The 132,703-nt window shown below is 40.2% G+C and overlaps 2 protein-coding genes across 3 annotated transcripts; one reads left to right on the forward strand and one right to left on the reverse strand.

The window, feature by feature from the left end:
• Positions 1-20,734: 20,734 nt before the first annotated feature.
• On the reverse strand, positions 20,735-43,873 carry HSPH1 (heat shock protein family H (Hsp110) member 1). 2 transcript variants are annotated; one of them, XM_084295276.1, is made up of 18 exons: positions 43,640-43,873; positions 43,334-43,391; positions 40,110-40,250; positions 38,255-38,377; positions 37,178-37,277; positions 33,845-33,978; positions 33,168-33,412; positions 32,032-32,260; positions 31,003-31,109; positions 28,973-29,106; positions 26,600-26,805; positions 25,688-25,819; positions 24,796-24,933; positions 24,248-24,373; positions 23,635-23,742; positions 23,405-23,524; positions 22,126-22,287; positions 20,735-21,592 (listed from the first exon to the last, which is right to left on the reverse strand). In XM_084295276.1, exons 1-18 carry the CDS (start codon positions 43,744-43,746, stop codon positions 21,392-21,394), a joined length of 2,571 nt encoding a protein of 856 aa, XP_084151402.1. In that variant the 5' UTR covers positions 43,747-43,873; the 3' UTR covers positions 20,735-21,391. The 2 variants fall into 2 exon arrangements, with proteins under 2 accessions (XP_084151402.1, XP_084151403.1); XM_084295277.1 differs by lacking the exon at positions 25,688-25,819.
• A 16,777-nt stretch (positions 43,874-60,650) lies between these two features.
• B3GLCT (beta 3-glucosyltransferase) lies at positions 60,651-121,529 on the forward strand. Its single transcript, XM_084306380.1, has 15 exons — positions 60,651-60,841; positions 69,309-69,370; positions 70,719-70,758; positions 78,624-78,733; positions 90,508-90,584; positions 93,775-93,886; positions 98,588-98,724; positions 100,048-100,111; positions 105,199-105,330; positions 106,142-106,211; positions 110,576-110,689; positions 112,599-112,698; positions 114,272-114,391; positions 116,675-116,819; positions 119,955-121,529. Exons 1-15 carry the CDS (start codon positions 60,751-60,753, stop codon positions 120,120-120,122), a joined length of 1,542 nt encoding a protein of 513 aa, XP_084162506.1. The 5' UTR covers positions 60,651-60,750; the 3' UTR covers positions 120,123-121,529.
• The last annotated feature ends 11,174 nt before the right edge of the window (positions 121,530-132,703 follow it).

The following is a 132,703-nucleotide window of genomic DNA, read 5'->3' on the forward strand; positions in this document are numbered from 1 at the left end:
CTGTTCTATCAGAGGGGCCTCTCTGTCAGAGAGGTGTGATGGAGGCCTCCATTATGGTAGCTAGTGATAAGACTAGAGGGAATGGCTTCAGGTTGGGCCAGGGCAGGTTCAGGTCGGCAATGAGGAGACATTTCTGCTCAGAAAGAGCAGTCAGGCACTGGGACGGGTTGCCCAGGGAGGTGGTGGAGTCACCGTCCCTGGGGGTGTTCACGGAGAGCTTGGACGTGGTGCTTGGGGACATGGCTTAGCAGTGACATTGGTGGTAGGGGATGGTTGGACCAGGTGATCTTGGAGGTCTTGTCCAACCCTACTGAGTCTGTGATTCTATGATTTTATGATCCTGGAGGTGGCAAGAGGGCCTCTTTTGGGTAGCCATTAAAAATTGCCCCACAGTTATACTTGGTACACACAAGATCCATAACTTAACCGGGTCCATGGGATTTTTAAAGCAGTTTGACTTACTTGCATAGACTTCTCACCAGCTGCAAAATATGTTTTTCTCAACAATAGCTGTATTTCTAAGGAGCCTGAAATTACCGTAATTTGTTTCCCAGCACAGAGAAAGCCCTGGGTATATTTCCTGGCTTTTGTTTTCCTTCATTATTTAACAGCAATGATACCACTGTATCCAGATGACTGAACAGTAGCCAAGCAGATTTGCATTTTATTAAATAGTATAGTCAGGCTGCAAGCAGCATGAGAGATTAAACCCAGTTGTCACAATTTCTCCAAGTCAGGTGACAGGATCCATCCCAAGGTGCTAATACAAAGCTGTATTTTCTTGTCTACTAGAATAATGAACTCAGCATGGATTTAAGAAAATTATTGTATTTCCAGACAATTTTTTTTTCAGAAGTGTAGGCTCACATTAACACACTTACTAATGAATGATTTTTAAGCAAACCAAATGCAATCTTTTTCAGCAGTGTGTCCTTTTACTGCCAGGAGCTGGAAAATAAGAACAATAAATCATTGGGTGCAGAGAAGCTTAAGCAGATAATGAAGAAGTGTATGAGTCCACATAGCACAGTAAGTGAAATACAGTTTTAAAATGCTTGAAAGGCAAGACAGCAGTTTGTTAAAACCTGGCTCTGCTCTGTGGACCTAATTCTGCAGGCAGGAGAAATCACTCAACAGTTCTGTGCTGCTGCAGCCACTGAATTTCTCCAGAAATCCTGATTATTAGGCATTCAAAAAAATACAGAATGTAGAAACAAAATTATGATATATTTAATAAGTATTATTTGTGCTTGTGAGTGGTTACTTGTTTGTTGCGGAAAGATGGAAGGAAGGCTGTTTGCCTTGAGTGAAAACAACAGGATTGTAGAATAACTGCAGATAACTCTGAAAACTGAACAGAACAGTGTTGGGGCCACATTTTGCTCAGTCATGAAGGGTTTGGCACTTTTATGCAAAATGAACCCTTAGCTGGATTAATCTGATGCATGTTGGGAAGAAAAAAAAAAAAAAAAAAGCACTTATTTCTGAAATTCTGGTACTCATCCAGAAACCAATATTGAAGCTGAGACTGCAAAACCCCATTATTTCCAGCTGACTAGAAATCTGTTGTGAAAACAATGCATGCTAATACAGTTCCTCTTCACTTACTTGTCTCAAAGTCCTATCAGCCACACTTTTAAGAGTTACGAGCGAGTTGAAAGGCATTTCATGAAAATAGACCATGCTATGACAGGGGGAATTCAGTGGGTGAGAATGTATGTGGAACAGCTTTGGGTCTTTTTTAATTTCTTTTTCTCTAACTTGGAGAGCAAATCTTTTAGTCAACCAAAAACAGGAGTGAGAACCTCAGCCTCAGAGATTCATTAGTAGGATTTAAGTCATGGTTTATGGTATATTAGACAGAGGAAGTGTTAAATGGGATTCAAATTTTCTTATGAAAAAATTTCTGTAAAATACACTTTTTATTCTGTTTTACAGTTTGCTTGGTAGAGGATCCTAGCTTCTTTCTGGGTTTTGTACAAATGGAACAAGAATTTAAGAAAACGATCCTGAAACCCCAGTTGGGCTCAAACTACCCTAAAGCACACTGCACACCAGTGTCTCTGCTCCTATCCCTACACTGCAACCAGTGCATGCTGGATGGCCACCCTTCCAAAAACCACCTGAGCCTCAGCATACCACTCCCAAGTTTGATTAGATTCAGCCCTGCCTATGAGGTGCTTCATCAGGTGGGTTTATTCAGGATGAACCTCTCCATCCCAATGCCTTTGCCCTCACAGCCTTGGGTTGAGCAGCATCCCCAGCCCCACAGCCTGGTGTTCCCCTACATGGCTGGGAGCATGCCTGCTTCTGCAGCAGACAGACTTCAAAAATCCAGGTTTTATGCCATTTTTTTGTTTGTTTGTTTGTTTTGCAGATGAAGGACCAGCACAGCAAAAACTACATTTTTTCTTCCAAACGCAGCAGTATGCTGATCCAGGCAATCTCATACTGTGAACCTTTAGGTAGCTGAACATCAGCTTATACAAGCTACAAAAATTACTGTTCACTTTAATAATGAGGAAAGAGCGTTTCTTCCCACTACCTGTGATATGGTACACTGCAGAGGAAATGTAAATTACAATAAAATCACAACAGAGAAATATCTGCAGAACTGTATCATCCTTCCTATGCAGCAAGTACAAGGCAGTGTACAGGCAATGTATGTGCACAGGCAGCGTGGTGCTGCTGGAAATGAGCATCATTTGAGTTCCCCAGTTCCCAGTAGCTGCTCTTGCTTGCAAGAGGACCTGAAATCCCTGAGGCACTTTGTTTTGCTGAAAATGCCTACCCTTTTCATTCCCTCCAGCATCTCCCATCTGGAAAGTGGTCCTTGCAGAAAAACATTCATTACAGCCACGGTTCATGAGCACATCATGTTTGGATGGTAGGTGCTGATGCTCTGTAAGGGGGAGCTGCTGGTGGATTTGAAAAAGGCCTTTAATGGTTGGGAGAGGAGTTGTACTCACTCAGCATCCAGGAAGTCTTACCTCTAGGAGGACGTGAGGAACACCAAGACTTTAGCAAAAGCAAAAGTTTTCCCTGAGGAAAGTAAAAACTAAGATAAATAATGAGGTGCATAAACTCTAATTCAGACAAGTACCCAAGGGAAAATTGTACAGGTCCATGTTCTTATATTTGATTGCAATGGTAAGACTTTGTGAAGGCAGGAGACAAAGGTCAGCCCCACCAATAAGAGAAGATGTTGTGGAATAATGAATTTGTCAGTGCTACAGGTAACAAGCAAGGGCCATGTCCTCAGTGGGGCACAATGGCTTTTCATTCTCTACATATTCAATAGGATGCAGTATACACTGTGCTCAGCCTGGGGAAGGTCCCATAACGCTTGCCTATGATCTCAGCAAGGTGTTTGAGGTCTATGGAGGTGTCAGAGGGCAGCTGTTCACAGAGCCCAGGTTTGGCAGCATCACCTTGTCGTTCCTTGGAGTGTAGGAACAGCAACGTCCTCTCTCGCCATTTAGGAGAAGATGGGTGAGCATGGCTGCTCCTGCTGCCAGTCCCACTTCTGCCTCAGCACAGCATCCTCCCCCTTTTCTGTGTCACCATTCACACTGTTGCAAATCTCTGGCTTTGACAGCAGTTGTAGTCCCATGTCATACTTCTACTACAGTCACAGAATCACAGAATCACAGAATTGTCTAGGTTGGAAGAGATCTCAAGATCATCAAGTCCAACCTCTGACCTAACGCTAACAGTCCCAACTAAACCACATCCCTAAGCTCTACATCTAAACGTCTTTTAAAGACTTCCAGGGATGGTGACTCCACCACTTCCCTGGGCAGCCTGTTCCAATGCCTCACAACCCTTTCAGTAAAGAACTTCTTCCTAACATCCAACCTAAAACTCCCCTGGCGCAATTTAAGCCCATTCCCCCTCGTCCTGTCACCAGGCACGTGGGAGAACAGGCCAACCCCCACCTTGCTGTATCATTAAAAAGATTGTTTGCTATGATATTAATTTTATGGCTCTAGCCACTTTAGTCTGAAGAAGATGAGGCTGAGGGGAGACCTCATCGCTCTCTACAACTACCAAAAGGAGGTTGTAACAAGGAGGGTGTGGGTCACTTTTCTCAGGCAACGAGTGATAGGGCACAAGGAAATGGTCTCAAGTTGTGCCAGGGGAGGTTTAGATTGCACATTAGGAAGAATTTCTTCATGGAGAGGGTGGTCAAGCATTGGAAGGGCTGCCCAGGGTGGTGCTGGAGTCCCTATCCCTGAAAGCATTCAGGAGATGTGTGGATGTGGCACTAAGGGATGGGACTTGGTAGGTCGTGTTGATGGTTGGACTTGGTGATCTTGAAGGTCTTTTCCAACCTAAATGATTCTGTGGTTCCGTGATCCTGTGATATGCTTGGGTGTTTATTCAGCTTGAAGTCAGACATAAATCATAGTGTGGGGATGCATCCTGGCCTTGATGGAGAGTGAGCACGAAAGGCAGCTAATGCTTGTTGAGAGACTGCCTCCAAAGTACTTGGTACCCAGAAACGCTCCATGCAAATGAGAAATGACACTGATTAACTACACAGCTTGGCCAACTGGCCCCCAAACGTCCTCAGACTGGTCACTTGCTCTTTTCTCCTGTGGCTGGTTATGGGGGGGAAAGTGTTGCATCTCCCACAGAGAGGCATTTCGTTTTGATTCCAAAATATTACAGAAACATTAAATGGTACTCTTTCAAATCAGGTATAAGTATATGCATATGCATTTACATGCTGTGTGGACTTGTGCAAGCCCCTTGGGGTTAATTTCTGGCCATGCAAACTGGTGAAGTGGCTTGACCCCGGTCCCTGGGACCAGCCAGGCTGTCCTGGGGAAGCCGATCAGGGACAGTTTTAATCCTGTTCCCTTTCAGGTGACAAAAAGCAAGGCTGGACCCACTGCGGTAAAATGTCCCTGTTTACCACTGTGCAGTGTACAGAACAGCCTGCTGTTGCAATTAAATATTCATAACTAATCATTTTGTTAAATGAAACACACACTTTAGTGCACCTTTTATAATTAACAAGCCATGTTGCAGTTAATTTTGCACATGATGTTTATTACCAGGATCTACAAGGATATATAGTAAGCACCTACAAAGAACTGCCCATATTAAGCTGTAGTATTGCAACCCAAAGCAATTAAGCTCTTGGGAAGCTTAGCATCACTCATTTGCAAACAGGACTAAAAGCGAGACCTTTGCCAAAGAAAAGGTTGGGTTAGTGGGATGATAAAGCAATCAGCCTCGCAATGAGCAAACACGTTATTGTGAAGCTACACGGATGGAGAGACGGGGATGTTTTAGCAGAGACTGCAATGAAGCTGGGGTTTGTTGACAGATAATGTTTAAAGATACGTGTTGGGTCACGTTGTACTTAAAGATACATTAGCTGACCTGAATGCTGGCGTTAAGACTGAAATACTGATTCGTGATCTGAGTAAGGCATCCTCAGTGCATTACGACTACATGAACACAGTTGGCATTTGCCATTAAGTTGGCTAATTGGCTGATTAGAGACTGAAAGAAGAGGTTTGAGAGCTTTGGGATGAGGTGTTCTCCCCAAGTGAAACCTCCAGCACTTGAACAAGTGGGGTGTCCAAACTTTTATTTCCCACCTGGTGCTGATGGAGCCCTTCTTGACAGACAGCACCCGGAGGCTCCCCTGCTGCCCTCCTCTCCCCCAGCTCATCCCCAGGCACTTGGGCAGCTCAGCTCCTGCCCCTTCCCGTGCTGTAGGGCCACACTTGAATGGCCAGAGGTTTGTAATTCCCAGCATCCAGCAGGATCTGGCCTTCCCGTGCATTATCTGTCCTCAGGGCATTTTGTGTCTTGCTCCGAAGGCTGGGGCTGGCTCTGCTGGTTGTTTGGAAACTGGCAATTCTCACGTATCCGGTGCTTTTATTGGTGCTCTGGGTCTGCTCTTTGCAAATTGCTGAGCAGCTTTCTGAGGCTGATGTGTGCCTTCAGCTCTCGCTGCCTTAATCGCTGGTCCTTTGGTAATGAGTATCTACAACATGAATTAGCCATCTGCTAAATACTGCCCTGCTCCACGAGTGCCAAATCCCCACATCCTTATTTGGACAAACCTGCCTTTGAGGGGGAAAAATGAGTTTCCCTGCAAAATGTTTCTAGGCTGTTTCTTTCTTTCTTTCTCTTTTTTTTTTTTTTTTTTTTTTTTTTTTTTTTTTAGGGCTGTGTTGATATTTGGCTCATGTCCTCAGTGGGAAAACTCCCAAGGTAAGCATTTATGTTTTGAACACATTGCAAAAACCAGTGAGAAGGTCTTTAGTGTTGCTCAGTTTGAACACTAATTAAAATTCTTTTGATTTTTCACTGAGTTTAGCTTTCTTATATTTATCCTACATTGCCTCTACCTGTCAGCAGGGTCAGTGATGCTCCCCAGACAGCCCAGCTCTGGTGAGCATCATCGTTGCTCCTGTTTCTTTATGTTTGCCCTGAAACTGGGGGCAGAACAGCTGCGGAGATGTGCAACCAGAGGAAAAACAATTTCTCATCTCCTTTTTCATGATGAAGCCAGCAGATGGTGCTTACTGTCTGTGCACGATTCTCGGAGAAAGCCTATGAGAGCTCCTGTCCGGCTCAGCTTGTTCCTCCGCTACCCACTCGCTTATTTATGGAAGTCACCCGGGGAGAGCGATGAGGCTCACAGCCACTTGTCACTTTTCAGAGGGCTGAAGGATTGGACACCGAAGCAAAACACATCCCACAGCGTTGAGAGCTTTAGGATTTGAAACCCCTCTGATTTGGGCTGTTTTCACGGGCTGTTTTCTCAAAATGCTGCTTTGCTGCCACCATAATCATTTGTTTTTTCTTCTTTAGAATTGGAAGGTGGGAGGAGGAGAGGGAGTTTTATCATCTCCTTGGACAGGTTTCAAAATGCAGCTTGCAGGAGACAGCTTTTGCCTCTTGTATGAGGCTGCTGAGGCCCAGGGGAGCCTGTGCAAGCCGGGATAATTCACAGGGAATATTGATCAGCGTGCGCTTACAGGAGGAGTGCTCTGAGACCTCTTCAGCCTGAAAGAAAAGAGTGAAAAATGTCTCAGAAGAGTACCTTCCTGAGACATTCCCTGCACCGGTGAGGAAGTGCTACCCACCATAGAGTCATATAATTGTCTGGGTTGGAAAAGACTTTCAAGATCACCAAGTCAAGATGCACGTTATCTTCATTGAAGATAATGTGCACCAACCTGACCTACCAGTTCCCACCACTAAACCATGTCCCTTGGTGCCACATCCACACAGCTCTTAAATACCTCCAGCGATGGGGACCCCACCAGTTCCCTGGGCAGCCCATTCCAATGGTTGGCCACCCTTTCCATCAAGAAATTCTTCCCGATGTCCAACCTAAGCCTCTCCTGGACAAATTTGAAGCCATTTCTTCACATCTCACCACTTGTTAGAAAAGACACCCACACACACCTTGCTGCAACCTCCTGTCAGGTTGTTGTAGAGAGCAATAAATTCTCCCCTCAGCCTCCCCTTCTCCAGACTAAACAACCCCAATTCCCTCATTTGCTCCTCTTATGTCTTGTTTTCTAGTCCCCCCACCAGCTTCATTGCTCTTCTCTGCACACACTCAATCACCTCGATGTCCTTCTTGAAGTGAGGGGCCCAAAACTGACCACAACATTCGAGGTGCCAGCTCACCAGTGCCGAGTACAGGGGGACGATCACTTCCCTGCTCCTGCTGGTCACACCAGTTCTGACACAGGCCAGGATGCCATTGGCCTCCTTGGCCACCTGGGCGCATTGGTGGTCCTTCTTGCCAAGGGGAGAAAACATTTGGATGCCCACCTGTGCTTTGGGAGGCTGGTGGAGGAGCACATCATGGCTCGCAGCAGGCTGTTGAGTGTTTATATACATGAGCTATGCTGTCATTTGATGAGCAAGAGTGTGAGCACAAGAGTGCTGAGGATGAAAAGCTCTATTGGATGTTTACATCATTCATACCCATTCAAAGACCTTAACCTGTCCTTATTTATTCATCTGTGTGTTTCCTTTCAACAGACACACAAACAGAACAGAAAATAGCCCGGCAGACTGCACCTTGCTGTGAGCACATCTTTTATTAAATATTATTCTCTTTCTCTCATTCTTTGCAGCAGGATTATTAGGACTCCATTAAAGCAGTGATTTCTACCTCCAGCCATGAGTCGACAGCTTTAGTAATAGGTAACAATTTTGCTTATCTCTAAAACCAGCAGGAACTTCATTGAAGATAATGTGCATCTGATCCACTCTCCCTGCTTCCAGGCCTGCAGCCACCCCAGGTTACTGCGGCCCCACCACAGCGGTGGTGTTACTTCCATTTCCAGTAGTAGCCTGAAGTTTGAATGTCTCCTTTGATGATGGAAGCAGAAGCAGTATTCTCTTTTTTTTTTTTTTTTCCATTTTTTTTCCTGTTTGAAGGATTACCTATTGTACAAGCCCAGCTAGGTTTCCTACATGGGAGGGCAATTTTAGAAACACATCAAGGCTGGTTAGAAAAGGCACTGGTCTTGTGGTTGGGCTGGACTGGTTTCCTGACTGCTCTTACCAACTTTGGCAGCTCACCAAGGGTTGCAAGTAACCTTCTGCTGCTTGGTGCCTGCTCTTGACAATCAGACCTCCATTCTTGGGTTTTCTCGAGCTACATCATTTCTTCCTGGCTGCAGGTTAGCGCTGGAAACTTGGTGAAATCTCAGAAATGTTGGTGGTTTTCTGAGACTGTCAGCTGGTTCTTTTTGCCTCGCTGGAAATTATGCAAACTAAAAATCTCTGACTGATTAAAAACTGTGTGATCTGTTCCTATGTGGGTAGTGTGAATCAAACATTTTTCTAAATTATTTAGATGTGTCTAGATTATGTCTAGGCTTGAGCAGAGGAACTGAGGGGTTCCTCTAATACTTGGTCTGCAAGAAAAAGGACTTTCATATTCAGCTCACTTCCTTTGCTGTGTCTGGGACCATGGTGCACGCACAGCTCCCATCACAGAAGGTGAAAAGTGCTCAGCAGCTCCATGGCCCCGTTTCAACAAAGCACAAGCAGTTGCTAAACATTGAGCTCAGCGGGAGACATGCAAATGTGCTTCCTTGCTTTGATGGATTGGAGACACAGAAAGGTCTCTAAAACCCGCTTTGCTACCAAGGAAGTCAATTGCAGAGCTCCTATCGATTTCAATGAGAGAAAAACCCTTCCAAGGGTAAGTAAATAAATATAGCTCACCACTACAGCGATTAGCACTCTCACAGCTTTGAAATGTGAAGTGCTGAGCATCTCTAGCCTGACGGCGAGCGTGCTTCATCGCCCAGCCCAGACCTTCCCCCATCCTTCTGCCTCCATCTGCCCCCAGGAGCAGAGCGAGAGGAGTCACGTCTCCTGCGGGTCACCTTGGGTTTCCATAGTGACTCTGGGAAGGCGATTGTCTTATCAATCAGAACCTCCGTTACTTTCATAAGCAACTATAAAATCTCTTCTGGTTTCTATAGCAACCATCTTTAAACCCATATATTTGTTTTCTCTGGTCTTAGCTGAATTGTTGGAAATAGTGCAAATTAACTGCTGGTGCGATATTTCTTAATTTTTTTTCCCCTTTAGCTATCCTATACTGTCATCCAGAACAGCACTTGTGATGAGGCTATTGTCCTTTTGCTTCAGTTACTCAGAGGTCCTCTTTGCTGCATAACCACAAAAGCAACACATCTTAAAAATCATCATTTTCATGAGAAATATGAAAACCCAAAACCGGAGGAGTTGTCTTTCCCTTCCCAGTCCAGGCCCTTGTATCACTCTGTCCCCAGGCACTGAGAAGAACAAGCAAGCGGTGATATTTTGTTCCTCTATATCCTTCTCGTGATAGCTTGCAAGAACAGAGCCTTCCCTCCAGTAAGCTCAATGCAGAGCACAGTCATCACTTAACAGCAACACTGCGAGTTAGTCAAATATGATTGTCTGCATGGTGTGAAGAGTGAGCACAAAGTTAATGGCCCATCTACACTGCAGACCCAGGAGATGTCAAGAAGGTTATTTTTTTTTTCCAGCCTAAATGTGGCAACAGCAGACAAAGCTGATATCACGTTGTCTATGGTTTCATTCAGCAGACAGCAGGCAGACATAAAGTTATCTGAAATAGCTGACACTGGCACAATGACAATAACCCTCTTACTTCATCATCCGACTATAAACACCCATTGCTTTTCACTCTCGCAAAGCTCATTTTTCCTGGGTAGATCATAAATGGAGAACGTGCTTAATTCAAGGTTATAAAATTAGTAATAGATAATTGCTCGGCTCTGAAACTCCGGGGCAGGATTCCTGGAATCCTCGGCAGCAGCAGATGCAGCCACACTTGTAACTTTGTGCAACCTCCAGGCTGCTTAAAAAGATAGATGGACCCTCCAAGGGGAGGAAAGGACCTGGACTCCACTTATGGTGCTGGTTTCTAGCTGCCCTGGGCTTTGCTCGTTCTTCTTCCCCTGCATTAGGAAAACAAAGTTTAGTTTGCAAGATGACAGAATGGTTTGCTTCTCTCTTCATTTCTAACCTGTGCTACAAACCAGCACTTGGTCCCTCTGATGTTTCCCCCTTGCCCAGGGCTGGCCCTGGTGCCTTGTGCTGGCACCATGGCAGTGGCAGCTCCCAGGAGAGCTGGAGAGGATCAGGTGTGTTCAGAGTCCAAAGGAGTAAAAACATCAGTGCTCAGTAAGAAAAATAACCTGCCGTTGGGTGTGGGAAGCGAGCTGCTGGTGGCTTTGCCGAGCTGCAAGCTCAGGACCACGGCTCTGCTGCATTGCTTTGGACATGGCAGACACCCTAGAGCACAGCACCACAGCTCGCACTGCTATAAATGCTTTGCAGAAGGGCAAACTATTCTCAGTGGGAGCTTCGCTGGAGCTGGTCCTCATCCCTCAGCTCCCAGTATGTAATGGGTTTACATGGCAAGGTTTTAGCAGTGGGAGAGTGGCCTCTGTGAGAAGAGTGCGATGTTAGATAAGGGCCAGTGTCTGCCAGCTCCAAAGCTCCCCTGTGGCCCGTGGAGAGGCCCCTGGTGGAGCAGGCTGTCCCCTTGCAGCCCATGGGTCCCACATGGAGCAGATCTCCACGCTGCAGCCCCCCCATGGGTGGAGGAGCCCCCGGTTGGAGCAGGTGGATGTGGCCTGGAGGAGGCTGTGGCCCATGGAGAGCCCCCGCAGGAGCAGGCCCCGGGCCAGAGCTGCAGCCCGTGGAGAGGAGCCCACGCAGGAGCAGGGGGTCTGGGGGGAGCTGCTGCCCACCCGTGGGGGACCCGTGCTGGAGCAGTTTGCTCCTGGGGGATGGACCCCGTGGGACAGAGCCGTGTGGGAGCAGTGCTTGAAGAGCTGCTGCCTGTGGGCAGCCCCCGCAGGCTCAGTTCAGAAGGACGGCATCCATGGGAGGGACCCCACGGGGAGCAGGAGAAGACTGACCATGAGGGAGCAGCGGAGATGAAGCATTAGGGACTGACCGCAGCCCCCATTCCCCATTCCCATGTGCTGCTCGGGGAGAGGAGGTGGAAAAGGGTAGATGAGGGGAAGGTGTCTATACTTTTTTTTTTTTTTTTTTAATTTCTCACTGCTTGCTAGTAATAGGCAATAAATTACATAAATCTCCCTATGCTGACTCTGTTTTCCTCGTGATGATAACTGTTTGTTGAGTGATCTCCTTATCCTTATCTCAACCCCTCAGCACTTTTTATCATATTTTCTACCACTTTCCCTTTGCGGAGGGGGAGTGAAGAGATGGGTTGTGGTGGAGCTCAGCTGCCCAGCTTGGTAAAACCACCACAGAGTGTTTTTGCCCAAGCAGATACCCCACGGTTTTCAGCTAAAAAGAGCCCAGTGAAGGACCATGAAGACGAAGAAGGGCCTGGAGCACCTCTCCTGTGAGCAGAGGCTGGGAGAGCTGGGGCTGCTCAGCCTGGAGAAGAGGAGGCTGAGGGGGATCTCATCCATGTCCCTAAATCCCTGAAGGGGAGGTGCAGAGATGAGGAGCAGAGCTCACTTACAGCCTGAAGGGGAGATGGCAGCAGAAAAGGATGGGGAACACAGGGAAGCAATGAAGCAATGCCAACTAGCAGGAAAAGCTGCTTTCCTCAGGCAAATGCTTGCAGCACCTCGGCTGTCATTTCAGTGAAGAGCTGCTGTTGGTGGCCAGACCTTCTCAAGAAAATTTGTACAGCTTTGCTCTCCAAAACACAACTAGTAATAGATTTGGGCCCATTATATGTGACATGGCTTAATGAGAAACTCGCAGACTGCTTAACACCGAGCTGTTCTCATCTAAATTTCAGGTGATACACAGGCAAGCTCAGAAGCCAGAGCCATAAAGCACCAATCTTTTACCTCTGCCAATCTGAAGATGTTACAATATTTTCTGTGTCCACAGAGAACACTTTAATGTCTGTAGAGGCCACTGATGCCATGTTCTGGTTCTTTCTAAATAGAAACTAGAGAACAAGTCTTACGAGGAGTGGCTGAGGGAGCTGGGTGTTTCCCTTGGGAGCCAGGAGGATGTGGGGTGGCCATCATGGGGCATGCTGTGTGTCAACCAAGTGGTCTCCATGACAGGGCAGAGAGGTTCCTCACACGGCACCCATCCTGTGCTGCAGGTGTCGAGCAGCTTGCAAGCATCTGTAAGCAGGAACGGAGCTGTGCAGGGCTTTATTTTTCACTTCTAATATACCCACAGGAACATCATTTATTCCCTCCTGTGGTGTTTCAATGCCCTGCTCTCTGCCAGGTATTGAGCTGCATGTCCCAGTCGTCTTCCAGGCAGCTGCTCCTAAACACAGTTTTATTATTTATGCTGCTCATTTTCCTGCTCCCATGCCAATCAGATGATGCCCATCCAGCACTAAGTACTAAGACCCACTCAAATTTGTCCTCTGGCCCCCATTGCCGCACTGCTGAGACATCTGAGACCTTAGCAGTGGTGACCAAAGGACAAGCCTTTTCCCTGCTCTTCAGCAGAAAAGAAAGCTGGGGTGTGAAGGTGGGCATGAAGGGTGGGAATTCAAATGGTTTAAGCTACTTTTCAGACTCCAAATTTCCTTTGCCTTTTATCTCCCTTTTAAAAGGCAATTAAATTGTGGGGTTTTGAAATGGGAAAGCAGTTATCTGAGTTCAGCAACACTCATGGAGGGGCAGCAATCACCTCTTTGACTTCTGATAGCAGTGGAAGGAGGTGCATTTCTGTGTATATCTCTTACATCTCTGCAGGCATTATTGCTGGTGCATGCAGCAAAGAGCTCCGATACCGAGTCCTGTGCTACATGAGGCTGGGATGGATGGCCGAAGATACGGGGTCACAATGGGCATTGTCTGTGTGCTCTAAAGGCAGGTAAGCAGTCTGCTGATTTCTGGAGAAAAGATTGGAGAAGGTTAAAAGAATATAAATGGGGAGTGAATTGCTTTTTTTCTTTCCCCTGCAGGAGGAAATTGTGCTAAGGTTGGTGACTGCACCTCTGCGGAGGTGAGGAGGAGTGAGTTAGGTCTTCCCCAGCATTGCGTGAGCCTTGCCCCAGAGCCAGATGCACCCAGTGGGAGTTGCTGCAAGTCACCGTGCTTTTCTGTGGGAAGTTCCTCCCCTGAGACATTCCTGAGGGATTAGTCAGCTTCGCATGCCTCAGAAAGAAACCTGTGCTGCAGCTTCTGGAAAAAAGAAGAAGAAAAATAAAGCCAAGCGGAGCTGTAGCACAAGCCAAGGAGGCTGCCTGTGAGGACCAGGGGCCTGCACACCCGCAGGAGCTGCCTGGTGGAAGAGGTTGGATGAGGAAGGATCTGGCCACAGGGTTTCTCATGTTCATGCACATCCCCTGGTCACCTGCAAAGGCCAGGATGGCCGGGGAGGTCCCCAGCCCTCGTAGCGACCCCAGGTTGAGCCTGTAGGGCAGAGCCTACTGCACTAAGCATAGGAGCAGGTACCTCAGTGAAAAATACTGTAGGTTCCAGGAGGAAAAGTCATCCCAGAGCAGAAAGTTGTCTCTATTTCATCCTTCTAGAGAAAAGTGGCCATGCTGGAATATTTGAATTAGCCGTGTGTGAATAACACATCTCTGTCTAATTTTGGAGAAGTGTGTGATAAATCAAATACATCCTGAGCAGCCCTGAATGCTCTGGTTTGTTCCAGCTATCGGGTGGGACAGAAGAATAAACATGTAATTTGTGACTAGATGGGCTGCATCGAAAAGCGGTGGTTTATTCACATAAAATAATTTTAAATTGCTTCAAATGAAAACCTGAATTCAGTGCTTTGATATTGGTAAATAGTAGAACAAAAGTGATTTTACCACCACAAGAACATGCTGTGTGGGCTTGAAACTAAAAATGTCTCCCAGGTTTCCCTTCTAGGCCGAGGAGGTACAGGCATCTTCCCACAGAGGGGGTTTTCATTGAAAAAAAAAATTGCCAGGGAGGACAAACCTGTGGCCATGGCCACGTCAACCTCACCTTGTCCATTTCTTTGGTCCAGGACTGGGTGGATGATCTCCATCATGTTCTGAAGCCTCAGCCCTCTTGGCAGGAGGATCCACCTGCAGCCTGGCTTGGTACGCATGCTCCAGCTTTGTCTGCTTCCCACCAGCTGTGCTGGCGGAGGAGGAAGGTGCCTATGGGGAAAATAACCCAAATTTCCAAAGTCTTCACGAAATGAACATCAGAAATGTATTTAAGATGGATTGAAGTGGTTGGCTTTGACTTTTATGAGGTTACTCCTGTTGTATATTTATTGAACAGATTGAAAACCTCATTTGAAGTGTTTTCTAAAGGAAAATAAAATCATTTTTACGCTAAACATGCTAAACCAGCCTCTTTCAGAGACAGCCAGGCTTTTCCTTCTATTAACCCCAAAGTGAAATGGTGCTGAAAGCCATGGTCAGGCAGATTGCTTTCCATTTCAATAGACTCCGGTTTCCTGGTGTTTTCATTATTTCCTGATGAAAGCTGCCAGGGCTGATGTCTGACGTCAGGAGAGGTCTTGTGAGGTTTTGAAAGGACAGCTCCAATGAACCAATGCATTGCTTAGAAAAAATCCAGGGCAGGGAACTTCTTCACAGTAATTTCAGTACAGCAAAAGGGGGAGCATCTTGCTGTGTCAACACGATGCATTTTATTCACTGAACATCATTCTTTACAGGAAAGCAATTCTCAACTCTTCCATATTTAAGCAGGCTTACAGCAGAGGTACAGATTTATTTCTTCCTTTTGCTTTCCAGGCTGCAGACACAGGCGTTACCCAAGTGGTATCTCTACGGACTTGCATGGCTGGGCTCAGATCTGAAGCAGCAGCTCTTATTTCCAGGGGGCCTCAAGGCAAGAGTTAACCCCCAGACGTGGTGCACATCCCAGAATATCGCAGCTCTGTATTACATAGGGTATTTCTTTAAAATGGTCTGTGATAGGGTTTTAAAATAAATAAATAAATAAATAAAATAAAAAAGGATTATGCTTATTTTTTATTTTTTATTTTTTTAGAATACTGTGAATTAGTTCCTTTTCAGGTTGCAGTCATAACTGATCTTCCCTCTCCCCCTGCTTTTAATCCGTAAGGATGCATAATGCAGATTTTATTGATTTTCAGCATTTCAGAACATTTACCTTAAATTGGTGACCATGCAACACGCCTCTCTTGTGTGCTTACATCCACTGGACCTCTGGCCCTGGTGCAAGTTGGTAAAGTCTGATTTTCTCTGATTAACCCTGATTTCACCACCCATGGGTTCCTCCTACTGTTACCAAGAAATATTTTGGTGTCACAATTTGGTTTTTGGCAGGTTCTGAAATGCTTCTGGAGTCTGCACAGCAGAGCCCCACCAGTCGTTTTGCCTGCTGGCACTGGCACATGCTGGCGGCACACATCGGTGGCAAGCATACGAGGAGGGAGGAAAAGCATATTTTCCCTAATGAGCAGCTGTAGATGTGCATCCCCACTTCAGATCTGTTATAGACAGCCATGCGATGCAATTTCTGTCCATTAAAACAGCCCGTGCTGCATTATCTCAGACCTTCAATTACCAGGTAATCGTACAAATGATGTGTCTGTCTGGCTCAGGCCAGGACAAAGTGGCAGCTGAGCAGCACACTGCCTCTCTCAGCAGTCTGGATCTTGGTGCTGGTGGCAGAGGTTGTGTGCGTGCCCACGGCACTGAGGGCTGCACCCTTGGGAGCCCACCACCACGAGGTTGTGGCAGTGGGCTCATAAATCCGCCCTTGGTTATGTGGTGGCTTGTTGTTAGCACAGCTACATTCGTCCCCGTATAGCGTTTCAAGTCAAACAATTTAATGGCCCATTGGCTAAACGCTGACAAACCTACCTGGAATTCAGCAGGAGGTAAGGACTGAGTAAGATCTCGGTGAGGACACTGGCAGATCACCCTGTGTCACACAAATCCTTGTGGTTCAGGGGAATCTATTTACTGATGTGGGTCTGCCTCACGCTCTGCGTGGAAACTGTGTTAATGTTTTGTTGTATGAAAATGTTTCTGAGGCAGGGATATTGCTTAGTTTTTATTTGCTGGGCTTTGTGTCTGGCCTGGCACAAAACGTCATTCACTGAAATGTTGATATTGGCATGCTTTTATGCACCACTGCAAATCAGATGAATGATTAGAGATTTATCCTTTATTTTAGTGCAGATATGAATCACCGGCTAGCACACACAAACCCAGCTGTATGCAGGCTGTGTGAACATCCACCAAGTGCACAGGCCTGTTACAGACAGCTGCTTTTCGATGGCAACACAACTGGGTTACTTCATTATCACCCCGGCAGCACCGCGGGACACCTCAGCTCTGCTCTCAGAGGTCGCTGGTGGCGATCGCTTCCCAAACCACACCAAGTGACATTCGTGGTGCTGGTTTTACTTCGGGGTCATTCCGATACACCTGAGCTGGAGATGCAGCTGCTGGAAACACGCTGCAGGTGACAGCAGCAGCACAGACACCACGTGCCATCAGAGCCCCAAGAGGGATGAGCATCTGTGTGTTGGGGTCTGCCTTTAAAGCCACCCATCACTGTAGGCAGCATGGGGCAGCCTCTGGAGCCTGTGCACCTGCCCCTGTTTCGGTAGATGAGAGGTGACACATGAGGACAGTCCTCTTGTCCTCCAGGATGGGTTTTTGTCAATTCCATAGGGAATTTTTTTCCTACTTCCCCATGTACATCCTACTACTTTCTGAGAAGCAAGAATATGGTCTATCCACATTTGAAATCGACTTCCTTCAGGCAAAAAGGCTAGAGACCCAAATTTAAGGTATCTCAAACACTAAAAATGCAGATGTTGAAAGGTTTTATTAAGCTTTTTTTTTTTTTTTTTTAAGCAAGCAAACAAATCCCTCCCAGCACCTCGTGCAACCCCAGCCTTCCCCCTGGCAGAGCACCAGAAGCTGAGAAGTCCTTGGCTCTGTGCAAGCACTGCTCTGCAATAACTAAAACATTGGTGTGTTATCAACACTGTTTTCATCAAAAACCCAAACCACAGCATCAAACAAGCCTGTGTGAAGAAAACAAGCTTTCTACCAGCCAAAACCAGTGCAATCACCATCCTCTGGAACCAACATCAGTTTGGGGGATTGATCAAGGTTCATGGATTAAGTAGCGCCTGACTTGGACTATTTCATAAACATGATTTTTTTTGTTCATCTATTTATTTTTGGAACATTTTTCAAAGAGGTGTACTGTGGCTTAATTATAGGGAGACAAATCACAAAATAGATATAATCAAAGGCCCCAAACACATCTCTAACAGAGCAGTGGAGGCCCCGGTAATCAGGGGCTCAGCTGTAATGGAGAAATTAATACCTCGCCTCCGCTGCATCCAGAAACTCACCTGGCAGCCCAATATCTTTATTTTTAGAGTTAAAACAACCAGCGACCCTGGTTCACATGAGTGAAGAGCCAGGACGCAAAGATCAATCATAGCAATGCTTCAAGTCCCTCCTTCTTTTATACCTTGTTTTTAAGGGTGACAATTTCCTCTCTTCACGCTTTTTGTTACATGAATACTGTGATCCTGCTTTCGCTCCTCCTCTCCCCAAAAGAAAGTTTCTTGGAAGACTTTTTCCAGGAGTCCTTCGGGGGCACAGTCAGCATGCCCACCTCTCCCCCAGGTTATCTTGTCTTCTTTTTTTCTCCCCCCACACCAGGAAGATTTAGCCAGCCAGGCAGAATCACCATTCCAGGCTACAGAGTGCTGACAGAGCCCCAAAATCTACCCATTCACCTGGTGCTTGGAGCATTCTGGTTCTACAAGTCAATCATCCACTCAGATTGGAGTCCCCAAATTTGGGGGAAACCTGTGCCTAAGGTTTGTGCACAGGCAGCAGTGCATGCCATTGAGTTCTGTACAGCTGGTTAAGAAACAAAGAATGAAATTCAACCTGAGATGCACCACGTGGACTGCCATATGGTAAATCAAAACTTCTTTGTGTTTGTAGGAGGTATACTTCATAGTCCAGAGAGTTTATCCCATTATCCCAATAGTTAATCTGTGCATCATTTCAAAATTTTTATTCCATCAAACCTTTGAAAAAAACATAATGGAAAAGGAAAATAAATCTGGTAAATCTCATGTATGTCGCATAACTTTGAATCACGTGAAATCCAGAATCACAGGAAGATCAAATTTCAGGCAATTCACGTGGTATGAGCTTTTAAACTTCACTTTAAAGACAGAGTTAATTCACAAGTCTTATGATGACAAGATAACGGCAGTTGAGGCATCTTTATACTCTGAACTAGGGTTAATAATGACCCCGTAAAGCAGTAAGAGTAAGTGCTCTGAGTATTTTCCATTTATGACATTAAATATTTTTAGAGGGGATTTGACCTCCTTGTATACATCACACACATTTCTAGAAAAGAAATTCATGACTGTATTCCTTAGACTTCTCTATGATCTGAGAAAGTCCAGAGAACCCAAACACAGCTTGAGAAAACCATTATCTCAGTAAGAATACACTGAATACTGATGGATATTCTCCCTATTAGTAATGCTGTAAGAGCAAAAACGGTTGTAAAGATCTTGTAGGGAATTTAGGAGACGAGTGTTGTAAGTAAATGACTTCACTCACGCTATCCAAGACACTCTGTCAAAAGGCTTTCAAAACCTTTTTGTAGAGCAATTAAGTTTTCTTCCTTTAGAAGAAAAAAAGACAGACAGACCTTTGTGCAATAATCAGGAACAGGGTAAGAGGCCAGTAAATCACTATGCCAGTAAGATTAACCTGGCCAGCCATCAATTCCTCGCACTGCTGAGCATTGCTTCAGCATGCTGCAGCATGAAGGAATGAAACTGCCATCCCAAACATCCTCCCCTCCCTGTTACTGATGTTAAGGTGAAAAAGGAAACAAACAAATGGCGTTCATGTGTGTCTGGTAAAAGATAAATTAAAAAGCAAGAAATTCATTGAATTAGGGGGAGGGGAGAAGAGGGAAAATTGAATCACTGATTTCTGCCTTCGTTTTTTCACCTCAGACTAAAGCCTAAGCACTCTAAGTATTTAAATAAGCCACTTAATCATTAGGGATCAAGCATTTACCACACTATTAGCTGCTATGTAAGTGTTCCAGAAACCTGTGAAAACAGACTCATCTGTTCTCAGTACAGACTTCTTTTATGAAAGTTCATTAGAGGAAAAATAGAGCAGTACCTTCTCTCAAGGTAACTGAAGACATAATTCATCACTCCAGGGCCAGCAAAGCTTCTTTCTGTAGATCCAGGACTAGATGTTCTGGCAGAATCCTACTTAAAATAAAATGTCCCCACAAAGCCTTTCTCTGATCAGGCTGTTTCCTGCTACAGCATCCTACTGATTTTGCAATGTAAGTTCTGGTGTCTCTGATAGTGCCAGAGCAACACTTTCCAGTTCAGCAAGTAATAAACTAGCACAGTCTTCTGTTAACCCTTGATGCTGCCATTATACTAGTGTCTAAGTACTCCACCTTCTACACTTCAAACAGGATTTTGAAATCTGATGGGACTTCCATAGCTTCTTCCAGCATCCAGTGTCACATAGTTACACATGGACTCTATGCTCTAAGGCATCAGTAGAGGTAACACCTTTTGGAATATGCTTCCAAGAAGAAAAATCCTTCCCTCCTGACTTCACATGTCTAACTCCATACCATGGTTTGATGGCTCTCTCAGAACCCAAGTGATCTTTTTCAGCAAATACACATACCTCTCATACCTCTGCTACACATACCTAAAAACTAAGCTCCTTCAGATTTTAGAGGAATTCTTAATTTTTAAATTACTACCACGGTCTAACCAGAGCCATTTATTCAGAATGGGATGAAAAAATTTAAAATTTTTCAGTTTAGTCTGCAACAAAAATGCAGAGCAAAATACTTAAACTAGAGCCTAGTTTAAGTATTTAGCCATTTTTAGCATCTTATTCTGAACTGCAGATCCTTGTCTCTAGGGTACAGGATTTTGTACATTCATAACTTAATGCTTTGAACTCACTGCACAACTTTCTTCTAAGACAAAATCATTTAGGTTGAAAATGACCTTCAAAGATCAAGTCCAAGTGTCAAGATGACCTGCTGAGTCCCATGACTAAACTATGTCCCTTCTATCTCTATGCTAAATGTTGAGGGTTTTTTTTTTTTTTTAATCTTGTGGAAGAACAAACCAGCCTTGTTTATCTGTTGCCAACAGCGGGAAGGTCAATGCTTACACCAGAAGTACCAAAACAAAAAAAGTCAGGAGATACCAGTAAAATGAACTTTATTTTAAAGCTCATTAAAAGGCTTCACAATAACACTAACAGAATTAGCATTTCCTTCATTTTATATACCCCACATGAAAAATGTATTGTTTAGCAAGAGACGAAACGTAAGCGTTTCTGCATGCTACTAACACATTTCACCATCTTATTGTCTGATAAATGCTTTGGACTGCAATAACCAAAAGCCTTAGAACAGAAGAATTTATTCTGGAAAGTCCTTATGAACGGGACAGACACTGGCTTTTTATTGACATACCCAATCAGATGTCCAGATGAAAGAAAACTACCTTGGCATCTACAAATGCCTACGAAGGTTTCGATTACAACCTTTTGAAGGAGCAGTATATTTCAGAGCAAGGGCTTCTTTTCATCTTTAGTGATGCAAATGGTTAAATACTGCACAGAAGCTTAGTATGAACTCACAATTCCACAGGAATCTGAAAGTTACCAAGGCAATTTTCCTTTTAGGATAGTCATGACCAACACTATTACTATTCTTTCCTCCCATAACACAACATATTCCAGACAAGTTAAGAAAAAATATAAATAGTTCCCAAAACAATGCATTCCCACCCCCCCAATCACATACGACAGCAAAAATATCTTCTGTCATGGGATGAAATAACTTGCTGCAAGTGCTGTGGTTTAGTCCAAGTCCATGTTAACAGTGCTTTGATCACTTGGATGACATTCGCCATTTTGTTGAGGCATTTCTGAATTTTTGTCATCTTCCCCCATGTCTTCAGTTTTATAATCGCTCCGTTCATTCAAGGGGTTTTCCTCCTTAGGAGAGTCAACTTTTGGTTTTGGTTGGGTCACAATAGGCTCACAGACATTGTTCAACTCCTGGAAGAGCGAGAGGAAAAAATATGCTCAAAATATGCATTAAGGACACATCAGCTTCACTAGTGTGAAGAATCCTGTGCCTCAAAGGCTGTTTTAAAACTTGCTTATTTGTTTCTCGAGTAGATACTGTACCCTGAAATAACAGATTTACTTCTCAAAGTTCAGTGCACAAAGTTCTTCACTTAAAATTTTCAGTATCACGTGTGATTGTTTTTCAGAATGGCTGAAAGGTACAAAATCTTTTCTTTCTTGGTTTTAACCTTTTTTTTCTTTTATAAAGAAAACAATCTGAGTTTTTAAGGTGACTGAAAGACACAATGCCAATAGCTCCACAAAATTATTAACAGTATGGCACAGTTCCTCTACTTTCTACTCAATCTGTTTGTCCACGCTTCCAAGCACCCTTTAAGAATACTGGAGCAGTCAGGTGAAATAAGAAAGGAAGGGGTGAAGGGAAGAGGCACGCGATCAGTCTAGCTTTTTATGCTAGCCTATCTTTAGAAACAGCCTCTATAGTTTTTTATGGTACTTACTTGTAGCTTTGCCTTAATTTCACTTGAACGCACAGCTGGATCCTGATCTAAGCTCTTCTTAGCCTGTGCGCTCACAGCATTGTTCATCCACTCTACCACCTCGCTAACACACTTCTCTACTTTCATCATTTCCATTTCATCAATATGGATGTATTTTTCATCCTGCAAAGGTACACATTTTTTTATTAGGTAATAATGTCAAGTTCAGTGGCATCAAGTTACAAGAAAATCCCAGTTATTTACAGATTATCTTCATTGATTTTCAAAAAAAGTCATCAGCAAGTTAGATATGTTACAAGAGACAAGAAGAAGTACAGACAAAAATAAAGTTTCCTTTGTTCAATATTCAAATAGGAAAGTTAGTTCACAGAGCAAATACAGACTTCAAAGAAGTTGCCAATAAAATAACACAACATTCTTAGCACTTCTTGCTAAGTACACCCTCCTTCCCTTCTTGAGAATCTTACACAGACCCCCAGCAGCTAAGAACATGCCATCCTGCTGTACATAGAAAGGGTTACAGAGTTGTTCAACTCTGAGCCTCAGAAACAGTCACACAATTAACTGATACCAGGGCACTAGACCTATTCTGCAGCATCACCCATGACTTTTGCTGGGAATTCAAAAGATGGATTTGATGTACTTAAACATACTGTATTCATTAATATTAATTTCAAGACTATAAAACTACTGAATAATTTAACTTAATGCTAATTTTGCAATTATAGCTGTGAATACAGAATTATTTGTTGCAAATCTCAAAGTTATTTTGGGTGTTGTGGACTGCCCCATTAAAACCCGAGGACTAAATTTTTCAGAGGCAGGCATGCTTATCAAGAAAGTATCTTCAAATAGCACTGGCAAAAGAAACATGTACACAAACATGCACAATGTTTTAGTTTCTCCCAGGTAGCTTTTATAGTAATGCTTCTCAGCTCAGTGCTATACCCATATTCTTGTTCCCAATGGAATGGAAAGAAGAGCACAACTCTAAAGAAGTCAAATTAGCCTTTAAAACATTGAGAATCAGACCAGTCTAATCACTCTTCCTCTTTTAAGAATGTACTTTTTGGCCTGAAAACATCGAGAAGCATCAAGCAACTGAAAGTGATGCACTGTGTGAGGTTTTGTTGCGTACTAGGAAACATTTGTGGTGTTAAATTGGTGACCTACAAAACCAAAGACTGCAGCTAATCTGAGAGAATTTGAAACCTCTGCCAGCTGGTGGGCCTCAGTGAAACCCTATGTGGTAAAAGGAAGGTACTTCGAGGCCACATACCTTATTCCTGAATTCCCCAGCTATTGTGGCATAATACTGGAGCCTGTGTCCCAGTTCTTCTAACACCTTTGGTCGTTCCTCTGCTTCTTGATAGCGCATTTCAATTGGAGTACCTAATTTCTAGAAAAAGCAATTCCCGTGCATTACATATTTCATTAACATTGTTTACATTGTTTCCTGTGGTATTTTGGAAACTTTGCTTTTCACTTCGGGCATAACAACAGACCTACCTTTAAATCCTCCAGTTTGTCTACATACACCTGCTTAGCTTCATCCTCGCCCTCTTCATACAGCCAGCCTTCTGTCTCTGTTAGGAGTGCAGAGAAGCTTTGAAGATCCTGTGTGTCAATATAAATCAACATGTCAAACACCAAAATACGCACCAATTGGCTATGCTAGTACACTGGTAAATATAAACAATTATTGGCCTCCTACATAAACATTTTTGTCTAATTAAGTCCAATAAACCACACCAGCTTCTGAACTGAGAACACACACCTGCAACATAGGCAGCATTTACAGCCACTTGCCTTGGGCTAGGCCAATGATTGGGCTGCGATTTTAATTCATGGTTTTACCTGTGAATTCAACACAGCTTCCCTTTCTAGTCAACAACTTTACTTGGAAGCAAAATAAGTTCTGTTGCAAAGAGAGTGAAGTTGTTAGGGATACACACTATTTGCTAAGCCTGACCCTAATTCTGGATCAGCCCCAGCCATTATTCAATGGAATTAAGATTTCCAGTTATTTCCATGATAGGTGGGTGATAAAGCTTGACCAAGGAATACAGAATAGATATTTTGTGTCAGTATTTAAAGAGAAGGTGCTGAAACTATAACCTACCTTTTCACAAACGAACTTCTCATATGGTCCAGACAATTTGTCCCTGAACTCATACACATATTCCTCCACTGCATTCTTGGCATCATTTCTCTCTTTTTCCAGCTTGTCTTGCATAATCATCTTACCCTGTGTAATCACAAAAAAAAAATAAAAAATACCTATATTCAAACAGCTTTCTAACAAGCATGGGTGGTGTAAAACACCCAAATCTCCCCCAGACCTTAGCTCACATTAACTTCTGGAATTCTCTTAACTACCAAGTAGACTCACCTGAAGAAACGGAATGTCCTTTTCTAGATTACAATAGCTTGAACCAATCTGTGATTTCATTCCATGCACCAGTGCTCTGAAACTATCATTATAAACAACACTCCAATCTTTTGTTAAGATTTCTCAGTTGTGCTAAAGTTGAACAGTTATTAGCTCACTTTAAGTTAGCTGAGTTTACCCTCTAGGGTTACAGTAAAGTATCAGACATTGCGCCTTGAAGAGCAGACAAGTGGTTAATAGCTGCAAACAAGGAAACAGTCTAAGCTCCACTAACTCACCTCTGTTTCAATATACATATTGAGAAGATCTTTTCCTAACTGCCAAACCAAGTTAGCTTCAATAGGCAGTTCCACATTCTTCACCTTTATCTTGGGTTTTTTAGCTTCTGGAGGCTGATCACCTTTCTTCTCATTTGTCTGAGTTGGAGAGAAGAAAAATAAGATAATATTCCTGACTTCCTTCTGATGAACTAACACGATGATGATAGAAACATTAATGGGGAAGAACATGCAGAGATCTTGTTTTCTTTGAGAATCTTGAAAATATACTTGCAAGGCACTTTCCCTTCAGGCAGCCCAGCTCTCATCCTAGCCTGTTTCCAGTCTATTTCACAGCAAGTACTGAACAACAGCAAGGACATTTCCCAAATATATCATCTATTTGCAGGTTTTTCCAGAAGTACCCCTCTATAGCTTAACACTTCACTAGTGGTGCTGACAGCAGCAAGATTTTAATCCAAAAACACTTTTCATCTTACATGGATGAAAGGAAACTACTAGCAATATCATGCAGGCACATGTTTTTCACATTGATTATCTCCCCTTCCGTTTATGAGTTCTTAATTCCAGCTTCTCTCAGCACACCTAGTAAGTTGGCCTCTTAACAGCTGTTAAATTGAAGTGTCTGCACCTCAACCAAATTAGCTACAGAAGACTGCATAAAGACAGGGAAGTGGTAGAGAGGGACTTACTTCTTGCAGGATTTCTTTTGCAAACTCTTTATGAAAAATCATTACAAGATATACAGATTATTTTTCATAATTACTAAAAGGTTTAAAAGTGAAAAGAGGTTTTGAGTACCAAGTTCCTTACTTTTTTCCTGGAATATTACAATTTTAAATGCCACCATTATACAGTATAACATTTTCAACAGAGTTAAAGGGTCACTCACTTTCTTGACATCTGGGGTTTTGTTTTCTTCAGAGGGAGGTTCTGATGAAGGGGGAGACTGTGACGTTTGCTGACCATCAGTTTGTACCTGGGACTGTGTTCCAGCCTCACTGTTCTCTTGCTGGATATTTTTCTGAAATGAAAGCCCAGGCACAAAGGATGTAGAAGGCATGTGCACTTGAATTTAATCAAAGTTACAGGGCACCACTTCTGATGCACATACTATACCAAGTGCCCTAGAAAACATTCTGTGCACACGCAGACACACACGCTTTAACTGATACAGACTAGGAATAAGATAAGGACCTGGTGAAAATGCTACCTACCAGTGCCACCCTGGCAGTACAATACTTGCGTGTGTGAATTCTACCACTTTCTTTTTAAAAAGTGGCTTTTAATTTATTGAGTCATAGCTTAAGGTTTCTTCCCCCCTCAGAAAAATATTAAAGCATCAAGTCCACCACATTATTCCCCACTGTTCCCCTTCCCATCAATGCTGTAAAAACTGGTCCAATTTTCCCTTCCACGAGAAGTTCTAAAACTTCACTAATGCAGAGGATTACGCACAAATCCTTTTGACACAGAGAACACGGATGACTAACAACCCAAACCAAGTTTTCCTATCTGGAACACTCCGATAACTGTATCAGCTGTAAGCAACCCCACCCTCAAGCAACCTGCTTCCTGCCATTTGGCATTTTCCCTGAAAAGTGAATTTAAAATCCACATAATTTTCAAGATGGCAGTGATTTTCTCCTTTTCTGATAAATGTTTTTTCTAACAGCTATGCACATCTCAAAATTAGCCTCATTTTGCATCCTTAGATTTTTTTTTTTTCCTCTTCCCAAGTATGTAGCAGCAGGGGACGCTGCCATCAGCAAGGATATTCACACACAAGAAAGGGGTAACTCACATCATTTGAATTTTCAGCAGGCCTCTGGTCCTGGGTTTCCACTTCAGTCTCAACACCAACATCCTCACTATCTTCACTTTTAACTGGTTCTACCATGGATGCAGTGGACACACTGAAAATGCCATGAGTATTGACACGGACTTTCACTTTGACTTTAGACTTCTCTCCATCTTTCTGGGCTGCCACATTCTGGATAACATACCTACCTAGAAATCAAACGAATCACAATTCACACAGTGGAACAAAATAGGTAACATCACAGAGCTAGAAAAATACTTCCTCTTCCACACAGACAAAAAAGTATTTGACCACACCACTAATACCTGTGCTAATCTCACGGTCCCTCAATGAAATAAGTACTATGAAATACAAAACAAAAACATTATTGTTCCATCAGTTTTACCTTCCAAATACAAAGGCATAACATTGTCATCACCTAGGGTAGGTTCTCCTGTCACTAGTTATACAGAAACATGGAATAAATACGGAAAGTAAAAGCTTGCTCCCCTTGCTTGTGTTACCTGTGATGCTACCATGGAATGAACAAAAGCTAGAAAGATTTAATCTAATGCCAGTGCTGTGGTATGTTGACCTACAACACAAGATATAACAGTATTTCTAGATTTCTAGAAGTATAATTAAAAATGTCTTTTCAGCTTTTCATCCATATAGGTCTTTCATGATCTCTTACTCTAGGGAGAAGTGAAATTGTTTTGTAGCTCCCACAATGTTTGAAATTTTGAACTAAAAAGCAGACAGTTAGCTTAACAATATACAAAAAGCAAGATCAGACACTCAAAAGAACAGACTTGTTTTCCTTCCTATTATATGTATATCACAAGAACAGTGACCTGAGATGATGCTTTACTGATATCCTCGTTGGCTGGATACACACACGCACCTCATCAGCAGATCTGATCCTTATGCATATAATCTTTTATCAGCTTACTTTACAGACCAAAGAATGTAATCCCCTCTCTTGTAAATCCAATAACACTGCAGTTGTGACCTGTCCTCTTTCAGTAGTCTCATCAGAGCTACTGACTTACCCATTAGGGCAACTGACTCTGTTCTGAGCAAAATTAATTGGTGAATAAGCTGAAACCAATCTGATTTTCAAAATCCACACTCAGTTGCAATAAAGGAGTTAAACATCTCATTTGTTAAATCCATATAAGTTGAAATCCCACTACTAGTCTTTACAGGAATAGCTAACATGAAAGGAAGTCTGTCATTCTGGAACTACAAAATATTGAACTGGCTTCTAAGACAGTGTTTGAACTTTGTGCTCTCAGTGAGCCAACCAGAGAAGGTGGTTCAGTGTAGGGAAAAATAACTGATTTTTCCTGCTGAGGAAGTTATAGGCGACTGAAAATTATAGGTGACTTTGTAGTACATTAAGTAGTAGGTGAAGTATTGGTAAATCAGACCGATGTTTCTGCCCTGTGCACTCTCCCAACCATATCAAGTTTAGTAGTTTATCTTCCACACTATGATTCTGGTGAAACTGTAAGTGTATTGTTAACAAACTGAACAGCTATATTATGAAATACCTAACCAATCAATAGCTCAGGGATAAATTATTTTCCTGAGTTTTGTCATTGTTTCTACCAGCCTGAAATACTGAAGTCTAAGAAGTAACCAGTGAACTTTCTAACAAAACCAAGCAATTACTTGCCAATTCAACAACTTCTAGCTTAATTTTAACATGCAAAAATGCAACATCCAATTGCATGCTTAAAACTCCAGAGCAAGCACTTAATTGACCTATCTTTACCAAAAAAATATTTTTCTAACTGAATTATGAACTCCTCATACCTGTCATCACTGTAAATGTCGTAATTTGTCAAAAAGGATCAAAGACTGCTCACATTAGCAATAGGACTCAAATCAACGCCTTAGTCTTGCAGTTCCTACTGCTTAGCACTCAATAAGTTTTAAGCAAAGCAGACTTGTCACACCCAGAAAGAACAGAAAAAATGCAACATCCAGTAACAAGATATATTCTCTAGTTCCACTGCTCCTGTGTAACACACGTTTAAGTTCTCTACATACAGGAGATATTTTTCAAGTGTTCCTAGACTGCTTTAGCAGAAGAGATCTTGCAATTCTCATTCTAGTCATGAGCATTCTGTTACAGTTCCCCTTCAGTTCACTATAGGAAGGAAGCAACTTTTGAAGCCAGACAAAATCCTAATTTGGTTACCTATGGAACAGAACAGTCGATAACTGAGTCCTCAAGAGACCAAGACCTAAATACATACATCACACAGCTTTACTGCAACACAGCACACCACTATTACAGAGCTAATTCAAGACCAACGTTGCTATCAAACAACTTAAGACAGCAACACTTCCAAGACAGCTACTTACCAATTTTTGTCTCTGGATACGGGACTCCAGTAGGATCAGAATAAAATGCTTCTAGCTCAAATGGACCTTTCCTGTAGAAGGTAAGAACTTTGGAGAAAGGTGCTGCATGATTCCTGCTGAACACTTCATGAACCCTATGATTAGGAAAAAAAAAAGAAAAATCACTTTTAGCACGATCTTTGAGCTGAAAGACCTTGATTTAGCATCAGAACTCTTTTAAAAACACCACTATGCTTTGACACATTTACCCTTCTGAACAACCCCAAGATACTCCTCTACTGTACTGCAAGGAAAATAAAATACTGTTGTGTATTGTAATCAGATAGTATCCTGTTCTGCTAATTTTGAGTCTCAGAAGCAAGTAAGTTTAAGAAGTTTTAGACGTAGGTGGCAGTTTAGCAGCAGTCCTCCAAAATTTGTTTCCTCCAAAGACATTCTGAGTTTGGAATAGCATAATTTAAACCACAATTTGCACTGTTCCTCACTTAAGTCTCAAAAGGCTAATTATAGTCCCATTAATTCCTTACTCACTCAGCTTCTATGGCTCATTTGAGAACACTGACACCAGATTATTATTCATTCCCCGATATGACAGAAAGACAACTAGCTTTATTTTATGTTCTTCTTCTAGGTTCTGTCTGCCATTATGCCTGCCTGATTCTGATTTCCAAACATTTTTTTAATCTCCTATGAAAGCATCTCATCTAACAACCTCAGTGGGAGAAAACAAGAGCTCCACCTAGAATGGGAATCCAGAGTTTGCTCTCAGAAGCCTGTGACAGAAGAAACATCAAGTTCTGTGTTTCCACAAGAAATACAAAAGAGAAAGCTGAGTTACAGAGAACTTGAAGGAAAAAAGGAAAAAACAGCAAAAAAGAATATGAACAGCTACTCTAGTACTTTAAGCTCCGCAAAAGTTAACCTCAGAACTTCCAACATCTTAGACAGCAAGATGTATTTCCCATAGGCATGACACAGTTAATAACGTAGGTCAGAGTTTCAAACATGGCAATTCCAATAAATTTGTCTTATGAAGCCAGAGGAGTAAAATTTTTGCTTCTGTTTCTAGCCATACAAATAGTATCCATTTAAGTTTACAATGTTCATAGTGCATAATATTACTACAGAAACCAGAAGCTTGATAGATGTTAGGAACACCTTGGATAAAAAAAGCCATAAAGAAAAATGGTATCACAGAATCACAGAATTTTCTAGGTTGGAAGAGACCTCAAGGTCATCGAGTCCAACCTCCAACCTAACGCTAACAGTCCCAACTAAACCATATCCCTAAGCTCTACATCTAAACGTCTTTTGAAGACTTCCAGGGATGGTGACTCCACCACTTCCCTGGGCAGCCTGTTCCAGTGCCTCACAACCCTTTCAGTGAAGAAGTTCTTCCTAACATCTAACCTAAAACTCCCCTGGCTCAACTTAAGCCCATTCCCCCTCGTCCTGTCACCAGGCACGTGGGAGAACAGGCCAACCCCCACCTCGCTACAGCCTCCTTTAAGGTACCCATAGAGAGTGATAAGGTCGCCCCTGAGCCTCCTCTTCTCCAGGCTGAACAAGCCCAGCTCCCTCAGCCGCTCCTCGTAGGACTTGTTCTCCAGGCCCCTCACCAGCTTCGTTGCCCTTCTCTGCACCCGCTCAAGCACCTCGATGTCCTTCTTGTAGCGAGGGGCCCAGTATACAACAGTTATATCAGTATACAATATGTATCAGTATACAACAGTTTTTGTAGTTCATTTTATATTTCAAAACCTGACAGATACAGGTAATGCGAGAGAGTATATTGCTTGTCAGTTCAAGTTTTTTTTTTTTTTTAAATCTTTAATGTATGAGGGTAGTTATGGATAAAACTTTAACTCGTGCCTTTACAACAGAATCTCCACCATGAACGATCTGTGGTGTATGATGTACAAGGCTTTCTGCATCAGAGTGCCAAGAACCTAGTTTAAATGCAACCGAAAAAGTTATCCTTTAAATGCAAAGGCTAAAAGTTTCACAGAACAGTAGTTTGAGCTACCTACCCTTCAGTGTCCTCTGCTTCTGTGTTCCACAACAGAGATATTGGGAATGGTGTAGCATCTGTCACAGAGAATTCTCTCACTTTAAAAGCTGGAGAAAGAATTGCACACTAAAAGAAAGAGATGCATTACATTACAGTTAATTAATTGCTCTAGCTCCTGCCCCCAACATTTTAACATATTTAAACACGAAAAGGAGAACTGCGGTGACTTCACTAAAACAGAGCTAGGTGAGTTGCTTGATTTCAATAGTCTTGTAAGAGAACACAGATATACGTGTATGTTCATATTTTTGAGTAAGCAACACTTTCAACCTTATTCTTACTGCAGCTTGTGAAAAAGGTAGCAGTCTAAAGGAATGACAGGACTGTAAAGAACGGAAGTGCTGCTTTACTTAGGTCTAAAGTTAATAAAAAATAAAACATTAGGCATGTATTTTACAGGTTCTACTTCCCTGCAGACAATTGATTGCTAGTGATAGAAAGCGATTAGTGGGGTCAAGAAACAAGTCAGAGAAAGAATCGAAATAAGGGAATGAGTAAAGCAGAGAATGAAGACAATGAGTGATTTGCCTGTAAAATATAGTTCATTGATTAGAATGTATAAAAATAATTTGGAGGTGACAGGGAAAATAGAATAAAAGTCAGTTTTGCATTGACAGAAAGCTTGATACCAGAAAATGCAGAGCTGCAATGTTCTAGGTTCTACATAGATCTTGTACACTTTATTGATAAAAACATCTCAGCTTGACAGTGACTCTTAAATTCCACTCATTAGAAAAGATTCCTAGGCCCCTTCATCTGAAGAGAAGAGCAGGCTGCTTATAGAATACACCCAGCATCAGTACTTTAAATAAGCTGCTGCACCACAGAAGAGTACTCCAAATTCTTTAACAGCACAGTCCCATTAAAAGACTCAGTGAGCAATGTATGCACACTTAACCATTTCTCACAACACTGCTTGGCCACCTCTTCAGACAGCACTCTCAGGAAATTTAACTTCTCAGTTTCTCAAGTGCTGCTGGTACCATACCTGCAGAGCACAGCCTCTAGCTATGGCTTCATCTGCATTCAGCGTTGTACTGACATCTTTGCCAAAGAATTTAGCAATCCTCTCTTTGACAGCAGGAATGCGCGTTGCTCCTCCCACAATCTCTACAGCAGTTACATCTTCCACTTTCAGCTGTGTTTGTTCCATTAATGAAAGCAGAGGCATCTCTATCCTTTGCAGCAGGTCAGCACACAATTCTTCAAACTGAGACCTAAGAAAAGAAATGTCAACCACACCATGACTGTCCCCTCCCCTTAAGATTTTCTGGTATTTGTTTCTAAACTGATTTTGATTTCTGATCAGGTTTATTAACTACTCTACAAAAAGACTTGAAAAGCTAAGCCCCTGTGAGCAGGCTGAAGTGACAGCCAGCAACAAGGCAGTACATGAACAGCTGCTTACAGATTTTCCTATGCTGCTATCAATGTAGCTAACATAGTAAGATGAAGGTATTGTTTGGGCAGGCACTGTATGTTTGCCTCTAAGCAGAGGTTACAGATAAGAGTGCAGAAAACACTCATGCTTCCTTTACAAAGAAAATCTGTTTCGTAAATACTGGAGAAAAAAACACTCACTTGACAGCAGTTAGAAGATTAGCAGTGCAGTGACTACAAATGAAGTTGTGCCTGTGAGTGCATGCAGGAGAGATGCACAGGGAAAGACTATTTACACCCTGGGCATAATCAAGTCACCCCCAGAAGTGCCATTTCTGTCCTCCATTTCTCTCCCAATATCCACAGTTCAGTAAAAGCAGAAAAAAAAGGAGAGCTTGAATTGTTTCTATCTTAAGAGCAGTATGGGATTTAGGTTACCTAAAATATACTGCAGACCTAAATAGCCAACCCCCCGCCCTGGTTTGCATGCATCAACGCATGGTTTTAAGTGTGCCATTTTACAGGAAGAACAAGCTTCTTACGCATGTATTATCACACTGAAAACAAAGGCTGAAGCGTAGTGCTCAGCTATCAGAGCTTAGTTATTCTAACACTTAGAAACTCTAAAGCTATTCAACACTTGCACTTCATTTTAGCACTGTAAGTTTCTTTCAGATACGGAAATAAACACTCAAGAAATGTGGCCACCAAAGCTACAACCTAACCATCTTCTATAGAGCTCACCTGTTCATTTTTCCAGATACATCAGTATCATTCATGAAGCACTCAATGTTTAGGGGAATGTCTGTGCTATTAGAACTCATCAGTTTCTTCAGCTTCTCACACTCCTGATACAGACGAAGAAGAGCTCGAACTTTCGATTTTGGATCCAGTTTGTACTTCGTTTTTATTTCTGCACAAAAGTAATCTACCAACTTTGCATCAAAGTTCCTTCCACCTAGGAAAGGGTCAAACGCTGTGCCAAGTACCTGGTTTAAAGGACACAATTAGTTTAACACTCAACAGGAATCAAAACGGTAGTCTTTCAATAACAGCAAGCATTTGTTTTGAAAAAGGTGAGGGGCAAGTCAGCCTGTGTTCGGCTTAAGTATTTATATAACCACATCTGTAAAAAGTTGCTTTTCAATTTTACAAGGGAAGTAAACCTCAGTAGGTGACAATCTTAAGTATTCACAATTTTAATCCATCCACTTAGTTTAAGAGGTAGTAATTACACTACATATCTCACATCGGTGTTACAGAGCAATTTACAGCCTCCATTTAAAGTCATCCTAATGAAGAATACTGATAAAATCTTCTTTGCACCTCAAATGCAAGAATTATTTCAGAATTTTAAAAACAGGTTTATACAGCTGATTCTACTGTCTCAAAAGTCTTTCATCTTCATTTAATCTTACTACCTTTAGTTTACTCTTGTTGAATGCACAGGCTGATACTTGAAATGCAGAATGTCCCATATCAACGAACACAACTATTCGTGGCTTCTCTTCAGGTGCTGGAAGGTCTTGTTTATAAATTCCATAATTCAGAGCCACTGCAAAAAAAAAAAAAAGAGATATCAATGTAACCTCTGGTTAGTTTACAATTGAATGCCATCACATCCCTGCAAACATTAAGCTACAGAATGAAGAGCAGCCAGGAAAGACATTCACCTATGCAAGGTCTTTCCTACATGAAAGCTTTACTCCATTAACATGGATGCTGTAGGACCCAAGAAGCAAGTCCTTCCTCAGTCACATGTATGCTCTGTCCCTAAATGTTTAAGCATGCAAAACTAAGAATCCATGACCCTGTTTGAAGGGTTGGTTAATCTCCTTTGATCTGTTTACTAACAGCTCAGTTTTTAGTGTCTCATAGTAATCAAAGATGCAGAGTACTTTAATAAGGAAAACCCAGTTTTGAATTTAAAAAGCATCTCCCAGGCATGAAGGTCATGACTTAGAATGCTATGAATGGTCAGGAGAGGCTGCAAAAGGGAATAATCTCAGTCTACACAGAGCATCAGGCAGGCACAAGTTGTGAAGTGCTGTGGAAGTGTGGAACAGAAGCCAGTGTGGCATATAAACACAGGGTGATACAGTCAAAGGACAGAACAGTAACAGTTTTGCTGCAGCATTTTGGATATATAGCAGTGTCACAGTGAGGCAGGAGGCTGATGCAGTAATTAAAGAAAAAAAGGCCTAGAGAGTTTCACCTACACAGTTATGTAGGAAAGGCTCAGATTTTGGCATATGTAAATGCACATTCTCACATTTTCTAGCCAGAAGAAACCCCAAACTGAAGATAATAGGCCAGGCTCCTAGCCAGATTATCAGGCAAGAGAATTAGAACATTAGCGAAGGTGGTAAGGCAGGCAGAGAACACATACTCTGAGGAACAATGCTTTATTACCACACTGACACCTTCTCATGTAAGGAGGAAGGGACACTGGCTCACTGACTTCCTTAATCTGGATCTACTGGTTTTGATGTGACTATTTGGAACAAGTTCAGCCTCATTTCCCATTGATCAGTGGCTTGAGACTTATGGATTCTGGTATCCAATAAAGTTGCCCTGCACTTTGTACACTCATTCTCATCTGTGTAGATTCCTTGGGAGTCTATAAATTCTAGCCCCCCTCATTCAATCCCTCCCACAGCCAGGTCATGAACAGGTGCTTAACTAAACCCCAACTATATTGCATGGAATACATCCAAGTGCTATATCCTTGAGATCTAGATTTGATTGAAATGTGAATGAACAAAATGTGAATGAACAAGACCAACACAGTGTTTGTATTTTTTTTGAGCATGCTGAACAAGTTACCTTTGTTCCCAAGTCAAGTCTTATGAAGAAAATCACAGCAGAATTTGTCTCTTTAGAAAATACAAAGTTTTTTATTTTCTGCTCTACTGTAACTAAGGACCCCACCCCCCACAGATATTATCAAAGACTGTAACACTTAAAATTAGGAAGTGTTGGACAGTACTCAATAGCCTTACTAGGTAAGGAAAAGAAAATGAGAAATGCTTTGTTGTACAATAAAGGAAAGCTGCTGGTACTAAGATGAAAGATCTACATTTTTGTGAATTGCTCATTCCAGTGGCAAAGCTTCTAAGGATCCTTACTAAAAAGCATACCTGATGTGGGCTCCCCACTTACCCAGCTCAAGAATTCACATTATCACATTTCCTAGAGCACTCTTTGCTATATAAAGAATTAAGCTAAGACTAGATGATGGAAACAGGCACATATGGCTTCTATAATGATACTGTCGGATTTGCTCTTCATTAGGTGCAAATACATTGCATTCAACATAAGAGTCATACTGACCAAGCATCTATGTTTGTTAGGAATCTTATGCTTTACCAGATACTCATCTGAAAATTATTACAGAAAAACTTTAAGATACCATTCCATCAATTTCTGTCAAAAATTACTTACACCCTTAAAATTATCTTCCTTAGAGGAAGAGCAGCTGACATTATCTACCCAGAACTGTGCAAAGCATTTGACACTGCCCTGCATGATATCCTTGTCTCTAAATTGGAGAGACATGGATTTGATGGATGGACCACTAAGAATGGAATCAGCTGGATGGTCACATTCAGTGTTCTGGTCAACAGCTCAATGTCCAAGTGGAGAACACTGACGAGTGGTGTTCCTCAAGGGTCAGTATTGGGACCAGCACCATTTACATCTTCACTGGCAATACAGACAGTGGGATCAACTGCACCCTCTGCAGGTTCACTGGTGACACCAAGCTGTGTGGTACAGTCGATACTCTAGAGGGAAAGGACACCATCCAGAAGGACCTGGACAGGTCTGAGAGGTGGGCCTGTGAGAACCTCATGAGGTTCAACAAGCCCAAGTGCCAATACAGCTGGGTGGACTGCAAGCAGCCCTGAAGAGAAGGACTTGGTGGTATTGGTTGATGAGCAGCTCAACGTGAGTCAGCGATGTGCACTTGTAGCCCAGAGACCTACCATACCCTGGGCTGCATCAAAAGCAGCGTGGCCAGCATGGCAAGAGGTGACTCTCCCTCTCTGCTCTTGTGAGACCCCAGCAGGAGCCCTGTGTTCAGTTCTGGGGCCCCCAGCACAAGGAGGAAATGGAGTTTTAGAGCAAGTCCAGAGGAGGGCTAAGGATTATCAAAGTGCTGGAGGAAAGAAGTACTAATCAGGAAACAAGTGCTAATCATTACAATATTTAAGAAGTAGACCCCAGATGCAAACAGGGAATGTAGGAAAACTTAGAATAAGAACATTTGTTTTAAGTAAACACCAGACAAGCTCTTGGTTATGCCAATGCATTTTTAGAGTCCTTAACACATTAGCAGGAGGAAATCAATTACCAATTTTTGTTTTAAAACCACAATTATATCAACAAATACTTTGGAAGTTAAAAAGTATTAACAATTAATCAATGAATTTCTTTTAAGAGTGCCTAGAACACACAACTAGGCATTGTAGGTTTTCTTCCAGGAAATACAGATGCTAAACTAATTTGACAAGTAGTCCAAGCACATGCAGCAACTCCTAAGTACATACTCAGGGACATAACCACCACTAAAGCTTTCTCTCTTCTACCCCTTCACACAAGACATTAATATGGAAGATGCAAAATAAGAGAAACAGGTGTTTAGAATGTTTGTTTCACATCCAATTTTTAAAGCCAGCACTGTTTCCTGGAGTAACTACATACACCTGCTGCCATAGGCACACTTTGAAGGAACTGCTGTCTTCTGTACTTACCAGCTGTCATGTCATTCATTAATCTAAGACAGTTTAATCCAACAATCTGGGCTGCATCCAGAACAGACCTCCTTTCAGCATCTGTGAAAAATGATGGAACCTGAAGAAAGCAGGTGAGAATGAGAAGTTAGTAATATCAGAAAATGAGACAGACTGTTAATCTGAAAGCATTCATAGAAATTGTATCTGTTCCTCATCTTCAAGAATGGGCTCACTGCAAGTTTTAAACATGTAACTAGTTTGCTGAACCAAGATTTTAAGTACTCTACTCAGTCAAGCTGAGATTAAATTAAACAAACATCCACTATTTTAAATGAGCATACATGAGCAAGAAGCAATTGAATTATTTATATACAAATACCAGGGACCGTAAATACTGGTGCAAAATATAAAACAAGGTGTTATGGAGATAGAGACAGAATCTGCCAATTAAGTGATACAGAGAAACTGCTTTGACCAAAATGACTTCAGACAAGTGGTAAGATTCTGAAGGAGTACATTGATAATTTGCTACAGATTTCTCTCATCAGCTTTGGACAGTGACCTGTGATGTCTCAGATATCAAGTAGACAAACTCTTCTCAACAGACTCAAATACTTATAGATACAACAGGAGACAGATTTGTTCAATCAGTGAACACAGAGGCAGATGGTATTTTATACTTTAGAATGGAATGACTGTTCTTGATCTGAGATAGTTCTCTTGTACAGTCACATTGAAAAAACAAAGTTAATTAATTTCATCTGCCAGAGAGTAAACTTTGATAAATAAAGGTATCTTTGAGTGTGCTTAGTCATGGAATGAAGTTGCAGAAGGGTAAACAACTGGATCAGGGGCATTCTTTGTCCCAAAATTCACACATTTCCTAAGGGAATGAGTTCATGAACTGGCTCAGGGACTGGAATATGGAAGTAGCCCTGGGACTTCTTTAAGTCAGAAGCTCTAAAGCTAGTTAGGATTAATCCCTTTGTAAGCACTTATCTGGTGTTCTTTTTCAGTATACATGAATAGAAACAAAATGTCCTCAATAGTTGAAGTTTAAAAGACATGATGTTCCTGCACACTACAATTACTTACAGAAATAACACAGTCTGTTACTGGCTTTTTCAGGTTACTCTCCGCAGTCTCCTTCAATTTAGTCAACAACATAGCTGAAATCTGCTCCACACTGAAGATATGCTCCTCATCCATGTACATGACCTGAATAGAAGAAATAGGTAAAGTAATACCATCATTTCAATGGGAAGAAAAATTTTGCTAGGCTGACTAATAATTTAACCTTGACATGCTTAATTAGTTTATTATAGAACTGCAATTTACAATTTACCAGTTAGATGTCTACAGAAGCAATAATTACATTTTCAGATTTAAAACACTGAAAACAGCATCAATATTACAGATGAAGAAATTAACTTGAGTTTATAGTGATTTTAGAAGTGATTGAGCCTAGAACACAAATAAGGCTGGGTCACATGTCATGCCAGACAGTAAAGTCATTAATTTTTATTTATTTATTTTTACAACTATCAACTACAGAAAAGTCCCAAACTACCTGCTCTTTCCTCCTGACACTTGTATATGTCTGCTCAAGACTTGTGCAGCTCTTCTGTTAGAAGCTCCTCAACAGTTCACATGAATCAACTAAAAACTTAAGATGAAGCTCAGCAAAAAGTTTAATTTCTTGGTAAGGGAACAGTACAAAAATATTACTGAATCAGTCTCCTGGGTAATAATGCCAATGATTGGGTGAGGGAGCACGTAACAACTGATTCTTGAAAGCAGTACTTGCCTTTCATCCACATCATTCCAATGGGAAAAAAAAAACAAAGCATTTCACTTTTAGCAGAGAAACATCCCAGTCTTACCACGTAAGACAGACTGAATCAGTTCTTAAAACTTATTTTTTGCAGTTAGAGTGAAAAAAAAGGCAAAAAAAAAAAGCTACTGATTTGCTCTGCAAAGACTGAGGAAAAAAGAAGAGATACCAAGTAGCACTGTTCTCTTACTACACTACACTTCCACTTACATAAAAGACTCCTACATGCACTTTAAAGGAAAACAATTTCTGTCTGCAATGCACATTAACATCACAAGTCACAATCAATATAAGAAAAGGTACCTCCTCTTTTCAAAAAGCTCAACTCTCCTTCCTTACATTTCTTTTAAAGCATAATCTCTTATGCAATCTGTTCATTACCAAGGCCTGATTCTATGCTCAAGTTTTGAGGCAGTAGTTCAAGGTATAAAGAAAAGCAGCAAACAAAATGCACAGCCTTAAGTAAGCCAGGGTCTTCATTAGTGAAGCAGTATTACATGTGAAATTACAAGGCTTTGTTATTATTTTTGTACACTTTTGTACATGAATCTAATGCTGATTGCACCTATCCTAGGAAAAGCTGACATTTTACCACTGAACTTGTAGTGTAAGCAAGACTCAGACCCAGACTGAGTTGTAACTGGCCAGTTACAAGTCAAGTAACTTACAGGATACCAGACAGTCCTAAAGGCAATCACTCACTTATAACAATTCTAAATCAAGTTTCACACTACTTTATAAGGAATATGTAACCATGTAATTAGACTGTAACAGTGCATTCCACACAGGAGTGACAGAAAGGTTAATACTTCAAAGCCATACAACCTTGTAATTATCTTAGCAGTTCCTCCACTGTAATGTTTGAGCTGGATGTACAATTTGCCAACAGGGAAGCTCGTATTTCAGCAATTACTTGCAAATGAATCTTAATTTGATACTTAACATGCACTACTTAAAGATCAAGCTGGCTATTCATACAAGAGCTCCTCTTCAAGAGAAAGGTTAAAGAAAACCTTTAGGGTAATGAAAGGAAGCTTGCATGTTGCTGACTAGGCATTGAAATGTAAACTTTCCCATGTAGATCTAAAACCAAGCAGAGTTACACCACAAACATACCTTTACTCCAACTCCACCATTCTTCATAGGAACTAGATCATAACTCAACTTCTCTTTTTCCTTTTGAACAAAAGGATCATTAAATGCGCGGCCATGGAACCTCTTGAAGTTAGATACTGTGTTGTGGGCATGAGTGATTTGCTGCAAGAAAACACAGGACATTCAGAAATCTATTCTTCATCAGCCTGCAACATTCAGTGCTGCTCTATATACCCCCCAGCATCACGCATTTTAAGAAAATTTCACTTACCACATCAGTTTCTATAGAACCTGTAATTAGTATCTGGTGCTTTATACTAACTCATTACTACAGAAATCTGACTCAGAGGGCTACACACAGACCATCATATATTATTTACTATAAATATCATAAAAGTATCTCTAAAACCTCAAAACAATAAGGTGAGCAGTAATATGATTTTATAGTGCCCATTCTTTAGTCATCTACTTTAGATGCAGTTCAAGTAAATGAAGAAGAGCCAGTTCCCAAGCATCTGCCACATCTGTGAACTGGTACTCCAACCCCAGCCAGCTCACCTCCAGCTAGTCACAAATTGCCATCACATTAAGCACACAGAACTATTCATTCCATTATTAGCTTCAAGACAATCAGCCTCCTCATTCATTTCAACGCTTTTTTTTCCTTCAGCTCTTCTTAAACCAGGTGAGCTCCCCGTTCACATTCACCTAGCAGTCCCTTAAATTCTTACAGCAGACCATAAAAGGACACAGTTCATAGACACAGTGAGAAGCATGAGACACTATTTTGGTCCCAATGTCAGTTTAAAGTACACACTGAACTACAGCATGAGCTGCCCACAGAACCAACTGACCAAGAGAAACATTCTTTATCAGGAATACAATGCAGAACAGAAAGCAGACAGCTAGACTGTCCTAAGAGAGATACAGCACAGATCTCAAAGTAGAATGAAACCCATTCTTTTGGAGAGAAACTAAAAGCATGTTCTTCTCTAGAATAGCCTTAGGCAGGCACCAACAGACTGCATAACAGTGAGTCAAATGATGAACATTTTTCTAGCTTTCACTACCTTCAAAGAAAAGTATCAATTTCCCATTGCATAAAAAAAACATCATGGAATTAAAGAATTCAAGCTACATCTCATACTAGAAAGCGATGAAACTACAACAGATCTCCAACAGAGCAACTCCCTAACAAAGAATCCAGCCATATCTGTACTATTAAAGACAAACCTTCAAAAAGCTGTGGGTGGGGAAATTTGTCACGCCCAAATTTCCTCCTGCAAACTGTCCCTGGCTTATTCTAATCACCCAACAGTAATCAACAATTACTAGGAGGAACACTAGTTTGTACAGGCTGAAATCCTGCCAGAAACTATTCCAATACCGTAATGCAATATTTAAGTTGCTGTGTCCAAGACCATTTCCTGGCATGGCCTCATTTGTATAGCCATAACTCCAGCGTACTTGAATGCTACGTAATTCATAGCTGTATTGTTGAAGAACATGCAAGCAAAAATAATTTTTATGTAGTGGGCAGAGAAGCACAAACACTCTGATGGCTTTTACAGCCTAATTTAGAATTACGCTCACAGCCTTTTCCAAGAGAACAATCTTTAGATATTTTTAGAGTAATTGTATGCCATTAGATCTGTAGCATGTTTCAATATCTTCCTGCTTAGTCACAATTAAGAAAGAGAATTACGGTCTGTTAACTAAGATACTGCTCTCATCTGCAGTGCTATCTGACTTAAGAGTAAAACAGTTCTCAGAGAATACATTCCAACAGCAGCTCCTCAAGTTGGAAAGAGATCACCTCTGAGTATTATAAGCTCTCATATAGTCACACTGTTGAAGTCACTAGTCAACAACTTTTTTTTTTAAATAGGAAACAGAAGGAAAGGGACCACCTTACTCCTTGATTTTAGTAGCTAGTACACTCAAAGACACAGATGTAGCTCTCAGTTGCTCATGTGAAGAAACTCCCACATTTACAAAAGAAACAATATACCTGCCAGACTGAACACTTACAGCAAGAAAAATAGATGCTCACCAAGCACAAAGAAAACATATTAATATACATTAAAGGTTAGTCTGAAGGCAACTGAACTCACAGGCATTCATCACTGGGAGCGCATTCCTTTAAAAGCAGTTTTAGAGACAGAATCTACTTCACTTTCAGCTTACTTCAACTCTTCAGCTGCACTTAACAGAGCACTGAAACACTCCCAAGAGCATCTACGTAAGATTTACATCACTTGCTGTTTTGAGTAACAACTCATTTTTGCATGCAAGTGAATTGTTAAGTTTCTAATCAGTGGAATCACAGTCAAATAAGCAAAAGCACTGCTAAAATCAAGTTTCTCTAAAGAAAAAACCCAGTTACATATTCACTATTTTATTCCAAACATTAACCTGTAACTGGAAGGGTATGCACAGATGCAAACATTTAAGCCATTCACATTTCATTGGCCATTCAAAATTAAGAAGTGAGATATTACAGGGGAAAAAAGTCTCCTTTAGTGTTCTCTCCATGGAAACCCACTGCAGTACTTCTACTACAGGAGAGATCTGCACAGGCCAGCAGAGGCTGCAAGCTTGGTCTCTACCAGCAGTAGTTATGCAACAAGCCTCCAGTTCAGGGCTTGACAATACCTGAGGATTTATTTAACCACTACATTTAGTTACTCTGAGTCATGAGAGAATTTAGCTCTCCCTTTAACATGAAAATATGACTTCCATGAAGAAAGCATTCAGTATTTCTTCAGAACCCATTCAGAGCAGCTTAAGCAATAAAACTTGATTATTTATATTTTCAAAAAACCACACAGGCATTCACCTTTCAGTGGAAGCAAAGGCAGTAAGGTACCTTAATTACTTTAGGAACCTTAGGCAACACTTTCCTGTTCCATATAATTTTAAGGAGCTCTATGCAGCAACTCAAAGGTTTTACCGTAAATGCAAGGAAAACGGTACATACAGGCATTAAGAACAGAAATATGATGCTCAAGCTGTCAGAGTGTCATCGGTTGGAAAATATTACTATTAATAAAAGAGAAAGCAGTGAAGTTCTAGCAAAGCCTCCCTGCATTTCTCTGAGGGAAGCACGGCACAGAGGGCAGGATCTGACAATGAAAATTAAGTTACTTGATTTTAAGTACCGGGCAGGGACTGTTTACACCTAGAAGTACTTCAGCAGCTTACTGCGGCTGTTTTAGAGTTGTGAGCGCCTGGAAGGGACCTACCTGGTTTTTAGCCGAGACGCCGATCGCTCTGTTCTTGGACCCGAAGGAAACCACGGAGCTGCAAAGAACAAGAGGCGGCTTAACTCGGCCCCCGGACCTGCTGGGGTGGCTTTTACCTTAAATCACCCTGATTTCGGTGGGGATTTATTAAACCAGGGGAGGGAAGGCAGGAGAGGGGGGACAAGCTGCCCCGTTCGCGGCACAGCCGGCCCGGCAGCACCCCCTGGAAGCTTCCAGCACCTTCCAGCCGTGAGGGGGGCCCCGCACCGCGCCCCCCATGCCCCCCCCTCACCCCCCCGTACTCACGGCGTGCAGCGGTCGCTGAACTCGTTGGCCACCGTCTCGATGCCGCCGGCCCGCGCCACGGCGATGTAGCAGCTCTGGAAGCCCAGGTCGAAGCCCACCACGGCCATGGCCGAGGCGCGGTGCGGGCGCTGCGCGGGCGCGGAGGGCGGGAGGCGGGCGGGCGGCGGCGCCGCTTTAAATACCACAACGCGGCGAAGTTTCCAGAAGCTGCGGCGGCCGCTCGCCGGCTCCACGTGCGGCTTCCGCTTCCGCCTTCGGCCGCCTTCTCGAACGCTGCCCGCCAATCGGCGCCGCCGGGGGAGCCGTGACGTCAGCGGTTGCCATGGAGACCGCGGACGCCGCCGGCTCGGAGGGGGGAGGGGGCGGGGTCAGGCGGGAAGGGGAGGGGCTGGGGGGGAGAGGTTGCGGGGCGGGGAGCGCGCGCGGGGCGGGCCGGTAACGGCCGGGCCGAGGGGGGGGGGCGGGGGCGGGGATCCTGCCTGCTCCGTGGGGTTCGTGGCCCCGGGTGTCCCTGTGTGGAATCACAGAAACATTAGGGTTAGAAAAGCCCTCCAAGATCATCTGGTCCAACCATCCCCTACCACCAATGTCACCCACTAAGCCATGTCCCCAAGCACCACGTCCAACCTCTCCTTGAACACCCCCAGGGACGGTGACTCCACCACCTCCCTGGGCAACCCGTCCCAGTGCCTGACTGCTCTTTCTGAGCAGAAATGTCTCCTCATTGCCAACCTGAACCTCCCCTGGCACAGCTTGAGGCCATTCCCTCTAGTCCTATCACCAGTTATCTATGCGAAGAGGCCGACCCCCAGCTCCCCACACCTCCCAAAATACCAGCATTTTGCCCCTACTCGTTTTCTAGACACCATGCTGTACAAAACTACCTCTAAAGCTTCACTTCACAACAGATTTAACATTCAGTTCTCTGTCAGATCTTCACCCTTGAGTATATATGGGAAGGAATTGGCGCCCTAAAATAATGCTTGCTTATTTTAGAGGAGGCAGATAGCTGAAAATCCACTGAGACTGTTCTGTGGCTGTAGCTGAGGATGTAATTTATAACTTAAATAGCCAAACATTAAGGCCTGTGTGCCTGTTGATGAGGTTTTCCATCCCTGCTTGACACAGTAAATGTTCCTGATACCACACTTCCAATTTTCAACAAGGAGGTCAATTTCTTCAAATTATTTAAGGTGCTTAAATATCCCGATTTTTCCTGGGTGATGCGGATATGCTCAAAACGCTTCTGTCTTCTTTACAAATGTATTAATTCCTTGCATCAGTAGTATTCTTGAACCCTGCATAGTACTTCTATAGAGCATAAAGGTGAAAATCCAGTCTCTTTATTACCAGCTCATCTGTACGTCAGCCTTAGCCTTATCTAACAACAAGCTGTGTGCCTCATATTTTTCAGTGGTTGTTTAGAAAATCCTGTTGTGTATGTGATAAACATACAGCGTAACTGCTAGTTTCAGTGTCAGCATAGATGATAAAAGCAGATACCAAACATTCCTTTTGCTTTTTCATCCTTTGCTGTAAATTGTTTATCCTTGAATAGAAATACGGAAAACTTGACTGTTTGCCCAGATTTGCAGCTGGTCTCTAAAGGGAGAAAAATGTTAAGCTCAAACAGTGAATTTGGAAGTTACTCTGCTGGCACCATCTATCCGATGGTTTGGTACGGTGTTGTGCAGTGCAGTCGCTAGGCTGCAGCTTCACAGACCTGGGATCCCAGCAGAGGAACAGAGTTTTTCTTGGCCTGGGGCTGTTGTATCACGAATAGCAACCCTGTGGTTTTCATTGCTGCCGGAAGCCAACAAATATCAGATCAAAGAGCTATCAAGAAATGATGCGACATTGATTGGCTAAAGTTGAAATGCTGCTTAGGCCTGATGGTGAGATTTGGGTCTGTCTGGCTAGTCTGTGACACTGTATATACAGCCAGCAGCACTGGAATCATTACAGATGTGAGTTACCAAACGTTTTAGAGACAAGGTAATACACCTTTTATAAAATCTAGGAAGAAAAAACAAACAAACAAACAAAAACTCAAAAGTCCTGGAACTTTCTTCTGACGATATGGATATTGTGTGTGTCTCTCCTTTCTGAATAGAGATACTATGGGTCACATAAGGACAGCTTAAATGTCTTGGGTTGGGGGAGAACACTGTAACTAACTTCCTCTGGGGATTACTTTTGTTGCAATGCTTGTGAGTTTAGAGAATAACTGGTGTGCTGCCCTTCCCTTCTTTTGTCCCACCACAGCTCATTACCAGGATATACAATGGTTAACCAATGTTTTTCAACTTTTTAAAGTTGCCGTGCACAGTTAGAATATTTGGGTAGACTGAGCAACACTCATCTTATCTACTTAGGTGCTTAGCTTATGGTAAATAAGGAGATGGTTCAGTGACCGTGGTATATGTTGTGAATTTTCCTTTGCTTCTTAGTTAGCATGTGGAGCTACGTAGGTGCTCCTGCTGTCTGTGGCAGTTAAAGGAACCTTTAATTATGTCCACACTCTGACTTGGAAAAAAAAAAAAAAAAAGAGCAATCTGGTCTTCATCAGCCCAAGCAATGCTTTAAAATAGTAGTTGATCAGGCCTTTAAGGAATTGTTTTTATTTGGTACTGGATGTTCTATGTTGTGGCCTGTACCAGAACTAGAGGCATTAATGTGTGTTGAGAAACTGAATTTGAAACTGGGACAAGGGTGATCTCATCTCTTACACCAAACCTAATGTTTGTAAACTGTCTTGTGGGGTAGAGTCGGAATGACATTAGTGTATACACAGTGAATATTACCATAGTAAAACATGACCCAGGTGAACTAAAGAAGACTAGCTGAAGACCCGGTGGAAGGCCGAAGTATCACAGAACACAACATAGGAATCTACTGGGTTCTGAGGATTTCTGCTGTGTTTCAGGGGCCCAGATATCGAGATGCACAAAGAATGCTGCCTCTACTGTCCCAGCAGACCTCCTGTACGTAATCTTCATGTTTTATTTAAAACAGAAAACAGGAAGGCCCACCCCAGCACAGGCAGGCAACATCTATACATTGCATTAAAATTGTATAGACCTCTGTATCATTTATTTGGGGGTTTCATGTGTGTACTCACTTTCCAGCCCATGCTGTATCATTCTGATCTATTTGGAGACTGCCTGTCCCAGCTTCACTGCAGCTGGCATTCCGTAACTGTAAGCAGTTGGCTCCTATGATAGTACCCAATGGACTTGCTGGTCAGTCTGAGGTTCCTCATATTTTCTGCCTCTCCTCATTTGAGAAGGCCTTTAATGCAAACCTGGCAAGATTAGGGTTCTTTCGGTCTTGGGTATGAAACTAAGTTTCAAAGGGTAAAGGGTATTTAAGATCATTGCTTATCCCAAAGACAGACAGATGTTCCTATCAAATCATGGTTCTCCAGAACTATGAATAAATTTGCAGCATGCCTCCAGTAGTTCCTTGCTATACAATGCTGCTCTAGGGTTATTTTATTTTATTTTTTTGACACTGATTTTCATGTCACTATGTTAACACTGTATTATGTTTATTTTGATATACAAAAACACCTTGCAACGTGAGTGAAACAGATGACAGTAATAAGTAAAATGCCATGGGGATTTGCAGGCATATACATTTCTACATCCACATATACTATGAAATGCCAAATGTTTGTTCAACTATATGAAGCGATAAGTCACATTATGCTTGCAAATAACTAAGTGTTTTCATTTGGCCTTTTGTCTTTTCTGTATAGGAAGCATTAATGATAAGGGTTTATAGCATTATCCTTGTTAATACTTTGATCCACATACTTAGCCTGGAGAAGGAAAGAAAGAACGAAGAGGATATGTGCCAAGGTGGTCATGTAAGCTGTTTGAAGCACAGCAAGCAGTGGGCACCGCTTTCCCAAGGTTGATATCTGAGCTGCGTGGTTAAGAGCATCCCTAGTGTGGGGAAAATCCACTTTAAAAAATAAATAAAAATAAATAAATAAATTAAAAAGTAGTCTCTTGGGTAAGGTAAGCATTCTTCATAGATTTTGCATGCCTCTTGGTAAGTCTCAGCAGTTTACAAACTCTAACGTGACTCTTCCTGGCTCTGTCCATGTCTCAGCATACTTTAACACCCAGCATAGCATGGATCCAAATCCCATTGTAACCAAGGGGGGAAACACTTTATTTTCCTGACACTCTGAATAAGATTCTTAACACAAGAATGGCTTTTTAATCTGAGTACAAGGGTGTCCTTTTTTCTGTGATCTCTTTTTTTTTTCTTTTTTTTTTCCACACTTAATTTTCACACTGAATAACAGATCTAAGCAGTGTGCTTATAAAACATGGATTAAAATGGAGCAGGCGTTGCTTTTGAGGTTAGCATGAGTTACTCAAAAATTAAGTATTATAAGTGTTTGCTTTGATTGCTGGGAAACTACCATTACTGTCTCACATTGGTTAAGCATTCTTGGGATTTCAAAACAAACAATGAAACTAAATAATGCAATGTTGGAGAAGGTAAGTTAAAAGTTAAAGTGCCGAGGTTATTGTAAACATTGCAGTCTTAATCACTTACCTATACAGATGTTTTAATGCCTTCACTTAATCAGCTGGATTGTCCTACTGGAAAATGTGAAGACTTCAGGAAAAGGAACACTAAAACTATTTGCTTTGTACTTAATAAACTTCTCACAGTATGGTAAGTGTACCATGAATGACTTAAAATTAAAAAAAATAATAATGTTAAAAGGTGTTCAGAAGCACCAAATAATACTAAGCCTTAAGTATTCGTGAATCTAAATAAAGAATTTGAGTGATTATCTGTTTGCAATTCCCTCATAACTTTTTTTTTCCTTGTTGCTTGGACACAAGAAGTGTTTTGAGCAAGAGAAAAGACAATCTGATTATGGTGCAAAACAAATTTCATGTAGGTGACCAGCTACAAATCACTAATTGGAAAGAGAGAAGAGTTGTACAGTTTTTAAATAAATACAGAATTTGATTGCATAAACTGTCTGGTGCCTAAGTGCAATTAATAAAATAAATACATTTGTAAACGTAAAAAGATTGCAAAGAGGCAGAGTGGATTAAAAAAAAAAAGTAATTTTTACTGGTTTGTGTATATCAAATCAAAGAAACCGGATCTTATTTTTAAACAGAGAAAATGAAAATAGATGTAAATGAAAATTTGGGGGGAGGGGGTTGTAATGGAGAAAAAGAAGCTGAGTTATTACTCCTTGATCTGATAGCAAACCATCTGGCAATATGCTGCCAAATCATTATGTATCCTTCGTATGACTCAGTGCTAATGAGATGTGCAGGGATTATGCAGACTTCTTGTGCTTTCAACATCGGTAGAATGTTTTAAAAATAACACTTGCAATATTAGTATGACATGTACTTGCGATGAATTTCTGACAGCAATCCAAACTTTTTTTTTTTCATTAGAAAATATCCCAAACACTTCAAAGACCATCCAAACTTTGATTTTTATGTGAACTAAAAAAAAGCCAAACAACACTCAAATATCTATACTAAGAAATTAATTTTTCTTTTTCAACAGCTTGCTGAACATATATTGACTAAGCAGTTAGGCCTGAACACCATGAAAAAGCAGATAACGAGATATAGCTCCACTGCACTTTACTGCAAGCATGCTTTGAAAGAGCCAGCTTTTACTACATCTGTAGTTAATCTTTTTGTAATCATCTTCTAAAGTGTCTGTGTGTGGCATGGTGTGTGTTTGTGTTTACAAGAAGTCCAACATTTTCATATATTGTTTCCTAAGAATAGGCTGCTAGGTTTGTTATTTGCCTGCTTGCATAGTCACGAAGTAAACAATTGCCACAAACAAATGGAGTACTGCAAGAGGGTTTTCTTTTAGCATTTATAGCATGTGCACGGCTATACTTAGAATAAATTAGCTATTATAAATACACAACCGTCTTAAGCAAGCTGTCACAGAAAACTTGATAAAATGTATTTTGCGAATTTAAACCTTCAGATTGTCTTAATGTGAAAGCTACAAACAAACACTGAATACAATATCAGATATTAAAAGTTACAAAATCAGCAGGCTGAGTAAGTGCTTTAAAAGGCCTGATTGCTTTCTCCTCCATCAGAAATGTCTGAAAGGTGGTACATCCAAGGCTTTTATAAATGATTCTTTAAAAGAAAAAAAAAAGAAAACAGGATATGCTTGACTAAGAAATACTAAGTGTATTGTGGAAGCTGAGGGACTATGAAAGGAGCTTGTTTATTTGTTAGGTGGACATAAGGTTCAGTTACGAATCTGTGGTGAAAATAAGATAACCTAAATCCTTAGCTGTAGAAAGGACTGGTAAGCGTGAAGGAAGCACTATCAGAAAAACTTCATCAGAACGTTCCACTGCAGAGATACAGCTCTTAGCACAAGACTACTTTATGGGATCTGGACACTTGTGTAAATTAAAGTATAATTTATTGTGTGTAGTACAAATAGCATACTCTGTAAAATGGTATAAGTAATCCGTTACTTAGATTTATTTAGAGACTTCAATTTACTTGCACCACAAAAGTATTCTTAGTGAAGGATTTTTATTTATTTTTTTTTAAGTTTATACATAGTCATCTAATATTCCTCTCCTATAAGGATGAGAGCAAAATTCAAAATAAAAATGAGGTGTACACATTTAACAGTGACTGTCATTAATGATCTCCTGGTAGACTTTTCCAATATGAATTCTTTATAGTAACGGATGGCTGCCTTTCTAAAAAAAAAGGTTTGATCTTTGAACATGGGCTAGATTCAAGGCTCAATGGACGAAACTGGATTGTCATGTAAGAGGTTTGATTTTCATGGTGTCCCAGGAAAACCCATGCACATGCAACATGCTGAAGACAAGAGACTCTAACCAGATGGGCCCAAGAGGTGGGGAAACTAAAATAACAAGCAACTTAGGAACTTTTACAGCTTGTCTGAATTTACCCAAACTTTGCTAATATCCATTTTACAAGGAATTCAAGACAAAGCAAAAGAAATAAGAAATATTCACGTTTTGAAACTCATCACACTCTAATTTTATTTCTGAGCTGAGTTTTGGCATATAGGAATGATCATTAATAAGCATTTCATAGTTGCTGCTTTTTTTTTTTTGCTTGTTTTTTGTTTTGCTTGTTTGCTCAGTAAAGAAAAACAAGCTTATCTATAACATGTGGACATTGGGGGGCACTATAGCCTCACATAAACCTCCTATCAAGTTGTACTATGCTGGTTCTGCTTCTTTTTTTCTTCCAGCATAACTATATAAGGCAAGTCAAAAAGCAGAACTAATAACTGCCTATGTTTTTTTTTTTTTTTTTTTAGCTTGATTTTAAGTAATCATCTTGCTCTAAATGGTAAAGGATTTCTGACTAAGAACTGATGTTGCTTAATTTAAGGAATTCTTGTTTCAAGTGCTGATCTACAGATCATCTGTGAAGCTTTCTGCTGAAAACAGAAAGACGTGCTTCTCATCCCATCTGCTTTCGTGCGTGTGTGCCCCAGCCAACCTACAGTGAAGCTGTGCAGTAATGCAGAAAGCAGGAATTGCTCTTGTGTGGTTTATTCTCATCTCCTTCAGTTCAAAATGATTTCTGAATTAAAAGCTGCTTTGCACTGGTGACATAGCTGACATAGCGGATATTGTTATATGCTTCTGCAAATGCCACATCTCCTCTAAGCAGCTTACTTTTACAATGTATTTAGGTCTTTTTAATTGGATCTTAATCTTCTTGCTGGCAGGTACAAAGTTTGTTTTAGATCAGGAAACACTTACATGTATTCCACTTTTGAAATTAATACATTAGTGGTATAAAACCTATGATTAATACTTATTTTAGCTATTGGTATGTGTGTGTATATTTATATATGTGTGTGTTTGTTTTTTTTTAAGTATTATTTTTTTATTTACCCCTGGAGTTAATTAAATTTACTGTACAGAACAAAAAATACAAATGGTAGATAACTAAATACATGTTACCATTAGATTAAGTCAACAGAGGTTTCATTTTGAAAATTGACTGGCCAGTTATACAGTCCTTACTACTGTGGGACAGACATGTAAAAAGGAATACAGTATTTGGATTAATCTTCAGTTTCTGGTTGTATTTGAAGCAAGACAACAGGTTTTGGATAAAGGCTAACTGAATGATTGTTGGCTGTTGACCCTAAATTTGGGGCTAAATAGAAATCAGCATAAAAATATTGCTTATTTTTTGAAAATGTTGCCATCAGATGAGATATCAGAAACAATAACAAATCAAATATCCATAGTATCTGCTATAAACTGTTTATGAACCTGTAGAAGTTTGCAGTGTTAGGTCAAGCCTTGTAAGAAATGTGTTTGGTAGAATCTGACCCAAATACAAAACTCACAAACAGATTATTAAAATAAATTTACTGAATTTTCTATTTGTAATGCGTTATCTGACAAGCTATGCCTGTTTATACTGCTCCAAAACTGATCACAGTGCAGTGTTGCAAGTTGAAGATCTCTCCTTCTACAAAGATTTAAAGGCTTACAAGTAAACTTGGAGCAACACACAATCCAGTTTCAGACCTGAAAGGTGGACAGAAGCTTTAAATATACAGTGGGAGAACCACTGAGGTTCAGTGAGTGGCTCAACATAAGAAGAATCCCACTCCTCTATTCTTAAGTGGAAAAAAATAAAAAAGAGAAGAAGCTTGATACCATTTCTGAATTCTGGTAATATTACTGAAAAAATATATAAGGATTTTTTTTTTTTTCTAGGCCCATAAATTATAAAACAAGATGTAAAGTCCTAAAACTGAAACTGAAACAGGTAAGATCAGAGGGAAAGATAAATAAATAAATAAATATTCTAAACATAAGTAGAGGCAAATACCGAGCTTATTTTTGCATAGCAACTTCTGATGATGGGTGTTTCAAACTCTCAAAATGGTTTTACCCAGTTCATTGTGCCTTCTGACTAGAACTGGAAAGGGGCAGAGGAGGACTAGGGGCTGTGACTGAAGAAGTGATGTCCTGGATTGTATTTTTACTTTCATAGGGGTTCATTTTGATCGCTGAATTTGGTGCTCAGTGTCAGCCAGGGCATGGGAGTCTTGCATAACTGGTAGATGGTTTTGATTTGTGGTGTCTCCATGCTTTGAGAGGCAGCATGTGACTGTGAGTACACAGAAGGAAACCTCATTCCTTCTCATTCCTAAAAGAGGTCATTTAATTCATAAATCCTGTCCCAATCCTCCCCTTCACATAATTTTAATACTGTACATTCTGTAGTAGAATCTGTTGGAAACAATAATTTGTCTTTCAAGCCTACTTATCAGATCAAGGCCCTTCCAAGCACATTCTCTGCCAAATAATGGTGATGAAAAGACAAAATTGTTATTGAGAACATCACTGCTGAGTGTTGTAGGTTGACCCTGGCCAGCAGGTAAACACCCACACAGCTACTTGCTCACTCTCACCCCTTTGTCCAGCAGAACAGGGGAGAAAGGAAGAGCAAATGCGAGAAAACTTGTGGGTTGAGAAAAAGACAGTTTAATAAATAAAAGAAAGAGGGGAAGGAAGAAAAACAACATGAAGTGACGCAAAGGCAGTAAGTCACCACCTCTCACAAGCAGTGCAATGTTAGCCAGTCTCCAAGCAACAGCCACACTGGAGTTCAGCTCCCCCCTTCTTCCTCTAACCCAGTTTTTCTTGCTGAGCACCGGGTTACACGGTGTGAAGTATCCCTTTGGCCAGTTCAGGTCAGTGCTTCCAGCTGTGTCCCCTCCCAGCTTCTCCCTCAATGGATGGGATGGGATGGGATGGGGTGGAAGGACAGCAGCAAAAGGGCTGCTGTGAAGAAAGTTAACTCCATCCTGGCCAGACCCAGCACACCAAGCCTGTACAGATTTTTAGGTAAAATTCAACACTCTAGTTGTGTTCCACACTGTTTACACATGGCTCCAGTTGCTGGGGCTTACTGTGCATCTCTTAGGCATTTTCTCAGGGTTTGTGGTGTTTTTGTAGAGTGACATAAAGTTTTGTTACTGCTGATAAACACTATAGCATACTGGGCATGTCCAAAAAGCATTTTTTTCCAAAGAGTCTTAACAGCATTTTTGATTTAGAACTGCATATTTTGCTTCTGTATTTTTTTCTTTATGGTTTTGACATCAATGTCCTAAACATCTTTGACTTTTTTTCATGCATCATGTTCATTCGATGCTGTTGTATGTGAGCGGCTCTGTACCACACATGACGTGTATTTTGTGATCCAATTCCATTTGAATTTCTCTATCAAAAGCAGAAGAAGTAGTCCTAAGGGAGCAGTTGCTGGTGGAGATAATTTAAAACAGCTTTGAGGCTAATACAGGCTGCAGTAAGTGCAGTTGCTCTGAAGTGGCACCAGACTGTAGTGGCTCCTAAGACACATTTCATAACTTGCCCTCCAGGATTTTGACTATTCCCCCAGCTTGGAGTCATCTGCAAGCATGCTGAAGGTGCATCCCTACAGGAATTGTTTGGGACAGTGATTAAATAAGGCCAGCAGCTGCCTGTATAGCCCAGAGTCGTCAGTATGAAGGCAGCTGCTGTGGTTTATCACTCTGTGTTAAGCAGCTTCAGATATCAGGGTGCAACCTAGCACTATGATGTCATTGTCAAAGCTTTTTTGAGATCTTTGAGGTTTGGACTCCCTCTTGTTATCTTGCTCTACACCAGAAAGCGTACCTGGCTGATAATGATCATGATTCTATGAAAAGAAGGCTCTTCTCTGTATCAGTTCATGCAACTCACTAGCTTTTTAAAACCCTATGTGCTGGGATGCTGTGAGAGTATCCATGTGTCCTGGTTTGAAGCCCACTCCTATAGAAATAGCGTTGGCATTAGCTACTCAACTAGAGATGAGCTTTCTCTCAAGTGTCATTAAGATAAGAGCAAAGGATTTAAGAAACCATGTAGCTACGAAGCTATGGAGACATGACTAAATGAGAAAACTATGCCTAATCTATTTACATTAAAATAAAATGTGGAGACCTACCAGCTAGTGAGGATTTTCCAACCTTACTCATTCTGGGACGTGATTATTGTGCACACCCAAGCTGGATCACAGGAGAGCTACTTCAGCTAAAGAATCTAGCTCTTATATTCCTGCCATTGCTTACAGTGTTCTGATGAGAGTATAATCCCCTGAATTTCTTGGGATTACTGGCATTAACCACTGTAATACAGACATACCCCAAAGTCTTTGGTATCGCCATCTTGCAGGATGGATTTTTCCTGGGTTTGAAATCTACTCTGGATGTTGCACACTCTTTGGACATCTCTGAATGCCTACTTGTCTGTCCTACTCCTTGGGAGGTGTGTTTTTTTTATTAATTTTTTTTTGCTGCCATGTTGGGATGTCATAACAACTCTTGACTTGATTCCCAAACTCTCATAGCTTACAGTGCAGGTGTAATAAAACTATAAAATACGTGGAAGCCACTTGTGAGAATTGTAATGTTGAGGCACTAAACTCAGCAGCTGATGGAACCCTTGAGGGAGCACATCAAAACAGCAGAAAAGTAGCTGAGACAAAATCAGAGGCCACTATTTGCCTGTCCACTGCAGTGTTCCTTGAGCAGCTCACCTTGTTTTTCTTCCTGCCACTATGACCGAGTGCACAGTGGAGAAGGGAAGGCAATTCTTTATACTAATCTTTCTTTTCCTGTGGGAACAGAAGAAGGGAAAATAGTCAACATGTCCGCTAAGCTCTTTATAACATATGGGAACATTTGGTTTCTATGTCGTTTTGCTCACTTAGAGCCCTTGTTGTTCAACTATACTGTGTCTCTCTCCATTCAGGTGGTATTTTCATATATTGATAAAAAGAGACTATCAAGTACTTTAGGACTAATGTCTGTTATTTTCACATAGCTGCACTTCAGCGGGGAAAATACAAAGAGCTCCGATATGCTTGGTAGAGGCAATTTTGTGTCAGATGGAAGCAGCAGGAGACAAAACAGGAAAGAGTATCAAGCCTGACAGTTCTTCTAGGCAGGCTGTTCATTTGACCAAAGGAGTCGGCAATATGCCCGTGGTTTATAATCAAGGCTGAAAAGCTTCATTCCTCTACATTTGCCTCTAGAAGCATTACCCTTGTTTCTCCTTGACTGTGTGCAATAGAAAGACAGATGCAAAAATCATCTTCTTCTCATCACCCAAGAGTCTCAAGAAATCAAAATAAGGTTTTTCCCCCATAATTTTAGCCTGACAGCTATTTGTCTGCAGATACTGATTCTGAAAGAGTTTTTCAAAAATCTTGGATTAAATAATTTATAACTGAATCATTCTGTCAATATCATATGGGATTAAATCACTTAAAACGCTCGGTTCTGAACCTAGATAATTTCTAATCAAATAATTTGCTTTCAGAAGTAATCTTATCAAATAAAGCTGGACAAAACACTGAGTTTCCAAAAGTAGAAAAGCAAAAAAAATGATAATTGTACATGGTTGAATGTTACAAAATGTTAATACTAGCTTAGGTATAATGTGCTTTATGTGCTTTCCACTGGACACTGGCAGTTTGGGCAGTTTGATATATATATATATATATATATATATATTAGATAGTTTCAAAATACTGTAGTAGTTAGAACAAAGCCAAAGAGGAGGTAGAAATTTAGGGGTGCAGAATGACTAAAGCCAACACGGTGACTTTGCACATCTGAGGATGCACTAGAATACAGTCATTGAAATTTAAGGCCTGAAACAATATGGCAAGAACAATAAAGGATCAGATTCTGCAACTAAGCTATGATCCTGTGGGAACGAGGGAATAAAGGCTTCAGGGGCCTGGGGAGAAGGAGGAAATTTAGTTTCTAGCTTTACCTTCCAAAGTATTGCAGTTTCCAAGGTTGCATCTCTCCTACACAGACCTCTTGTTTTACTGCTATTGCACATCTTAAAGTACAAATTTAGGAAACGTTAAACTTGACAAACTGCAGCTATAGGTTATATTCTTTACACTACCTGAGTAATAAGCATCACCATTTGTTTCTCTGAGATTATGCATTTCAGAAGGTAAATCACATCTGGAATCTGGCAGTGCAGAGGCAAAAGATGTGCAGTGATACTTACAAGAATGATCCGATCAGACATTTTAAGGTGGGGACTAAAAAGGAGATTGAAGCACTGATGCCTAAAGCAGCTTTCTCAAGATGCTGAGGATCTGTGTCATGTTCCATGAATTGACAGAACTCCTGATTCTCACCCATGGCTTAGTCTTTATGATTCAAAGATGCTGAATTACCTGTATTGTGATGTCCCCCTCTTCCATCCCAAGCATGCATAATAAATAAGTGGACTAGGTTGTCATCTTCTACCTTGGAACTTCTCCCACTGTTGCCTGTTTTTCTGACATGACGATCTGAGCATTTTGTTCTGGGCTAGAAACATTATCTGTTCTTTGGTTTATGTAAAGGAAGAACTGAATAAAACATTAGCCCAAACGGCACAGTTGGAACACAAGTATATATTGTGAAAGTTTATTCTTGTGCTTTGTATAATAATAAACACTTGCCATAACTACTACAAGCTTCTTTCTCCATTGGGACTCTGGATTCTCTACCTTCTTGCAGCCACTCGATACACGAAAAAGCTTAAAATAGTAACACTGGATCTATTAAGAGTTGTAAAGACTTAAATTTACCATGTGAGGGGTCCTGTTGATCTCTAACTGTTTAGGCACATAAAGTGGTTTTAGGAACAAAATAATAGCTGAAAAGTTGTACTCATTCAAATCTTGGACAATTTTTAATTGGTGAAATATTGCTCTGTCTTTTGGATCAAACTGTACAGCTGAAGTAAAGCAGCAAATCTTTCACAAATTGGTAAGTAAAAAAAACTCAGAAATTCTACAGGCCTTGTATTCTCACAGTTTACACTACTATACTAAATTTTATTGACTAAAATATAGTAAAACAGATGTAAAATTTCTGTAACACACATGCTATTGCAAGTTTTCAGAGGACACAGTCATTTACTTTTTTAATTACTCTTTTTACAGAAAGTCCTGATTTACTTTTAGTTCTGGAAAACATGCCCTTTTTTTGCTTTGTTTTCTTCTAAATATGTCATCTGTGAAGAATAAATTATTTGAAATGCTTAACTTGTATTTAATATCTGGAAAAGACGTCCTACAAGGACAAAATAAATTCAATATGCATAACTCTACGCATATATATTTGACAGTATTTCTTTGAGATTGAAAGTCCCCCTAATTAATATAAAACATGGGACAGCATCAGTGCTACATTTGAATTAGTTATTAATGTATGATATATGTAATATTATCAGGAAAGGAAGTTTAGTGTTGCTCTGAACTTCTGTATTCCATACAAGAAAGTTCCTTATTTTCATCCTTCCTGAATTGGAAATTCTCAGTGGGGTAGTTAGAACAACAAACAAACATAATCTGAGTTTGTATGTACAGTAGAATCGAAAAAAAGGATTTATTTCTTCCCCTTCACAGCCCTGAATATAAAACATCTAAGTGGTGTTCTTCTTAACAGTTGGAGAACATTACGATATATGTAAGAGTTCCATATTTTGAGTAAGGTTGTTACAGTAAAAATTCTATTATACTTGAGAGAAACCAAAACATTGACTATATCCCAGCTTTTATTTTTTTTTTTCTTAATGACTGCAGGGTAGGGAAACATTCGAATATGGGTGTTTCTCAACCATCTTGAAAGTGAGAAGTAACGTGTTTATCCCCACTGTTGAGGGCACGACCACTGTTACATGCATACTTGCAGAAACCAGCGCAGAACAGAGAAATAGGAGAAAGGGCAGGAAACGTGTCTGAACCCTACAGGGAAAAACAATCAAATGCAGATATACATGATACGCAGAAGGATTCATAACTTTTATATTGTTATGGGTTTAGAAATTGAAGGATAACTTAATACTTTTTTTCCTGGTAATGAGCATGCATGTAGAATTAGAGAAATAAACATAGTATGAAGGTTTCTACTTCCTTTGTATAAGAATAATTGTTCTTGAGGCCAGTAACTTATTTAGTGAATTAGAATGTCAGCAAAAAGAGATTGTTCTGTAAGGGAAATAACAAACTGTGGTTGCTCACTCTTGCGTCCAATTTTCCCCTTCTCTCCAACACCAAGTAATATAAGATGGATCTATGCAACTAGATTTAGCAAGTCTAAATCCCCAAAGAAGTCTGGCTAATATATTTCTATTGAGGTGGTTTTAAGGGAAGTGTGAAGTCTGCTACCAAGTTACAGTGATATAGATGTGCTTGACTGAACTTGCAATGAGAGTGAACATTTATCACTATGAAAAGATTTCCATTCATCTTCAAAATCACCTCTCTGGCATACTTAAGGTACCCTACTGAATGCTTGATCTGTCAGGAAAAGAAGGCAGTAGATCTAAAAGCTGCAGAGTATTTATGAAAGGTCTAGGTCAGGTACTGTGCTGTTGGCCTTACTGAATTAAAACCAGGCAGTTTATGGTTTTCCTGGAGGCTGAACCAGATGTGTCCAGTAAGATCAGTGGGTACTGAGTGATTGGGTTGGTAGGAGGGGAGTGTCTGCAATGGAAATCTTCTGTATTTGATGGGAAAATGTGTACATACAGATCTTTAGGGAATTCATGGCTGTAAGTACCCAGTGTGTAAGCAATTGTTACCTTGAAATGCCAGGTGTCACACTCTAAATTGCTTTTAAGGGCACAGAGGACCTACACCTTACATGTAAGTAAAAACAAGATTTTTTTGTTAAATAAAATGTAAAGGATTATTAATTCTCATTATTTATGCAGACCTCATTGCTACAAATGAAAAAAATGACAGTGAATGGTGAAAAAAGGACAGCACAGTTAACATTGCACATACACCACTTGGTTTCTACGCCTTTGCTTCACACTCACTCCAGAATACATGTGGAGTCATATTTTGTTTGTGAACAAGCTTTCATATTTGTGATCTTTCTCCACTGATCTGCGGATCAAGAAAGATAGACAATTGTAGTCTTGGACACCTGGTCGGTTAGAGAACAGGCTGTCACAGCTAAACAAACTGAAATAAATGTGCGGGCAGGTCAAGAAAGTTCAGACTGGCTGCAGCCCCGAGGCCTTACACACAGAATCACACACACACAGAATATACACATTCAATAAAAAATACACATTCAATAAAAAACTTGTGGCCTGTTCATGGCAGTCCAAGGGCTATGGGGTTACACAGGGAGTTATGAAGTGGCTGCCTGGAGGCTTAGCACACTCTGGCACAACACTTTGTGAGGCATTTAGGGCTGTATTAGGCCACTTGTTAATTTGGACTGTGTTTCTGTAGGAGTGCTGGATATCATTTGACAATATTTAAGTTTGCTCATGAGAAATGAAGAAAAAAAAAGAAAAAAAAAAACCTTGGACAATGGAGAAACCTTGTTGGAGGACCTCCTGTGGAGTTTGCAATTGAGCATTAAGAACTAAAGACATCTTAATTGTTTTTTTGGTAATTGCTGCTTGATGCTTGATGCTGGTTATGGAGCGCTGTGCTTGTCAGGAGGATATGGTTTAGTGGGGACTGCTAGCGTTAGGTCAAAGGTTGGACTCGATGATCTTGAGGTCTCTTCCAACCTAGAAATTCTGTGATTCTCTGATTCTGTGATTTGGGGCTCTAATATTGCGAACTTAGTCCGTACCTATATGACCTGTAACTTTACAGCCCGTAACCACACGGTCTGTAACTAGAAATGCGGGCACGTTTCATTATTCACGGTTTTTAGAATTAAGGACTTTTAAATTTTAAAAATCCTCCGGCCGCAGCCGCCCCTCAGGCAGCCACCACAGGGGCGAGAGGCCGGAGCGGGCGGGCGGCCGCCCGCCAGAGGGCGCCGGGGCCCCACTGCGCCTCCCTCCCTCCCTTTCTCCTCCTTCTCCTCCTCCTCCTCCTCCCGGCGCTGGCGCCCGGTCCTGCCGGGCCCTGGCGGGGGAGGGAGGGGAGGAGGGCGGGCAGGCAGCGGCGGCACCGCCACCAGCCGGAGGCCGCTCGGCAGAGGCGGGCAGCGCCGTGCCCCCCTCCCCGCTCCTCTCCTCTCCTTCCCCCGCCGCCATGGCTCGGCGGCAGCCCGGCTGCGAGCGCTGGCTGCTCCTCGCCGCTTGCGCCCACGTCCTCGTCCTCCTCCCGCCGCCCCGGAGCCGCGGTGAGTGACCGGCGGCCGGGACGCCATGGCGAGGGTGAAGGGAGGAGGGCAGGGGACGGGATGGGATGGGACGGGAGGGAAGGGGACGGAGCACCCCGGCCCTTCGCCCTTCCCCTCAACTTTGTTTGAGGGCGGGCAGCGGGGCTCGGCCGCCCGGGCTCCCCTCAGCTTCCCGCCACGGCGCCGCCTGAGGGGAGGCGGCGGCGGCTCCGCGGGCAGGGGGCAGCCCTCGAAAAACGCCTTCCCTCAGCAACCCTGCCCTCAGCAACTCTTTCCCTCAAAAATCTTTCCTTCAGCAACCCCTTTTTTCCCTCAATAACCCTTCAACAGCGTGTGGAAACCGCCCCCCTGAGTCCTGCGCTCCCGGACTGAGAGCGGGTGTCTCTGAGGGGAGAAACGCTGCCCAGTTTCCTTCATCGCGAAAGAAAAAATAAAACCTCATTTCTCGATGTGTCTTGACTTCTAGAGACCTTTTCTAGGCAGGTGGGGGGAGATTGCGAGAGAAGGGTTTGTCAGCAGTCGGCTCGCCACGGGCTCTTGGAGTTAGGAGCTGTTGCCTGAAGTGCGGAAAGCTGAAATAAATGTTCACAGCTGTTCAGTTTCTCCTTATTTGTGTTCCCAAACGCACCCAGGCTCTGTCAGCATGGGCTCATCAGCTCATTCTGAGCCTTTGGGTTTGATTGCCTTCTGCTAGCCTGGCTCGTGGATCAAAATCCTGCCGGAGAAACCTCGTACAAATAAATCCAGTTTTTAGCAACACGAAAGGGTGATATTTTGCTTTTTGCCTTGTAAAACATTTTTCCTTTTACCCGTGCAGCTTGGGCTTTGCAGTCCTGATACCCTACTGCTCGTCCTGAAGCTGTGTTTCATGCCTGTAAGAATGAGTAATTTTTCCTCCAGTGGTTCAGCAAGATGCTGTGGCACCCGTAACTTCTAAGAGGGTTGTGATAACACTGAGGATAGCAGCTTCAATTTCCCTGTGTGTGTATGTGTATATAAATATGTTTTATAGACAGAAGTGGAAAAACTCGTGTTCTTGCTTGTGCAGTTATCTCTTGCTTTGTAGATGCTGCTATAAAATTTGCTTACCTAAAGCTTTTTGCAATATCAAGGCTTTCTTCTTTTTTTTTTTTTTTAATATCTTTTTATTGTAAAGTCCTTTTGTAAGTACTGTAGGCTTTTGAGATGGCAAGGGTAATAAATTTGCAAAGCAATCAGCTTTGCTGTTGGAAATCATTTGGATTTCATTTCACAGGAGAAAACAGCACGTCTGTTAGTTGTCATTTTATAAATTCCAGCTTGCAGGTGACACCTTGCAGAATGGGGAGATGTGTTCAGGTGATTTTGTTTGGTCTGGCTTTCAGACAATCAGAAGGAATCGTGATGCTTTTTCTTCCATGTTTTTTCTTTGGTCACCTTTATAAAGGTACTGGTGTATACAGTGCTCGCTTAGACATTTCAGTGGTTTACAAGTGGTGGTTTTAGCTGACTTCTTCCTATATGTGCTATGAGCTTAAATAAATTAGTAAAAGAACAAAATGAGTTGCTTTTATTTTATAAAAAGCTTCAGATGCTGAAAACTTGCTCGCATTACCTCCTCTTCCCCCTGCTTTCTTCCCAGTCTTCAGCCTTACCTGGTTAGATCAGGGTCTTTGATGCTTGTAGGGTAGCAACAATAAAGAAATGTCATTAAAACATGGATGTAAATACATAAAACTAATTTATTTTGCCTGCTAGTGCTCTCATGCTGTCACATTATGGAAGATCCTATCTCTTTGACAGTGGCAGTGCAGATTTTCTCTGGAATCATGTCAATCTGTAGACTCTTAGGTTCCTTGAAAATATGGGGGGAAGAAAAACAAGCAGCCTCCAGCCAAAGCAAAAATAGGCCTTTCATTAAATTATAATCAGAAGTATAAGGAAATCTTTTTAAGTGTTTTGTCTATTGTGCACAGCTTTTGTTATTTGAAGTGGTTATTAATTGTGATTTTGCTGTACGTAAGTCATCGAATCACAACTTCTCTGTAGCTCATTTAAGTCAACCCACAGCTTGGTGAAGTGGTTCAGGCAGCCTTGAATCAGACCATCAGAGAGAAGAGCACCAGAAGCATTGCCTCGAATTGTTTTTCTCTACGAAGGCAAAAGAGGCAACTCCTCAGTTAACAACATCCTTTGCACTCAAAGGACATCTAATCATAGTCGTCGTTTATACTTGAAAGGGTAATACTGAAAAAGAGGATTGCTTCTGCTTTCATAGTACAGTTGTATTACATTATATAGTATATTATATTTAATCTACAGTATTTATTTCCACTTTCCTAACAGTTTGTTAGTATGTATTCATGCAGTTCAGCTGCTGATTGATGAAAATAAATTGTGGGTTTTTAATGTATTTTCTAGTGCCATAAGCAAATCTCCTTGCTCACCAAAATTTTGGTTGAAATAATGAAACGACTGAGAAAAATAATTAGCAATTGAAATGGCTTTTATTCTGTTCTCTGATTAAATTTCCAATTTTTGTGGAAATTGATACAGAAATGTTGTCTAGCATTTCAGTGGATTTTGGCCCCGCTTTCAAAGGAAATAAAGATAAGCTTGATGAAAATAAAGAGCTTTAAGATGTGTCTAAAGTTTCTTTGCTTTCCTTTCTTAGCCTCAGTCCTCGAGCAGGAGGAGGTGAGGACTGGCAATTGACACGTGCAGCTTCTGGCTGCTTGTGCCAGAGCATGTAAATAGCTGTGTGTGGTAACAAATGTCAATGAACACAATGCATTAAGTAACGAAGTGACAAAACAGAATTACAGCTTGCATTTAATACAGTGCTGCTGGGTTTTTGTTTGTTTGTTTGTTTGTTTTGTTTAGATAGCTTTGATTATGAGAAATTATATGGTTTATCACCCTTTTTGGTCTTGGTGGTGCCTACAGAGTTTGAACTATTATTACCAGGTGATTATTTTTGTTTGTTTGTTTGTTTGCTTTTGTTAATATATATTCTCAGTGCCCCTCGATAAGTCAGTGGCCCACTTGAGGTTTGTTTTACCTCAACAGAATCAAAGGGATAGGGGCAAATCCTGGCTGTGGCAGAGGTAGCTCTAACTCCAGAGATTGGTGCCTTTCTCAGGGAATTCTGTGCTGAAAGAAATCTGCTGCAGTTTTCTGAATTAGTAATGATATTTGGGCATGAAAAGTTTTTTTTTTTTTTTTTTTTTTTTTTTTTTTTACCGATAGCATCTGTAAGTTCCCAGATATTGGTCAAACTTCTCTGTTTGTGTACCACACACACAACAAAAAGATGCTCTTTCCACAGAGCTTCTAGTTTCCACCTGTGTTGTGCAACTGAGTGGCCATGACCTGTGCCTGTAGTTATTTTTTTTTTTTTCCGTCTGTGCTCTGCTTCTGGGCATAATGTTTTCAGAAACTTCTGGGGAATTAATTGTGGGTGGATGAATTCATCTTAGAGGTGACCACTGGCTTCCAGGCACTGTATTTCCCTTCAACCCTGTGACCCCTTTGTTGATGAGTGTTACACCAGCTGGACTTACCATGTTCTCCTCGCTCCACTTTTTTTTTTCTTTTTTTCTTCTGATAAATCCCTAAAAGAGGATATTTGTGTCCAGGCTGAGAGATCAGGTTGCTTAGCCAGAGCAGTTCATCTTGGCCGTGCGTTAGTAAGATTTGTTGCCCCACGAGTACATACCTGTGTAATCCTGAAGACTGCTTTACTCATATCAAATTATATTGTGTGATCATAACATATTTTCTAATAATGTTGTCCAGGGACCGTGGCATAATCATTGCTAAAATAAACTCATATGCTCTGCCTGGGTGAAAAACTCGGATGCTGTTGGGTGAAGACCCTTGAGGCTTCTTTGGAGTGTCTTTGAGGGTCAGTAGTGCTTCAGTAGTTTAAAAATAATCAACAATTCTTGTCTCATCCTTAAAATGCATGAGCTGGAAAAAAAAATCTTCCTAAGATATTTAAAGTAAAAGATACAGAATCATTTAAACAAGTTTAACTGTTGGAAAAGATGGGGAGGCAGCACGTCTGAAATCTCTGTAAGGGTAAAGGAGGGAGACTTACTATTCATCGCTGTCAGAGTTCAGTTTGTTTAATAAACGGTATGTGTCGGTGTTGAACTTGCCCTTTATTTAGGTCAGCTGCAACAAAATCATTTTCAGCCAGGCATATTCATTTGACCGCCCTCTGCAACAGCACAGAACGACTGGTGTGGGAGATGGTCCAGGGCTGCTGGCTGGTTTTGAAGGTTCACCTCTTGGAAGCTGAAGAATGGTCCATCCCCACGTGCAGAATGGCAAGAGAAGATGCCAAGAAGTCCACAGGGATGAAAAAGTTCCTGCTGAAAACTCAGATACAAGGGGTAGAAGCAAGGTCAGGTCACCCTGGGAGTAACACGGAGATGTTGAGTGTGCAGGGATGGGGTTAGGAAAGCAGAAGCCCAGCTGGAGCTGAATCTGGTGAGGGATGTGGAAGGCAGGAAGGGCTTCTGCAGCTGCACTGACAGCAAAAGAGAGGGAGACTAGGAAAAATATGTTGAATGGAGGAGGTGAACTGGCAGGATGTAGGAGAAGACCAAGGCAAAGAAGGTTTTGAGTTCCTCATCTCTACTGGTAAGGCTTAACCTTCAGCAATCCCAGGGCCATAAGACTCATCAGAGAGTCTGAAGCAAAAAGACTTCATCTTACTGGAGCAGGGCCAGTTTAAGGAACCTTTAAACAAGCAGGACATCCAGAAGCCCATGGGAGTGCTGATGGAGCTTGGCAGCATCGTTGTAAGGCCACTTGTGACTATAAGAGAGCAAATATCACGCTTGTCTTCAAGAAGGGCAAGGAAGAGAATCTGTGTGGCCTGGTTTGGGCTGGGAGAGAGTTAATTTCCTTTGTAGAGGCTCAAGTGGTGCTGTGCTTTGGATTTTTGATGAAATTTGGATGGATTTTTTATGATTTTTGACACAGGGATGTTGTAGTTGCTGCAGAGCAGCACTCACACAGACTAAGGACTGTTCAGCTCCTCGCGCTGCCCTGGCAGGGAGGTACCTGGGGGTGCACGAGGAGCTGGGAGGGGACAGCCAGGACCCAAATATATTCCGTGCCATGTGGCCGGGGTAGGATGGCCATTGCTTGGGGTCTGGCTGGGCATCGGTCAGCGGGTGGTGAGCAATTCCATCGTGCATCACTTGTTTCATATATTCTATCATTATTTTTCCCTTCCTTTTCTGTCCTGCTGTACTGTCCTTATCTCAACCCGTGAGGTCTGCCTTTTTTCTGATTCTCTGCCCCAGTGAAGGTGGTGGAGCAAATAAGCCTGGAAACCCTTTCCAAACACATGTAGGACAAGAAGTTGATCAGGAAACATCAGCATGTTTCTATGAAGAGGAAACGATGCTTGAGCAACCCCACAGACTTCTGCAACGAAATGCCTGTGCTGGTGGATGTGGGGAAAGCAGTAGGTGCTGTTTATCTCAGTGTTAGCGGGGAGTCAGCACTGCCTGCCAGGATGTCACGCCTGGACAGTGGTACCCCCAGCAAGTTTGTGTATGTTGTGAAATGAGGACGAGCTGCCTGTGCTGCCACTCAGAGGGACCTCAACAGGCTGGGGAAGTGAGATGGCAGGAATCCCATCAACTTCAACAAAGGGAAATATGCCACGTCCTTCCCCTGGGGAGGAACTGTCCCCCACACCAGTGCACGCGGGGGCTCGCTGTCTGCCCAGCAGCTCTGCAGCAAGGGCCCAGGGCTCCTGGTGGACAAAGCTGACCAGGAACCTGCACGGTGCCATGTACTGGGTTCGGTTTTGGGCCCCTCGGTACAAGAAGGACATCGGGGCCCTGGAAGGGCTACGAAGCTGGTGAAGGGCCTAGAGCACAAATCCTGTGAGGAGCAGCTGAGGGAGCTGGGGGTGTTTGGTCTGGAGAAGAGGAAGCTCAGGGGAGGCCTCATTGCTCTCTGCAGCTGCCTGAAAGGAAGCTGTGAGGAGCTGGGGGTCGGCCTCTGCTCACAGGTAACCAGTGATAGAACCAGAGGGAATGGCCTCAAGCTGTGCTAGGGGAGGTTCAGGTTGGCAATGAGGAGACATTTCTGCTCAGAAAGAGCAGTCAGGCACTGGGACGGGTTGCCCAGGGAGGTGGTGGAGTCACCGTCCCTGGGGGTGTTCAAGGAGAGGTTGGACGTGGTGCTTGGGGACGTGGCTTAGTGGGTGACAGTGGTGGTAGGGGATGGTTGGACCAGATGATCTTCGAGGGCTTGTCCAACTTTAATGGTTCTGTGATTCTGCTCAGCACAGGTGAGGCACACCGAGGGTGCAGTGTCCAATCTTGGGCTTCCTAGTACGAGAGAGACATGGATGTACTGGAGTGAACCCAGCAAAGGTCCTTGATGGTTGTTAATGGATTGGAGAGCCTGACATATGAGGAAAGGCTGAGAGAACTGGGGCTGCTCAGCCTGGAGAGGAGAAGGCTCCAGGGGTGTCTTTCTAATGTGTAAATACCTGTACAGGGCAGGGAGGGAGGAAAGAAGATGCCTTGATTGGTGCGGTTGGACTAAATGTTCTGCAGAAGTCCTTCGCAACCTCAAGTGTTGCTTGGTTCTGTGATACAAAGATGTTAAAATAATTCCTTGAGGAGCTTTATGTGTGTTCTCAGAAAGATGCAGTGTGGAGCAGGCCTTTTTTTTCCAGTATATCTGAGTCTTGTTTGTTTTGTTTCAAGCATCACACACATTAAAATTTCATAAATCCTTGGAGCTGTGTGGCACGGGTTATTCAATGTTACGGTGAGGGAGGCAGCGCCGCCTGTCAGGCACAGCTGTTTCAGCTCTCTGTGTGCCATTCCTCCTGTGCAGAATGAAAACAAACCCGTGAAACTTCTGCTTGTGTTGATTTCTGCAAATAAGCCAAATTTACGTGGTGATGCTTCTTGGTAGTGCTGTGCAGTGAAGACATCTCTCAGAATAAGGGTGTTGGTGTTCATCGTGTGATTTGGATCACGTCTGGTAGAATGTGGGTCTGGTTTGTGTAAGGGAAGATAATCCCTTATCTGGAGTCCTGAGCGTTAGGCTGGAAGAAGAGGATGAAAATGATCAGAACAAGCAGTCAGAAAGGGATTTAATAGTCAGATTGAGATACTTGCTGTGCCCTTTCGAAAGAGAAGTGCGAAACATTTCTTGAGGCTGACTTTTGGGGTGGAATGAAGGGGGGTGACCCCCATTTGTACCCGGTTTTATTCTTCCTGGCTTGATGTCTTATTAAAATGTGGCTATGGCCAACGTGAGTCTACCGTGTTAAAATAAGTTGGGGGATGTCTACATCTAGTGGTGTGATTTGAGATGACCTAAGGTGTCAGTGGGAAACACAGCTCCTGGATATTTCATCAGATTTGGTCTCCAGTTGAAACAGTTTAGGATTAGAGGCAATCAGAGGTGGAGCATCACAGGCTTTGCAGTCTTGTCTTCTCCCTTTCCTACATCCCAGATTTCCAGCCTAAGGAACTGAGGGTTGCCGGTAATTCACTTTGAAATCAGTTTCAAATGGTAAATAATTTAAAATTGCGGTGAGACACTCCACTTGAATCTCGTTTTTTTTCTCAGTTTTTAAGAAAATCATCTATTTGACGAGAAGTACCTTTAGTTCCTTCCAAGTCACAGCAATTAGTTTTAATTTGCATATCTTCAGTACACTCAACAAAAAGAGTCGTTCTGAAGAATCTTAGCAAAGCTTTCTTATGTTAATAGGATTACTGCTTTACAACTGAGACAAATCGATTAGACTCCATCAACAGGAAGGCAATCAAAAAAATTACAGAATCCTTTCTTAGTTGTTGCTTTTTTTTTCTCCCTAATGCAAACCAAGAGGATATGCTTAGGGAGGTGTCAGTGTTAAAGACTTAGGACAGGAAGTTTGTGCAAATCTGCTCTGCTGAGTCTCTTCTTTTTTAAAACACTTATTTAGGCCTCTAAAACATCAGCAATTTAGACATGTTCAAAGGTGACATTCAAGGTTTCTATTCACCATCTTTGACTCAAATTTACATCAGTGATGTCATTTCTGTGGTTCCAAGCGAAGCTTTGATAATCCAAACCTTCACCTGAAGGCAGAGCGGAGTACAGGTCCCCATCTGATAGCACATTATGCTCTTGTCAGGTGAACTATTGTACCGAACAGATGTGTTGTGTTTTTTTTAATGGGGTTTTATTGCCTTGAAGCCAAGGTAAATTGGCTTCACATCGGAGTGGTTTTTGGTTTGTCTTTTTTTTTAGATGTGCAGGAATAGAACTGTCAGGCATGAAAAGTATAGGTTTGGTCAGAAAGGACTGTCTTATGTTCCTGTAAGATTATCAATATAGTATCATATAATGTGAAAAATTGCACTTCTTTTTTTCTTTTTCTGTGGAGCTTTGTCAAGTGTGAAAATCAGCTCCTATAGTATCTAAAAACATCTGCTTTTTCTTTCAGCTTTTGCTCTAAATGTAGTTCTTGACGATGCAGAAGATACAACTGAACTACCAGTGCTGCAGGTAATAAATTTTAATTGCCAGAGCAGAAACATTTTACAGCCATTATAAAATCATCTAGAAGAGACCAGAGGAAAAAGTCTTAACATCTGTGACATCATTAGGACTTCAGTGGTGCTCATTGTCGCTTGTTATCCTGGTCTGTCAAGCAAGATGTCTTTCCTGGGACACACAGGACATGTAATTCTGGTATTGTTAGCATCTTAATTTATCCCCTGGATTCTTAGAGTGACTGGAATAAACTTATACTTGCCACCTTTGATTCTTTCTTACATTGAATTTTCTCATTTATTGTGACATTTTCATTAAGAGAATTATTATTATTTTGAAGTTTTAATGTGGAACAAAAGTATAATTGAGAAAATTTTTCTTTTTCCAAGAGAACCTGGGAAGTACATTAGAAACTTATATATATAGTATCATTACATGTTGTCCAGAATGGTTCTCGATCACCTTTCTTATTCGTTAGCGATGTGTCTTCCTTTCTTCTCCATTTTGTTAACTGTACTATACATTGAGAGGGAAATGGCTGCCTTCCTGTCAAATGAGCTTTATTGCTACCCAGATCACATCTCAGGTAAAGCTTGCTTATGAAATTTCAAATTAACAGATTAGAAGAACAAATGGTCAGAGCTAGCCCTGGCGTTCAATTAAAGAGCATAATGTGTGTGTGCGTGCATGTCTTTTAACAGACCTCTACATACAGATTTATGTATATACATGCACACACGTGCACGTTTATACATTTGTAACAGATGTGTGTGTTTACATCGAAGATTTAATGGAGAAAAAACAAATAAAAATACTGGAACTAATCAAGAGTTAGAATCTATAACAAGTCTTTTAAATCTAGTGATCTCACATCAAATCCAATAGAAGTATGGTCAGAGACGTGTGTTTCTAAATATTTTTTTGCACATGATGATCATTGCTGAATCTACAGTGGTTTTCAGAAATTAAAAAGATCCCAGTTGCAAACTCCTGATACGCTGTCATGCATACGGCAGACTAGATAGCGTCATCATGGTTTCGTTACTCCTTGTGAAATGCCAGAACCACCTCAATCCAGCATAAATGTAGAGTTTTATCATTCTTCCATAGGATATAATTTATGAAAGCTTTTGCGCTGTTTTAGTTTCAAAATAGTTTCTCACGTGAAATCTGAGGTAACTCCTAGAACTCTTCAGGATTACTCTTTTTAAGCAGGAGTATAACAGGAAAACAATTGTAAACAATTTGTTTTGCTCTTTAATAAAGGTATTGTAAAATGTTTTATCGTCATATTGTTTACCACTCTACAGAAATACTTGAGTTTTCGCCTGCATCCTAATTTTCCTTTTTCCCCTTCCAGAAGTCTGAAAAAAGTGGAACAGTGAGCAAAAGAAGCAGAGGTAAGTACAAAATTGTTTTGTGCAAACTTGTACTAACCTTGTATTGAAGTTTCTGCATTCCAAGATTGTTTTGAGTCCAGCTAGTTCATTTTTATTTGTGTCTGTCTTTTTTGTATAAATAAAACATGGTTATGCTTCAAAAAGCGAGTCTCTGAGCAGTGGCTAAATGCTCAACAGCACTGCTAATTAACTGCTGATTCCCAAATACTTTTTTGTTTTCCTTGCTCATATAGTCTCATCAGACATAAGCTTCTTGATCTTCATTTGTATTTGCAATCCTTGTAGTTAAGCTTTTTTTTTTCCCTGAAAATGTGCACTTGCACTATGAAATTGATGCATTGCTTTTTGTCATACACAGAATTTTAAATCAAATTTCATGATACGTAGTAGCAGTTCCTGTAAAAATTTAACATGGAACTGAATGCTACCAGTCTGCCAGGCTCTGATTATGATTGTAATAACTGGAATTACAATTAGTTACTGGTAATAACTTTGTAGGAACAAGTATTTGACACCTTTCTTAAACATTAATGGCATACTAAGTGGTAAAATAAATTCAGACTGTTATGGTATTTCTCATTCTTCTATACCCCGAGGACCCAGATCTGCTTGTTCTAAAACGAGACATGTTGACCATATTTCTCGGATGTTGAGAGTTCATTCTGACTTCAAAGCTGAACGCCAGGAACATTATCCTGCTTTTACTGGAGTTGCTGACAGAACTCTTAATGGCACTGAGATCTGTTGTTTGTTTGTTTTGTGGAGTTGGACTGTTTTGAACCTAGTTGCAAGCTCTGTCCTTAGGACAGCTAACTATTCTCCCCTTGACCCACTTAGCTCCCATTTTATCACTGAAAGGTCAGGACCTTGTTATAGAAGTTTTATTACTCTCCTTTCTTGATCACCTTTCCTTATGTGGTGTCAAACGAAGGCATTTTCCTTAGTCTGTGTTCTTTCATCTCTTTCTGTTGAATCTCTTAGCGTAACCAGGGTCTGGTCGCTGCTTTTATCACCCTCTGCAGACCTGTTGTGTCTCACCTCATAAAACATCCAGAGAGGCATCGACAGACTTCTTTTGGCTTTTGCCAATGCTCTGTTTTCATAACTTTCTATAAAATCTCATTACGTAGGAAAGCTATATATAGGCATGTTACGATGGTACATTACTGATGTAGCTACCATCTGCCATTTTTTTCCTTAAAAGCAGACAAACGAAAGTATTTTATACAGCAGGTAGCAAAATTTAGGAACTTGTTACAGCAGGAAGCTGACAGTACTGGCAGATTTCAAGAGGATCAAGCCCGAAAATGTATGGGAGGAGAAACAGGCAGTGATTTATTCTCTAGCATTTCCTAATCCGTTAGTTGCAGATGCTGGTAGAGTATGAGGAGTTCTGGATAAAGTGAAGTGTGGTGTCCCTACATAATGTTTCCTGTTGCAGTTATTAAAGACAGTAAACTGGACTAGGAGGATCCAATACATCATTTCTTGTGTTCTCTATCTTTTTTAATGGAGACCCTACCTATTAAAAAAAATAAAAGCTTTTCTAATATGTATGTTTTCAAGTGTTTCTTTTAGGAGGGTAGAATCACAGGACGTGAAACAGAGTGAAATTCTTGATGGTTCTTAGTTCCTGTCATTTTTTTTTCATCATTTCATTTTTTTCATCATCTTTTTAAAACTGTTAGCCCATTGTCCACCCAGAATGTGACGTGGCTTTCTGAATTTTCTTGCCTGGATGCTACAGCCCAGACACAAGACCAGTGCTGATGTTGGGCCATCACTGCCGCACCGCGGTGAAAAGCCTTGCCCCTCAGATGGGCATGTAGGTACTTTTAACATTGGGTGCATTTGTCCCCAGAAGGTAGGCTATTGCTGACCAGCAATATTTTCAGCTTTTAGCATTTTTGAAGAACAAAAGCAGATCTCTTCTTGAAGTGAGGCACTGGCTGTTTCACATAAGCGTAGCAATTACTCATCTGCCATATGTTTAAACGTGTGAAGGTTGGGTTCTGGGAGTAACACTTCTGCTGAGAACTTTGCGTAAGTTTGATATATGTTGTGATTTCTGAGAACGTAGGATAAATCTTCGTGGGTGAGTATAGACAGAGTAGATAATTGAGAAAGTTTATTGAATATTTATCATTGCTTCAATGAAGTAGATGACATTGGCAGTGAGGATCAGTGGAGTTATTTATAGCTTGAGGCTCTAGGCAGGATTTGGCAGCTTCTGAGGCTGCAGTTTACAAACTTTGTAGGCTGTAGTCCAGCTTCAGCACAGGTGTTGAAGAACTAATTGGCATTGATCCTGTCTGTAGTATTGGCTCTTCTCTTGCCAGTGATGATTAAGCTTATCCTTTCGCATCTGCTTAATTCAGTGGGTTAGGAAACCTAAAGACAGAGGATGCAGAGAGTCACTGGGTGAGCACTGTGTTGATTGGAGCTAGGGTACAGTGATTTCACCTTTTTTGGAAACTCAAGCGCTTAACTTGAGTGTTAGATCCCTCGTGTGGAATGAGAGGGCAACTTCCAGAGGATGACTGAGATCCGAGGTAGGTTGAGTTGTCCTCTCCGGAGCTATTCCTTTCACATCTACCAGCTTTTGGCTCTGGGGTGGGGGGTTATTTGTTTTGGAGGGGATTTTTTTGTTTCTTTTCTTATATGTTATGTGAAAAGGGTGCAGTAGTACTAAGGCTTCTTTTCTTGGATTTGATTCTTGCAAATGTGGTGATATTTTACCTCCTCTGATCTGCAAACACCCGCAATACTCTGAAAGGATCAAAGGGGTTTTTCTCAGTAATGTCCTTTTAATATCCTGCCTGGCTGAGTTCTGCTTGTTATCCAGGCTCTCTAAGAATTACTGTGGGAAGCCTGGGTGGAAAGGTGAGAACAACTTGCAAGGTTTAAACCCTGCTGGTTAAGTATTTGATATTATGAGCATGAGACGCATGGAAAAATCATCTTGAAAATCACTCTCTGCCTGCAAAGGTGTAAGGTAGGGAACTGTAATTTATCAATAAGGATTTCTTTAGTATCAGAGCAAATATTATAGGTGACAGACCTTTCTTTCTATGTAAGTATTAACACAAATCATGAGTTCTGAAGTGGTAAGCAACATACTTAATGTTATCACAAAAGTGTAAAAAGGGTATGCAATTTGTTAAGGAACAGGGCACTATTATTGCCAATTTTAAGAAGTGTTCTCAAAAACATGGCATGTTTGGAACTGATTTTAAAGGCTTTTCTTTTAGATGCTAATAAGGCAAATGGCTTAGTAAAATCAGAAAGCAGAAGTACCACAAGCATGCAAACTGTTGAGAGTTAGTGTTTGAAGTTAGGATGGCTTTCAGTTCTCATGCTGCAGGCCATAAACAGACCACCAGTCATTACAATGCATATTGAATATATTATAAATAAACACACACATTTGAGATTGCTTGTATATGTGTGTGTGCACGTTTATCTATATATAAAGACACACTGCTTTTAATCCAGAAAGATCCAAATAATTTCCTCTAAACACATTTGCAAGTTATTGTTCGTAGTGTGAGAAACGATTTATCTTTAACTGTGGGTTTAACTTTATACTATGCTGCAGTAAGATTCTTGAAGTACAAGATCCTGATTTGGAGTTTCAAGTTGCTTGTAGAATTGGCATACCACGGAAGCCTACAGAATATGCAAGTGGCCTAATTTTTTGATACTGACGTTGGAAGCTGAGTTTTTTGATACACGTACTAGAGTCTCCAGTTTGTGAGTTAAAGCATCACGGTGCTTCTGCAGTTTATTATTTAGTCAGACAAAAAATAAGAGACATTTTGTCCTTTCTCACTGGAATAAAAACTTTTTCTATTGTGCAGATAGACTTAAACAAGTTGATTTTCTTTCCATCATTTCTTTGGAAAGAAAAACCCAAAGAAAAGAAGAGCTAGATTTAAGCACCATTGACTGAGCTGCAAAGATGTCAGCAGCATTCATTTACCTAATAGACCAGTGCTTAGAGTTCACGCTAGCAGTTTTAAAGAGGTAGGTATCATTGGCTTCTTTGCCAGAAATTATTTGGACCGTGTCACCCATGCTCCAGGGAAGTGTATAAATCATAATGTAATGCTCTGTCTTTTCTGTTGATGCCTATTCTACCTTTCTAATGATGTGTTTCAATATTCAGTGAGTTAGAGAAAGGCATCGAGATACCCACTGTTCAAGGAGAGTAATGAAATTTGGAAGCTCAGGAGTTGTTTTCATTCTTCTCCATTTCTAGACCAATAGGAGGGAATGGTGAGACCCACCTCAGAGTATACCAGCAGCCTGGTAATTAAGAGTCTGACTTGAAAAACCAGAAACCCAAGACATTCAGGGCAGATATTCAAGCCCACATCTGCCTCACAGATGAGAATTTGGGTTTCTTGCATCCTGACTGGCTAGAAGAAAAGGCTAGCAAGCAATAGCATCATCATACATTCTTCCAGTATTTGGAGCTTTTGTCCTCTTTTTCCTTTTTAAATATTTATTTATTTCCCCCTGAAATGTTTGTTTTAACATTTTCAGTAGTTCTGAATTGTCTCAAACAACCTTTTATGGTGAAACTTTGCCAAAAAAAAATAATGATCTTTGCCAAAAAAAAATCCTGATATCACATGGGTCATTTTCTTGTGCTGGTCCTCATACTTCAATGCTAGTCTTTCAAATTGCAATATTTCCCCACTTTCACCTTTCAATTAATTTAGTGATAACTCCAAAGAAGGTGTATTTTGCATAGCCACTGTATACTCTCTAAAACACACACTGCTGATAATGGCTCGTTAAAAGTTCATTACCTCTCCATTCTGCTTAGCAATCAGATATGGTTGTATTAACACAAGTTGCTGTCTTCCTCTTTCCCAATTCTTTCTTTTTTTCATTGTGAACTTGGAGCACCTTTCCAATCAGCGAGCATTTGAGATTGTTCAAGATATTTTCCAGGTACAGAAATGCCTGAGGGAAATAAATGAGAAAAGAAGACAACAGGAGAAAGAAAATCAGTGTATTAGTAGCTCTTCTGGATATTAATCTTCCAAAAAACTCTCTTCTTTGTCTTGCTTGGTTGGCTATTTCTCAGCTTGAGAAACAGTTCAGGTGTGAAATAAAGAGGTGAAAATTCTACGTGCTTTCTGTTGACGTTTCAATACAGAGAATATTTCCGTTCGTGAACTATTTTAAAGTACCTGTGCTGGAGGAAACGCTTTCCACTGGATTAAAGCAGTAACACCAGACTGGCTGTTAGAGCACTCCTCGAAAGTATTTCATTGGGGGATATCACAGCTGTTGTTAAATGTACCGTAAGTGAAACTGGCTGTAATTCAGATGTTTGTGTATTACCGATAGTAAACCAGCAATTAGACAAAGCAGCCTAGTTTTTACTTTTCATCTCTGGGGATGTTTTCAGTGTTGTGCATATAGATGTAGCCTTTTGACTCCTGCTAGCATCAGTGAAGTGTAATTTTAAATTTTGCGCTGATTTTAATTTCTGCACAGGAAAAATTAGCAAATCTTGTGCTAGCTAGCAGTTGCTATTTAGAAGATTTTATTGTGCAAGGTGTTTTTAAGCAGTTTGTAGGGTTGGGGTAGAACAGGCAGGAGTGTTATTTGGGAAAAATGTGAAGTCAGAGCTTAGATCTATGTCAGTACTTACGCCGTCTCCCCATCTTCATCACCAGAAACCTTGCACAATTTGACATTTTCAGGGTTTGTCTTGGTGAATAAGCTAACAAATTGAGGGAAAAGGATATCAGGAAAGGCAGAAAAACATGTAACTGGCAACTCTGAGCTGTCATAGGTCTAAATTAACAAGCAAGAAACTGCAGAACAACAAAGGAGTGTAACCAGTGGTCAGATGTTGGAGACTGTAATTTTCTTGTAAACTTAGTGAGGATTATTTGGGGTTAGTATCCTTTTTATTGCCACTATTTTGTTTTTGTGATCCTTCTTCATGTGCTCAGTCTCTTTGAGACTATTTCTCTCTTTCTTTGAGCATTTATTCTCTCCATCTTTGTCGTTCCACTGTTCGTTCCTTCTACTCTATTTGCCAAGGTAGCATTTTTATCCCAGAGGTCAAAATCTCAGTGTGACAGCAGGACTTTTTAGATTTGATCTACTTGGTCTACAATGCAGAAGTACACATTTTGCAAATAAATATTGCATGATATAAAATTTGAATTTCTGCCGCAGTGGCGCTGCAGATTAAAAGTGCTGAAATGCTCTGCTGCCTGACAAGAAGCTCCATCTGCCTCGTCTGAGTGCTCAGCCCTTGGGAGGTTTGTCTTCACACAGACATTGCCTGTAGTAAAGTCTGCCTGTTTTCAGGCAACTATGACTCTGGATTTTCTCTACTGAACTTTCACTTGTGGACTGTCTTCAGTGTGATATCTCCTATATGCCAGTGAAAGCTTTGTTTCAGTGGAGTGCCAGTAACTGATCTTAAAAAGCTCTCCTACAGGGTTTATCTATATTTTTTTTTCTGCCGGATTTCACAATGTTCTTAATGAATGGTCTTGAAGTTTTGCTTTTCTGAAGTTTGACGCCTACATCTTTTCTGTTACCTGCACACCTATAATCAATATATGCATATATATATATAGGTGTGCTCTGTGTATTTTCCACATTTTTAACGTTCTGCACAAATCCCATGAGACTTCTTCATTGATTTCTTTCCTCCTGTCACATTTTGGAGTGATGTTACCTTTAAGCATTAATTCAGCTCCCTTTTCTGTGCTGTCTTCTCCTTGAATTAACTAGAATCTCTTCTCTCATATGCTTGATCCGACTGTCACCTTGATTTTACCAGAATTTAAATGCAGTCTTCAATCCTCTCACTCCCCGCTAGTCCTGTGTTTATCTCCTTGAGCTCTGAGAAAGTTTGTTACTGTCCTTTTTTCTTTTTTTTTTCTCTTTTAGCCTGTAATTGGTTAGTTGTTGACTTTGACTTCTAAGCTATTACACCCTGACTTCTCTCACCTGCAAACTTTCTGTCAAACTTGTAAGAATTTTTGAAAGGGTACCCGTTCTCTCCTCTTCCTTTTACCTTCCTATCCTCTGCTGTGTATGAACTGGGTCAAATGCATGTTTTCCTCAAAATAATCCCTTCACACTTTCAAAGCTATCTACTATTGTCAAGAAAACTTGATCTGTAATCTACAGTTTCCCCATGGTATCATCTTAATCATCTACTTGTACTTTTCAATAAGCACTTTTTTTTTCTGTCCATAAGTGCCATTAAGAGGCAAAGCCACTTAATTACTTTCTTTCAAATTTCTCAGTCTCCTTTCCCACTGAAAATTCTTAGTTGTGATGGCTTTGAACACTGTGAAGAAACACGTGAGGTATTGATACTGCCCTATCATATAAAAGTAATACCTCAATGTTCTCATGTGTGTCTCACTCCATCTAATATTTGCTTCCAGCTAAGGTTTTAAGTTCTTTATTGAGGAATCCTCTTTTCCAATTTATGTTCATCCACTGGCTAGTGAGGTGGGTGCTGGTCTCTGACTGTAATGTTTAACTCGGTTGTAACTGGGAGTGCAGGGCTAAGGGAGAAAAAGCAATTTCCTGAATGTGGCAACTCTTTCTATATGCATAATTTTCCTTGTTGCTGCAGATCTCATCCTCAAGACATGGTTTTTATATGTTAATCCTTAAAAGGATTGTCTTGGATTTATTTTTGTGTGAAATTACGCCTTGTTACTATTTTCCTGAAATGTTTGTATAACTAAAGAAATAGCTTGCTGTGTAATAATTGGCACTCACAACTGGGTTCTCAGCCACTTGGGAACAAAGTTGAAAATAATTTCTTTTGTCTTTTAAATCTGTTTATTTTTTTTGGTTCACAGAATTAAAAGAAATTGTATTTGTCATCCAGAGCCAAAGTAATTCATTTCATTCCAAGAGAGCAGAAGATCTAAAAAGAGATATTTTGAAACAGGCTGCAGATCTTGGGAAGGTACGTTACGATAATACAGGTTGTGCCTTATCTATGTTTTTCCTGCATTTTATTAAAAAATAGTTTTCTATTATACCCTTTTTCTGTTCCATTGTATTGCCTTTGTTAATTGTCTTCCATGTGCGTATAAGAAAATTGTTTCAATAGTTATTCACTAATTGTTCACCACAATTTATCACCAAATGATTTTAATTTGAACTTCCTGGAAGGCATTCAATACAGAAGTGATAAAAAGCAAAAACTGAAGAGTAGTTTTGCCATGCTACTGTAAACTGTTTTTTTTTTTTTTTTTTTTTTTAATTAAAAAATAAAAAGGTGCTTTCTTTATGAGGTAAACAACATAATCACTCTAGTAATACTTAGGATAATTTTTAGGTCAGTACATCGTTTTATTAGTGTGGATGAAAATGCAAATGCTGTAATGTAGATTTTGGTCGGAATTTCATTGCACAACTGTAGCATGCTGTTTGGCTCTGATTTTAACATAACTCTGATAAGAAATTTTACTTGTAAAGCTTTAGCCTGAAGAGAAGAGTTTGTTAGATTTTTTTTTTTAAGAGCCTTGCATTGAAGGTTAAGATGTATATAAACAAGGCTTTATTTTCTCTGTCTTTAATAAAAATTAAAAAAAAAAAAAAAAAAAAGTAGGAGAGGGTTGCATATGATACAGCCTGCTGTGAGGTTATTGGACCTACTTTTCAGCTCCAGGATCTTTGGTGTAAAGGAAAAATAAGTTTGATTTAAATTGTGTCTGGTGTATCTTGGCCCTGAACTGGAGTGCCTAAATTATGTTCTTGGTTGCTTTAGACTTCGTTTATGCAAGCTTATCAAAACTATTGCAATTAAATTCATTCTAAATGTACTTTTTAATCCCTTAATGAAATCAGTCATGTGAACAGCCTTTGCTCTGCAGAGTCCTCTTAGGGGTTGAAGCAAGTGTGCAGAGGGGATTATGACTTTAATTGTTAAAAATAAGGATTTCAGGTGAATTCTCTTAATTGGTAGTGCAGAATATGAATGATTAAAAGATCAATAAGTGGAAATGTAAATAGTTTCTGTGAGGCAGGAGCGTAAGCACGTTTTATGTGAGAGAGGTAAAATCAAGTTATACCTGTGAGTCCCTCAGCCTTTAGCAAACTGAATTGGTTTTAGGAAAAATTATTTTGTTGTTAAGGAGATTCCTTTGTGGGGATGCTGAAACAGTAATGCTCTTCCAACGGTAAGTGCTACCTGTTAAACAGCATTTATGGAATTTTAGAGAAGCAGTGATGAAACTATATCACAGCAAAAATTTCATACCTGAAATCTGGGAAAAGGGGAAAGCCATGAATGTACAGGAAAAAATGAGTATAGCTGGCATGTACTTGGGGTGTGCTGCCTGGTTTTTGTAAACTCTCAGTTCCACTGTAGGCCATGAAAAGGCATAACCAAATAGTACTAATTATGGAGAAGAGACAGAAGGTCACCGGAACACTGCCCATCAGCATTTGAAGTTTGCATTTTTCATTAATAAGAGTATATATGAAATTGTTACTTGGCGGTATAGGAAGCTAGATCCTTATATTTTAAAGAACAATGGCAGTTTAAAAACAAAAGACTAGATCATCTGTATCCAGGTTCACTTGCCTGTTTCACAGTGCCAAGCAGTAGATATTTAGTCCCTAAGAATTCATGAGTTATTTTCACTATTTTAAAACGAGAAGTAGAAACAAGTTGGTTGAGATATTTATTTTTTAATGGCACTAGCGTATCTGCATTGCTTTAAAATGGATTATATCACTCACATTCATATTTACGTCTTTACAAGTAATTTGTCCATTTCTTTCATTGTGCATTTAAAAAAAGTGAATTTAATCTATAATTGTGGTCACCAGTAGATGTCAGTATTGTTTTCATTCCTTAAAGCGTAATTAATCAATATTTATTAAATATTAACCAAAACTCTTGAGATACATTAAATAAGGTCTAGAACATAATGATGAAAGTTTAAGATTTTCACCAATTTTATTAATTTTCTGAGATTTCTATTCTAAGAAGCTCTGTAAACCAGACCTTCTTAAGGGAAAAAAAAAAAAAAAAGAAACAAGCTGCTAGTTTATGATATTGTAATATTTGAGACTGTTCTTTCCATCTTCTTTAAAAATTTAGCAACAATATTACTTTTTTTGGTTATTACATTTAAGACTAAAACGCAGATAAAATACTGTCACTAAAAATGATGGATTTTGTCTGAAATGCTGTTTTTGATGCAGTTAATGCTATTTAATTGCCTGTGATCATGATACTGTTTTGAAGACAAAGGACTGCTGCATATTTCTTTATGAAAACTAGTAAAATAGTTTAAATACTTTTTTTTCCTTTCCTTGAAGTTTCTTGTATTGAACACCCTCAAACAATTTATCATATTCAGAAAGCTTTTATTTATTTTCTGAAAAGCTTAGAGATCAAATGGTATCCTGTATATATTAACCAGAAGAAATAGAGCAAATTGGGAAATGAGTAATACTCACTGCATTCTTGTTTAAGAACCAAGAATGTAAGAGGAAGATTTTAAGACTGATACCATGTACTATTGGAGAACAAAAATGAGTATCACATACTTTCATATGAATAACAGATGATGTGATATATGAACTCCATTACACAGAAGTGTTCTAGCTCTAGTTTGCTGTACTTTTACCATTAGGCTTACTTAGTTTTGAGTGAAATCATGTAATTTGTACCATCTCGTAGAAATGAAGTATCACAGATTTAAACTAGTCCTGCATATAAAGGGAAACGCTGTTTCTGAGGTCAGGGACTGCTACTGTAGTGATTATTAAGTTCAGTTTAAATGAAACAAGGACATTCATAAATATGGAAACGTACACAGAAAATACCCATACTGCTTGAGTAAATGCTTGCTTCGCTTAATGTTTTTATTGAGTTTTCATAATAATGTTTCTTTGTCAATCTGCGACTTTCCAGTTCAGGGTTTTGGAGTGTTTGGGCGAAAGTAAAAACAGGTGACAAATGTTAAAAGCATCCTGTAGCTGTGTTCTTTCTTATTTAAAAAAATAAATAAATTGCAAAATCCATTTGTCCAGAAGTGAAGAAGGAACAAAGCTGATCAGAAATGCAGCTGGCTGTTGGTCTGTGCCACAGAAGTTGTCTGTTATCTGACAGGTTCATGCTTACAGAAGGCTGTGGTTTTTTGCCTCCAACACCCAGTAACCATAACTTTGTGTCCTTGCTGCTTTGTGTCCTCTGTAACCTGGAAAAGCCTCTTGGTGCGTGTCTCAGCTTTGTTTTGTTATGCCATCAGAGTCATGGCCTCGGTATCTATTGTTCGTGTGCCAATTGCTGTTGAGTGTGGCATTATGTGCTTTAAAAATCTGCTACTTTTAATTACCTAGGCTGTACTGGCAGCAGCATTGCACTGCTTCAACAAAATGACAGATTTCCTTGCTAAAGCGTTGAGAGGAAGCAAGTCTAAAGAGCTCACTTGAATTTTAATGTATACATTCACCATATTCCTGTCTGAAATGATCTCCAAATTGTTCTTGCTCGTGTTTTGACCATCTGTGAAAGACTACTTTGGGGGGATTTCTAGAGTATATTTTCTTTGCTTTTTAATTTTCCTGTGGGACATGCATTCCTTGTCTGGGTGAATTAATGTTTTCTAAAGTTTTTCCTAGCTCAACTTCCACGTCTGCTTTCAGATTCTTTGGAGGATTCTAGGTGAAGTTCTGTTGTCTAAATGCTTCATTAAATATTTTTCTGTTATTGTTGGATACTACTCCCACTGTGAGTTCTGGTGCCCATATCTCACCTGAAAGAAATTTCAAAATACTGTATCAGGCTGAGGTGGAAATAACTCTGAAAAACGCATCTATGTTTTCCTTGGGCTGTAGTCATAGTTTCTGTATTTTGTTCCTTATTAGATGTATTCCACAAAGGAACAGGGATACTTTTCCAACAAACTCTGTAGCTGGATATTTCTCCAGTGATTCTGAGTATTGGAGTAGGTCTGAACAGTTCTGTGTTCTACCATGACTGTAAAGCCTACATGCATGTTAATGAAGCTTTGCTTATAAAATTTGGTGGAAGAACTTCTTCACTGCGACTGATTTGTTTAATCTGTATATTTAGAAGAGTATATTTAGCAGAGCTATTCATAGGCTTAATTTGCTGGAGGCCTTTTAAAATTAATACCATCAGTGCAGCCCCATCCATAATGGATCTGAGGCTTCAACTCACAGATTTCTTCCTCAAATTTTGGATTCTAGAACAGCTTCCCACACCATGGAAGCCGATTCCACCTGTGACTGGTCAGGTGTTTCACTTCTGGATCTTGCAGTTTTAACAAAGCTTAATGAATTATTTAAGTAAAGCGCTGGGCTGCATTCAGTCCTGCCAATCCTTCTCTATGTGTAGAATGATTCAACTTTATGATCCTCCCCTTTTTTTGTTGTTTTTAGAACAGAGCTGGTTTACACATCACTATTTTATTTCCCAGTGTTATTAGATCAAATAACATTTTTTCGTTACCATGTTAGTGTACAGCTCTGCTTCCTTCCTACAAACAGCTTTCTTTTCAGCTGCAAGGATTCACTCAGGCCAAATAAATTCTGCAGTCTCACAAATTGTTTATTCACCTGTAGTTCTTAAAATGTTTATCCCTTAAGATGTCAGTTTATCTTGCCTGTTGGTGGACAGTTTTTATTGACTTCATTTATGAAAAACGAGGCTCTCCAGTGCTCCTTCTACATTAGCTTTCCATTGCTTTCCCCTCTAGGTAAAAACGAAGCTCAGGTGGCAGTCTATACTGAAACTCATTGTGAAGATGAGTATCACAGATGTTATATTCCACTCTGGTTGGCCTGATTCTTGCTTGTCTCTGGCTGATCAGTGGGGCTCTTTCCACAGCAAAATGATGCACGTGGCACATGCCTGGCAATGATTGTGTGAAGGTATCTTGCTGAGACGACACAGCCTGAGCTTCTGTGGTGAGGGCAGAGATGCTTATGGGTACATGGAGCATCTGACACTCTTAATTCTTCCAGAATTCACGTCCCTCAAAGGGGAATAAAAATTGGAGTAATGATATTGCAGCAGAAGGGAGGAAGGGAGAAGTTGCAGCCTTTTATCAGTGGCCTCCTTGAATCTCTGAGTCTCCTCGGAGGTGACTAAATCATGTCAGAGCAAAATGTATCCATGAAATTGGCCAGTTTAAGTGATTTAAGCACTGCCTCTCAGGCTCTTCTACGATAATCTCTACATAAATCATGAAATTTGAATGAAACAATTTTGCCAAGGTATGTCTTTCTTTGTGAAGAGTGAATAAGAGTGATCTAAAGGCTTCATTACAGGCGGAGAAGAACAGAAGTAAACTGCCCCCCATTTCTATGTACCTGTGCGTTTTGCAAACCAGCTGACATTAGGACGGACTTCATAGGTTTTGAAAGGTCAATTTTCTAATAAAAAAAAATGAGCAACAACCTCCCCCTCCTCAAAAAAAAAAAAAAAAAAAGCTTAATTTCATTGTTTGCAATGTCTTTATGCATTAGATTTGGATGAGAAAGGATTTATTGTGGCTGATCATGTTAGATATTTTTTTTTTGCTTGAAAGCAAAATCTATCATCAACAGACTTCCTAAATTGAGAATTTTATCCAGATCAGTTGGTAATATAATTATTATGGTTCATCACTAATACTTGCATTCATGAATAATAGCTGTGTACTATATGTCATGTCTGTCTTCTATATGATCAATTTTATATGGGATTCTTGCAAACTGTGAGCTGTGCAGACAGTATTTAAGACTGGTTTTTATCCAGACAAGTGATGAGCAAGCAACTGGTGCTTCAGTGCAATTTATTGTCATTCTAGGCTACTGTCACATTACATACATGTCTGGTAGCATTTATTGTAATAAACACTTAAGTTGCTTCTGGATTTTTCCACATTTTTTGTCTTGTTACAAAATAATCTTCATTTGGGATGTTGATGATAATTATCTGACAGAAGAACAGAACAGGGAAGATGTTGGATAATTCTAGGGAAGGAAAAGGAAATACAGAATAAACTGGTGAGATCTGTTTTATCTTTAAGTGTCTTTCCTCCAAAGCTACGCTTTATAATTAGCAAGTTCAAATGTTTGTCTTAGTTTTCAGAATTCTGACTGCTGCTCAAGTTAGACTGACTTAAAATTCATAGAATTGTATTATTAAATCCCAGTTAACTGAAACTATAGTGAATGTCCTATAGTAGCTTATTTAGGCTATTTCTACATAAACAAGTAGCGTGTTGCAATAGGAACAAATAGACAGCCCAGTGCAGTTGTTGCTGAGGAGCTAGCACCCATGTTACACCATGTTTCGAGGAGGTTTACACTGGACTAGCTCTGACTTGTTTCTGAGAACTGGAGATCTGTTTGCAGATGCAGCACATCTTTTGGTTTAGTTTCATCCCAAAGGAATATAATTTGTGCACTCTGTGGTGCAAGAAGATGCAGTGAGTAGAAAAAATTGCACAAAAATGCATGCTGGGCTAACCTAGTCTGAATAGATAGAGCAGGGTTAGTAGGAATTAGTTTGGGTCTAGGTCTCAATCTTCTCATTAGGTTTGAACTTCAGTTAGTAAATATCTCTCTTCTTTGGTAAGTATTAACAATTATGGTAATCATTTTGAAGTGGGGCAAGACCTCTGAATGCTGTTCACATCTCAGTAATTATAAGAATGGAGTTAATCAGCTTTTTATGTCGTTCAGTTCAAAAAGTTAGGAGTTGCTAACTCTGCTAGCAAGCACTAATTGAAGACTCCGGACTTCATTTTGGTCTTTGAAACATGTAGCCAGTCTAGATTAAAAAGAGATTGAGTTAGAACTATTTTATATTTTTAGACACTTTTGGAGGGGGTGGGGTGTAATTAATTTGTTGATGAACATATATTTTGAATTTTTTTTTTCATTTTAGTGGTTTCTTGAGTCTTTTCATGTCCTCATCATCTGAATGATAATCTGTGCACATTTTCACCTAGAAGATTGGAGGCAAGTGTATCAATGTAAACACATTTTCTTCTCCTAGCAGTGGAAAACAGGCACACTTAAAAATTCCGAGTTGAATGTTTCTCAGTATGCTGCAGGAGACCTGATTGTACCAGTATTTGAGGAAAAACCTGTGGAGCCATGAACATAATGCAAACCAAATGAATGCTGATGACTGCTGAAACAAATAATTCTTTTTGGATAACAAGAACCTTACCAGATATTTTTTTTACTGATTTTCTAATTGTGGGAACTCTAGGCAGTGCGTTAGCAATTGACAGCACTGTAATAAGCATGCTGAAATTTACTCCAGCTATTGTTGAGGAGCAGCCTGGTAAAATCCAAAAATCCATGGCTACCAGCATCTTAGCCACATGAAAAAGTGAGAGCAATGATAATTGTTGGGGTTTGAAACAATATATCGTTGCAGAAAGCTTTATTTTCATGATGAAACAGTTGTAAAATCAATCCTTATGCAATAAACTAACTGCCTAAAACAGGCTTTCAAATACAAATACTTACTGCAGCTATTTTGTCAGGCGTTGAGTTGTTGGATCTGGCGTGTGGGCACTCAGCAGTCAGTGCTTTGGGTATGCATTCGTGTATGCTTCGCAGGGTTGTGTGCTGAGGGTTTCAATATAATGTACAGTAGGAAAATTAATTAAAATTCTTCTTCTACAACTATTCCTTCTTCTTTGCCTCTTACTTCAAGTTATAGTCACGGACACTTCAAATCACTTTCTTAAGTTGCAGTTATTGCCTCGGTGTGACTGGGTAAATGCTTCCATCATTCCTTAATGTAAGATCAGCTGAAGCCAGATGTATACACGGCATCTTTCTCTTGATTTATGGAGGCAGTGTACTGCTGTGGCCTTTCCCTGAACCCTTTGAAACTGCACATAATATTTTCAGGAAAGTTGGTACATTTTCAAAACGATAACTAGGCATCTGAGAGTAGAACAGAGAGACGAGGATGACTTGTAATATTTGGATTCAACAGCCAGAGTTTATAATTCCAGTTCTGCTGCTGATTTACTGTGAAACCGAGCATATCACCAGCATCCTTGTACTTCAACTGCTAGAAGTAATGCTAAATGTTTTTAAAGGTGCATTTTCCATTTATTTACATTTTTATATCGTACAGAATTTTAAAGATAAGAGGCTGTGTCAATGTTTTTGAATTGGTTTAAAGATGTGGATCTAACTCCTTTAGTCACACATTGCGTAGGGCTTATTTTGTGTGCAGAATTCACAGCTGTAGCGTGTGGCAGGTATTGCTGCACTCGGCGTGCTGATACAGCAGGTGACACTTGGAGCTAAAGTGGTTTACGCTTTATTTCAGGCCACAAGAGATTCCATTTTCTGCTTTTTGCCTTTTTAAAGCCAGCTCGATTGTGAAAGTGGAGAGGACGGTTTCTTGGTCATTAAAAGTGATTACATTATCTTATTTAGATTACACGTGGTGTAAGTGAAACATAAAGTGCTAATCTCTGTGAAGGCATATGGGCTCTGTAATTGTGGAAGCATGATACTTTCAAGGTAAAGAAAATTAGTGAATACAGCACTGGGTATAGTTGTTGTAAGGACTTTAGCATTTGGAGGAGAGTTTTTGAGATGCACAGAAGCCGTATCTGACTTACTGTAAGCTTATCACTACTTTGGTTATCTAGCCATCCTCTATAAGCCAGTCTGTGTATGCCCTTTTGCTTCCCAAAGCTGCTATTGCTTACCTTTTGCCCTTTTTCTATATTTGTACCAAAGGAGAATAAGTAAAATGAATAGATTCAGAGTGAAAACGCATAAAATAAGAGAGGAAAAGCAACAAAGGTCATCCTGGTTAGTAGTTTTTTTTATTTATTTTTTATTGGGGGGGGGAAAGGAGGAGGCTATTCTATCTGTACAGTTCTTTTAAGCATTTCACTTTCTAAATCAGAGTTGATGCATTGTTAGAGATGAGTTGAAAGAGTGATATATGCCAGAGGTGTATTTTCATGTTTTAGAGGGACTTGTGTAGGGACAGAAAGAGAGCAGGCTTATGAAAATGTCAGAGAAAAGACATCTTTTCAAAGTATCAGATTGGCTCAAGAAAGAGCACCATTTCTGTATCGTTACCCCTTTGATCTGCATAAAGGAAAGAGTTCTTTCTGTTAAAGCGGAGATACCAGAGTAAGTGGTAGAGCTTCCTAAATCACATAATTTCATACCTTTTGCATGGAAAATGTAACTTAAAAGAGTACAACTTCAGCCTTTAATGTAATATAGACACTGAATATGTTGATATTAACTGTCTGTATCTCAGTCTGACTCCACATGAAATAAAATCCGTGGCCATATGCAAATCGTAGCACAACTGTAGGGTTTGTATGCATGTAAAATCAGATGTTCATGTAAAGACAGAGGTTTGTCCTTTTACCTTCTTATCTGCAATCCCCAAAGAGAGCATTTTTATTGTTTCTCCATAAAGTGTATTTAGATTGTTGTGAAACACCAGATGTTGATCATACTCTTACTAAGATCTGCCCCATCCAGTAAAAAGCTCTGGACTTTGTGGGTTTGCAATAAATCGAAACTGCAGCCAGAAGCATTTTGATAGATTGGTTTGAACTAGAGCCATAAATCAGAACAGCTCATGTTTTAGATGCAGCTAAATATCCTGGTCCAAATTAAGGTTTTGGCATAGTTCATTTTCAATCTGTGTCATTCACAAGAACATAATAATAATAAAAAAGAAGTAGGTAGTTATTTTTGATAGAGTTAATGCAATCCAGAAAGACACAGTTTATTCTCTAGAGCGATAGAGATGTTTTCTTTAGTATATGAAACTTGGGGGTTTTATGTATGCCAAGTTGCCATGGTTTAACTGCCCTTAAAAAGGTTTTAATGTAAACCTGACATAGCAACAAGTGTAAACTTTATCGTACAGCGTTACTTAGAGAATAAAATATTTTTGTGTTTTGATGTGAATTTTATGCCAATGACATCAGCTTACGTTCATGGGAAGCATTCATCAAGCCAGAAATGACTGGCATGTGCGTGGTGTAAGTGGAAAGGAATTAAACCCGTGGGAGATGAAGGCACTTCGTGGTGGGAGCTGCAGACTTTGCTAGCCCAGCCGAGGCTGCAGTCCCGTGTCTCTATGAGCAGCCAGTAGTGAGGCCAAGCATGCATTCCCAAAAGGTACGTGCACACTTCCACGCAGTATTTTCTCAGCTGTGGATCAGCACAGACACAAACCACAGCACTGCTTGCACACACACACGCTATGAATCCTCTGTAGATCCTCCCAGAAGCTTTGGATGCTTGGGCTCTCCCCAGCCTCCCTGCCACCCACTTGCACGGGGGTCTTTCCAGGAGCTGGTGCAGACTGGCAGCCCTACCAGTAGCTGACGCCTGCTCCCAAGAGGTTCTCCAGTAGCTGGGACCTCCTGGTCCCTCCAGTAACCAGCTGTCAGGCTCCTTGGTCTCTCCAGTGTGTGCCCCAGTTCACGGCTGCTTTAGTACTCGTCTCCCAGGCCTCTCCTCCTTCTCTTGTCTCCTCCTAGCCCAGCTTTTGATGCTCATGGCACTGACACACACCCCACTCTGCCCAGTTCCTACACGGACATGTGGACCCGTCTGACTTGTGGTTCCTCCTCCCTTGTCACTCTTGCTCTGTGCTTCTTTGTGTTTATGGAGACGAGTCTTTAACCACATTACCGAACAGTTCGCGTAATGGAAAGCTGGGACCATGTGCCTGCAAGTAGTAAGTCACTCGTATTGAAATGCATTTACCCCACCAGCTCTTTGTTAGGTGATTTTTTGCAATGGAATATGCTTGGCTGCTGGCAAAGTTTAGACAAACTGTTTGGGAGGTTAGGTTTGTCTGCTAGGAGGGTATTTGAGTCACTACTGCTGCAATTGTCCAACAGGGAGGTTTTGGTCATTTGTGAAGCTGTTGTGACCCTCGTGGTGCTGCAGTAGAGAATTGTACTTGTGAATGAACAGCTAGTAAATCAATGGAGTAAGGTACTGCCTATATAGCATGCATTATATATTTCCCACCTTTTACATGTATGAACAACTGAGTAAATCTCCCTATTTAGTTTATTGATGGGCGATCTTTAAAGGATGTTTTCTTGGGAACTTTCTCCAGACTTTTCTGCTAAACGTCGTGATATGCCACACCAAAGAGTTTTCAAGTAACAAAAGAACAAAAAAATTATAGGAAGATTTTGGTTTGTAGGATGCTTTTTTACTTTTTCAGTACAAAAAAAAATGTTAAACCTTCATCTTGATTTTTGTTTAAACCTGTGAGTTTCTGTCATGGTGTTACTGTGATCATTTAAAGCTGAATTTAGCAAATAAAAAATCTTGTAAACTCTGTAATGAGACTGTCAATGGGAGCCTTTGTAAAATAGCCTACGTTATTTATGTCTTTCTTTGCAGTATGAGATTTTTACGGTAAGATAAATGAAAATGATATGTTGCTTCATTGATTACATGGGATTTCTGAAAAATATTTATCTCAAAGTATATTAGCTTTATATGTAATACAGAATTAAGAAATCATGAGTTGTAAGAGGCACTTTCTCTAAATTGTAGGTCACCTTACCATTTTAAATCATCTATTCTTCAGGGTTGCATACCAGTAAAAGCAATGAAGAACCAAGTAGTCATTGCAGATTTTTTTTTTTAAGATTAGCTGGTGTTTAGGGAAAAAATGTATATTATTTGTGTATAACAACATTGTATTTATTTTTCTTAAAGGAATTACCTATAGTCCTGCTTATTCATGAGATCGACAGGCATGAAGGTGCATGGACCATATTGCCATTAATGAGAGAGTAAGTGTAATAAATGCTGGTTATTTTCAGGTTAATTATTTATAACAAAGAATATGGCTATGAATTACACTTTTTTTTTCACAGAAGCAACAGTTTTTGGATCAGAGTTGTTACTTTATGTTTTTACTTTCTTGCTCTTTTTTTCTCTTTTTAGCTTTCTAAAGCAGTTTTCTGTTAAATTTCATTAAATCAGAGAAGGATGTTCTAAATTTAAGAGCAATTACAGAAGTGATAATATAACATGAGCGAACAACTACCTGCCGCAAAAAGTTAGGAGTTTGAGGTCCACTCAAAAAGGGACTTAAAATTTTTAGAAAAGGAAACTAGTCTAAAGAAATACCATTTTTAAATGTGTATTTTCCATTTGCTCACAGTGTAAGGTGTAAGGTATATCAGAATCTTTGACTTTTCAGATTACTTGGCTGAATGAAGAGGATAAATCATTTAAAAAAAAAAAAAAAAGTAATAATATCTGTATTGGGTTTCTATCTTCCATTGCTCACAGTGTTCCTAAGAGGCGGTGCTCCTCCACAGAGGAAAGGTATAGGTTTTGACATCTTTTTAGAAGTTTTTATGGCCAATTTTCATCTTACCGTGGTCAGAGGACACAGGGAATTTCAAATATCTTTTCATTTTAGCTTATGCAGATTGCTCTGAGGAAGACTTTGCAGCATTTACATGGTAGTATGTTACAAATTGTTAGAAAGCAACAATTCCTGTTTGAGAAAGACCTGAAGGTGAAGGCTGTCTTTTGCCTCAAAATTGCTTTTGAAATTGATGCCAGAGGCTCTGCAGCCTCTTGAGGTTTAGTTTAGCTAATGGCACATCAGAAGAACAATAATATTACTAGAGGTACTCAAAAAGATATTTCTTGGTTTGGTTTTGGGGTTTTGCATCGGACTGATTACAGAACAGGATTTTCATACTGTTTTCTTTCCTGTTTTCCATTGCTTTCTGTATGAGCAGAAACATGAAAATGGTGCATATGTAGTGGTTATCTTTTAAGATGCACGTGAAAAAGATGCACAAGGAGAACTGAAGTAAATTGAAAAACAGGAAGATGATGTTCCAGCTATGTCAACTTTGTTTTTCCTTCTTTGCTCCCCTTTCAGTGACCTAATGGCTTCTCTTCTGAATTATTTATGTCTCAATGACAATGCTTTCAGATACAGCTCTTACAAGGTAGCAAAACTCAGATGAAAAAATACAGATACTCATTTGTCTGATAGAAGAGATTTTTTAAGGAATCAAAAAAGAAAAATCACTTTTCGGATTTTCATCTTGAAGAGAATTCTGGAATATCAAGTTCCTTGTGCTTGTTTCTTTTATCATTTTTGGCAGAATAAATGCTTACAGTAATTTAGAAATAAGTTCATGCTGTGGGGCTTGTACTAGGTAGGTGTTTTCAATGTAAAGAAGAGGAGGAAGAGAGAAAGATTCAAGGGATCATCCCGTTCTGCAGGAGCTGAATTGCTAGGAATTGTGATGTTAGATGCATTCTTACCTGAAAACTGCTTTCACAAGAATGGCTTCCCTCAATTTCATATTTGACAGTAATTTTAAGGAGGCATCTAAATGGTTAAAAAAATCTTACATTTTAGTTCTTGGGCAGAGGTTAATTAGGAAGATTTACTTTCTGAAGATGCAGTCATAACACATCCATTGACATGCAGCTTTCTGCTTGTTTTCTGCTTGTCCTTCACCCACCTGCTTTCATATAAATCCAGATGTCTCTCTCCTGAAGTTCTAGATGTTCACTAAAACACAAGAGAAAAGCCTTCAGCCTTCATAGGCGCTGAATACTGTGCATATTTAAAAACATGAAGTTATGTGATACCCATCCAGATACTTATTTGGCAGGTTTTAGAAGGAACAACTAGGAAGTGTTGTCAACTAGGTTTTTCCTAGCTGATTGTATTTTGTTTGTTACCTGAATGACAGAAGTGCCTAGGTTTCGGTGTTGAGAAGACAACAAGTACATAATTTTACAAACTGAAAGGATGAATGAAGCGTGAGTTCTTCTAGCTATTATACTTGAGCAAATCAAATATCAAAAGCAGAAAGCAGTGACTGATCAAATACCATTGCAAGACACAGAGGAAGCGCAGCTTTACAGGAATATGTGACTTATCCCAGAATATAAAAAATAAACTGGTTTAGTACCAGGCAACCATCTGGTGCTTCTAGCACATTATTTGAAGACCCGTAGATGCAGATGTCTCATGCTCTAGCAGAAATGTTTTTCAGACAATGTTGTTTGTTGTGTTTTTTTTTTCTATTTGTTTTGTTTTCCTAAGAAAATACAGTTCCCTAAAACATAAATAATCCTATCACCCTATTTTACTTATTTTTCCCGACTTACATTTCTGTTGTTTATTTTCATTGCTGATTTTATCAGTAAGCAGTGCTGCAGAGAAGAAGGCTGTGATGTCAACAGAAGCCAATTTCTTATCCCTCTCCTCAGATGATTTCTTTAATTGAACCAACATAAAAGCTGTGAGAAGGACAATTCAAGATTGATTAATTTTTTTAATCCCAGCATTACAATGTCATGAATTTTTAAGGCTTTTTTTTTTTTTTTTTCTTGTTAAGTTGTGGAAAAATCATTTGGGAAGAGTGGAGAAGTTAAAGATGACAGCTTCATTAGGGAGTCAGGAAATCTGCATCAAGATTAGTGTTAGCTTTGAGGAAGGTGGCAAGTCCCTTCAGTCTGCATAGTTTAACCATATTGAAAGAGCTAATTAAGTTTTTAAGTTGGGGACAACGATGTGATCAGTGTCAAACAGCTGTCATAAAGCATCTCCTTAGGTAGTTCCAGGATCATTGCAATGTTAGGTGCCCAATAATGAGGCTCATTGGAAGAAAGTTGAGATACAGAGGGGATGGTAACTTAAACTGCTGCCTATAAGCTTGGAATTGATGGATGGCTACACCTGTAGGACGTGGACATTTTTGAGTGGGTGTTCTTCATGTTCCTTTCTTTCTAGCCTAATTAGTGCTATATAAGTAGATGGCAGCAGAGGCAATATATCCATTCACTGTTGTGCTCTGATTATGTAATTCTACGTTAATACTAAAAGCTTCTGTGTAAATTAATAATTAATTGCCAAGTACTCATATTTGGGGAGGTTGAATCTATCCTTCTGTTTGTAAGCCAGTTTAGTAGTAAAATGATCATTTCTTTTGTTAGCTTCTCCATTGCCTATGGTAGGAATTCCTCATGGATTTTCTTCTGTGAAGAAGATACAAGAATACAAGTTGTAAAGCTGCTAGAAACTCTTGGAAGATTTGATGCTTCTAAGGTGAAGTAAACATTTAGATATTTAATTGTATTTTTAATGTGCTTGAATAGGTTTTTAGATTAAATGGGAGAATCATTTTTTTTTAAGTACAGAAGTATAAACACAGAATTTTAGGATTCCATGTTATAGAAGCGTTTCAGTTGTCAAGAATTCAATTTCATATCACTGCTTGTATGGCTTATAGCTCCAAGGATTGGAAAAGATATTTTCAAACAGTTTAAAATAGAGGAATAAGTTTTTGATGCTGAGCCTAAGAGTGTGCAAGGTATTTAACATGAACTGCCATGAGAACATGTCTAGGTGTTGAATAACTGTTAAAATTGAGCAGAAAAGAAGTCCTTCTGTGGATATCCCAAAAATGATGTATGAGCAGTAAAAAGATGGATGCAGTCTGCTGTGTCTTCCCCTGCCCTTTTTCTTGTCTGTTCTCTACTCTGATTATCATCAGACAGAGTGACTAATACTAGTCAAACTGTCTCTGATCTAATATGTTAGGGTATTTTATTTGCATTCTCTTTCTGAACTGTCTTGGTGATAAGAGAGAAATAAAACCCTTACCCGCTGGAAAAGAAAGAACACCAGAAGACTTGTGGAACTAAAGAAAAAAGCAGTCACCAAGGAACACAGTTGAATTTGGCAGTGCAACTAATAAGAAATCTGCTAATATTTAGAGTTCAGAAAACTCAGCTCAGTGTTCAGAAAAACACCTCACCTTGATGTCCTTCTTTAGCCTGCAGTAAAAAAAGCCAAAATCTCCCGTGAGAAATATGCTTTGCCTCATTATTGTTACCTTGACTGAATATTGAACTCTGCTCCAGATCTCATTGTAGTGTATTTACTTCTGTTGCAGGCACGTGGCCTTGTTGCATTTTCACACAATTCTATTTGAAAATGATAACAATAATTACTTAAATATTGTACATTTTTTAAACACACTGTCTTCAAAACAGCCTATTGAATATTTCCAAGTCTTTGGAATATCCAATTGTTTCTGTTCTGAAACACTTCTACTTGATGTTTCCTGAACAGAAACATAACGTTTCTTCTAGATGCTGCTTACATGCCAATTTTAAATCTCTCCTTTGCAGGTGTGTAAATCCTATTACGACGACAAATTATGTCCTGACCTGCTTTAAAATGAAAATAAAATGTTTTGCTTTTATAGAGTGATAGTCATCTTAGTGTAACAGTCCATAACCGATTCCTTATATCAAGTAGTAGTCCATCATTTACATAATTTAAGATGAGCTAGACCAGAATGAGCTCATTCATAATTCATTCTATCATGTCAGCAGACTGCATAATAAAAAGCTGATATACATTAATCATAATAAAAGGTCTACAAGGGGCATGTGAATAGCTGATGAATCTGCAGCTTTTCAATCTCAATATGTAGAGGTTAGTGACAGAGCTATAGGGAATGATGTGAATGCAATATGAGTGAAAACAGATGTGTTGAAGCACTATAGGAGACCATAGAGGAATGTTAAGAGAATGACCTGTGCAGTTAACCAAGGATATTACTGACTGCAGTAAAACTAATAAACAGTGAGGAATATCTGATTTACATAAAAATGACAAGGCCAGCACTCAGATGATGAGTTGTGTCTGAACATAAGGAAACGCTGCTTTTTTTTAATGTGAGAATGACCAAGCCCTGGCACAGGCTGCCCAGAGAGGCTGTGGAGTCTCCCTCCTTGGAGATCTTCAAAAGCCGCCTGGATGTGGTCCTGGACAGCCTGCTCTGAGTGTCCCTCAACCCCTCTGTGATACTATGATTTAATAATCAATTGATTCAATCTGTGCTTTCATAATGAGAGACAGCAAGGTTAAACCGAACTGTATGTGCCACTCCTCTTCCTATCATCCTAATAGGATGACTGATTGTGGCTCCAAAGACATGCAGAATGAGCAAACCAAGCTGGTGGGCAGCAGTGACTTAATAGCTCTTAATAACTATATGCAAAGTACTTTGTGAGTTCCTTAGTACGTAACTGATGTCATCTTGTAAAACCAGCCTGCACAGAACAACTCCTCCTACATATCTGTGTAGTAAATAAGTGATTTACAAACAAACCAGCCTGCGGAGTATCAGCTGTAAACTGGAATGCCTTCACTGCGTTGATTTGTGGCTTAATAATGCCAGAAACAATATTCTGTGAAAGCCAGAGAAGGGTGTATGGATGGATTTAATTTTAGGTATTTTATAGAGAAATGGAAAAAAAATATTGCCATTAATGGATTGTTTTGATGTAAAAATGCATCTAGAATTAAGGTAATTAGGATAATAATATTGCTGTCATATGAAAATGTTAATATTTATTATTGTTTCTTATTATTATGTTTCTGAAACCGAATAGAGTACTTGTGTTTTAAATATGTTGAAATCTTGGAGGCCCTAAAAATGTTAAAAAATATTTGGCGGAAATGCTCCTAAAGACTGGCTTTGATATTTTTTTCAAGGCAGTCATCTCTGTGCTCAAAAATTAGTGTGTTTATCCATTTTCTTTCATCTCCCAATATTTTGTTTGTTTTTAAATTGTTCCACTGAACACTATTGAATTGTTGCAATAAAGGAAGGAGAAAACAGGGTCTGTTATCATTGAAGATATAAGTTGAGGGCTGAGTAAGTAGATACCTGGCAGCAACTCCTGTGTAGTTGATTTAAAAAAAAAAAAAAAAAAAAAAAAAAAAAGAAAATGGTGGAAAAATTCTTCATCCTTATCTTTTCATGTAATGGATAGTGTCAGTTTAACTTTGGCTGTTTCCTCAACAGATTCCCGAACAGCACTCAGCCTCAGAAGGCACGTGGGGATTTTGGGAGCAAACAACTTTTCAGCCTTTGTTACCTGAAGAAGTAACTAGTCAAGTACAAGCTTTGTTTGATTTAGTTTTACCGAGTTTAGCTGATCAAAGCAGAGGAGAAAAATAAGAACTCAGGGGGGAAAAGCACTCAATGCCTCACACACACACACATTCATATGCAAGGCAGGTTACACCTGCATCAGTCACTTGTAGGATCAGGATTCTGGGCAGGAGTGGCATCCATTGAATTCAACTTGAGTTGCTTATATGGGTCCTAGCCATGAGCTGGCCACACCAAAGGATCCTTACAGAGGTGAGGCTCTCAAAGCAGGCAGCATCCCATCCCGTAGCTTTGACTCAGGTATGTGTGGGGAAACAAGTATCACCAGCAGCTCCTGCTGTCTGTCCCTTTATTGATTCTAGGCAGCCAGATGCTTGCCAGGCTGAATGTCCTGTGGGGCAGTCACGCTTTCATGCTGCTGCCATGCCTGGCCAGTTGATTTTGGCTGGAGGTGTGTCCTGTGCATGCAGAGCTCACTTTGCTGACTTTCCCTGCTTTGGCCAAATCTTACACATTGTAAGATTACACATTTTTCCTCATTTACTCTGGGCAGGTATAAAATTTAGCACAACCTATATAGCTACTTCTGCTTGGAGGTAGGAAGGTGGCTGCTGAGGAGGATGCTCTTGGGGTCAAATGTTTTTTGGAGGTGGATGCTTTGATAGTACTTTTAGTTGAATATTTTTCCTTTTCTCTCAAATTTTGTGTAAATTATTTATTTACCTTATATCAAGTTTGTGAACTATTCTAACGTATGGCATTTTTCATTGTTGCTGACAGCTGCCCCTTTAAAGGAGGAGAAAAATGAAATATGCTGGGGAGTATGGAGAAGAAGTATCTTTAGTGAAAAAAAATTGCCTTAATTTGAATCCTTTTTAGTGATAAATTTTAAATTGTCAGGAAAAAGGAAAAGGACAGTCTGAGTTCCTGTCATTTTTGCTGACAACTCCACACTTGAGTGATTTAATATAACCATTAGGGTAACTGAGAATTCTGTTTCATCATTTGTACCTGTAACCATGAGAAACATTTTTAATATATATATTTTATTATATATTATACATAGTAGCCCTTACTTTGCAAAAAATGGGGCTATTCTTGTTTTATATCCATTCTAAACAGAAATACTAGGACAGCTGATAATAATGTTAAAGAAGTAGAATTTCAGTTGCTTAAATATCTTCAGATACAGCAGAATCAGTGGTAAATTCTTAAATGTATATTAAAAATTCTAATAATAATAATTGTTTTTGTTTACTTTACAAATGCATACTTGAGACCATCTTCACTTAACTGTTATGAAAATTAAGGTATTTAAAATGTCTTTGCTTTTTAGGTTCCCTAGTGGAGAAGGGTATAGACAGATGAAAGCTCAAAATGGACGTATAAAAAGTTCCTGAATGCAATGCAGTGCTTCTGAGTGTCTTACCTAATCAGTAGTCAATCTGGGTGATCAAAGACAGGAACAGGTTGCCCAGAGAGGCAGTGGAGTCTCCTACAGATATTCAAAACATGGCTGGATACAGTCATGGGCACCTTGCTCTGACTGACCCTGCTTGAGCAGGGGGCTGGACGAGGTGACCCCCAGAGCTTCCTTCCAACCTCAACTGTTCTGTGATTCAGTGCTCTCTGAACAGGTGGAATCCAGGGCACGTGCTGAGGTTTTAAATTACAATGTGCACCTGCACCTTACCAATTTTTGTCTGAATTATTGTGAACAATATGCTTCCCTTGTTTTTGTTTTCAGGTTTGCTTTATTCAGCATGAATGCAGTCATCATCTTCACTAAAAGGATGCTGTAGATGAACAAAATTGTTTCCTATATTCCTTTACAGGAGTGGTTTTTAGGTAAAGCATTATATGATGAAGAATCTACAATAATTCACCACTATGCCTTTGCTGAAAATCCGACAGTCTTTAAATTTCCAGATTTTGCTGCTGGATGGGCACTTAGTATTCCACTTGTTAACAAGTAAGAATTGGATTTTTAATCACTTCTTAATTGTTTATTGATAGCAATTAAGTTTTGAATTTCTACATTTTTTTCTAGATGCTAATCAATATTATTTTAACAAGCTATGAATTCATATGGGTTAATATTTTCTCTAAAAGATGAACACATGCCTGCAGTGCACTTGAACAGCTACAGATCATGTAAATATCCAGAGTCAAATTTTAACTTTGAGCTGTTTATGAATACTGATTGCAGCTTAGCTAGGGCAGACAGCTTGGGATATACTCAATCACTGCAGGCTGGCAAGCTGTTTGATTTCATGCATTGGTTTTCTAGCCTATGCTGGGCTCTTGCTGTTGTTACTTTTATTATCAGCATCCATGTTAAAACCTGCAAGTCTACTTCAGTTTGAGGATCTAAGGTACAAAGATATCCAGCTAGCCATGGTAATGTACAGCTAGCTCTGGGTATGCGTGCACAGATTTGTACTCCTACTGTGAACTTACCCTGAAAATACTCCTTAGACAAAATTCAATTTCCTCCTTATTCTATCCATTCATGCATAGCTATTAGAAATAAACACTTAAGAATTACACTTAAGAATTTGTAAACAGAAATAAAATCTCTGTATAATTGTTGTGCCTGTACACATGATATATTTTGCTAAATTCTGCCTATGTAAAAGTTAACATCATGTCAGCTAGTTTTCAATACCATCTCTGTCATTTTAAAAATGCAGGCACCTCCAGACAGTAGTTTTATTCCTGGATTTTCCAGTGACTGCACTGCCCTCTAGAAATGCTTCTCTCGTGCTATAGAGAGAGCCTGGATGGTTAGCTCAGCTTAGATACTTCGTTTTTAAATTAGATTTTAAAAGTTCATATATTTCAGAAGTCGAATGCATCTTGCTGTAGGAAGATCTTTCCATAAATTGAAGGTGCTTAAATATTGCAATTTTTAGTACACAAAAAAGAGAATATTGTCTGAAGTTTGAGATGCTGATATGTATGGAGGTTAAAAGACACTGCTGCTTTAAATCTATTGAAAATGTTTTGCCAGACTGTTCTAGTCTTCTCCAGATGAGAATTTCCTTCTTGGGCAGGAGGAATATGTCAGAATGTTTGTGCTGAAAACTAATACTAACATCATCATATTGTGTGCAGACAAAAAAAATAAATACAAAAATGAAATACAAGTTGATTTTGGGGGTAAGAAATACAGAAGTGGGATTTTTTTATAAGGTGGTTAAAAACACCAGCCACACTTCACTGCGTACAATAGCGAATATATTTTTTTTAATATCCTTTTTTAAGTGAGTAAATTTCATCTTTAATTTCATAGGCTTGCAATCAAGTTGAAAAGTGAACCGCTCAAGTCAGACTTTACTATAGATCTAAAACATGAGGTAAGCAGTGTGCTATGCTTGTAAAGTAAGTAAAAAAAAAAAAAAAAAAAAAAGTCTCAAATATATTGGAATATTGATAAATTCATAACGGAAATGGTGTATTTTCTGAAATTGCTAAAAATTCTGAATGCAATAGCATGTTTAATTTCTTTCCCTTGCCTTAGAATATTATAACGTAACGCTTTAAAATCGCATTTCAAGCGTAGAAGAATTCATAAATAAAATTGCGTTCGTATTAATATGCATGATTATGTACAGTGAGGTATCTTTTGAGGCTTGCTCTATGGAGAGGGAGAGAGTCTTCTAATTAATGAAACGTACACTGGCATGAAGAGTATCTCAGACACTGGCAAGCCTCATTTACTTTCTAAATTGGACTCTAACAGTTAGATATGTTGAACTTCGGATGAAATAGCTTGAGGAATGGAAACTTTTGTGTCAGTGTGATCAACTTGTAGTGTGGCAGTTTGGAAATTTCTTTGCCTCTGGCTTCTAACAATTTTAAAGCGTAGCTACTAGGTCTTCAGAGAATAGGTGAGTTGACTGAAAGGAGCATGAGAAGAAAGAAGTGGGGATCTGAAAGAAGATCAGTGCTGCCTTTTTCTGAAGTTTTTGTATTTTTTCTTCCTTCAAAATGTTTATTGCAGCCCAGGATTTTGTATTGTCACAAAAGGTGAACTGAACTGTGGGGCAAAGGGAGTATGAATATGGAGTAAGCTTGCTGGTTTGGGCCTGAAATAATGAGTGATGTTGAATGTAAAAAAAAAAAAAAAAAAAAAAAGAACAAAACCCCCAAACTCTCCTAAAAGTCAGCTATAAATTGTGGTTCTGGCCCAGATGGAAAGGAGGAAACAACACAAAAAAGATCTTAAAGCTATTGCTGCAGTTCCAGATCTTTATGCTGTTATGGTTAGAAAGCTCCTTGTTTCCAACATAAATCTGTAGTGTATTTATAGAGTATGCATTGGTAGCATATTTCATTGAATTTGATTTTGTGCCAGTGCTGTTCTTTCACATGGTTTTCCCTCCTTGACTGATGTATTTCTCCAGAGCAATTGGACCCCTCTCAGCCTCCATTTTGCCACATGAAACACGCCAACAAGCTGTTTCTTTCCACTTGTTAATTTTCCTGAATTCAAGACCTTGCACTACACGCTGTTAATCTCGGTTCTGTAACTTACCTCAAAGTCATTTGGATATTCACAATATTCTAGTCTACCTCAGCACTGACAAAGCCTCTAAACATAGTAGTGTCATCAGAATAAATCATTAGCAGATTTTTCTTTTGTGTGCCACACGCTGATAAATGAAAAGCAATTGATCACTTGTCTGGAAAAATTATTTCTCTCTCCTTATTCGGTTAGCAATTCTTTGCATATGTTTCATTTCAAATTTATTGCCATTGATAACCTGCTTCAGCTCTGTGGTTATTTCTTCTGCACAGTCTCACAGCTCCCTGGAGACAGATCCATTCCTCCTCATTTATTTTATAAATCACTGTCTTCTTAAATCATTTCTATCTTCCTACAGCCTTCTTGTGTGAATCAAGATTGACAACACATGAAAGGATATAATCTGTGGTCTTTAATGATTGCACGTAATGTTTAAGTTTATGAAGGATGATAAATATTTTAAGAAATGTTTTAGTTTGACAGAGTCCTAATAACGCGCTCCTCTAGTCCTTGGTGTTTTACTGTGCTCTGTATCAGCTTTTTTTAACCTTCTTTTTTCCCAAATTCTTACTTATATCCATAACATTTATCTCTCTTCCCATCTGGAACACCTATCTTTAAATACAGTCATGCTGTTGTTCATTTTTAGATGTTTTTTTAGACTTCTTGTAACTGCATGGTATAGCATATGTCCTGCTACTCTATACTGGAAGTGAACAATATATATATGTATATATATATATATTTATAGTATATCTAACATTAGATTTAAACTAGGATTGAGGCTATCTTTCATCTTTTATTGTATATCTATTTCCATTATTTTGAGGACAGTGTCATCCTGTTCTATAACCAAAAGGGCAGTCTATCCTCACCCCTGCAATAGAACAGTTTGACACTAGTCTAAGGATTTTTTTTTATTCAAGATTCATTATTTAGTGGGAAATCAAAGCACATCACAAACCTTCATAAGTAATTAATGTTAACTTAGAGTTCTTAAATGTTATTTGTGCAGCACAAGCATTGCTTTTTTTTGTTGTTGTTGTTCATGTGGTAAACATTCATTCTGACCAGCTGAATTTTGAGCTAATACAATCTTAAAATGCACTGGAGGCTATGAAGTTACCTAGTCTCCCAGCTGCGGGACAGGGTCAAGAACCACTTGTTACGACTGTAACACGACAAAGCAAGGCAAAGAGAAAACCTTGGAGATCTGATAAGGAACAGGCAAGAAGGATACAGAAGTACATGTATGTATGTGTTACATGTTCCATACTTCTCCATATTCCTCCTTTATTCCAACCACTATTAATGGTATTAGGCTGAACTGCCACTCATGCTTCTCCATTTTCTTCTATACAGAGAGGCCCTTCTCTTTAGTACTTTGTTGAACTCCCTCTTAATGCTAAGATCATATGTGTTTCCAAAATATTGCTAAAACAGCAAAGAAACAGACCCCTTAACAAAGGTGAGGCTTAAAGAAATCAGAATTTACAAACTACAGAACTCATCGTTGTGTATGGAGAACCTGCAGCTTAATTACAGTGCCTTAACTCTAGTCACTGCCATCAGAGCACTGGTGGCAACTGTGTTTGCACTCACAGCTGTCGTTTGTATCCCATCAAGTACAAATTACAATGCAGTAATTTAAACTCTTTTCAGTGCAATTAAACTAAAGACTTCACTGTGCAGTTGAAGTGGTCTGAGTGCATCTGTATATGACAGCCCACTTTCAACCAGCAACTTCTTAAAAACTCCTCAGTTAATTGCTTTAGTGTGTGGCTGTACACTAGGTGCTTGCTGTCTAAAAACTTTCAAATCTCTAAGCTTAAGTTTCAAGAAAGTGGTTCTGTTCTCAAACCTGCCTCCAGTCCTAGCAGCGCCTGTAACAAACAGGCACTTCCCCTTTATTCCCCCTAAGTTCCAGAAGTGGCTGTGTGTAGCTAACTGGATTTTTCTGAGGATGCTGAGATTCTTCAACAAGTCAGCAATGTGCCCTTGCCACTATGAGAGCTAGCAGTGTTTTTGACTGCATTAGGCAAAATACTGCCAGCAGCTAAAGGGAAATGATGCTTCCACTCTACTCAGCATTGATGGAGCTGCACCTGGAGTCCAGTTTGGGATCTCCCCTGTACAAGAGGAAAATGGACGGACATGGGGCCACAAAGATAATGCAGGGGCTGGACAAAGTGACCACCAGAGGTGCCTGCCAGCCTCACGCCTCTGTGATTCTGTGACTTGGTCTGTTGATAGGGCTGAGATTAGAAGTCTCTAACGTAGGATGACCTGGGCATGTCCAGACCACACTTAATGTTCTTGGTTTGAACTGAGTTCTTCTCAAACACTGGAGAGAAGAAAATATTTTGATCTCTTAAAAACAGATTAATGGTGAATTATCCCTAAAAGAGGATCTGTATTCTGGCCCCTGCATAACCTGAGGGGATTTAAAACTAATGGTTAATACTTTCCAAGCAGGCATAAAATAGTGAGGAGGAGACTCAATTTCACTTCCTTTGGTGTGTGCTGGGTCTAGTCCCATATTCCAGTGAAGCACACACTTGTTTTTCATGCAAGGGTCTCTGGGAACATTTGAAAACCCAAGATTGATTTTCTTTGCGTGGAAGAGACCTGTGTGGTAGAGTCAGGCTCCTCCTTGCTACACTGTGTTGGTTCCATGACTCTACATTTTTGCACACTAACTCCGTTTCATGAGGTAGCATGGAGAGTCAATCCCAGAATATCCCTGGTTTGTTGGCATAGCAACATTTTCAAAAGTCAAAACTGTAATTTCTGATAGTTAGGCAGAAGCAACCTGGGGATTCCTGCATCTTGAGTCTATGCTCAAAGAGCTCTTGTACAAAGTGGAAGATGCTTTCACATCTTTGAGCTGTCCTTGAGAGAGATTAAGCATTCAAAATGTATGTCAGTGCAGCAGGGAAGCTCTGAATGCATATACTTAATGAGATGCTCTTTTCTGCCTTTTAGATTTTGAGAAACTTCACTTTGTTCTAGCAAATTTTTGAACAATTTTAGATGAACTGGAGTTAATCTTTTAACTGGTCTGAGGAAGGCACCCAGCATAGAATTTTTCTGCGTGAATATTTAGTCTGGCATTATAAGCAGTGTAAAAGGTTTGCAATACAAATTTTGGGCCAGTCTGAGTGTTCTTGACGTTTAATAAAATACGTATGGAAGTATTCATTTAATTTGTAATAAAATGAATAACATAAACTCAAGGGGTATTTTCTTTGTCAGCTTCAGGCATCACTGATTTGCCTCTTCTTTTTTTTTCCTGTAAATTTTTGCTGGCTTTTTTGGTTGTTGTTCCATTTAAAATAGACAAGGATCTACTATAGTTTAGAACATCTACATTTTCTTTCAGTGTATTTTACAACTTCTCAATGTCATCGCTGATTTCAAATTTTAAATTTTAAATTTAATTTCAAATTGTTACTAGGGAATGTGTCTCTTTTGAAAAGCTGAAAACTTCTACATAGGAAGTAGCCCTACCTATTCCAAATTATCAAAATAATTTCCCAAAAGCAACAAAATAAGAGCTTTTGTTTAATTTGAATGACGGTGCAAATATTCACTCCACCTCTTCTTACAAAAGTTAGAGATCAGTTATTTTGACATGCTTGAATATATTAAACTATTTTAATCCTTTAAAGCTTGAGTATGTATAGAATTTGTTATAGCAAAAAAAAAAACAAACTAAAAAAATAGATGTTGGCTCTAGAAATGTAAGCAAGAGGTAAAGTATCCAGCGAGTAAATCAATAAAGTCACATCCTCTCTGGCATCTAATATTTTCCATTTTCTTTGTTAAGCTTAACTTGTAATGTGGCTTCTTTCTAAGCCCTGAGAATGTTTATCCAATTTTTCTTACTGATATAAGTGCTTTCTGTTTTCATAGATTGCCCTGTATATTTGGCAGAAAGGGGATGGACCCCATCTTACACCAGTGCCTGAATTCTGCACAGATGACGTGAACTCGTATAAGGTTGATGAGTGTGCTACAACATTCAGTAATTTTCTGCCACTTTGTGTAAGTCCCAAACTTTAAATACCACTTGCTTAGTTAAGGTAAAACTCTTACTAAAATGCATAATATTTTACTTCAAAAAATCTCAAACCTTGAGACACTCAAGTACAGATACTTTTTTTTTTTTTTTTTTTTTTTCACAGATGGAAATATAAAACTTGTTTAGGATAAAGATAAAATATAATACGGTATTTGGTACATTAATGTACAATTCATCTCTTCTACCTCTAGGAGAATATATTTATGGTGTAATGCATTAACTGTTGCTAGAGGTTCCATAAGTGTTCCATGATTCCAAGACAGCAAAATTCTAGGTGCCGAAAAGGAAAACAAAGGTGGTTAATATTTTTTTTTGTCTTTTGTAGAGTTGAGGAAATCAAGATTACGCACCTGTAGATTTTAAGCTTCTTTTTATGAGCATCATATAGTTCAGCATTTCTCATAGTGATTATGTTAATTTCAAATAAGTTTAAAAGAACTTTTTTTTTTTTTTTCAGACAAATCATTCTTAGTGCAACAAATTTCACCACTCACTTTCTTTTCCTAATGATAGATGTTTTGTTCATGTTAGAATACTACATCAACAGAAAAAGTATTTCAATAATGCTATTCTAGGAATTTTAAATCGTTAATGATCTTTTTTCAAGAGACAAAAAATTCAGTTCTACTATATTACTAATATGCTATTGTACTTGATATGCTGTACAATGAAAAGGTATCTTCTGTTTTATTTTATTTATGGATATACATATCGTATAAAATGGTAAAGGCAGAGCCTGCAATTACAAAATTCATTTTTGTTCTGTCCAAATAGAAAGAGCCAGTGAAAAAGGAAGATGTCTTTGTTGCTGTAAAAACATGTCGGAAATTTCATGGAGACAGAAGTAAGTTGTTGGTTAGTCAAGGTAGTAGGTCTGTACAATGTAGTTCATGAAATTAATATATAAAAACAAGCTGATACATGCTGTCCATGTTGCTCTGAGGACTAAATATTTGCAAAATTCACTGGGAAGCATGAAGGCTTCAGAAGTCTCACTGAATTATTCTTTAGGTAGATTTTTTTTTCTATTCAGAGTTCTTCAGGAAGGCTGCAAAATGTTCAAGACAAAATTACAGTAGTTTGGTGTTTCATAGAAATTGGTTGACAATATTAAAATCGAATACATGTATTACAAATATGCGTAATTATATTGATGTTACTTGGTGCTATTGTGATATTAATACTGCTGCTTTTTATATCCTTCAGTGAGTTCCCCTGCTAGTTGGATCAGTTCTGTTCTTTGTGCTAGCAATGACACTTGTGCAACTCAATGGTGACTGCTTCAGAAATTTGAGTAAGATGAAAGCTCTCTCCACTTGCTCTTTTATTGGACTGGAGAGCAGGATAAAAGGAAGATTGAGTGGCTTATGCTGTCATATTGCTTCCACCTGTTGTCACCCTAAGCAATTGGTTGTGCACAGGTGTTTTATAATGCTTGGAATGGGAAATTTCATCTCTTGTAGAAATCTATCAGCTGTAATACTTTGTTGAAGCCATGGTCCAGATCAAGAATCTCTCAAGTGTGCAACACTAGTATTTCATCTGGAAGTTGTGGTGTTCTACAAGTAATGATAGTCACCATGAAAACATGACCATGAACCACGATTACCATGGTTAAAAAAAAAAACAAAAAACAAAAAACAAAAAAAAAAAAAAAAAAAAAAAAAAAAACACACAAAGCAAACAACGTAGCACAGTACAAACAAATCTGTACAGTGGATATTAAATTCTGTCTCAGACACCAGGAAAATACAGACACAGAGACACCCAGCTTCAGCTAATACACAGTAAGGCTTAGCTAAGTTGAGGCAGATACAGTGTATACAAAACTTGGAAGGAAAAATTACAAATTAACAGTAAACATTCTACCTGCTTGATGCCACTTACCAGTCCGTTCTATTTTACTTTTATATTCTTTGTGAATAAAGAAATTCAGGATTTATTATTTATCATTAATTTATGGATTTATGTGAATTCTGTATGTCCTTGAATACTCCAGGCATGTAGTAGTGTCAGCATACTTTGTTCATAAGCTTAAAGTGATTATTATTGGGGGAAAAAATGAAGGGCTAGTATTTGTACCAAATTTTGTGTGGTGTTTGCCACACCTATTGTTAGAGGACAGCATGAAGATAAAAGCTCTTTTCTTAACTAAGTCCCCATAGACTGATGCATCTAAAACTGTAGGTTCTATCACTTCTAAATTTAGATTATTTGCCAGGTGCTTTTCTTTCCTTTGAAGATATTTTAATAACTTTGTTGTTACCACACTTGATGAATGCCTCTTCCCGCTGTTTTGTGATAGTCATTTGGATATTTTTAGCAAATAGCTTTTGACAAAACAAAATTGACTGTCCTGTAACTGGAGTTCACTGAAGAGTTCTCCTTTCTGGATCCATGTTTAATTTCTTGAACCAAATTAAAACAAACAAAAACCTTCTCAAAAAGGAACATATGACTTCAAAAAGGTAGCATAAATAAATATCCTTCAAGAAACACCTGTTGAAGACTGAGGAAAATTCTTGAACTTTCCTCACAGTTTCCAGTGTTATGCAATAGAGGATAATCTTACTCAAGATTTTGAATGATTAATGGATGCCAGCTTCAGAGAGCTCCTTTTACCTGGTAAGTCATTTTTTTTTATTGTATACAAAAATCTGCATAAGTGCAACAGTAAGGCTTGGAGTTTGATGTACAAAAGTATCTCAATTTAAGTATTTACTTCAGATATAACTCTCCTTCATACTGTATATGGTAATATAAGAAGATTTTAAGACTTCAAACATACATCAGGATTCTAGAAATTGCACAATTAACAAAATTAAGAGTTAAGAGCTAACCTTCTGTAAGTATCTCTGCAGTGTGGTATTAAAAGTTCCTTGTGATCACTAGTATTAATACATATTGATAAATATTTGCATCAGTGGTTGGTCAGAAATTTTCAAACAGCTGCACTTTCTTTGGAAAACATGTTAGAAATTGGAAATTTTTGTGGGGTTTAATTTACGATAGTCATATGTCTGTGACACTTCCATCAAAACAAGCAAGGAAAAAAGTTGCTTTAGCTAGCAACTCCCTTATTAGACCATTTAACTAAGGTGACATTCAGGTCCCCACTTCAGTGAACTGTTTTTTCATCTATACAAAGAAAAAAGGGGACTCCACCAAAGAAGGTGAGAGGCTTAGTTCTTAATAGCAAATAGTTGTGTATGTTAAAGCACTGTACTGAGGTTTAGGTCCTTGTTTGTAGAAGAGTGGGGAAAAAAAAACCTTTAAAGGTGTGCCTCCACCAGGTGAATGGTGGAAGAGTTTTGTGTATCTGAGACGTTTCTGGTTTGGAGCCTTAGTTTCCAAAAGTTTTCTGGTTTTGTTCTTCTGAGGAACGTTTTTGAAGTGGACCACTTCTACAAAATAAGAAAATCATTTTCTCTACTTGTTTTTTTTAATTCTAGTTGAAATAAGTAAGTTTACATGGTATTCTCTGCCAATTAGTGCATGATTATGCAGTGTTATATGATCTAAAATTAGTATTTAGTACACTAAATAGTACTACCAGTTAGTACTACTGTTTAGGAGGTAAAGTTAATATAGTGTGAAATTCCTGACTTTGTAATTCAGAACTTCACCATAATGTTATATGAACATTTTTTGTACATAATTTCCTTAAGTTTTTAATGCAAAAATTGTGAGAAGTTTTAAGTGCCTAAAACTTCTAAAAACAACATTTTCTATTGTGCATTTCTACAGAAGTGGAATTGCATTTTTTTTTTTTGCACATTCTGCAGCCTTTTCTATTAGTGGATTGAGTTCTTACTATCTATCCTAACAGTCCCCTTTTAGTTCATTTTAATCTTATCGAACTGACCGTTGGTCAATCAATAATTAACCGTACAATTAATCCTTATATGATCAGAATAGAGGGAAGCAAGCAAGTAGGTAGGCAGCAAACATTCAGGTGAAGGATGGTTCCAGAAAGGGGCTGAAATGAGTTACTCACAAGCATCATGGTTAAATAGTGGCAAAGGGAATTTATATAAATATTTCCTTGTAGTAGGAAAGTAGTTTTTCTAGTGTAGAAAATTACTTACATTATACATAGGTAAAATGCTTGGGATTTAGGGCTTTGGTGACCAATTAAATAACTAGCAACTCCTAATGAGACTTAACGGAACATAGAGCAGGCAGACAATGAGTGGAGAAGCACGATGTTTCAGAGTAGTTGCTCATCTAAGTCCTGACCTCTTAATTTTTAAAATGGAAGAAAAATCATTGATATTAATCTGATCACTTTCTTCTAAACATCCTACAGGTGTTCCTACCATGCTGTGTTGTTTTTGTTTTAATGTGTGTTAATCATAATTCATTCACTTCAGGATATAGAGCAGAATAGTTCCAGCTGGAAGGGACATACAAAGATCATCAAGTCCCACTGTCAGACTGCTTTGGGGCTGACAATAACTTAAACATTTATAGCATCATTACTAGAATTGTGTGTGATGCATTTTAAATGTTTAAGTCAAATGGCAGACTCTTAAGGAAAGGGTTGTGCTTGTCGACAATGTTAAACAGTCCTTTGAATAAAGTCTGCGGGGGATAAAAATTGGTTGTGTATTTATAAATGTTCTTTTGTGAGCGCGCCTCCACAGATGGGTGCTTTTGAGCATTAGCATGGTGTTGCTGTCAAATATTAGGTATATAGTGTTTCAAAAGATGCATTTGGTCTGCTTATGCTTCAGAGTATTTTCTATGCTGTACAGTTGGATATGCTGTTTTTATAATGTGACAGTTTCAATACTGGAAGAATGATTGGTCTCTAATAGTCTTCTTGCTGATGTATGCTATAAAGTCTAACATGGCAAGTGTAAAAGTAACGAATTCCATAGTTGGGTTTGCACAAATGTAAACATCACCCTTTTCAATGTAATATGAATGCAACTATAGTTATATTCTTAAAGGAAATTCATTATGGTGTAAATAAAACTGTCCTGGCTAGCTGACATAAAAATGTAAAAATGTTTCCCTAAATATTGTAGGAAGGAAAAAAGAATGAATGCTTACAACCTTGATGCTGTACGGGAAATATTATTTTCTGGAAATTGTTGTACTGGAAATATTATTTACAGTGTGAAGGAATATGTCAGTTAACGAGGACATCAGCATTTTAATCTAGCAGTTACTTATGTTTCAATGTCAACAACTGTTTTGCAGTACCAGTCGTAAAGCAGACTTGGGAAAGAGAAGCTGCACTTATTGAATACTACAGTGATTACGCAGACAGCTCCATTCCTACTATAGATTTAGGCGTACCTAATACTGAAAGAGGTGAGCTGGTGGCTGTTCTTCTCACTTTTGCAGGAGTGATTGTGTAAAGATGAAATGCTTCAGGATGATATGCATATTTCATTGGAGGATATGCGGAGGATGACATCTAGAAATTGTGTTTTTCTATAGCACATTCCTGCAGCTAGAACTAAAAGAATGCTTTTGTCACACAGAAAATGGATGGAGAGCAAAGTTCACCCAACTAGATAGAATATTGTATTATTTTTTTTTGAGTGGAAACCTGCTGTGAGTATGAAAGGAGGGTGTGCTGACATACTCCAAGAAACAAAAAACGGTGTAATTACCCTGGGCTCACTTTAGATTTATGACCAAAGGCCTCAGACAGTGCCAACTGGTTTCTGAACATAAATTACTTCCCATATGGTATTCAAGTATTGTATGCTTGTGTCTAGTATGCCTCAATTTGGATTCAAAAGCTAAACATTAATATTGGAAGATTTTTTTAATGATAAATGATGTGATTTTAAAGTAATTTGCTTTGAATGGGAAAAAAAAGGCTGTGGATGTGATGGCTCCAATGAATTTATTCATTTTAGGGTTTAATGTTCTATTGTTGTTAGGCTTGCGGTGTCCGCTACGGGCTATTACCTTCTCAATTAGAGGTGTCCAAGCTGTGGCCCGCCAGCTTTATCTGACCCACTAATTCAGTTGTTCTGATCTCTGGATTATTTCCAGCTGTCCTTTTTTCCATGCAGCTTATCAAAGGCAGACAGAGGATAGTAATTAAAATAAATTATGTTTGTGGTTTCACAAAATCAGCAGAGCTAAGGCTTATTTTATTTCTGAAGCAGAGAGTTAGTGCATTTGTTCAAAATATTCTCACTGGATGTAGCTTCAAATATAGTGTTCCATCCTTATCTTTTAAGTGGAGGAATTTACTGGGACCTGAGTTGCTGGTTACAAGTACAGTAGGTTGGTGGATAGGGGAAGAGTAACTGACATCGTCTACCTGGACTTGTGCAAAGCATTTGACGCTATCCCAATGATAAGCTTGTCTCTAAATTTGAGAGACATAGATTTGACGGATGGACCACTCTGTGGGTAAGGAACTGTCTGGGTGGTTGCACTCAGAGAGTTGTGGTCAGTGGCTCAATGTCCAGGTGGAGATTAGTGATGAGTGGTGTTCCTCAGGGAGCTGAGTACTGGGACCAGCACTGCTTAACTGTCAGTGATGTGGGCAGTGGGATCAAGTGCATCCTCAGCATGTTTGCTGATAACACCAAGCTGCGTGGTGCAGTCAACATGCTGCAGGGAAGGGATGCCATCCAGAGGGACCCTGATGGGCTCAAGACGTGGGCCTGTGCAAACCTTTGGGCAACCTGGTCTGGTGGGAGGTGTTCCTGCCCATGGCAGGGGGCGTGGAACTAAGTGGTCTTTAAGGTCCCTTCCAACCCAAACCATTCTACGATTCTGTGAAATACTTATGTACAAGCAATGGACCAGATGCATCATGAAATACTATGAAAATATTTTGGAGTACTTTGCAGAAGATATTTTTGTCATAATCTCCTCCTTTTACATTTTCAGAAATTAAGAATAGTAGTTTGCCCCAAACTGTCCAACAGTTCAATAGGATAGCTCAAATATAGTTTATTTTCTTTTTTTTTCCTTTTTTTTTTTTTTTTTATAATCAAAGAACTTTCATACTTCAGCATCCTTCATAGGTATGGTCCTGCACTGAAAGAAATGATTGTGTTGGAACTATTTGTAGAAATGCCATTCAGCGTAATGAAGGATATAAATTAAACTTGCATCTCAAATATTTTGCCTGTCATTTCCAAAATGTTTTGCATAGTGCTGTAAAATATTATTATAAATCATAAATAATTGTTTATTACAAAATCTCATCATATTTAAATAATATTTTCTGTTACTCCTCTTCCTTTAGGTCACTGTGGGAAAACTTTTGCCATTTTGGAAAGGTTTTTGAATCATAGCTCTCCCAGAACTCCTTGGTTAGTCATAGTGGATGATGACACACTGATAAGGTATATGTTACAGTATTTCAGGAATCACCACTGTTCATGATGATAGCAGTTTTAGCAGTATTCATCTCTTCTTCTGTATTTAAGATACACAACTATATTTTTAGTTATGTAACTTTGCATTCCTTCAAGGAAGAAAATTGTCCTGGTTCCTTAACTGATATTAAAAACAATATAGTCTTCTAACTTGATAAAAACTATGCACATAGAGTTACTATGTAATCCTATAGCCTAAAAATTTGAAGGTTGCACAGCGTGATCCTTTAGTATAGGCATGTATGAGCTGATCGGTTTTCTTCATTTGCTAATACACTTTTTCCCTTGTGTTGCTCGCACAACTGAGCCAGGAGAAAGATTTTGTAGTCGCTTGTCACAGCCATCTCAAACGATATTCAGAGACTTGCCTTTGTTAGTAAATTGGATCACATTTGCATGAAAACCAATGCTGCAGTATAAGAAAAATAAAGCACAGTAATCAACCATCAGGAGCACATAGTCATGAACATGAGAATATGTGGTTCAAGATAATACTTTACATCAAATGTCCTGGTTTCAGTTAGAACAGAATTAATTTTCTTCCTAGTAGCTGGTGGAATGCTGTGTTTTGGCTTAGGATGAGAAGAGTGCTGATAACACCCCGATGTTTTAATTGTTGCAGAGCAGTGCTTATACCAAGCCAAGGACATCTCAGCCTTTTGCTCTGTCCTGCCAACAGGCAGGCTGGGGGTGCAGTAAGAGCTGGGAGGGGACAGACCCAGGACAGGTGACCCAAACTAGCCAAAGGGGTATTCCATACCATCTGACGTCATGCTAAACAATATATAGGGGTGGCTAGCCGGGGGGAGGGGGCCGGACTGCTCGGGGTTAGGCTGGGCATCGGTCAGCGGGTGGTGAGCAATTGCATTGTGCATCACTTGTTTGTACATATTATTATTACTTTCCTATTATCACCATTGTAACATTATTATTATTATTGTTATTATTATTTTGTTATTATTATTTTCCTGTCTTATTAAACTGTCTTTATCTCAACTCACGGGCTTCACTTTCCATTTCTCTCCCCCGTCCCAGAGAGGGAGGGGGGAGGGTGAGCGAACGGCTGCGTGGTGTTTAGCTGCTGGCCGGGTTAAACCACGACAATCAAATTATGCCAGAAGAAGAATTTGGAAGAAACTGTAAATGTAGATAAAGCAGTATTTATATAATTTAAGCTAGCTTTTTTTCTTTAAATTCCTGAGCCAAAGTGATAATATGCAAAGTTCTTACCATTGTTTGGAAAAAATAACATTGTATGTTTTCTGATATCTGACTGTTTTGCTGAGAAACGTGGTCTACTTCAGAAAGATATTTCTAGGCTAACTGATCCATCATTTGAGCAAATCAAACAATCATTTCTCAGTAAATAGTCCATCATAAATTCCTGTTAAAGTTGGTATCTCTGTTTCTGTAGAATTTCTGGATTTCTCCTATAATTTTTGTGCTGTTTACTAGAATACTACTTAGGCTAGCAATGTCTTTGTCAAAATAAATATCTATATGGTTTAATTTTTCTTTTCAATGGATTTTCCTCTTACAGTATATTCAGGCTCCGAAAATTGCTCAGCTGCTATGACCCAAATGAAGCAGTATTTCTTGGAGAGCGTTATGGTTACGGCTTGGGAACAGGAGGATATAGTTACATCACTGGAGGAGGAGGGTAATGTATTTAAATTCCGGCTGAGAACTCCATCAGTTCCTAGTTTGAATGCACGTTTTGAATTACAATACAAATCAGTTGCAACAGAAACAGTGATGTTGCTCAGTACAGCTACAATGCAGTGATGCTCCAAGACCTAAATATCACAACTAGTCAGAAGCTGTGCAGCCCAGTAGGAACAGGTTTGTAGAGCAAAGCAGTTGGTGCTGAGCACCATGCATGTTTAAGAGGGTTCATTTGAGCTTGAGCATTCCTGTGAACAGTTACCAGTTATCAGCACCACATGTTCTCCTGAAGCAGATCATACAGCTCAGTTTCATTTGATTGAATTTATTCTGTACACTCAGACCATCTCACAATCTGATTCAAAGTGTTGTGAGCAGAGACAATTGGGATACTTGCCTAAAAAAATACACTCCTGAACTGAACTGTGGTGGAGTTTGCAGAAGAACCTAAAGAAGCACACGTAGTGATGATACAAAGTGCTGCAATGCAAACATTCTTTCCTGTTTCCTTTTTTTTTTCCTGTGTCCAAGCATGGTTAAAAATGATGATGATTCTGTTTCTGTTTTTGAACTTTATGCAATGATTTATGGAGAGGTAGCTAAGCAAGGAACTTGATATTTATATCCCGGAGAACAGTTTCTCATAGAAAGAGAACATTGTGGGTTGATCTCACGCATGAGAGAGATGGGCTGCTGAGATTGTATATAGAATTTGGTTTAAATTAACGTGTGCGTGATCATTTGGTTTGGCTCCGGCTACAATGAGAATCATCTTACGATTCTCATCTGTCCGTCTGAGCCTAAAGCAAGTAGTGTGGACATCCAAATAGCCTTAGCGTTGTTCTCTGTGAAAAGTAACGACTATAATAGCTTGCCAGTTTTCTTCTCCATCCGTGAGTAAATAAAGATCCGCTGACTCACCTTCTCGTTGTTTTTGCATAGTTGCAGAACGTCTTGCTCAAGCAGGGTTTATGCTAGAGTTGAGAAAAAGACCTTGCTGTTTGTTAGTTACCAGTCCTGTACCTCCGTATCTTTAGTCTTTATGTCTTAGTTTCTGTTCTGTCATCTAGATGTAGAAGTTTGGGGATTATTTCTATTCTTGGGTTTGAGCAGATGAAGGCACAGATCACGTGTCTTGCTCCATACTCCAATTTTGAGGTTTGTCTAAAGTGAAGAATTCTATATAAATGAAAGGACATGATCCAGATAATCAGCTAGCAAGTATCTTCCCCAGATGTGGGCAATTTACACCACACCTTTTGCATAGCAACACGTCACAAGTCCTGATTCTTTTTTTTCAAGGCTTTAGCTGACTTTTCCTCCTCTGATCTGAATACTGAAATATGACTTCCTATTGTGCTCACCAGTTTTTGTCTTTCTGTGATACAAGCAGTTGATCTGTCTTCAAAGTTGCAATGCTAATGTTAATTTTTTTTACAACTCCAGTCTGGCAATATTCTCAGATCAGGCTTTTTGCCTTAGCCTCAGTATTTCTACAAGTTTTGCCATGTCCCTGTATCAAGCAAAGGATTGTCATGTTGTGAACAAACTCATGAAGCTGTGTAGCAATTTTGGAGTGTGAATCTAATTAGTGGAATTTGTAGAAGCTGGAGCACCATGTATTGAACTGTGTTGATGTTGTCACTTCAGAAAAGACAGCTAGGGAATGCTAGACAAGAGCATATTCCCTCAGCTGTTGAATTTAAGACATCATCATGTTTCTGGTCTACTGGAGGCTTATTTTAGTGCTAATGATCTAACAGCTGTGGGGCTCTTGTTGGTATTTAGATGAGCAAGAGAGGGTGAGCAGAAAAGCCTTGTAAATAGCTTCAAGGAACATTTTTCACTTACAAAGAGAACTCTGTACAGCAGAGGATTCAAGGAATGACAGTTCAGGTTTCAAATTCTTTTCCTTTTAATGGTTACATGAGAAGTAACTAGACGATATATTTGACTAAGACAGAAGAGAAAGTTCTGGCAAAATGTAAGGGTAATTAGCTAGCCACCGTTTTTACTGCTGATAAGTAACTGTTGGAGTAACAGCATAATTCATTTTCTTTATGTGAAGTAATTCTCTTTCAGACAATGCCTCTTGCATTACTTGTCAGTACTGACTTTTCAAATTTGGAAATTTCTGATAAGCTGCACCAGAGGGCTACTTGTTGTCTTTCAATTTTATAATATGTATGATTAATATTTATAATTAATATTTAATTATTTACAGTTGTTTGGCTTCTCTAGTACTTACTGTGTAATACTCTTTTGTTTTTTAACTCAGGATGGTTTTCAGCAGAACAGCCGTTCAGAAACTACTTGCTAGTAAATGCCGGTGTTACAGCATGGACGCTCCTGACGATATGGTTCTTGGGATGTGCTTCAGTGGCTTAGGAATCCCTATAACACATAGCCCACTCTTCCATCAGGTCAGAGAGTTATTTATACTAGTGTTTATAATACATTTTGTTCTTTTAAGTATACACATAAAATGTGACTCATAAATATTACACATCAGTCTGCTTTGTAATAACTATAACCAAGATGCTATTGCTGTAGCTTACTTCTCTCCAGAACATCTCCTCCCACGGGATGCCGTCCTTCCCAAACTGAGCCTGCGGGGGCTGCCCACAGGCTGCAGCTCTTCAAGCACTGCTCCCACATGGCTCTGTACCACGAGGTCCATCCCACAGGAGCAAACTGCTCCAGCACGGGTCCCTCACGGGTGGGCGGCAGCTCCCCCCAGACCCCCTGCTCCTGCGTGGGCTCCTCTCCACGGGCTGCAGCTCCGGCCCGGGGCCTGCTCCTGCGGGGGCTCTCCATGGGCCGCAGCCTCCTCCAGGCCACATCCACCTGCTCCACCGGGGGCTCCTCCACCCATGGGGGGGCTGCAGCGTGGAGATCTGCTCCATGTGGGACCCATGGGCTGCAGGGGGACAGCCTGCTCCACCAGGGGCCTATCCACAGGTCTCAGGGGAACTGCTGCTGCCTGCCTGGAGCACCTCCTGCCCTCCTGCTGCACTCACCTGGGGGCTGCAGGGCTGCTTCTCTCTCATTTCTCACTCCTCTCTCCCAGCTGCTGTTGTGCAGATTTTCTCTTCCTTCAGTCTGTTCTCCCAGAGGCACAACCAGCATTGCTCCCTGACTTGGCTCTGGCCAGCAGCTGGAGCTGGCTCTTAACTTAACATGGGGCAGCTCCTCACTCCTGCAGCCCCCCACTACCGAACCCTTGCTTACTATGTAAACCCAATACATCTCTGTATGCAATACTTCTAGTGGTTCAGAATTTAGTATTCTGAAACATCTTATTACTTAGTGTATATGAATATAACATTAAAGTGTTCCTGTAACTGTTGTTTTTATGGAGGGTTCTGAAGAATCATACAAATACCTTTTGATAAATTGGCCTATGGTAGCACAAGTGAAAAAGGTCACAAAACATAATTTTCTTTTGAGCGTATTCTCCAGTCTGGGAGAAGAGGATCAGAATAGATTTAAATCGTCTTTCTGTTTTCCAGAATTTTTCATAATCTAACTGTGACATCATAGTGGAAAACATGATGCATCGAGTCCCAGAGAGATTTGTTGCATCGTGAACCAAATAAACACTTTGCCTTCCTCCCATGGTAGTAAAGAGAAGAAGCGCTTGTGATTTTTCCAAACAGTGCAGAACTTTTTTAAAAATTAGCATTTAAATCAGTGAAATGTTGGATGTTTTTCAGAAGTTAATCTAGTTTAAAAACTGGGAAGATCTGTGTAGCTGAAAATAAACTGAAATTAGGATAATAGCCTGCTTGAAAAATTAGTAAATTACCAAGTAATTCAAAGCAGCTGTCAGGGAGGGAGGAAGAAGTTTGCTAATTAAATTATCAGCTTTTCCTGTATTGAGATTTTCTTTCTGATTACATTTACTATTTAGGGAATTGGGATGACTGAGAACACACTATTCAGAATTCTTTGTGCATATAAAAAAAAAAATCATATTGATTTTTCTTTCCTGGTTTATCATCACTTCTTTCAGTATAAGTATGAAAGAAAAGTAATGCATCTTCATCAACAGAATTACTGAATAATTTGCTTGTAGAGGCTGGGGGGTGTTTGTTGTTGTTGTTGTTGTTTTTTAAATGAGAGTTGGAAAGACTAGAACTCATTTTACAGATTAGTAGGAGTGGCACTTACACAACCACACAAAGCACTTCTTTGTAATCCTTAATAGCATACATTTGATACAGAATCACTTTGAAAGTGGAATCCTAGCAGTTAGATTTTCCACATAGAAAATTACAGTTGAATTGTAATACATCTTTACTGTCACTTATAACAAATTCTAATTTAGCATACCTTAAACAAAAGTTAAGCCTGAGGGGAAAAACTACTGAATAAAATTAGAGTGTGCTCATTCTCTGAATTTCACTATTATTCAACAAATATTTTTAAAACCAAGAAACCAAAATTGGATTTTTTGTAAACCAGAAAGTTATTTTTGGGCTCCCTCTTGATTGCACCAAATTATTTTATTTTAATTCTTTAAATAAATAGTCTGTGGTTTAAACATAAGAGGAAAAAAAACACAGCTCAGATTTCTTAATGTCAAATTTCCTTGCCTGGTTTTATGAGTGGCTGTACATGAAAGAGCATGACGAATGCAGCATGTAGAATTCATTATTGTGACCATAAGTAGGTGAAATGTACAGTATTAAATTAGTTACGAGCTTCACCATCAACTCATTGATTCAATTTTATTTTACTTCTAAAAAAAAAAAAAAAAGAATGCATCTTCTATTAAATCATTTTAAAAATGTTGAAACAAAGTGCTCTCTGAGTAAGTTTTTGCATGCCTTTCTTGCGTTTCTCTATACAAAATTTTTATTTACAACAGGAAAAAAAAATAGTTTACAGAGACCTCTACAGATTGGGCTTGTTTGCATAGTGATGCATTTACCTGCCATTAAATTGTCAGAGAAAATAAAACATGCTTGGCACAATAGGAAGTCAGCTGCATTATGTGCATTTGTGGTAATTCTGTCTCTTCTGATGTGATGTGATCAAGAAAAATGATGCAGTTTCCTGGCACCACAATATCACCTGCGTTTGGTGATCCTTTGCCATCGTAAAACTTCATACATTTCAGCTGCTATATTTAGGATCCTACAGTCCCACTGGCAGTGCTGACATCTCTCAGTAAGAGGAGGAACGAAGAGAACATTGCGTAAAATCATTTTCTCATTGTTGAATCCAAACTGAATGTTTAAACAGATGTGATGCAAACAATACTGCTTGCTGCTTGTGTTCATAGATAGCAGCCATTTCATTTCAAGAAACAGGGCAGGGTTATTGTCAGTGTACTTCATACCATGATGACTGCAGCATGAGTTTAAGATCTAAGCTAATGCCTGTAATTTAACAGGATGATGTAAAATAACCTTTGTTGTCACCCTATATAGTTTGTCAAAGCCATGTTGCTTTGCTATAAAACAGAGGCCATCGAGTGGTGATCCTTTCTGATTCCAAAATTATCCTTCAGAACTGATTACTGGTGCTTTTGGTTTGTTCTTCCTTCCTAGGCACGGCCAATGGACTACCCAAAAGACTACCTTTCTCACCAGATTCCAATATCGTTTCACAAGCATTGGAATATTGATCCAGTGAAGGTATATTTTACGTGGCTGGCACCAAACGCAGAAGAGGTACTTAACGGAAAGAAAGTTGGTTACAACAGGGAGGATTTATAAGCAGCAGATGAATGTACTGCAGATGAGAGGCTGACACTACTGTGATTTTTGTGCTGTTCTTACATTGATCATCTGTTCGTAATATAGATGTTGTTGTTTTGTTCCTGGTCGTTACATTCCTTCAGAGTGATGGAAGAAGGGATGTAATTGACATTTGGATTCTTTTGTTAGTTTGGTTTCTCTTTAAAATGTTTTAGGGCTTTATATACCAATGAACTTGCCACACATTTAAAATGTCTCCTACAACTTTATCTGTGTTCTGTTTTGGACTTGGAGTCAGCATCGATTCACATTTCCTTTCTTTGTTCTTGCAAAAACTGAAGTTCTTTATTTGGGAGCCTAACACCGAACATCTGTTAAACATGTATTGACCTTTGTGTCTGCTTGACCTGCAGAAACAGTTCTCTGAACCGTTCTAGAACAGGTTCCTGATAAATGAGAGAGGAGACATGAATTTGTTTCTGTGACCAGGAGCTGGGTCATGTGAAGGCCATGTTCCTTGATACTCACTTCAAACAGAAATATTGTAGCTCCCTTGGATAGGTGGACCAAGCGTGAACTACTGTTTTACCTTTAAGTTGATCAGTATTTCTGAGGAATGTCGTGTTCAAAATACGTGATAAGGTTAAGACTGGGATTTCTGAAGTGGCCACGGGAGGTCACTGTGGCTCCTTCAGAAACCTAAATCGCTGTGTATCTATTTGGCAAGTATAAATCTGATTTAAGGATTTCCGATGAACTAACACTTCAGTATTTCTGACGTGTGCATTTCAGTAGTCCGTGGATGCCAGCTTTAAAAAGTTTGTAGGATTTCTAATTTATATCACCAAGATAAGTAATTTTATGCTTAAAACATGTAAAAAGTGATTCATATTTAAATGTTCTTGATTTTTTTTTTTCTTTGAGCAATTCAGTTTTGTAAAAATGTTTGTACAAAAACTGGCATTGGTATGTTATGAACTAATTTTTATACTGTAAAACTGTTACTTCAAGAGAACAGAATATGGCACTTGTATGCTGTTATTTAACTTCGCTTGCTATATCGTAACCAAATACAGGGTCTTAAAGCCATACTGCTGAAGTCATTTGTGGGTTTGTTCCTGGGTTTATTTTATTTTTGGTAGGTTAGAAACTGATTCCATTCAGAGTAATGCAATACTTGCTCTTACGCCTAAACAGGGGAGCCACTGATTCCTGTTTCAGTAATTACTGAAGTTGTATAAACACTTGTTTGTGAATGTAGCTTGTGGAATTAGAAGCGTTTTAATAGCAAGCACATATTCATAATAGATTCAAGTACTGATTAAATAGGAGCAATCAATGTTTTTGGTTTTTTTTTTCCTTCCCACTATCAGTGCCTTAAACAGTAGACATTTTACTGATACCAGGAGTATGCTGTCTGGTACCACGGATGTATCGTTAATTATGTTTACTGTTTAGAACTGTGAGAGCTGAATAAAAGCATTCTTGTTAAACCTTTTGTGCCTTCTTCCTTTTTGCAGCGAGAGTACGGAATTCTTTAAGCACCTGCATCGTAATTTTATCAGCTGAATAACATTTGATGGTCAGTTGTACTAAAAGAGTGTTTAAAGATTTTTGTTTGATTTCATATTCAGTTCTTAGATATTTCGCCAGATGAGGTTAATTTTCAAGTCTCTGTTGTGCAAATGAGAAATGTTTTTGCAGTGGACTCTTCATGTGATTGAGAATCTTAAAGCTATCACGAAACTCCATCTATAATGATGCTGTTAATCACTTCCAACTTCAACTGGTGACATTTCACATCTCCTTGGGCCTTGTGGAGGCAGAATAGGCCAGGCAAAGCTGTTCAGCTTTGGATCCATGCTGTGTTGCACTTCTGTGCTTCTGTCTTAAAGACTGGGAGACATGGACTCACTCATTGCTTGGTCACTTGAACGTTTTCTTCTGATGTGACTAAGGTGATAGTAGCTCTTTAAAATCCACCTTTTCTCTTGCCATTTCTTCTGGGCTTTACTGCAAGGATCCTGGAGGTATTAGTAAGTATAAGACTTCTGATTCCAGTCGTCATGGTTTTGAAAACAATGAAGCAGTAATTTACTGAAGTAGCCTATCCCAAAAACTCATTCTAAATTTTGAGACATAACCAATGATATGCATCCCTAGCAGTAGCATGGCAAAAGTGATGTTTTACTCCATGAACTGAAAAATGTAAGATTTTTTTTTTTTCAAATAGGGAGTTTCTGAAAAAATAACTCTTCAAAATTGAAGCCTTCCATAATTAGTTTTAGAAGACTCAGCAAGGCAGTATCTGAAATCTGGACAAAATTAGGCTGTAATAAGCTTGAGCAGTACTAGGATTTTTAAAGAAAAACAAGGGGATTATAAATGGTGTAACGTTAAAGCAAGAGAACAGAAATTCACAAATCACTTTTGTAGCAAACAAAATAACATGGAATTGTAAAGTTGGATGAAGTTCCCTTTTCTGAGAAGTTCCAGTTTCTTGGGCCCCTCCTCCCCATTGGCCTTGTCCCATGGTACTCTACCAAGCAGATTTACACTGGAATTTTCCTCTTAATGGATTATAAGTTAACTAAAATGCTTCTGATCCTACAAATACTAGCTGTGGAATTACTTGGCACTTAATAAACAGTGAAATACATTTTTTAACTCAATAAAATGTGGACAATTATCCCATAATTACCAAGTTATTATCTGCTTGTGAAGAACTCTGTCAAGTGCAGTTTGAATGTCTGAAAAAAAGATTAAAAGTCTTATCAGAATAAGACAGGATTTTGTTTTACAAGTGCTGGCTCGCCTCCATCAAGTCTTGCCACTTGTTCATCTAAGTGGTATAATTAACGCTTCAGCAAACGCTCCTCTTAGAGGCCTGTAATTGTCCTGACACTCTTTCAAAATCTGATAAAACATTTGCTGCCCTTCCAGCATCCTCATAGCTGCTGCGTATGAGTGCTCTCGTGACCTTTGCTAGCAATTCAGCCACTGCATTCGTAAGATACTTCAGGTTTATTGAAAGAGTGTCCTGGAATGTCACATGGGTTGCAATGAACAGGGCAGAGAGGCTGTAGAAGTGCAGAAAGCAAAGGAAAGAGATACTGAGGTGAAGCTATAAAACTGTACCATACTTTGTGCAGCTTTTATGCTTTTATTTCATTTGTGTCCCTGGCAGCTTGAAGGATTGTGGATTTACCTTCATCATGGTCAGCCTCCTGCCGCACTCCATTGCTTTGGTTCCTCATGTGTAAATCCAGCACCGTTCTCCATCCTCTGCAGAGCTCCGAGTGGAGGTGGGTTAACTTCTGCCTGTACATCCACCTGCCCACAGGCCAGGTCCCAAAATAGCAGAAGTTACAGTCAGTTTTAAACACCACAGCTAATGCAGCTTGCAGCTCCATGGGCAAACACAATAACAACATTGTTCTTCTTGGCAAGCATTGTTCAAGCACCGCAGCACTCTGCTGGATGCCCTGAAAAACACAAGGTTGTACTGCAGAACCATCCAGCTGAGGGACTGAATAGATCCCAACAAGTGACGTCGTGGCCAGGCTTGTTGAATTGTCATTGCATGTATGAGATGTGAAGAGAGATTGAACAGAAGCTTTAAATGCAATGAGATGAGTCAGATTCTTATGGCCCCTTGAGCTGTTGACCTGTCAACACTCATTTAAGTAGGAAACATCATACATTTGGATTAAAAAGTAACATATTCCATCGCTCTTTTTTATTTTTAAAGACAGTGAGAAGCAATGCAAAGGGTGATATGGATCTGTAAGAACACGGGGAAATTGTTCAGGGGAAGACTGAACAGCTGAGAATTATCCATTCAAAAAGACACGAGTGGAGCAGAGGTCTGCCTAATTATGAGTGATACAGAAAGGGTGAGCAGGGAGTGGTTTTTCACACTCTGATAATGAACTTACTGGAATAGTTTCAAGACAGGCAAGGACTCTTCCCACAGCACAAAACTAAGCTGCAGGATCCAGCAGCACAGGCTGTGCAGAGGCTGAAAATTGCAAAACGACTTGAAAAGGATTTGTACAAAATCACAGAACAAAAGTCTGTAAATGGCTTATAAACACAGTGGTTTCAAAAAACATCTTCAAGCTAAGGCTCTAAACTACTAGTACTTAAAACGGGGCAGTTACACCAGGCTAAATAGACCCGTGTCCTCACAGTGACTCTTTCCATGTAATACTTGTATGCATTCAGTTCAGTTCAAAGTGGAGACTTGGGGTTTTGGGTTTCTACTGCTGGTGGTTGTGGGTAGTGCTTCAGTCCCTGTGTACACAGAGCATCAGAGCATCCCGTGCTTGTAGAAGTCCGGAGCCACCTCTGAGCTGAAGAGTCTCAACAGAGCATCTGTCAAATCCTTGCTTTCCTCGGCTCTGTCAATGCCTGAGTAGCCCAGACAAGAAAACTTGCCAAGGCTGGGATGATGGGCCATGCATACATTCAACCTTAAGTGCTGATTCACCACAATTTATGGGCCAAGCGGCATGCTGAAGACAAGGATCCCAAAGCCCAGGCTCTGCATGGCAGTCAGCCAAGCTCCCCTTGCTGAATATGGTTTTAGGATCCCAGAGAAACTGAGCAACTTTTGATGCCAGGAAGTGAACAAGCTTTGGAGCTGACATGTCAACAGCATCAGACCTGTATGTCAGTAGTCTCTTTATCTGGTGGGCTGATCACTCTGGGAGAGAGTCTCAGAAAAAAACAAAACACCTTCATTACAAGTGTGAGTTATGGCTTGATCCCCTAGGGATCATATTTGAATGCAAAGTGCTTTGAGGTCAATCTGCACCAAAGTCTAACTAGAAATGACAGATAGTCTGCTGCAAGGCAGGGCTGAACCTGTGTTCTTTCTAAATCCCATGTTTCATAGGAATAATTTATGTCTCTCATTTGGCTGACTTCCAGTTTCATCAGACAAGGCATCATAACTTGGTAAACCTCCTCCTGGACGAAACAATTCTCTTCACCTGCTTTCCTAATGTGGCAGAGAGAAACCCAAGGCCCCTTACACTTCCTGCCACATTTGCTCACACAGTGCCTGCGGGGAGCTGCTATCCAACCCTATTATCCTCACAACTGAGGTGCTCAGTGAAATACATTCATCTTTTGGCCTGGTGGCCACCCATGGCTACCTAGCAGACTCTGCCTTCTCTTCCGAGTGCTGAGGAACTCCAGGTCTCCTTTAAGGAACTTTCACCTCCATTTTTTTGTGCTGCCTGCGAGGGCTGAGGGACTCAGTTCTTTGTGGGTGATTTCCACTGATCACCCTCCAATAAAAACTCTTTAAAGGTTTCCACATCTCACAGTTGTTTTGATTTGTGGGGGCCTGGTTAAGGTTTTTCCTGAAGGATGCCCCACCTCTGCAGGGCTGACATCTGTCACAGCACCTTCCTTTAGGTTTCCGGACATCCTACCAACTGTCACAGCTATTCGTGAAGGTGACCTCCTGATAGCCACTGTTTCTGCTGGAAATATATTGAAAGTTATTTAAAACGATGACAGATCATCCCTAGAAATCTTCATCAGTAGGATGCACCTTCAGATATCTGAAGCTTTTCCTGTGCTTATGACACTTTCCTTCAAACAAGGTGTTCAGCTGACCTGTTTTGTGTCCCTTGACATCACACCATAAGAGGTGCATGCCCTGGATCCCAAGAAAGCTCTGTCCTTTCTGATTCACTAAACTTTGTGATTCATGCTAAACTTCTTGGACACGCTCCAGCCTTCACTTTCCACATCTTCCTTCCAGATGTCCTTGGTACTGCTGCTCCCTCAAGCCCTCAAGTATCCAGGAATGGGGTTTGGCTGGGCAAAACTGTGCTGAACTTCACCAAAAGGACGGCACAGCCTCCTTTTAGGTTGCTGACACTCCGGTAGGCTCTGCCTGGCCTCTTTTGGAGTAGTTTGAATGGCCAGCTGAAGACGTATCCCACTCTCATGTGCTTTGCCACACCCTGACTTTCTGGCTTCACAGTTTGAAAGGAAGGCACACAAGGCACACTTCAGACTACACGTCCAGTTGAGACCAAATGTTCTTGAACACCTTTGCACAAGCAGCTCTGACAAACAGGCATGAGGGGAACGTGACAACCCGTGGAGCAGCACTGCCACTGGCTCTGGGTCTGCACAGGCCCATCAGGCCTGAATTGACATGAGAACTAGCATTCAGAAAGCTCCAGTAACTCAGGAGTGAGATCTTCTCCCCAGGGCTTGCATGTCCTCTGACACACTGCAGTTACTGACACAATTTGTCTCTACAGATGGTAATTTATTGCTGAAACCACAGCAAACTGGCAGAGAGATGAGGGAGGGAGCTGGGTGGAAACACAGCCTTGGGCCCACACAGTGCCACCATTGTCCTAACCCTGCGCTGAGGCACTTGCTTGCTGAAGCTCCAGGCAGTGAAGTTGCTTGGCTTTGTCTGTAGTTTCCACTTGTACATGGCAGGAACTCTAGCTTTTTAAATCCTACAAAGTCCCTTTAATGCTGAAGCTGTGAACAGAGCCAGGCCATTTCTTCTGGTGTGAGAAGGTGAAGAAGATGGAGCTCAGCTCCTGGTGTGTATTTCATTGACTCCAGTCAGTATCAATCACGCTGCTGACAGGACTGGAGGCAATGCTGTGCTAGCTGCTTCTGAGTGAGCAGATCCTTTATATTTTATGTCCCTCTAAGAATACCTGTCACAGCTACTTCCCAGAGGACAGCATTTACACAGAAACTCAGAATCACAGAGTAGTCCAGGCACCTCTGGAGGCCCCTGGTTCCCCCCTGCCCAAGCAGGGACACCCAGAGCAGGCTGCCCAGGCCCACGTCCAGGCGGCTTTTGGAGCTCCCCAAGGAGGAGACCCCACAGCCTCTCTGGGCAGCCTGTGCCAGGGCTTCGTCACCCGCCCAGCACAGCAGTGCTGCCTGGTGCTCAGAGGGAGCCTCCTGGGTGCCCGGCTGTGCCCATGGCCTCCTGTCCTGGCACTGGGCACCACCAAGAAGACTTTGGCTCCACCTAACCTACACCTTCCCATCAGATACTTCCACACATTGATAAGATCCTCCCTGAGCCTCTGCCTCTGAGAGGTCTCTGAAGCTGCTGAATATGGGTTGAGATCTGACTTATTTTTACTTAGTTGACAGGTTCTCTTTAACTTTGCAAGGTGACTCCAGGCACTTTCCTCTAGAGTCTATTTACACATTTTTAGCAATCGTCACGGTGCCAGGCATTTGCTGCATGGTGAGAAGCTGCTGGGAATAATTAGCACCGAGGGGAAAATGTCAGAGAGATTCAAACATAACATTTATACAAAATACTCCCACTTTTTTCAGTGCCAGCACAGGATCTCTGCAGGGCCCTGACCCTGGATCCATGCACCCTACACATCTGTGCAGGACAAGCCCCCCACCCAGGTCCCCATTCCTTCCCCCTGCTTGGCCAGTGATGCCCCAGGAGCTTTCCACAGGAGGGGTTATCTGCAGCTTGTGGCCTCATAGGAAACAGCTTATCCCATCTGTATTGCTTACTTCAGGTCACAGCTCAGCCCATCTCTCATTGCCTTGATTTTGCCTCCCATTTTTTCCCCTCTCCCTTTTGCCTGTGGTCTTCCTGCTGCCTTCATCCTGTGGGAAATTAATTGGCCAATTACCGCAGTGATGTGCAGGTTTTAAATCTTCTGCTGATGAAGAAGAGGCTGTTTTCAATTACAACCAGTGTCTGTCTAGGGACTGTCCTGCCTGGAAGGTGGATCTGTGACACAGAGAGGCTGGGGAGGCTTGGTGACCTGCTCCAGCTCCCCCCAGGTCTGTGGCTGCCGTGGCATCCTGTGTGGATGTACCTTGCTCACACCAGCACACAGGCAGGCTGCCTGTAAGAGTGCACACTTTGGTTATTTGCTGGTTGGACTGAGGTTCCTCCCTACCCTGGCCTCTGCATGGGTGCAAAGAGAAGTGCTCACTGCTGAGGCTGAGCATCAGACACCTGAGGGGAATCAGAATACAGACTGGTGCAGGCAGATATCTCGTTTAATATTCACAAGCAATTGCTTCCACTGTGAAAAAAAAAAATAATAATATAATAGCAGCACTTCATTCATTGCCCTGATGGAACTGAAGAACCAATTTACATCTTCAAAGCATGTCAAAGCAGCCAGCTAGCTAATTGGCAGCCCCACTGCTAAGTGCAGGGCACACCAGGATTGGCAAGGGAGCCCCGAATTACTGCTCTCTTCCGAGGAGATACTCTCTGGTGTTGGCTTTCCGCGGCCCCGTGTCAGCCTTCAGAGGAATTACTGATTGCTGGTTGAAGGGACAGGCATTTGCAGACTGGGCTGCGCACAGCAAAGTTTCTCCCTCAGCTCACTTAAAAATATAATGTAATTATGCCTGTCTTTTAGACAGCTCTCAGGAACATGACCTATGGGTCGTAACTTAGAGAAGACAATCTTAATGCTGTTTCATCTCATAAGATATGAATACGGTTTTCTGTAATGACTCTGACCCTCAGAAAAAGTGTCCTATTCTCCATTAAGTCCCCCAAATAGTGAAAAATAGAGTTATTAATTGCAGATTTCCAGATATCCATGCCATATTCTCCTCTCCCATCTGCAAATAAAGAAAACCCCTGATTTCAGTGACAATCTCAGTGGAGCCCGTGCTCAAAGAGAATATATGGAAGTGTTTCTTTACTACATTTGTACATATATAAGACCCATTTCAAAGACACCTGTTTCTGTTAAACCTCAGTGTTCAATAGCTCTGGGGAACTGGTTTTACCTAGTGGCCACCAGTAAGTGCTTTTATTTACATCTGAACTGGGAAATAATGGTACAATATCCATGAGCATACAGCTAATGTTTTATCCTGTTCTGTGCATTTTTTTTCAGGTGTGCCTAAAGCCTTTGTTGGCTAAAACCCTTCCTGACGTGCCTGCATCCCACAGGCTGAAGTTTCCCAAAGGGATCCAAGCATTTAATCATTGTGACCAAAGTAAAGAAAGAAATGTGATAATTGTGAGTGGATATTGGGCTTCTACATCTCAGGCGCAGGGAGTAATGTTGCAAGACTGTCTTAATTCTGCCTTCCTAGAACATATCTTAAAATGCACTTTTAGTCATACATCTCAGCAGAAATAGTCCACATTACACATACAAATCACGTTTGAGTTGACTGAGTCATCCCCTGGAGGGTAATATTAATTATTCAAGAAATACACATCCGTGTGGCATAAGAGCTCTTTTCTTTTCCTTGATAAACTATCAAGAATGTTTAAAAATCTATTAAGGGTGTGACATAGCTTGAAATACCTTATAAACTTTTAAGTATTTTCAAGATAGGTTCAAAGAGATTGGAGGTCACCGATGGTTACAGTGGGATGTGTGGACTCCCTGGCTTGCCCTGCCTCAGCATCCTTTCTTGAGCAAGCCTCGTGCCTCCACCCTCTCCCTGCAGCCTCTGCTCCTGGGTGACAGCATCCTTCCTGGGCAGCACTGGGTTGTCTGTCTTCACGGCTGTCCTGTGCTCCCAGCAGTGGGAAGCAGGACTTCTAAACTACAAGCTACTGAATAACAAACAGTATAATCTTTGCTGGGAAAATGTCTCAGGTCATTTTATTTATGAATATGGGAAATTAAAAAAAAAAAAAAAAAAAAAGAGAGAGAGATTTACTCACAGGGTAGAGTATAATTTTTTTGTTTGTTTCTCTCATTGTTTGTTTGGGGGTGTAGATCAGACCTGTCAGCCAGGCAGGGAGAAATATCCTGTGCAAAAAACTGAGGTGGATTAACCTGGTGGGGCTTCTCCCCAGGGTGCTGCAAAGCTCTAGACTTCATCAGTCCTGCAGGGATAATCGCAGGTCTGCAGGTTCCTCCTAAAACCCTTCAAACCTTCCCACCACTTGGCTCTCAGACCCCATACTGCTTCAGAGATCCCATGGCTTACCAGACTCTTAGAGGCTCTTTTTCATGCAGCGTTGTTTGGCTTCCCTGCCAAAATATTTTTCTCTTTTTCCTCCTACCTAGGCTTGTTTTTTTGGCATAATGAACCCATCATCCACACAGAGATTTAGCAGGGAGGCTGAGGGGACCTCAGCAATCTGGAGTGCCCTTTACATCATCACAGCTGTCTCATTCAGACCAAGGTTATCTGAGAGGTAGGAAATGCCCAGAGCACCTCAGATTTATTCTCCTGCTCCTCCCACCTGCCATTTTGCACTTGTTTCTATGCACTCACATACCAGAATATTTACTTTGCTTTTCTCCCACAGAGGAGATACTCGTGCCATCAGCTGACAGGAATGATGTAAGGAAGCACCCCAGGTCTGCTGAGCGTCAGCACTTCTTGAAGTCCCTGCTGCACGAAATGTCTGCAAAAATAAAATCTGGCATTTCCTTGCATGACAGCACTCAGCTGCCTTCTGCACTTTGCACTTCGCAGCACCTTGGCAAATCTCCTTTCTGCACTTTAACAGCCAGCCCCTTACCTGGTGGTAAGGTTCCTGTATGTAATTGCTGAATGTGTTCAGGATTTGGCCAAAGTGTTGCTGTAAAGAGGAATTAGAAATGCCTGGTGAGTACAGTCAAAGTGGAATAGCTTTGTAGGAAGAAGCAGAGCTCAGCTCTATAAAAATACAAAGAAAAGGGGAGAGATTTTGCCACCCATTGAAGAGCAATGCACAGTCAGAATTTTGTCATTAATCAATTCCTCTTGCAGCTGGCAAACTCAGCAGTGCCAATGAACACTGCTGTCGTATCATTTCTATGCAAAACTGGAAGAAAATTCTCCCTAGCCTGCGGGATTCCTTTTAACATAATTTTCCCAGGAAATTGGGCTGATTTTCTGTCTGCTATGACCAAGAGTCTGCAGCTAAATGCACTGAGCAGCTGTCTTAATTCAGGAGTGCCAAAAGGCCTGGACAGCCCTGTGGTGGCTCTGCCTTTAGAAGGTGTCCTGTGGGGCTGAGAAGAGCAGAAGTTGGCCCTCAGCATGTCATGGGCTATTGTGGGACTTGACAGTGGGCTTTCAACCTGTGTCTAGTAAGAGGCAGTGCTGTATTAAGGCATTAATTAAACAACTTCAAGATGCTTCCTGACTGTGTTTGTGGTGAGGAGAGCTTTCTGGGTGCTGGTTCTTTGCATCCTTGGGAGCTGCATCTAAGTGTTTGTCAGGGCAGTAATAATTAGGTGATACAGGTGACTGTACGCTTGGGTCCACGCTGCTTTGGTTCAGGAGGTGACACCAGAGCAGCCTCAGGCTCCTCGTGACAAGGCTTGTTTGCCTGGGCACAGCAAGCCTCTTCCCCCACATTAAGAGGGAATAAGGTTTAAATAGTCTCAAATATTCAAAGATTGATGGCATCTCAATTCTTTTTAACCATAGCTTTTTCTACTGAAACCCTTCTTTGTGATGAATTAGTTATGCCGCTAAGCAAAATTTCATTCAAAACCAGGTCTTGGTAATGGTTTGTCTTTGGGCAGGGTTTTTTAATAGCAGTCAGCTATAAAAAGTCCTTCTCCTCCCCACCTGCCGGTTTGCAGGCAGTGCCTATCTCCTTGTACACTTGGGGTGACCCCATGAACTCCCTCCCCAGCTCACCTTCAAGGCCCAAGCACTTCTCCCTGCATACACCTATTGCTCACCTCTTCCTGCCAGAGCTTTGCCATCCTGACAAAGGGGATGAAACCCCACAGACACAGAGAGGACACGAATCAGCTCCCCTGAGGATCACTGCAGGTTATGAGACTGCTGTGAGAAGCCTCTACAGGACAGGACTGCCAAAGTCACCTCCCTCTGCCAGCTCCTGGGGTATTCATCCACTGTGAGCAGCACCAGTGAGGTGCACAGAGCAGATCCCGTAGCAGCTTTGTTGCAGAAGCAGCAGCAGCCCACCAGCACGACAACAGGTATAGGACAGGACAGGAAAAATAAGTTTAGGGTCTTTGCAAAACCTTGTGTGACCTCAGGAATGTTTTTCTGTGCCTGGTGAGATGCAACAGCTTCAGACATCAATTGGTACCTCAGGCTCATGGCTGTTAAAGTGCAGGCAAGTCCAGGGGAATCTGCAAAGCCACAGATATCTAAAGCCAAACACCCGAAACTAAGCCACCTTCAATGAAGTGTGTGTCTCTGTTTTATTTTACCTTAGTTCTATGGCCACAGGAGCAACCTGTATCTCTGAAAAGCTAAGTATTTTGATTACAGTTAATTTTATCTATGCTCATGTGTTATACTTGATAGATGAGCACCCAGTACTGGTTTGGTACACATATAGGTTTGTATTTAAGAGCAGGATAATTGCACAACTCCTGCAAAAAAAAGCTCTTCAATAAGGCTTTTTTCTATGAAACCCACAGAGAGGCACATTGTATCATAGATTCATTCTGGCTGACAAATATATTTTAAATACTGCTCCTTATATCAGCTCTGCCAGTTCTTCTGTGCTAATAAATATCAGCTTGGGGAATCAAGACAAACACAATTATGTAAATAAAAACCCACATGATATAAGCAGTGCCAGCCACCAAGTCATAAAACTTTGTGTATTGAAACCCATTAGTGGTAATTCTAGCTATATCTGCCTGTCGGAA

This window comes from Netta rufina, assembly GCF_964035555.1.
Source record: "Netta rufina genome assembly, chromosome: 1".
NCBI lineage: Eukaryota > Metazoa > Chordata > Aves > Anseriformes > Anatidae > Netta > Netta rufina.

Bases quoted from the DNA above. Each gene is read 5' to 3' on its own strand.
- B3GLCT (XM_084306380.1), top strand. From the start codon at position 60,751: ATGGCTCGGCGGCAGCCCGGCTGCGAGCGCTGGCTGCTCCTCGCCGCT. The intron at 60,842-69,308 runs GTGAGTGACCGG...TTTTTCTTTCAG, and splicing joins CCCGCCGCCCCGGAGCCGCG to CTTTTGCTCTAAATGTAGTT. The intron at 100,112-105,198 runs GTAAGCAGTGTG...CTGTTTTCATAG, and splicing joins CTATAGATCTAAAACATGAG to ATTGCCCTGTATATTTGGCA.
- HSPH1 (XM_084295276.1), bottom strand. From the start codon at position 43,746: ATGGCCGTGGTGGGCTTCGACCTGGGCTTCCAGAGCTGCTACATCGCC. The intron at 43,392-43,639 runs GTGAGTACGGGG...TGTTCTTTGCAG, and splicing joins TTCAGCGACCGCTGCACGCC to CTCCGTGGTTTCCTTCGGGT. The intron at 33,413-33,844 runs GTAGTAAGATTA...CCTTTAAACCAG, and splicing joins TCAACAAGAGTAAACTAAAG to GTACTTGGCACAGCGTTTGA.